A 144179-nucleotide genomic window follows, 5' to 3' on the forward strand; every position below is an offset into this window, starting at 1 on the left:
ATCATTACCTTTGTTCAATTAGTGTCACCTCTTTCTGAGTCGCCATAATCTTTCTTAGCATTCTGTCAGGCCAGCGGGGCTGATGCTTGGGATAATTGCAAGACATTGTGTGTTTTTTTCCCTTAACTTTGTTACGTACTGGAGTTTGAGCCTGATTTTTCTAAGAATTATATAAAATCAAAAGTTCAACGGATATATTACATCAATTTTGAATATGTTCTTTTCTTTTTTCCTTCCATTTCTTAGCATTAAGTTTAATCAACAAATTGGGGCATGTCCCGTACTCTAATTTTCTCACTAATAGATACTTCCAGGTCAAATCCACTGGAAAAAAGATTTATTAAGTGAAATTTTAATGAAATAGTAAGAAAAGAAGCAAAGTTCTAGAAGGTTGAAGAGTAAATAAGAGATAACAAAGTAGATACAAGAAACAAATACCAAAATTTCTGGGAGTTTGGCTGTAACCAAATAAGAGATTTGGTACTGTTACAAGAACTAGATTAAATGAATAAATAAATTTTAAGGCCAAATAAAAAAATTACAGATCTAATATTTTTGAAAATAATATCTCTTTTAAATGCCTAAGACCCTTTAAAAAAGTTTCAAAACACTAGTTTTGATATTTTATATAATTTGTGAACAAATGAGTTCTCAATAAACCTCAGTTCTGCTTGCACAACTATGTACGTCCTCCAATAACTTATGCATTCTGTATCTTCTCAGAGTATACTCCCTGTTATGTGTTCTATGTTGGCCTCACAGTGGGTACAATGTGCACGAATGTTATTCCATTAGAAAGCTATAGCTTACTGTGGATGAAGTGATAGTCCATTATACATGCAGAAGACAATGACTTACATATTCGTACAATATCTCCTTCTATGGAAGTATTTCTAGCTGATTTATTTACGATGTAGTAATAATAAAAACTTAAAACTTCTTATTCAAATTACCTAAGAATGTCTATCATACTGTCAGTGGCTATTGCTTTAAGAAATTTAGTAACAAGCAACAAAGAAAATGAATTAGGTAAATGAGAACCCTGAATACAGTAGACTTTTCTGCAGTATGAGTACTCTTGTTTTTTGAAAAGCAGGAAGCATCATTACAAAATTCAGCTTCTGATAAGTGAGCTGCCATTCGTATTCCTGTTGATGATTAAAAGAAAGTGTAAAAAAAAAAAAAAGCAATCTATGACTAACAGTGTAGTAGGAGCCCCTTAAAATATTTTTATTCTTCTAATACAAGTGGTTGACAATGTGGGGGAGGGGGGGTCTTAAAAACATGATTCAACAAATTCTTAGGCTTTCTATAAACATTTCTAAGAAAGTAAGCTTTCAATGATGTCCACCTTCAAATTAAAAGCAGAGTACACTAAGAACAAAGTCATGTTCAATAGGGATAAGTTTCCCTCGCTATGAATTCAGACATCAGAAAGATTAAAATTTGCTTCTTTCTTTCATTAACACAACTACTCTGCTTATTCTTGCTTAGTTTTTCTAGCACTTACAACAGTGTCCTAGTATATGCTGTGTGGGGGGAACAAATTTGGAACTCAGTAAATTGTTACATAAATGAATGAAAGAAAAACCTGTAAATTTTTAAGAAGAAAGGGAATAAGTCCACTTTTTTTTTTTCCTTCACATTGGGCTTGCTTCAGGGCAATAATTACATGGCCGAGGCTGTGGCTTTGACAATGCTTCATTTAGAAAGATAAAGATCTTAGCTGGTATATAGGCCTCATTTATACAATCCATTTACCTTCATCTCTAGGAGAACTTAAATGAACCTTACAATGTAAGACCTCAATTTATAATTGTTCTCAAAGTAACAATATTTTGAATAGAATGAAACTAAAAGAATATTTGATACATTACCTTTTGGAGATTATAAGGATAATGAGTGAGAATAACTCTTTGCCCCACTTTAGGCAATTCACAAGTTAGCAATTTATTTATTATCTTTCTTATGAATAAACTAATTAACTAACAAATATTCAGAGAGTATTCTGCATAATCAAGGCCTGAACCAGATACACCACGTTAGGAAAAATATAAAGATAAGATGTAGACATCTAAATTCTTGGGAGTGGTGATGTATCCAGCTTTAAAAAAAAAAAAAGATCTTTTTCCAGCTTTTATGGTAGATAGGGGTGGCAATGAGATATATGGATGGAACGTTCAGGAAAGCAACTTCATAAATGTTTCCAAGTGTGACATGGATATGATGGCTGCAACTGCAACAGTCATATTGAAGCCACGACAGGATCTTGAATATGGTGATGTGGTCGGATCTGTATCCTCAAGGGGGAAAAAAAACAAACCTCTTGAGATCATGTGGCTAAAAGATTACAATGAACAAGACCTTTGGGCTATGTGATTTTCTTTGTATATGAAAGGTGTGAATCCTGATAATAGAGTCATGTTATTGTTGTTGTTAGGTGCTATCGAGTCAGTTCTGACTCATAGCTACCCTATGTACAACAAAATGAAACACTGCCAGGTCCTGTGCCGTGCTCACAATTGTTGCTGTTTGAGAACCTTGTTGCAGCCACTATGTCAATCAATCTCATTGAGGATCTTCCTCTTTTTCGCTGATCCTCTACTTTACCAAGCATGATGTCTTTCTCCAGGACTGGCCCCTCCTGATGACATGACCAAAGTATTTGAGATGAAGTCTTACCATCCTCACTTCCAAGGAGCATTCTGGCTGTACTTCTTCTAAGACAGATTTGTTTGTTCTTCTGGAAATCCATGGTATAGACAATATTCTTCACCAACACCATAATTCAAATGCATCAATTCTTCTTCAGTCTTCCTTATTCATTGTCCAGCTTTCACATGCATATGAGGTGATTAAAAATACCATGGCTTGAGCTGGGCGCACACAGCAAAGTGACATCTTTGCTTTTTAATACTTGAAAGAGGTCTTTTGCAGCAGATTTGCCCAATACAATGAGTCTTTTGATTTCTTGACTGCTGCTTCCATGGCGGTTGATTGTGGATCCAAGTAAAATGAAATGCTTGGCAACTTCAGTATTTTCTCTGTTTATCAAGGTGTTGCTTATCGGTCCAGTTGTGAGGATTTTTGTTTTCTTTATGTTGAGGTGCAATCCATACTGAAGGTTGTGGTCTTTGATCTTCATCATTAAGTGCTTCAAATCCTCTTCACTTTCAGCAAGCAAGGTTGTATCATCTGCATAATGCGGGTTGTTAATGAGTCTTCCTCCAATCTTGATGCCCTGTTTTTCTTCATACAGTCCAGCTTCTCAGATTATTTGCTCAGCATAGAGATTGAATAAGTACGGTGAAGGGATACAACCCTGACACACACATTTCCTGATTTTAAAATACACAGTATCCCCTTGTTGTGCTTGAACAACTGCCTCCTGGTCTATATACAGATTCTTCACGAGCACAATTAAGTGTTCCGGAATTCTCATTCTTTGTAATGTTATCCATAATCTGTTATGATCTACACAGTTGAATGCCTTTGCATAGTCAGTAAAACACAGGTAAACATCTTTCTGGTATTCTCTGCTTTCAGCCAAGATCCACCTGACATCAGCAATGATATCCCTCATTCCACATCCTCTTCTGAATCCAGCTTGAATTTCTGGCAGTTCCCTGTTGACGTACTGCTGCAACCATTTTTGAATTATCTTCAGCAAAATTTTACTTGCGTGTGATATTAATGATATCGTTCAATAATTTCTGCATTCTTTTGGAACACCTTTGTTTGGAATGGGCACAAATATAGATGTTTTCCAGTTGGTTGGACAGGTAGCTGTCATCCAAATTTCTTGGCATAGACAAGTAAGCACTTCCAGCATTGCATCTGTTTCTCAAAACACCTTACTTGGTATCCTGTCAGTTTCTGGAGCCTTGTTTTTCATCGATGCCCTCACTGCAGCTTGGGCTTCTTCCTTCAGTACCATTGTTTCTTGGTCACACGCTACCTCCTAAAATGATTGAATGTTGACCCATTCTTTTCAGTATAATGACTCTATATTCTTTCCATCTTCTTTTGATGCTTCTTGCGTCATTCAGTCTTTTGCCAGTAGAATACTTCCATATTGTAACTTGAAGCTTGAACTTTTTCTTCAGTTCTTTCAGCCTGAGAAATGTGGAGTGTGTTCTTCCCTTTTAGTTTTCTAACTCCAGGTCTTTGCACATTTCATTATAATGCTTTACTTTGTCTTCTCCAGCTACCCTTTGAAATCTCCTGATCAGCTCTTTTACATGATCATTTCTTCTGTTGACTTTAGCTACTCTACGTTTAAAAGCAAATTTCAGGTATTTTTGTCTGAAATTCATTTTGGTCTTTTCTTTCTTTCCTGTCTTTTTAATGACATTTTGCTTTCTTCAAGTATGATATCCGTGATGTCATCCCACAACTTGTCTGGTCTTCGATCGCTGGTGTTCAGTGTATCTAATCTATGCTTGAGATGATCTCTAAATTCACATGGGATATACTCAAGGCCTTACTTGGGCTTTTGTGGGCTTGTTTTCATTTTCTTCAGCTTCACCTTGAACTTGGATATGAGCAACTGATGGTCTGTTCCACAGTCAGCCCCTGGCCTTGTTCTGACCGATGATTTGAGTTTTTCTATCATCTCTTTCCACAGATGTAGTTGATTTGATTCCTGTGTATTCTGTCTGGTGAGGTCCATGTGTACAGTTGCTGTTTATATTGTTGAAAAATGATTTTGCAAGGTCCATGTATATAGCTGCCATTTATATTGGTGAAAAAAGGTATTTGCAATGAAGTCATTGGTCTTGCAAAAGTCTATCATGCGATCTCTACCATCGTTTCTATCACCAAGGCTTATATTTTCCAAACACAGATGCTTCTTCTTAGTTTACAACTTTCGTATTCTAATCAACAGTAATTATCAGTGCATTTTGATTATATGTTTGATCAATTTCAGACTGCAGAAGTTGGTAAAAAATCTTCAATTTCTTCATTTTTGGCATTAGTGGTTGGGGCATAAATTTGAATAATCTTATTGTCTGGTCTTCCTCGTAGGTGCATGGATATGATCCTATCACTGACAGTGTTCTATTTCAGGATAGATCTTGAAATGTTCTTTTTGATGATGAGTGTGAGGCCATTCCTCTTCAATTTGTCATTCCTGGCATAGTAACCATATGATTGTTTGTTTCAAAATGGCCAATACCAGTCCATTTCAGCTCACTAATGCCTAGGCGCTACATTGATCAAGAGCTGGGCTGTCAACCAAAAGGCTGGCGGTTCAAATTCACTAGTCCCTGCTTGGAGCCCAATGGGGCAGTTGTACTTAGTTCTATAGGATCACTATGATTTGGAATAGACTCAACTGTAATAGGGTTTTTTTTGTTTTTTAATGCCTAGGATATTAATCTGTATTGGTTCCATTTGATTTTTGAAGGCTTCCAATTTTCCTAGATTCATACTTTGTACATTTCATGTTCCAATTATTAATGGACATTTGCAGCTCCTTCTTCCTATTTTGAGTTGTGCCATTCCAGCAGATGAAGGTTCCAAAATCTTAATTTCATCCGAGTCATTAAGGTCAACTCTGCTTTGTGGAGGCAGCTCTTCTTCCCCAGTTGTATTTTGAGTGCCTTCCAACACTGAGAGGCTCATTTTCTGGCACTATATCAGACAAATATTAAAGTTAGGAGAAATCCTATACAAGCTATGCAAGCCACCAACTTCTGTGAAACTAAGAGCACCAAGAAGCTTCCTCTGCTTTCACATATTTCCCCTACTTCCCCGCGAGGATCTCCCATATTGAGATTCTTTTCAATGAAGCTACGTCTTTCTTTCATTCCAGAATTAGAGATAAAATCTAAAGGCAATTGCATTGCCTCGGACAGAACTAACACATTAACGTAAAGTCATGCCAAGTTATAAAATGCAAGTATCAAACCAATGTCAGAGATCCAGCTTTGATGGGCACTGTGAGAGGAGGGCAAAAGGTTACTTAGTGCCTGCAGTAAGAAGTTATTACAAGGTGTATGGGATGCAGAAAAAAGACGTTAGGAACAATAAAAACAAGCTATTTCAACATTTTGTCTTTGGGGTGATTTTGGAAGAGGAAATGCAGTGAGGAAACACTTTGTTAATATTTACTAACATTTGTAAATCTACAAATCTACAACATGTATAACAAAGATAGTAAGTACTGAAGAGTAACAGAAAGCTAATCTCACAATAAATACAGAGGTAAGCTACTTTTTGAGTAACTATATTAATGGAGATAAGTGGAGTAGATAATGTAAAACAATAAAAAACACGTTTAAGGTTCTAAATGTCGTGCTGCACTTTCATTTATATGTTGTATATGAAACTTCCTGGGAATTTTTTATCTCATAAAAACAGACACACACCTATACAGGGTTATTTATTTACACACTTACTCTTCTACTTTCCCCCTTAGTTCCAACTTCATCCTGGTTTACATCTATGGCTAACATTACAGGGAACATCCATGCTAGGCAGATCTAAAAGATCTGGCCATCCACTAGGAATCTCTCCCACTGAACTTTCATAATACCTGAAAATTCCAGCAGGTATTTTATCTGGAATAAAATAACCACAAGTCATTAAAAAAAAAAAAAACCTGTTGCTGTACAGTCAACTCCAACTCATGACAACCCCATGTGTTTCAGAGTAGAACTTCCTTCCATAGAGTTTTCAATGGTTGTAATCTTAAGGAGGTAGATCGTCAGGACTTTTATCTGCAGAAGTTGCTGTGCAGATTCAAACTGCCAACCTACTGGTTACTTATTTAAGTCTGCTGATGAAATTAAGGAATATAATATAAAAAAATATATTAGATTTTTATATTATGTATTTGTCCACTTTTGCTTAAAGGAGTGTTGTTGTTAGGTGCCCTCTAGTCAGTTCCGACTCATAGTAACCCAGTGAACAACAGAATGAAACGCTGCCTGGTCCTGCATCATCCTCACAATCGTTGCTATGTTTGAGCCCGTTGTTGCAGCCACTATGTCGATCAATCATGTTGAGGGTCTTCTACTTTTTGGCTGACCCTCTACCAAGCATGATGTCCTTCTCCCGGGACTGGCACCTCCTGATAACTTGGCCAAAGAACATGAGATGAAGTCTCACCATCCTTGCTTCTAAGGAGCATTCTGGCTATACCTCTTCCAAGACAGATTTGTTGGTTCTTCCAGCAGTTCATGGCATATTCAATCTTCTGCACCAACACCATAATTCAAATGCATCAGTTCTCCTTTGGTCTTCCTTATTCATAGCCCAGATTTCGCATGCATACGAGGCAATTGAAAACACCATGGCTTGGGTCGGGGGCACCTTAGTCCTCAAAGTGACATCTTTACAGAGGTCTTTTGCAGCAGATTTGCCAAATGCAATGTGTTGTTTGGTTTCTTGACTGCTGCTTCCATGGGTGTTGATTGTGAATACAAGTAAAATGAAATCCTTGACAACTTCAGTCTTTTCTCCATTTGTTATGATTTTCCTTATCGGTCCAGTTGTGAGAATTTTTGTTTATGTTGAGGTGTAATCCATACTAAAGTCTCTGATGTTCTTTAGTAGGTGCTTCAAGTCCTTTTCACTTTCAGCAAGCAAGGTTGTATCATCTCCATATCACAGATTGTTAATGAGTCTTCCTCCAATCCTGATGCCATGTTCTTTCTCATATAGTCCAACTTCTCAGATTATTTACTCAGCATACAGATTAAATAAGTATGGTGGAATGATACAACCCTGACACACACCTTTTCTGAGTAGCTGCACTAAAATGTTAATTAGATTAAATGAAATGTAGCGGCCAGGACTGGATCCTGGAGCAGAAAAAGGTCATAGTTAAAAAACTAGTGAGATCCAAATAACGTCTGTTATTTAGTTTATTGTAATATACCAATGTTAATTTCTTAGTTTTGACAAATAGTTATTTAAGATGTTAATATCAGGGCAAGCTGGGTTGAGGGTTTACAGAATCTTTTTGATCTTTGTAGCTTTTTATTAAATCTAAAATTATTGCAAAATGAAATGTTTATTTTTAAGAAATGTTGATTAGAACAACTATAGTATGTATTGCAGAATTTTAAAAATCAAATTGTGCATTATGCCAATAGCTCATTTGGGATTATCATGCCTACTATGCAAGATTCTTGAGTATCACTGAATTCAGTGGTTTGTCCATAATGTAACCTTCTGGACAACCATAGGAGAGGCATCCTCTATTCTCAATAACAAGAGTAGTAACATTTTCTTTCAATAATGACTTTTACATTAGGCCCATATAATGCCCTGGATCATTTCACCCCTTCTTCATTTTAGCTGCACATTTTAAAGGGGACAATTTCCAGCTTCCTGATGTTTTGCTTACTATCTGGCAACCAGAGCTGTAATGAATGCCTCAGGCATACCCCAGGCCTCTGAACATGTTTTGTTCAAGGAAAATATGATGCTTTCTGCTTTGTTTATAGTACACAATGACCCTCAGCATTTTGAGATACTTTTATTTCAATTTCTCATTTATTTTTTATATTCTGTAATCATTTCCCAGGTATAAATTATGGGAAAGAAAACAATTTGGACTTGCGTCCACTAACAGGAAATAAGCAATAAAAATAGATTAAATAAACAGATTGGATGCAACACTATTCTGACATATGGGGAACACCTAGTAAAGACAGTAATCCAATGGTAATAAATGTCATCAAGACTAAACTAAAAACATCTGCACAGTGAAAGTCTAATGTCCTAATTAGGTTGGGTTTTTTTTTAGGTACATTGTTATCTCATGACACTTTGGCTAATAAGTTCAGAGATTGTTGTTGTGCTTCCACTCCACTAGCAAATTCGTCTGCTATTTGTCTCATAGTGATTTCTATTTTTTGACTTCTTAGAGTTCCCCCACAACAGACAGAACTTGTTTACAGTCCCTTTATGATTCAAGTCCACCCAATTTCTGACAACTATAGTAAGGCAGTAATTTTTCTCATTTTAGTTTGTCTTAAAATGGTCTCCACCTAGTTGGAAGGGGTCTTTCAAAAGCTTGCCTGAAGCTATATGACCTCAGAGGCTGGGGGCCAGGGAGGCCTGATTCTGTCCTGCCCTCCCTATTTTTGACTAATGGTAGAAGACAAGAGTTGGTCATTACAATTCATTTACATATGTTTAAATTGACCTAGGTATTTTGAAAGCAAAAGATAACTAATTTCTTTCCCTTTTACTATTCTCTTAGTAAGCAGTTTTGCTTTCTATCACAGCATTTTATCTACCCAGTAAATACCAAAGCTCTTGGCTAGCCCTTTTTTTTTTTTTGGCCTTTAGGCTTGTCCCATGCCTCCCCCTTCCTACTCTGCAACTGCTAGTTTTAAGACAAAATTATTCTTTTTCCTTAAATAAAACACTTTTCATGTAATATCTAGCTTAAGCTACTTAGAAAGATTTTCCTATTAGGATTGACTTAAACCTAAAAATCTTAGTGTACCTTTCAAATAGATCAATTTATATCGAAGTTTTTCCAAGTAGCTACTAGAAGTCTAAATCATAAGACAGACAAAGATACTGCTTTTCTTGGACAAGGAAAGAAGTGAGGTTCTAAGACAGCCTTAAAAAAACCAGCAACTGTCAGCCGTAGCCTCCAACCTGACACAAGACAGAAACTAAGACACAATGCTTTAGATCAGAAGCAAGATCTCAGGACAAAATGAGACAGAAAGACCACACAAACTCGCTGAACAATACCACACAAAACAAGGATATGGGGATCCTAGTTTCTTAAAGTGTATACAACAATTTTTGATAAGATTGACTCAATTCAATGGAAGGAAAAAAAAAAAAAAAAAACAGGTTCTAGATAAAACTTAACTTGCCAGAGCCTCAGATGGAGGACTGTTAGACCTTTTGACAAAATCTGAGCATCAAGCAAAAGTTTCCCCAAAAGGAAAAGATAACACAAATGAAAGCAAATTTTCCCAAAGTAGTCACTGAAATTCCAAATTACTTGTAGTATATTCAATTTACAGTGTTTTTTAAATATGAACCCCAAACCAGTGTCTCAGTAGTAGGGGGTAGAATCTAGGCTCATTTATCAAAGATGTTAAGTTCTAAGGTTCAGGTTTCTGGTTTTCCTCTTTCTGAACTTAATTCATTCTGCTGGCTAAAGACTTAGTGTCTTACTTTAGACCTTGGTTATACTAGTTTCTCCAATTGGGAAGTACTTTAAGGTAGGTACTGATGATTTTAATTTTAACACTGTGATTCTTTATTGAGAAATTATATCATAAAATGGGTACGGAGCTACACCTTTCCCTGAGAATTTCATAAAATAGGTCAGGAGCTACTATTACCCCCTGCAAACTTGGCAAAACAGGTTGGGAGCTGCCACCTCACCCTGAAAATTTAGCAAAACAGAGCACCATTTTCTAGATTTTTCTGAGTCACAGAAAGAACCCTAACAAGAAACACTGTGGGGTTTGGACAGTGTTTTTCTTGGACCAGTGTCTGAGAGTTTTCTTTCAGGTGGCACGCAGCCTAGTGCTCTAGCTTGTCTTGTGACCACCTTATCCTGTCAGGGGAGTCTTTAACGCTTGTGGTGAGTGCTGGCGACCACCCTGATGGCTTTTACTGGTCGACTCGTGCCTATATTTTTGGGGCTCCTAGCGACTTAGAGCTCTTTGAAAATAGGATTACCTCTTTAATGTTTCAAACTCCCGAATTCAGACTAGTTAAACTGCAGTTCCTGAAAGAGTTACTAGATATCACTCTTAACCAAACGATCAAGCAAAAATCTTAAGATTCTCCTTAATCAAACAACCAGTTTTCAAGCAAACATGCCAAGCAAAACTTAATATGAAAACAAGAACAAAAAGGAATAAGCAAAGGACCATTTTCAGAGAGCCCTTAACCCCGCCGGTGTCGAAGGGACATGGAATACTAATGTATGTTTCCAGAAAATATGACCTCTCTTTGCCGGCTTCTGCTGCTCAAGTTCAACTGGATTTATAGCTTCAGAAATCTTCATTGACTAAGACATGAACTGTTCTAGGGTCAAAACATCACAAAGTTTAGTAAAGTAAAAAGAAAGGTTTTATTCAGCGTATGTTCAAAGAGGCAAGGGTTGGAAATGGACAAGCATGCTGCCAGAGTCGTGTCTGCCCAAGTCCAAGGAATATTACAGAACAGACAAAAATGGGAAAACAGACAAGCATGCTGCTAGAGCCATGTCTGCTGGAGACTGAGGAAACGTTACAGGGTCATCGGTATATATTAGCATTACAAAGGGCAAAACCACGGAAAACTTCATCTTTTCACAGATTGGCTGAAAGCTGTTAAGTCACTGTGATTTTTCATTTTTACTTGTCTTTCTTAATGATCATTTGGTTCCCTCAGCAATGTACACAGTAAGAGAATGTGTCAGTATTTCAGGGTTCAACATTTTATCTGGAAAATGTGCCTTTTTTAAATCACAACAAAAACTAAAATATTGCTTTGTACTTGATGTGTTTTAAGAATTTACTTCCCCCATTTCTCACAGAGAGTAATACTCAGGAGTCATTGTCACAATAGAAAAGTTAGCAACCAGATTCATGTATGAACTAAATGGTCTGCATGACTTGCACAACTCTGTACTGCTCATATTACATCCATCCTCTCTGTAGTTTGGTAGGTAGTTTGTAAGGGGGTAAGCTAAACAATAATTTCTTACAATAACTGGGGAGAATTTTTCTTTGCAAATAACAATGGAATTGGCATAACTGGGACTAAAGATAAAGCTCAAAACCAAGATAGAAAAGATGCAGTGTATGTACAAGGGCTGTTAAAAATTTAAATCTTAGTTGTATTACTTGGGGAGGCTCAAACTTGTGAAGGTTAAATACCATAATTTTCCCATTTGTCTGCATTTTGATTTTGAAAAGAAAGCTGGCTTTGCCCATTTCTTAATAAAAAAAACTTGTGAAAAGCAGCAGCTACTGTCTGACAAAGAGTTTCCTTCCCTACTGCATACAGTGAGACTCTTTTTACAGTTCTCAGGTCCTAACATTTTCAATAATGCATTTGTGCCACAAGTTTTAATTCGTTGCCTTCTGGAAGCTTTTGGTGGCACCCACTCAGTTCATTAAAGAACTAGAAGCCTTTTCGGGCTGTTCTTTTCCAGATAAGTTTCTCTATGTTTCACGCGTTTGACTTTATTGTCTAAAGTGTTTTCACTTTCGCTTCACCAAGAGTAAAAACTCAGACATATTAAGGATTCCTCAGTTAGCATAAAAATTCCTCTAAAAGTATCTTGGTCTCTAGTCTCTACCGCTGTTCAATTCAAGGTCAACTCCTGACGCACACGCCTACGACCCATACTCTCTTGCGGCGCCGTCTTCCGGCCCTTCTTCAGTGCTACTTCCTCCTACGCGTGAGAGGTTACTCCCCGCCTCCGTCTGCCGTTAGCCATACAGCGCATGCGCCCATCCGTGGTGGCGCCTGCGGGGGTAGAACGAGTGGGCGGCTGGCTGTGACGTGCAAAAAGCGTCGCCGGTAGTCCGTTCCTGCCACTTCTGCAGGAGGGAATCGTGGCCCAGCGCTGCAATGGTGCGCTGCAGTTGCGTGTTGTTCCGAAAGGTCCGTGCCTGGTGTCCGTCGGCCTGTTGCCCTTTAACCCCACTTGAAGACTCAGGTTCAGCCTAATTTCTTCTCATTCTGGCCGTCTCTTTCCTGTTTGGTTCTACCGTGGCCGCCTTCTCCGCCCCTCTAGAAGTCGGGGTTTACTATAAGGGGCGGGAAACGTTCTTGGGCGCAGGATTTGAGTTCTTTGAGGGAATTGTGTGCAAGTGGGATGAAGACTTGGGGGTACCAGCTTGCCATTTAGACACGCATTGTGGTATGGAGTATAGGGTTGACTTCACCTTTTGGCCCAAATGGTGTAGTTCTTTTCTTGCCTCATTTTAGTAATACTATCCGCAGCTTGTTCTTATCATCCTGTATATTTTTTCCTCGCGTGCATTGTTTTTAAGGTTTTCCTAAAGACATTTCCACAGTAAATGAAAATGTGCAATTAACTTGCCTTTTTGCAGGAAATTTAGATCAGTTTTTGGGTAGTGTCCGTTTTAGAATCGTTTCTGTAAAGAAAAAAATATATATATACATAGCTGTTTCAGATTTTTAAAAAGCTTTCTAGAAGAGCCTTACTGGTAATGCTTTTTGGAAACCTGAAGGCTTTATATTTTGGACATTAGTGTTCAGAGCAACAGTGAGGTTTTCCTAAATCTGATGAGTCTAGAGCAGTAAAACACATTGAGATGAATTTTAAAAACAAGAGCTTTCTTATTATCGGAGAAAAAAGCATAATCAGTAGTCTCTCTGAGTGAAATTATATTTTGGACAACCCTTATGCTCCAGAAAATAGGTAGTCAAAAGAGACTTGTGAAAGGATGTACTTGGGCATATGAGGTAACTAATCCTTCAACTATCAAGGAAACTCTTGCCTTGTTTGTGGATGTATTATTATAGGCTACTCTTGTAGCCTTAACACCGTGAACAGTTACTTCCAATTAATGTTGTTTGCAAGGGGAGTCTATTCAGTTATTAATGGTGCATTTCTGATCTAGCCTCTCAGAATCAAATCACAAGTTCTTCACCCCCAGAGAAGAATAATAGGCTGTCTCTCAAGTCGTGACCTATATTTGAATGCTCAAATGAAGCCCTGCATTTTGCTACTCGCCTGTCCACTTCAGTCCCAGATCTAGAGTGCATCAGAAACATGAAGAGAAATTTTGCTACATATGCTTGCTTGACCTACCCTCATCCGGAGTATGTCAGAATGATCAGTTGGGTATATGTGTCATGGAAAAAAAAAAAAATTTACCAGATTTTTTGATGCTTAACTATCTTAAATGACTAAAGACGTGAAGATTATGAATTTAACAAATTACTCTTAAGGGACTCTGATAGCCTGAGAGATTAATACACAGGATCTTTACCTGCAAGAAGTTCTCAATGAACAACTAATTACAGAATAAGATGTAATAATAGTAATTTAATCAAATTGTGGGGAGATCCCTCCAAGTCAGTGGTAAATGTTTATTAGAGGAATTAAGGAAAACACAGAGAATATGATATTTGAGGTGGATTTATGATAGAAAAGAACAAAAGGTATTCTAGGCAGGGAAAAGCATGAGTAGAGTGGCATGGATGCATGGCAGTATATCAAGTAGCACAGAAAATAGAGACGAGGAGGAGTAGGAGGGAGTTGAATGAGTGAAAACTGGAAGAGTAGGTTAAGGACTTTGAATATATCACTAAGAATTTTAGACTATTTCATAAACTAAAAAAAACATGGACAGTTTTTGTGTAGGGGAGAAAAGAATAGAGATGAAGTCAGTTTTCAGGAAAATAGGCAGTAAGATGGAGGATGGATTCAGGAAGGAATGACTGGAGACTGAAAGCAGTTAAGAGCTGATGTGATGGTCAAGGTGTTAGGACGGTGGTACGGGAGAGACAGGAGTTAGCAGGACTTCGGAAAAGAAGCTGTATAGCCTGAAAGAGTCCCATTTGTACAGTCTCAATGAATGAATAAACTATGGTTCTGTTATTTGAGAGAACATTGGGGGAACAGATTTTGCCTGGAATAAACTTGGGTCTGTCATGTTAATATGTTGTATTTGAGGTATTTATCTTTTACAACTAATACCTATGAATAAGTTACATATTTGGGAGGGTTCAAATATAAGTTAAATATAGACTCTGTTCTCAGTTGCCACAGACTGTTGAAAAGCTTACATATGGGCAGAGATGTCCAACAGACTGAATATGACTATATCTCACATAGGTAATAGTTACAGCCATGGTACAGGATGAGATCAGCCAGGGGAGAAAGTCTAGTTTGAGAAAAGAGGACCAAGGTCAGAGGCTCTTAGGATAGATGGGACAGCTATTGATAACTGTAAAAAGAGAGGGGGCATTTAGAGATAAGTAAATGGAAAAGGGAAGTCAGATAGGTGAGTTGAGAAAATACTATATAGAAACTATTTTTTTTTTTTCCAAAGCATGTTTTTGTGGCAAAAAGAAGTTCAGAGGAGTTCTGAGTTGGTAAACAGAGTTGGCATTCAAACGTTCTCTCTCTTTTTTTAAGTATGGAAACTTCATTGATAACCTAAGAGTCTTCGTCAAAGGAGGAAGTGGTGGAATGGGTTATCCTCGATTAGGTGGAGAAGGTGGAAAAGGTGGTGATGTGTGGCTTGTAGCTGAAAAAAAGATGACTTTAAAACAACTTAAAGACAAATACCCTCAGAAACGATTTGTTGCTGGAGGAGGAGCAAACAGTCGGTAAGTACTTACTGAATGACTTAACTTGTATAAAATCAGCACTTCCTGGAAAACAAAACAAAAGTTGTGTTTGTAACTGAGCGAAAGTCTACAGTGTTTCTAATAAAGATAAAATGCCAATAGTAAGAAATATTTTGGAACTTTTAAGTTTTTTAACCTTCTCCCAGTATCTGTATTTTTTACTTCCTCTAAAGAAACAAAATAATCAGAATTCCCACGGCTTTGTTCTAAAATTGTCCTTGAAAGCCTTTAGGAAACCTTTCTCAAAGTTCAACTATAGTACTCTACCCCCTACCATCGGTAGTTCTGCCTGGAACTCTTAGGCATTGCTTAAAACTTAGAGCTTGTGTCCCTTTTATGTTTTCCTTTTGCTTGTGTTTTAGTCTTTTCTATGACAGTAAAGCTGTCCTTTTATTTATTTATTTATTTGGTTAATTATTTGTTGTTTTCCATAAAACATATTCTGTTGCCTCAAAATATGAGTTATCATTCTTTTGTTACAAACAAAATGAAAAAAAAAAAAAAACTTAAAAATTTCCTTCCAAGTGCAGGCTATTTTTCTTCAAGCCCTCATTCCACTGTTACTCCTTAGGAGCTGTTGCTATAAAGGTGAGACTTTATGACCTTATTACTGGTAAGTGGTTCAGTGGTCGAATTCTCGCCTTCCGTGTGGGAGACCTGGGTTTATTCCCAGCTAATACACCTCAAGTGCAGCCACCACCTGTCTTTCAGTGGAGGTGTGGGTGTTGGTGTGATGCTGAACAGGTGTCAGTGGAGTTTCTGGACTAACAGACTTTTGATCAACTAGTACAAGCCAGATACTGAAACTGTGTCAAAGATGAACTATATATTGGGGTATTGTATATCATTCTCTCATTTTAAGTTATTGCTTTGTAAATTTTAGTGCAAAAGATTTGTGAGTTAAAGTTTTAAATGATTGATTTGAGAATCGATGGGTATTTTAACTTTTTGAAATACGTCATGTACCTTATAACGTCCACTCAGGCAACGTCCAACTGCACATATGTCCATGGTTCCATAAGGTTATAATAGAGTTCAGAAATCCCGAACAGAGAACAGGACGTAGTGGAGGTAACCAGACTAGTGAATGCAATAATTTCCCACGTACATGTTTATCTCATGTCTCTTGTATACAAAGTGATTGCACTACCAGGCATATAATGGTACAGTACATGTATAATAAATAATAGATACGTCTTGACGGTCATAGTAAACACCTGTTACTAGCTTAGGTATGTACTGTTCTGTACTTTTATTGTTATTTTAATGTGAACTTTCCCTCCTTAACAAATGAAAAGTTTACCCTATTAACAGCGTGTGCTTGGACTTGGAGACAGCAGCACCCAACCTCCTGTATTGCGTGTCTCTTGAGTGTTGTACTGTTATCCCTCTGTTTGATTTTCTTTGAAAAATACTGCCGTGAGGTATATCATGGATCCCAAATGCAACAAAACTGGTGCTAGTGATAGCAGCAGCAAGAGGCAAAGAAGAAGTGTTGATTTGGAAATGAAACGAAAGGTTATTAAGCAACAGAAAGGTGGAAAATCAGTGAATGCTATTGCCTGATATTTAGGCATGTTCACACAAGGTCCAAATCATGTAACATTCTGCTTCCCAGAACATCTTATGAACATTAAGCAATGCATAACTGTCTAGTGACGGAGGTTAATATTTAATACCAGGCAGATTTTTATGTACAGGTGTCTACACTTGGCCTCATTTTTTGCCGCCCTCCTTCCGTTTTACCTCAGCAGACTCTCTGACCAGAGTCTGTGTCCTTACCCTATACGGCCAAGTTGAATCAGTATTTTTGTGCTAATCTCATATCACACCCCTTCCCCCACCTCACTTTTTGTCTTTCAAACAAAGCTCACTTAACTCCATCTGAAGAGATTTGTTCTCTATTGAATATGAATCCTTTTTGACTCCCTTTCCTTCCTCTCCCTCTTAAAAGATTTGGTCACGTTCTTTAATTTTTTAGAAGGAGATGAAGAAATTTATATCGGGATAAAGAACTCAACTATCAGACTTCTTTTTAAGTGCTCTAAGCCTGTTTTTTTGAAACTGTGTCTTTCAGTTCTTTAATGTGGTGCTTTCAAACCCTTTTTCACTGCAACTCATAGTAAGAAACATATTTTATTGTGACCCAACACTATGTGTTGTCTGTTTTCTACTCTGTTATGTGGTATATCGGATGTTTTAGATACTGGTATTACCCACAATTTAGAAAACATTGCATTAGGGTTGTGAAATGAGTTTAGTAGGATACAACTAGAATTTTTTGAAAATGAGACAAAATAGCATGGAAAATATTAGCACATATCACACACATAGTTAATGGTGTTCCATAAAACTTTCATTTATATACTGTATATAAATGAACATCCTGGGTCCTGAGGTATTACAGACAGTCCCTGACTTAGAACAGGTTCCATTCCTAGGACTCCATTGTAACTAGGTTCTGACATAAAATGAATACTGTTTTTTAAAATTTAGTTTTCATTATTATTGCCTTTTATTGTAAGTATCTTTATAAATCCCATCTTTGTCTTTGGGGGTTGGAAACATTACATATAAACTTACAGATATATTTTAATGTATACATACATATATGCCCACATCAAAAAATACACAAATCATAAAAAAAAAAAGACAGTTGTAAGTGTGGTTTGTTATAACTCGACTACATTGTAAACAGGGGGCTACCTGTATTTCTCACTGTGAGTTGCAATTGAAATTTGAAAGCTATTGTTTTGAAGAAACCCATGTCTTCAATGTGGGTTCAGGATCTGTGTGGAAGTCTGTTTCTTTAGCTGGAAAATAGGGATAATAATAGTATCTTTTTCACAGAATTGTCATGAGTCTTAAATAAGTTAATTTATGTAAAGCTTTTGATAGTGCCTGGTACATAGTATTAGGAGCCCTGGTGGCACAGTGGCTAAGGAACTCAGCTGCTAACCAAAAGGTCAGCAGTTCGAACCCACAGCCACTCTGCAGGAGAGATGTGGCAGTCAGCTTCTGTAAAGATTGTTATTCTTAGGTGCCACTGAGTCAGTTACTGTCAACACATAGTGATCCCATGTGACAGTAGAATTGCTCCATAGCATTTTCTAGGTTGTAATTTTAATCTCTATGGAAGCAGGTCTTTTCTCTCGAGCAATCACTGAGTGGGTTTGCATCACCAATCTTTTGGTTAGCAGCTGAGCCCTTAACCACTGCACCTTGGAAACCCTATGGGGCAGTTCTGCTGTGTCATGTAGGGTTGCCATGAGTTGGAATCAACTTGATGGCAGTGGGGTGGTACATAAACCAAAAAAACCAAACCTGTTGCCCACGAGTTGACACCAACTCATAGCCACCCTATAGAACAGAGTAGAACCACACCCTATAGGGTTTCCAAGGAGCAGCTGATGGATTCAAACTGCTGACCTTTTAGTTAGCAGCCTTAACTCCTAGCCACTGTGCCACTAGGGCTCTGTATGTGTGATATCTGGTTATATAATAGCTGTAGTAATAAGACTGTTGTCATCTAATTTTTTATTTTCTAATCTCTTTTTTTGAAAACCCTGGTGGCGTAGTGGTTAAGTGCTACAGCTGCTAACCAAAAGGTCAGCAGCTCAAGTCTACCAGGCACTCCTTGGAAACTCTATGGGGCAGTTCTACTCTGTCCTATAGGGTCACTATGAGTTGGAATTGACTTGATCGTAGTGGGTTTGGTTTTTGGTTTGGAATCTCTTTATTGTTTGTGTATTTTTTTTTTTTAATCTTTCTGAAGTATTTCAAGCTCATTGTAAAAATATCAGATAATATAGAAAGGTTAAAAAGGCAATCAACTATAGTTCTCCTACCCAGTGACAACAATTATTAATCTTTTCTTGAGTTTTCTTTTCTTTGTTAACGTAAGTGTGATTGTATATATGTGTATAAAATGTTGGGGTGCAAAATTGAGAGCACAATATTTCGCAACCTCCTTTTATCACTGACATTTTTCCCCATGTCAGACAAATATTTAGATTGACTACATAGTATTATAGTATGGGAAATAGCATTTATTTTATAATTCATTTACTTACGTTATTGTTGATTTTTCACTGTTAGAGCCACAGTGCAATGTACATCCTTGTATATATACTATTTTACATGATTGCCCAATGATTTTTTTTTTTTTTAGGATAAATTACCAGAAATAGAATTACTAAATTAAAGAATATGCTCATTTAAAAGAAACACTATTGGTATTGCCTCCCAGAAAATTTGTATCAATTTATTCTCTCATGAGTAGTTTAAAAGTAGCCACATGAGCCTTCTGTGATGAAGGTACTGTCATTAGAGGTCAGTTTTTTAAAAAAGTTTTGTTCAATGGATTTTCTATTTTTTCTAGCTTATTTGTATTGCAGTAGCAATGATCTTTTCATTTCAGGTGTACAATATTTTAGTTAATAGAGGTTAAAATGACTTTTAGTGGTTAACTTGGTAACTTAAATCATTACTTAATCTCATTTTTATGGGATACAGTAGTCTAAAATGCAAATAAATAGGGATATTTTCATTTTGCACTAATGTTTGGACATTTAATATCCTTCTAAAAATTCATGTCCTCCTAAAAATTAAAACCAAAAGATCTGATTGCTAGTCTTCTTTATAAGCCATTATGTTTGCTTGAAGCATGAACCATTTAATTTACTGGGATTTTCTTATTTTAATTTAGCTTTATTTTTTTTTGTAGGGTTAGTGCACTGAAGGGCTCCAAAGGAAAAGACTATGATATTCCTGTACCTGTGGGCATTTCAGTAATTGATGAAAATGGTAAAGTTATGGGTGAGTACTCTAGCTTTTGAGGTTGTGAAAAACATCTAAAGTTTTTGGGGGATGGTGAGGAATAGCTTCTCTCGAATTTCAAAAGTGTTTTTAACATTAACAGTTTCACCTGTTAATTTATAAAAGTTTTTCCTCAGTATTGAGTGCTAGATGTAAGATTATTTTAAAGATGTAAGAGCATTTACTTGGTTTTAAAATATATAACTAGTCTTTTCTCAGCCCTTTCCAGGACCAGACTTTTAAAAGACATTTAATCCTATTGGTTAACAGCCCTGTAAATTAATAAATTAGGATTTCCTGTCGTATGTTTCTGAAAGAAAAAAAAAATGGCATATTAGTAATAAGATCCATTTAATAATTGCGCTATAAGTATCCTTCTCTCTCTCTTTAAGGAGAACTCAATAAAGAGAAAGACAGAATTCTAGTAGCTGAAGGAGGTCTTGGTGGTACATTATTTACAAATTTCTTACCACTGAAAGGGCAGAAACGAGTAATTCACCTTGATCTAAAACTTATAGCTGATGTAGGCCTAGTGGGGTAAGTACCATTCATATTTTTATTATTATACTTTCAGAGAGACAGTTCATGAATAGGAAGTAAATGTAAAACAGTAATTTGGGGCCAGAAATATTTCTGGTTTATGGAATTTGTTCATCGCATGTGTACTTTTAGAATACACTGCTAAATACAGTCATCTTCCTAATGCCAACATAGAGTTCAATAGTTACTATTCATTTGAAAAAGAAAGTCATAGCAGTTGAGACTAGGTCAGTGGGAATGTTATTCAATGAATGAAGAATGAAAAATCAATCAAATGCAGTATTATAATGAAGTGTAAGAATGTTAACAGATATTAAGGAAAGAATTAGACATCCAAACAAACCACACTTTTAAAAGTGCGTAGAAAAAAATAAAAAGGTAAAAAAAATGGTTGAGGTATTTTTACAAGTCTTAATAGAGGTATTTAAGGATCAGATGATACCTTTGATCAGATGATTAAAGAGTGGTACAATCTCAGATTTAAACACCATTGAACACTAAGTTGAATCTTACTGGGACTTTTCCTAATCTCTCTAACCTCTGCTTAAACCTTTTGCTGTCAAGTCGATTCTGACTCATAGCAACCTGGTAGGACAGAGTAGAACTGTCTCATGGTTTCCAGGGATTCGAACTGTGGACCTTTTGGTTAGCAGCCATAGCTCTTAACTACTATGCCACAAGGGTTTCCCACCTCTGCTTAGGATCTATTTATTCTTAGTATTGCAAGGTTACAATGTTGTCGTTTTTTGGTAGCCTCAGTTCTTAAATCAAGCAATGCTGTTTAACTGTAGGGTTTGCAGTACTTGTACCAGACTAGAGGAGGATTGGTGTTATTGTTGCTAGGTGCCATCAGGTTGGCTCTGTCTGATAGTGACTCTGTGTACAACAGAACGAAATGCTGCCTGATCCTGTGCCATCCTCATAATCATTGTTATGCCTGAGACCATTGTGGGAGCCACTGGGTCAGCCATCTTGTTGAGAGTCTTCCTCTTTTTCACTGACCCTCTACTTTTTTTTTTTTTTTTTTTTCTCTACTTTACCAAGCATGATGTCCTTCTCCAAGGACTGGTCCCTCCTGATAACATGTCCAAAGTATGTAAGACAAAGTGTTGCCATCCTCACTTCTAAGGAGCGTTCTGGCTATACTTCTTCTAAGACACATTTGTTTGGTTCTTTTGGCAGTCCATGGTATATTCAATATTCTTCCCCAGCACCATGATTCAAAGGCATCAATTTTTCTTCAGTCTTCCTTATTCATTGTACAACTTTTGCATGCATATGAGGCAATTGAAAATACCATGGCTTGGATCAGGCGCACATTAGTCCTTAAAGGGACATCTTTGCTTTTTAACACTGTGCATATCTGCCCAGTACAAGGCGTCATTTGATTTCTTGGTAGAGAATAAGTAAAGGAAGGAAAAACTTCAATTTTGCATCTCTCGTCTACTCCTTTTCTCTCCCTAAAGCAAACAAAACAAAACCAAGCCTGTTGCCATCGAGTTGATTCTAATTCATGGTGAAAAACTACTCTATAGGGTTTTCTTAGCTCTTTTTTTTTTTTTTTTAATGTTTATAGAAGCAGTTTGCCAGGCCTTCTTCCGTGGTACTTCTAGGTGGGTATAACTGCCAACCTTTAGGTTAGTAGTCAAGCACAAGCCGTTTGTGCCACCCAGGGACCTTTCTCGCTAGCCTCACTTCAACATTATGCAGTGGTCAGAAGGCCTAAGAAAAAGATAGGGGAAACTGTCTTGTTGCTGCTGTATTCCAAATCCCCAGTTCCATTCCTTGCTTTCCAAAGCTTCATTCTAAGCACTTTTCATCTGCCTCTCCAGCCATCTGCTTGCTTCTTTACCAGAAAATCTTAGTTTGAATCCCATTCGTCTGCCTGTCCAGCCCCTGGGTCTTACCACCAGTGGCTTAGAATTCACATAGACCTCATTCTTGTTTGTAACAGGAAGGATGTGATCCTCACATCCCAACTGGCCATTCTAATTTAACTTTTTCAGTAAAACATAGTTATGATGGTTATGTAGAGGGTCAGCGAAAAAGAAGACCCTCAGTGAGATGGAATGACACAGTGGCTACAACAGTGGACTGAAGCATAACAACAATTGTGAGCATGGTGCAGGATTGGGCAGTGTTTTATTCTGTTGTACATAGGGTTGCTATGAGTTGGAACTGATTCGACGGCACTGAACAACAACAATGATGACATGATGGTATTGAGGCATACCCATCACCACTGAGTCAATTCTCATAGCAACCATGTAGGATAGAGTAGAACTGCCCCATAGGGTTTCTAAGGCTGTAAATCTTTACAGAAGCAGACTACCACATCTTTCTCCTATGGAGTGGCTGATAGATTCAAACCTCCAGCCTCCCAGTTAGCAACTTAACCACTTCGCCACCAAGCCTCCCTTATAAGGTGTAAGTTTTTTAATACTATATAGTATTCAGGAACATTATGAAGTTTTTTAGGGTTTTGTGGACGAAACTGGGAATCCAGCCATTTGCAGCCTCATTTTGGTAGAAAACTATGTCTTGAGTTCCAGAGACATACCTTTACAGCCTTTTTTTTTACACTCTAAGAAGAGCCTAGAAAAACTGAGTAGTAAAGGTTGAGGGGATATAGAAATTAGATTCTTTGGGTTGGAATCACAGATTCTTTAGGAGCTGGCTAGATGGCCTTGAGTAAGTTACGCAGCCATTCTAAGCCTTTGCTTTCTCCTCTTTAATAGGGGATGGGGATAGTTTTCACCTTAAAACGTTGGGCAGGTAAAATAATGCGTTTACAGCATATCACGTTTGGCATTTATGAATGCTCAATGAATAGTGGCTACTATTGTCATTTTTGTTTTGCCACCTTATTGGAGACTTCATGTAGTGAGTTCGTTTTGAGTCTTTTGGACCCAAACATACCACTGATCATGAAGATGGAGTAGGACTGGACAGCGTTTTGTTTTGTTAGACGTAAGGTTGCCATGAATTGGAGCTGACTTGCAACTAACAACAACAGCAACACATAGCAAAATATTAGACTTTCAGAAGTAGGTTTGAAATTAGAACTGGTAACTAAAGCATCAGAATTTTTAAGCAGAATGTCTGATATGTACTCTGGTGCTTTTAAGTTAGGCATCTATTCTTGAAAAGTTGCCACTGTGAATACTGGCATAAACAGATACTCTTTTGAGGAATGATCCAAACCTTAGAAGAACAGTGTTGTGTACTAACGTACTGCTGTTGTTGAATCTGATCTCTGAATTTGAATTTCAGCCTTTAAAATTTTCATTAGGTACATCTCAAGAAAAATCTCGAATGCCTCTTTTCCTATAAAGTAAACCACTAGTATCCTTTTTCTATTAGTACATTGATCTCTCTGGAAATAATACATGATTGCATTTATCTGCACTTAATCACTATTATGAAATTAAGAGACTAGTGATAGTTATGGACAAAAACGGTTACAGTTTGCTTTTCAAAGAGTTTCAAGAGCCTGATGTATAATTGGATCTGAGAAAATACTGTATTAAGAAATCTCATGTAATTTTATTCTAAATTCATTATAGAAAGTTGATTTTTTTTACTTAATTTGTTAAAAGAGCTCCACTGTGGAACTTATAAATTATTATAGAATTCCAGATGAATACGTGCAAATGATGACATCATTACACCAAATGAAAGTTTGGCAGAGATTTTGAAAGTGCTTTTTCAAATTTGAATGAAAACTCTGCAAAGACAGGGGTCATGTCCGTCTCATCAGGTGCTTTATTTCTGGTATCTAGTACATTGCCTGACATAAAGTTAATGCTCAGTAAATATTTGTTGGATAAATTTAATGAAAATACCTGAAATCATCTTTTAAGTGACCCCGTATCTAGTACTTTCATACATGGTAGGCCTTTCTTTAGGGAAATTTAACAATAAAATTAAAAGACTTTAAAGTGAGCATATGTTTTAGTTCGGTATTTCTTCACTTAGAAATTTTCCTAAGAAAGAAAATAAATATGTGCAAAGGTTCAAAGAATAGTCGTTACAGTTTTTTGAAAAAGCTAAACAAATGATAAAGACTCATTTGCAGAAAGAAAAACGTAGTTGTCTGTAATCCCGTCACTTAGAGGTGACTGTTGATGTATGTCTTTCTGGCTGTATACAGATTTTTTGCAATGTTATTTATAATAGTGAAAAATTGGAGATAACCTAAAAGTGTTAACAATGGGAAATTAGTTAAATAAATTATGGTTCACCCTTGAAAGATGTTCACCTTGTATTATTCAGTTTAAAATGAGCAACCAACTATGTAGTAGTCTTTAAAAAAAAACTCAAATTGAATCTGATCAAATCTTTATATCTAACCACCAATTTATAGAAAAATGCAGGGACAAGGGAGGATATTAAATGACACCATGGGAATGCCAAGTAGCAAAATCTAGACTGGGAAAGAAATTCTACAGGACAGGTGACCCAGTTTCTTTAATTAAAAAAAAAAAAAAAATTTTTTTTTTTTTTTGGAAGGGGGAAACAAGGGTGTAGGAGCCTATATTAAAAGAAATATAAGAGATACAGCAAACAATTATATGTGGATCTTACTTGGATTCCTATTCAGACAAGCAAATTAAAAAAAAAAGTATTGGGGGATGTATTAATAATTGTTGAAACTAGGAGATGGGTAAATGGAATTCATTTCTCTAGTGTATGTTTGAAAATGTCCATATATATTTTTTTAAAAAAAGGCAATCCCTTTTATATCATGAGATTGCAAGTACTTTTTTATTAGTTTGTTTTTCTGTGATTTCCAAGTTTGTTTTTTTGTTTTCTTTTCCCATAATTAGACTAACAGTTACTTTGTTGTTGCTGCCCAGTCAGCTCTGACTCACGGTGACCTTACGTATAACAGAACGAAATACCACCCAGTCCTGTGCCATTCTGAACAATCCTTGGTATATTTGAGCCCTGTTGGTATGTTGCAGCTATTGTGTCAATCCATCTTATGGAGGGTTTCCATGAAAAATTAATTTACTCCCTTGTTATCGAAACATACTGTTTCCAGCATGAATATGTCTTTATCTTTTTTGTAAGTACATTTTGTTCCTAAATTTTTCAAGATGATTTTTAATCTATATTAGACTTTTAATCCTAGAAATGTTTACGAGGTCTTCTCCTTGAATTAGAATTTCAGAGGTAAGCAAGTATTTTGATATTTGCTGTAATTTATAATTTCATTTTCTCATTTCAGATTCCCGAATGCTGGGAAATCCTCTTTGCTAAGTCAGGTTTCTCATGCAAAACCTGTGATTGCAGATTATGCATGTAAGTGTAATTTGATTGTGTATTTTAATGTATGGAGGTAAACTTTTAAAGACTAATATTTCTCTGAGCATGAATAAAATGACAACTCTAGAGGTAGTCTTAATTTGAAAACTCTTTGCAAATAGGATACAGTTCACTTCATGTTAATCTGTGAAACTTCTGTACCCTCAAAAAAGTTCCTTGCACCTGTTGGAGTTTGTGGCATTTAACTTATTTCTCTGCTTCATAACCATTTATTTGATTCAGTTATGATTTTATGAACACCTACCCTGTATCAGGAAGCCCTGGTGGTGTAGTGGTTAAGTGCTACAGCTGCTAACCAAAAGGTCAGCAGTTGGAATCTACCAGGTGCTCCTTGGAAACTCTGAGGGGCAGTTCTACTCTGTCCCATCGGGTCACTAGGAGTCAGAATTTACTCAACAGCAACAGGTTTACCCTGTATCAAGCACTGATAATACTAGGAATGTAGAGATGAAGTCTTATTCATTTCGCAAATATTTATTTCATCAACCATGTTATATTCCAGGGTTATAAAGACTGGTAAGCAAAAACAGAGAATGTCCTGGCTTTTGTTGAGCTTACAAACTAGTATGGGAATGCACATATATCACTAAAGAATATAAGAAGGTTCTGTGAAAGAGTAGGTAACTGCTTTAGACTTTTTTGAGGAAGTGTGATGCTTAGGCTGAGATATAAAAGAATGAACATGAGCTAATTAGTAAAAGGGAGTGGAGGTGAAGGGTCTTCCAGCCAGAATAAATATTATATACCCAAAGGCTCTATGCAGGGAGAAAGTAAACGTGTATTTAACACGGACTAAGCAAAAGCGAGTCAAGATGAGGGCTGAAAATGTAACTAAAGACCATGTCACAGAGGCCTTGTAGGCTATATTTGATCATTATATCCCAAGAGCAGTTAGAGGCCTTTTAAGCAAGGGATAAATAATTATATTTGGTTTTCTAAAAGATCTCTCTGCCTGTAATGTAGAAAATGGATTGAAATGGAACATAAGTGCATCTGGGAAGACCAGTTAGTAGGCTACTGCAGTAGCTAGATGAGATATAGTGGAAGCTTAGACTAAGAAACGTGAATGAATATGATAGAATCTCTACCAGAAATAAACAAAAAGACATAGAATGACATTAACGTGGAAAATAAAAACAAGCCATTCTAAAATTAAAGTCTGATGAAGTAGAGTTGATTTTGGATTTTTGTGATCAATATTTATTGTTACAGTACAGAGAACTCTTGAGAAGGAAAGAGGAGGAAAAACAAAAAGTCATTGAAAGTAGACTTGCAGGATTGGCAAGGTTTGAAGATGACTGAATGAGAAAGAACTAGAAAAATCCCACTCAGACAAAAATTTAAATTCTGGACCCCTGCCCCCTTTAGAATTTTTAAAAAACAGATTTCTGATTCATTGCTCCTAAAACACCCTTACCACGCTCCTTAAAGTGCAATAAAGGAATTTTGAGGCTCACCAGATTAGACCTATGCTTTGCAGATTAGTGTTAAAATCTCTGTTTACCCTTTTCCCAAGTACAATGTAGATAAAAAACCCAGTGCCTTGTAAATAGCAAGAATAATTGTACCTTCAACAAATTTATGGAATTCTAATGAAAATTGATAAATGTTAAACTAGTCCCTAAAATTCCTAATGTGAACATAGCCTGAATTAAACTCTTTGCACAAAAAATACTGTTTATTCTATGTATAATACTGATTTTCAGAGAACCAGCTTTAATTCTAGCCTTAATTTACTGTTGTTTTTGTTTTAGTTACAACATTAAAGCCTGAACTTGGAAAGATTATATACAATGATTTCAAACAGGTGGGTATTTTTAAAGTAAAGTATCTGGTTAGAAGTGAAAGTACTTGCTTTTGGTTGTTTTTGCTGTTAGTAGCCATCATGTCCATTCTGACTCACGACAGCCCCATGTGTGCAGAGTAGAACTACCCTGTAGAGTTTTCAAGGCTGTGGCCTTTCAGAAGCAGATCACTAGGCCTATTTTCTTAGGTACCTCTGGGTAGGTTTGAACCACCAGCCTTTTAGCTAGTAGTCGAGGACTTCACCACTTGTGCCACCCAGAGATTCCTTGCCTTTCGTTACTTGGACTTTATAAAATGTGCCTGTTTATGTGGTTTTGGTGGGAGAGAGGTAGCAATATTTTGCTTTACGATAAGTAATACCATAGATCGCTGAGAAAATATTCTAGTCCTATATAAGAATTTAACTTCTTGTGCTTCCAAAGATTAGGTCCAGTTTGTTGCTAAAATAGCATATCTCCTTTACGTCCTTAATCTGTTTCTTCCTATTGCAGGTCCATGTTTTATTGCCATATTTGATTATTGATTTCAAATTCTCTTGGAATCTAGGCTGGATGAACCCCCAAACTATTGCCCTGAGATAATCTTTAAACCTTAAACCAAAAATATCCCCTGAAGTCTTCTTAAAACTAAACAGTAGTTTAGCATAACTAGTAAAGAATGTCTACCTTGAGCACTGTGCCCTCTTAAGAGCTATTTCTGTGGGATCAGATTGACAACAGCAACTCAAAAGATTAGATAGGAAACTTAGCCGGCAGTGGTTTATATTAGTAGGGGAGGAACAACTCAGAAAAGGAGGGTGAGAATGCTTACATAAAAAAAAAATGCTTACATAACTCAAAGAATAAGCAGTGTTACTGAATTGTACATGTAAAAACGGTTGAATTGGTATATGATTTGCTGTGCATATTCTCAACAGCAGCAATAAAATAAAATTATTAAGAAAAAGGATAAACATAAACCGGTTCATCCAATAATAGGAATATAATGCTATGAAATAATTCATAAGAAGTAATAGGCTTGTATTCATTTATGATAATAATGTCACAGTTAAAATGGAAAAATCCTCAAATTATAGAATAATGCACAGTAAATAAATTTAATATAGGGTAGTATTAATATAGAGAACAATATTCAGAAGAAAAGAGGACACTGTTCATACCTAATTTTTAAGGAAATCAATAGAGGACCTTAAAAAAGTTTCAGGACGTGAGACCTCTGTGGAGCAGAATGCATTGTCTTACAGCTACAACTTCCTTTGAGACTCTGAATTCATTATCCACATGGAACAGTGAGTGTGGAGCAGGGATTCTCATCATTCTCATGCATCAGAATAGCCCGAGAACTTTCTAAGAGCCAGAACAATGGTAATTGAATAATCTGATGGAATAATTCAAAAGAAATACATTTATATCTATTTTTAAGTCATTTGGTAATAATACAACATTTAAACCGATTGCCATTGAGTTAATTCTGACTCGGTGATCCTGTAGGACAAAGCAGAACTGCCTCCCACAGGATTTCCAAGGCTGTAATCTCTATGGAAGCAGACTGCCACATCTTTTTTCTGCAGAGGAGCTGGTGGGTTCTAACAACTGACCTTTCAGTTAATGGCTGCTCGCTTTAACCACTGTGCCAACAGGGCCCCTCAATACAACTTTTTTTTTTTTAAATCTCAACAACTATAACATAAATAATAAATAATGCCTGGGCCCCAGTTGAAACCAAATTTCTTGGGCATAGGGCCTAGGCATCTGTAGTTTTTAAAAGTTTCCTAGCACTGCTGGTGGGAATGTAAAATGGTACAACCACTTTGGAAATCTATCTGGCGTTATCTTAAACAGTTAGAAATAGAACTACCATACAACCCAGAAATCCCACTCCTCGGAATATACAAGAGCCTTCACATGAACAGATATATGCACACCCATGTTTATTGCAGCTGTTTACAATAGCAAAAAGCTGGAAGCAACCAAGGTGTCCATCAACGGATGAATGGGTAAATAAATTGTGGTATATTCACACAATGGAATACTACGCATTGATAAAGAACAGTGACGAATCTGTGAAACATTTCATAACACGGAGGAACCTGGAAGGCATTACGCTGAGTGAAATTAGTCAGAGGCAAAAGGACAAATATCGTATAAGACCACTATTATAAGATCTTGAGAAATAGTAAAAACTGAGAAGAACACATACTTTTGTGGTTACGAAGAGGGGAGGGAGAGAGGGAGGGAGAGGGTTTTTTATTGATTAATCAGTAGATAAGAACTGCTTTGGGTGAAGGGAAAGACAACACTCAATACATGGAAGGTCAGCTCAATTGGACTGGACCAAAAGCAAAGAAGTTTCCGGGATAAAATGAATGCTTCAAAGGTCAGCGGAGCAGGGGCGGGGGCCTGGGGAAAATGGTTTGAGGGGACTTCTAAGTCAATTGGCAAAATAATTCTGATATGAAATCATTCTGCATCCCACTTTGAAATGTGGCGTCTGGGGTCTTAAATGCTAACAAGCGGCCATCTAAGATGCATCAATTGGTCTCAACCCACCTGGAGCAAAGGAAAATGAAGAACACCAAGGTCACACAACAACTAGGACTCCAAGACACAGAAAGGGCCACATGAACCAGAGACCTACATCATCCTGAGACCAGAAGAACTAGTTGGTGCCCGGCCACAATCGATGACTGCCCTGACAGGGAGCACAACAGAGAACTCCTGAGGGAACAGGAGATCAGTGGGATGCAGACCCCAAATTCTCATAAAAAGACCATACTTAATGGTCTGACTGAGACTAGAGGAATCCCGGCAGCCATGCTCCCCAGACCTTCTGTCGGCACAGGACAGGAACCATCCCCAAAGACAACTCATCAGACATGAAAGGGACTGGGCAGCAGGTGGGAGAGAGATGCTGATGAAGAGTGAGCTAATTATATCAGGTGGACACTTGAGAGTGTGTTGGTAGCTCTTGTCTGGAGGGGGATGGGAGGATAGAGAGAGAGGGAAGCTGGCAAAATTGTCACGAAAGGAGAGACTGAAAGGGCTGACTCAATAGGGGAAGAGCAGGTGGGAGTAAGGAGTAAGATGTATGTAAACTTACATGTGACAGACTGATTGGATTTGTAAACGTTCACTTGAAGCTTAATAAAAGTTAATTAAAAAAAAAAAGTTGCCTAGGTGATTGTGATGCACAGTGAGTTTTGAAAACCACCAGTGTGGAATGATGGGTAATAACTCATGTCAAAAAAGAATAGGATGGAAGAGCAGGTGGGAGTACGGAGTAAGATGTATGTAAACTTATATGTGACAGACTGATTGGATTTGTAAACGTTCACTTGAAGCTTAATAAAAGTTAAAAAAAAAAAAAAAAGAGTAGGACACTATGTTCTTTTAATGGTTAATAATCCTCCTGGTATAATATGAACAAGGAGAAGAACCACAAAAAAAAAAAAAAATAGAATTTAACTTACAACTACAGAGCTATACTTAGTAAATGCCTGTTCATTTGAAATCTTTGTACATTTTTAAGAATTTAGATTGTAAAAGTTGAAATCCTGTGAAAAGTTCATATTGAACAATATATGAAATTCTGATGACAATTATTTGCTTGTATTTGCTTGATAAATGTTAAACTAATCCCTAAAATCCCTAGATTGTTAGATTAGTAAGTAAAAATAGGACTGTAATTAACCGATAACAAAGAATTTTAGTTTTTAACACATCTTTGCCATAAATGAACCTTGGCTTTTCCAAAGATGAAATGGTAATCACAAATTAGGAGCTGTTTATATTTGAAATATCATGAAAAATTTTGGTTGTGATTGTACTTGTTTTTATATTTTGTCTTTTTCATCAAACCATTTAACTCTATTAGATATCAGTAGCTGATCTTCCAGGCTTAATAGAAGGAGCACATATGAACAAAGGAATGGGCCACAAATTCCTGAAGCATATAGAAAGAACTAAACAGCTACTTTTTGTTGTAAGTCATATGCATACCAATTTAATGTTCAAATGAATATGAAAATCAGTGAATTTAGTTTTCTTAGAAATTTTTTGTGATGACAAGATTTAAAGGTAATTAGTGGTAGCATATGTTACTCTGATAACTCGGTTCATATGGGGGTCACACAGTAAGTAATTTTTGTTTACACTGTGGAGATGACATGTCATTGTTGAAGTTACTGCATCAGATATAACTTGGACTGTACTTGTCAAGATTTAATCTGTTAAAATTTCCAATATACTGTATTGCATAGTATCCATGTCTTCATCGATGGTACTAAAGTTATATATGAGATTATATCAGTATAAATTGTTTTATCTTTACTAGCTTCTCATTTTATTAACGACTCATTTTACCAGAATAATTATAATTACCCTGACAACTCAATTTTTCTTATTTATTTTGAATTCCTGAAATTACCAGTATAGATTGAGGAAATATTTTTAGCTTGAGAGGCTAAAACATTTCAAACATGGAAGTGTATAGTTGTGGCTCTTACGTTAAAGGCTGTCTCTTTCTCTGTTTTTTTTTTTTAGGTTGATATTTCTGGATTTCAGCTTTCTTCCCAAACTCAATACAGAACTGCCTTTGAAACCATAATACTACTTACAAAAGTAGGTTTCCAGCTTTTCTATGTTTTGTATCTGGTCTAATACATAAGCATGTAGGGCTATATGAAATAACATATGATAGTTAGAATAATGACATATCCCACCTCTGCTTTTTAGATTTGATGGCAGTTAAAGAATTGGCCGTACTTGGTCTCTCCAGTTCCTCAGCATCTGCCTATTCCTCACATGATTGCAGTCTATAAAGCCCTCTTTGATTCTAAATCCTTGGTAGATATTTCCCAGATTTTTTCTTCCTTGAACTCTCAAACATTTGACACAATGACTGTCTCTCTCCTTGAAACATTCTCCTTTCTTGGCTTCATGAACCATGGTCTTCTAGCTTTATTCCTACTTCTTAGGCTGTTTTTCAGCTTACTTTTTAGGCTCTTATCTGTTCATCCTTAAAGCATCATTCTTCAGTGTTCTGTCCTAAACCTCTTGTGTAATTTTACCCACTTCTGTCTGTTCGGGGCAGTTCTACTCTGTCCTGTAGGGTTGCTGTGAGTCGGAATCGACTCTATGGCAGTGGGTTTGGTTTTTGGTGTTTTGGTTGTTTCTGTTAAGGACCCTTGGGGTACAGCAGTTACGTGCTCCGCAGCTAACCAAAAGGTTGGATATTCGAATCTACCTAGTTGCTCCACAGGAGAAAACACCTGGTGATCTGCTCCTGTAGAGGTTACAGCCCAGAAAACTCTATGGGGACAGTTCTACTCTGTCAGATTGGGTAGCTATGAGTTGAAATTTGACTCAGTAGCACCTAACAATAGCAGTTGCTTCTGTTATGTTAATATGCTGAAGGCTCTGAAATCTGTATCTGAAACCCAGATCCTTTGATTGAGCTTCAGACCTACTGGACATCTTTGATTGGGTGTCCTATGAAGACCTTAAACTTATATATAAGCTGAATTCATTTTTCATTCCTCCCCAGCCTCCTCCAGAACTTTACTGGGTGGTTGTCTTAATTCCATCTTCCTTACCACGTATATCTATATCCTAAATATTCCAGAACTCCATCTATTTGCCTTCATCCACACTTTTATATCATCATCCCCTTTCACTGGAATGTTAGAACTCCTTTCTGTCTGGTCTCTCTGCTTCTAGCCTCACTTCTCTCCACTCCGTTTTTTATGTGGCAGCCCGAGTGATCTTTGTGGAAGAACCAAGCTGATGTCTACTCCCTATTTCAAACACTTCAGTGGTCCTCCATTGCTTTTAGGTTAAAGTTTGAACTGAATATGGTTTATGAGCTTTGGCAGGGCCGAAGCCCTGTCTCTCTAGGTTCATCACTCACTACTTCGTGTTTCCCCGCTCTGTTACATTCTGTGTTCCAGCCGTATCAGCTTTGCTTTCTCTCCAATACACCATGATGCCTCTCACTCCAGGAATTTCCTATTTCCTTTGCCAGGGGGACTTTCTTCTTCCTAACTCTTACTTGCTGGCTAATTTATAATTCATTCTTCAAGTCTCATCTTAGATTTTGACCCCCTCAGGAATTCTGCCCTGCCTCTACTAATCTGAGTTAGGCTCCTTTTGTGCTACTACAGCACCCCACATATCCCTGGCATAGAACTCATCAAACTCAATTGTAAATGCCTAATTTATTGCTTATTTCGACGGCAGTGGGGGGATGAGGAGAGGAAAATATATCCTGTTCGATAAGTATTTTTAAACAATAATAATGGCTAACATTTACTGAGTGATTACTGTGTGCCAAGCCCTTTACATGAATTATCTCTTTTAATCTTCACAAAATTTGCTCAGGTAGGTAACTGCCCTCCTTGCCACTGCCCCTCCTCAACCCGTCCCTTCCCCCAGCATCATGCTTGCGAAATGTAATACTAATTGCCCAAATTCAGAAAGCTAAGTGATAGAGCCAATTCTTACTCTGGCAGTTTGATTATAGGGCTTATACTCTTGAGCACCACAAATCTCTTTGAGAGTATTGAGATCAGGAAATCAGCAGGTAATGGACCACAAGTACTGCAGCCTTCACCAGATTGAGTCCGGCACAACAAGATGGTACCCAGCTACCCCTACTGACTGCTCTGACAGGGATCACAATAGAGGGTCCTAAATAGGGCTGGAGAAAAATGTAGAACAAAATTCTAACTCACACAAAAAAAGACTAGACTTACTGGTCTGACAGAGACTGGAGAAATCCACAGTGTGGCCCCTGGACACACTTTAGCTTGGCAATGAAGTCACTCCTGAGGTTCACCCTTTAGCCAAAGATTTGAAAGAATTGGCCCATAAAACAAAACGAGAAACAGACACTCCAGCCCAGGGGCAAGGACGAGAAGTCAGGAGGGGACAGGAAAGCTGGTAGTGGGGAACCCAAGGTTGAGAAGGGGAGAGTGTTGATATGTTGTGGGGTTGGCAACCAATGTCACAAAACAATATGTGTATTATTTGTTAAATAAGAAGCTAGTTTGCTCTACAAACCTTCATCTAAAGTACAATAGAAAAAAATTAAAAAGAAATTATCAGATATATCAGAAGTATAAAAAAGTGAGCCATTTTCCATTAGAGAAGCTGTAGTGAATGTAATGAACTTTTAGAATCACATTGCATCCTATCGCAGCAATGTTTCTCAACCAGAGGCAATTTTGTTACCTCTCCCCCTTCCCCGAATGTCCCTATGATTTTATCTGTGTGCTTTATAGAAGTCCTGTTATCTGTAGTTGTAGGCACAAAATTTTCTCTAGGATGTCATGTGTCACACTCAAATGATCTAACCAGCAAGCATTTTCTGAATTTGTTAATCGGTTTTGTGATTGTTGGGAGTTAACTGCATTTCAGAGATGTGAATGGATTATAGATTACACAGGCTTCTAAAGAAAGACATTACTAAATAAGTAATTCATATTGATAACTTTATAAAATTATTTGCGTTTTCTTTTTTTTTTTGGTTTAAAGGAGTTGGAGTTGTACAAAGAGGAACTTCAAACAAAGCCTGCACTTCTGGCAGTTAATAAAATGGATTTGCCAGATGCCCCAAATAAATTCCAGGAACTGATGAACCAACTCCAGAATCCTAAAGGTAAACCCATTCATTCATTTTCTTCACATATAATGACTACTACATGCAGAGACTGCTGCTAAGTGCTACAGTGGGGAAAAAAAAGAAACTGACGGTTTCTATTCTTAAAAACTTGTGTTTGAAAAAAGAATGTATACCATATGAAACATTTAAATAACATTGTAACATAATTACTGTCAAGTTCCAGAATGTGTCATATGATAGTAAATTAGAGGAGACAAGATAAAAGAAAGATTAATATGAGCTAAAGAATGTAGGTTTCAAAAAGAAGTAAAGCTTAAATTGGGCTCTTAAAGAGTGAATAGGATTTGGATAACAAGAGGAAAAAGCATTTACCTGTGAGGTGTTTCAGTTTAATGAACATGTTTCACAAGTTGTAGAACTTTTGGTTCCCCTAACCCGTTTCCATTGAGTCGATTCTGACTCATAGTGACCCTATAGGACAGGGTAAAACTGACCCATAGAGTTGCCAAGGCTGTAATCTTCTACCAAAGCAGATTGCTACATCTTTCTCTTGTGGAGCGACTGGTGGGTTTGAACCGCCAACCTTTCGGTTAGCAGCTGAAGGGTTAACCGCTTTGCTACCAGGGCTCCTTCTGGTTCCCAAAGCCAAAAAAACTAAACCCACTGCTGTCAAGTTGATTCCAACTCATAATGACCCCATAAGGTTTCCAAGGCTGTAAATCTCTATGAAAGCAGACTGCCACATCTTTCTTCTTTGGAGCCACTGGTGGTTTCAAACTGCCGACCTTTGGATTAGCAGTTGATCATTTAACCACTGCACCACCAGGGCTCCTTATGGTCCCCCCATTTATAGTTTATACTTAAACTATGGTCCCCCTAGTACCTCATAATTTTAAAACAGCCAATAGTTCTAAAGAGGTGTGTTTCTTTGCAACCCCAACTAGTCTCTGGAGAGTATTAGGCTTCCAGTAAGAACTTGAGTACTCCTATGGATGTGTGACACAAAAAAATACATGCTGTCACTACAAAAGGATTTATTTGTTTGAAGTTTATTCCCAAATAGACCACTTTGTGTAAAGGAACTAAAAGCGACTCTGCACAATTTTGACTATTGACCTTTGTAGATTACCCTCAATCCTACAGTGATGATACTTTCATTTTTCTGAGTCTAGTACAGGACTGCTTGCAAAAATGCAGAAAAGTACGGTACATGATAAGTGAGCAACAGGTTGTTAAATAGTACTGATATCTGTATGTTTTTTTTCCTTGGGATAAAAATTAGGGGAAATAGGTTGTGGTGTGCTAGAACTAGGAGACAGCACCTGGAGGTCCTTCTTCCCTTCTCAAAAACGTCTCCCCTGCTTATTTTACTTTTTGGAGCTGCCCTTGAGTTAATAGGTTCCTTTTGGGGTATAAATACACCCTGAGATTGTTAAATGCCTAGGCTTCACATCTCAGTGTTGTTTGCTTTAATAAGGTTATTAGATCCATTTGCTAGTTGGTCTTGGAGAAAAAGGAATTTTCAGAGGAAGCACAAGGAGGGAGGATAACTCAAAAGTCTGTGACTGTTCTGCACCATCATAAAATGAAATGTGCCCCAGTGATGATTCCTGAATTGGGCTTTCTCAGCTTCCTTGAGGACCTACGAATCTTAGGAACCAGAATCCCTCTGGGCTTGTCCAGTCTCTTTCAGTCCAGCCTTTCCAGTTCATATCAGTGCTAACCCATCTAATTAGTATGCCTGCCCTTCCCTTGCCTTGGCTGCAGGAAAAAAGAAAAAGAATTTAACAGATGTCAGGCCCTGAGGGGCATGGATTCAACTCATCTGATATGCTCTCCCCTTGAATTCTCTCCACACCTTTTTCGTTTTATTACGGATCCTAGCATCAGTGATGATAAGCCTATTCTTTGGGAAAGTTAAAGGACTCCTGTGTACTGAGACAAGCCAGGCTGTCCTAAATTATAAGTAGTTTTATTTATTTTTTACACAAAGGTTCTTTTAAAGATTCTATGTTGCCTTATCACAGTGGTCCAAAAAAAGCAAAATCTTACCTGATTCATCTACTGTTTTTGTTCTTAATTTTGTTTGAAATAGAGTCATCCAACAATGGTTACTAAGCATCTATCATGTATCCCTGGGTGGTATAAATGGTTAATGCACTAGGGTGCTAACCAAAAGGTTGAAGGTTCAAGTTCCTCCAGAATCACCTCAGAATAAAGGACTGGTGATCTTCCAGAAAATCACCATTGAAAAGCCTATGAAGCGCAGTTCTACTCTGACACGCGTGGAGACACCATGCATCGTAATCGAGTTGACAACAACTGGTGATGGTGGTAGGTCGTGTGCCAGAAATCTTACCATTGTCACTAGTGAGTGAAAACCAAAAGTTCTAAGAGCTCATTAGAGAGAGAAGAGAAAAGGAAATCAAATGCTGTTTTATGCTGCCTGGTTCACAAACCAAACCTTTAACATAGCTTTGAGTTACTTTCAAAGACAATGAAAATTAGCTTAGCTTTGTGTCCTTTGTTTCAGATTTTCTGCACTTGCTTGCAAAAAACATGATTCCAGAGAGGACTATGGAGTTCCAACACATCATTCCAGTCTCTGCAATTACTGGAGAAGGAATTGAAGAGCTAAAGAACTGTATAAGAAAATCACTGGATGAACAAGCTAACCAGGAAAATGATGCATACCATAAGAAACAGTTGCTTAATTTAAGAATATCCGATATAGTATCGTATAGTGAGCCATCATCACATCATGCTAGTACTGGTTCCTGAGTGGATATAATTTAAATCTATTCAAAATGGTATGAATTTGTGTTAATTTAAAAGTTTTTCATAGACATGTATTTTTTGACCATTATTAGCAATCTTCTGATACATGCGCCATCATTTAAGAATGATACCTTTTTAAGCTGTTCTGTTATTTTTTAAGGAAGTCAACAATAAGAACATGACAGTTTATACATCCATGGTCAATCATTAACTACCTATAATAATATCATTGTCATCCCTTTATGTATGATACTTCTGTTGAGATCATTTCAAAGAATTATGTAAAAAGATTCCCTAGAATATTATTAGAATCAGCAATTAGTATTTTTATTTACTCTTTCATGTTACTCGTTGCTCTAATGTTATAATACTGTTTTTTAAAAAGTGCAAAACTCTGTCCTTGAACTTAAGTCCATAAATAACCAAGATCACTGATAAACAGAAACGAGCAGACAGATATTTGTGACTTGAACTTTTAGAAGAGTTTTCTTTCTCAAGCTTAATAGTTTTTTTTTCCCTTCCATCGAAAGAGATTGGTATATATGCTTGTTTTTTGGGTCCTAGTCTGCTTCATTATCCAACTTGATATTTTAGTAAAGAGAATAAATAGGAAGTACAGACATTAAACAGTATTACCAGTCATCAGTATATTCTCATTTTTTCCCCAGTTTTTTAATCTCGGCTTGATTGAGATGTAATTCAGCTACCATACAATTTAAAGTATATAATTCTGTGGTTTTTAGTATATTCACAGAGTTGTTCAATCATTTCCACTTTCTAATATTTTTATCACCCAAAAAGAAACCCTATACTCTTTTAACTGTTACCTTCCAAACCCCTATCCCACCACCCTAGCCAACCACTAATCAGCTTTGTGTCTTTACAGATTGTCTGTTCTGGACATTTCATATAGTCATATACTATGTGGTCTTTTGTGACTGGCATCTTTCACTTAGCATAGTGTTTTCGAGGTTCATTCGTGTAGCATGTATCAATGCTTCATTCTTCTCTATGACTGAATATTCCATTGTATAGATACACCACATTTTGTTTATCCATTCATCAATTGATGGATATTTGGGTTGTTGCCAGTTTTTGGCTATAATAAATAATGTTGCCATGGGCATTTGTGTACAGGTTTTTGTGTGATAATATTTTTTTTGTGGGGGGGAGGTGTATACATAAGATTGGATTTGCTGGCTCACACGGTAACTCAATATTTAACATTTTGAACACCTGTCAGACTGTTTTCCAAAGTGGCTGCACCATTTGTGTACCTACCAGCAGTATAAAAGGATTACAGTTACTTAGCGTCCTTGTCAACACTTGTTATTATCAGTCTATTTGAATATAGCCATTGAGTATTTAGGAGTTCCTGGGTGGTGCAAACAGTTAAGCACTTGGCTTCTAACCAAAAGATTGGTGGTTTGAACCTACCCAGAAGTGTGGCAGAAGAAAGTCCTGCCTGTCTACTTCCAAAAGATTTCAGCCACTGAAAACCCTATGAAGCACAGGTCTACTCTGAAACACATGGGGCTGCCTTGAGTTGAACTGACTCGACAGTTTTTTAATTGGGTGTTTAGTAGTTTCTCATTGTAGCCTTAACTTGCATTTCCCTGTTAACTAATGATGTTGAGCATCTTTTCATGAGCTTATTGGCCATTTGTGTATCTTCTTTGGAGAAATATCTATTCAGATCCTTTGCCTATTTTTTAATTATTTATCTTTATTATTGAGTTGTAATATTTCTTTGTAAATTCAGATAAATGCTTTATAGATGTTTTCATCCATTCTGTAGTTTGTCTTGTCATTATTTCAGTGTCCTGTGATGCACTATAGTGTTTTAGTTTTGATGCAGTCCCACTTATCTCTGTTTTCTTGTATGGCTTGTGTTTCTAGAGTCATATCTAAGAAATTATTGCCAAATTCAAGGTCACAAAGATTCTATCCCTACCTATAGTTTCTCTTATATAAGTTTTAACTGTTGTGTTTAGGTCTTTGACCTATTATGCGTTGATTTTTATGTATGGTGTAAGGGAGGGGTCTGACTTATTTTGCATGTGACCGTCCAGTTGTTCCAGTACCATTTGTTAGTGACCATGGGTATATGGGGTTTATTTCTACATTCTCAATTCTGTTCCTTTGGTCTCTTTGCCTGTCCTTATGCCAGTACCATACTGTCTTGATTACTGTTGCTTTGGAAATCAGGAAATGTGAATTTCTTAACTTTGTTCTTCCTTTTCAAGATTGGTTTGGTGATTCTGGGTTCCTTGCAATTCTGCAATTCCGTATAATTTTAGAATCAGCTTGCCAGTTTCTACAAAGAGGTTAGGTAGGATTCTGATAGGGATTGCATTGGACCTGTAGATCATTGAGGAATATTATCATCTTAACAGTATTACTTATCCTCATTCATGAACATGGGATATCTTTCCATTTGTTTAGATCTTTAATTTCCTTTAACAGCGTTTTGTAGTTTTCAGAGTATAAGTCCTAGACTTCTGTTAAATTATTCCTAAGTATTTAATTCTTTTTGATACTAATGTATATTGAATTGTTTCTTAACAATTTAATGAACAGTTGATCGTTGTGTTTAGAAATATAGTTGCTTTTTGTATATTGATCTTGTATTGTGTGATCTTGCTGAACTTCTTAGTTCTAATAGTTTTTAGTAGAGTACTTAGTATTTTCTGTATACAAGATCGTGTCATTTGCAAATAAAGATGGTTTTATTTCTTTCCAACCTGAATGCCTTAATTTCCTTTTCTTACCTAATTGCCTTGGATAGAAACTCCTGTGTAAGATTGAATGGAAGTGGTGAGAGTATCCATGTCTTATTCCTGATCTTAGGGGGATAGCATTCAGTCTTTCACCATGTGGTATGATAGTAGCTGTGGTTTTTATAGATGTTCTGTATCTCGTTGAGGAAGTTCTCTTCTATTTGTAGTTTGCTAAGTGTTTTTATGTTGAAAGGGTCTTGGATTTTGTCATATACTTTTTCTATGTCTTGAGATGATCATGTGGTTTTAGTTTTCATTCTTCTGATATAGTGTATTAAACATTAATTGATACGGCGGCTCAACATTTGATTGTCTGCTAACCAAAAGGTTGGCCATTTGAACCCATCCACTGGCAGCCTGCTTTCATAAAGATTACAACTGAGAAAACTGTATAACACAGTTCTGCTCTGTCACGTGGGGTCACTGTGAGTTGAAAATTGACAGCACACAACAGCAACAACAAACCAAATTTGCATTCCTGGGTTAAATCTCAATTGGTCATAGTATGTAATCCTTTTTGTATGTTGCTAGATTTGGTTTCTGGTATTCAGTTGAAGATGTTTGTTTCTGTATCATAAGGGGTATTGGTCTGTAGTTTCTTTTCTTGTGAGGTCTTTGACTTTGATATCAATAAAATACTGGCTTTACAGATTTGAGCAGTGTTCCCTCCTCTTCTATTATTTAGAAGAGTTTATGCTTCGTGAAAGAATGATCATATGTTCTGAATTTAAATTTCTTCTAATTTTATGAGTGACTTTTTAACAAGCGTTGTTGTTGTTAGGTGGTGTCGAGTCGGTCCTGGCTTATAGCGACCCTCTGTACAACAGAACAAAACACTGCCTGGTCCTGCGCCATCCTCACAATTGTTGTTATGCTTGAGCCCATTGTTGGAGTCACTGTGTCAGTTTACCTTGTCGCGGGTCTTCCTCTTTTTCACTTACCCTCTACTTTACCAAGCATGATGTCCTTCACCAGGGACTGATCCCTCTTAATAACATGTCCAAAGTATGTAAGATGCAGTCTCGCCATCCTTGCTTCCAAGGAGCATTCTGGTTGTACTTCTTCCAAGACAGATTTGTTCATTCTTTTGGCAGTCCATGGTATATTCACTATTCTTCTCCAACACCACAATTTCAAGGTGTCAATTCTTCAGTCTTCCTTATTCACCATCGAGTTTTCACATGCATATGAGGCGATTGAAAACACCATGGCTTGGGTCAGGCACGCCTTAGTCTTCAAGGGGACATCTTTGCTTTTCAACACTTTCAAGAGGTCTTTTGCGGGAGATTTGCCTAATGCAAGGCATCTTTTGATTTCTTGACAGCCGCTTTCATGGGTGTTGATTGTGAATCCAAGTAAAATGAAATCCTTGACAGCTTTAATCTTTCCTCCATGTATCATGATGTTGCTTATTGGTCCAGTTGTGAGGATTTGTGTTTTCTCTATGTTGAGATGTAATCCATACTGAAGGCTGTGGTCTTTATCTTCATCAGTAGGTACTTCAAGTCCGCTTCACTTTCAGCAAGCAAGGTTATGTCATCTGTGTATTGCAGGTTGTTAATGAGTCTTCCTCCAATCCAGATGTCGTGTTCTTCATATAGTCCAGCTCTTCAGATTATTTACTTGGCATACAGATTGAATTATTATTGTTATTTCACTTTATGTGTTATGTTTTCTATTCCCCATTCCCAACTCCCATCACAGTCCTCAGATCACTAGCTGTGCCTGCATTTCTTTTTTTCTTCATTGCACAGATATTTACTGAGTGTCTCCCATTTGCCAGGCACCATGCAGGGTGTTGTATGTACAGTGTTGAAGAGAACAGACAGGACCCGCTCCCCACAAAAATCTCACACCAAGTAGCAGAAACTGCAGGGGGATCCTATAGCTGGTTCCACTTTACAACAAAGGATAACAGCAGGGAAAAGGGATTGAGATTTGAACATCTCTGCTCATCGTGGTGACTGTGTTTCATATTCAATATGTTTTACACTTGTAACTTCCGGTTCCATTTCTTTTCTCTTTTTATGTCCTAAATATAAGAAAGTAACATTAGCAAAGTTTAATTAGGTGAATTTTAAAAAGTTCTGAAATCCGAATCTTATTTTATGTTGTGGTAAAGAATAGTAGATGTGCACATCATGTGTGTTGCGGATTAAAAGGAATGGTGCCTTATCTGCTTTCTCAGTAATGCTCCATGGCCAACTGAAGCGTTTTCTTAGGTGACTTACTAAAATCTTCCATTATTAGTATATTCTAGCTACTGATTGTGTACTCTGCGTACCTTTTTCAGACAGTTGATTTTTATTCTTAACAAAAGGAAGAACATGAATCTTTTATTTTATGAAAAATAATTTTTTTTAAGATTTATTTTGAAATATATTTTTTAGTGTCATTTCAGGTGCATTTTATTTTGTCCTAATGCAGGACTTCTTCATTTGTACCTTTCAGAATATGTTTTTTAAAATATACTTGTAACACTTGATTATTATGTTATTGGATAACCAGAGTATCAGTTTGTTATACGTTGTGAATTTTTACTGAATCCAGTAGCTCTTGCAGAGCTCCTGTTTCAGGTTTATTTACCATCAGAAATTACAAATTTGCACTACCAGACACTGTCAAGTATTAAGCCAATTGTACTGCAAACTCAGCCTGTGTTGTTCTTTTTGTGGTAGGTTGCTGTTGAGTAGATTCTGACTCATAGTGACCCTGTAGAACAGAGTAGAACTGGTCCGTAGGGTTTCTTCCAAGGAGCAGCTGGTGGATTCGAACTGCCAGCTGTTTGCTTAGCAGCCAAGTTCTCAGTCATTGCACCACCCGGGCTTCTTTTGTGGTGTATATCCATATTATTCTTATTTATCATATCAAGATGAACTTTAATTAAAGGTTTTGTTTTTTTATTCTTAACTATTTTTAAATGGTAAACATGTATTACCTATCTAATCACAGGGGAAAAAACTGCTTTCATAATGGAAAACATCGGGTTAAGGCTATTTTATTTCAGGTTATCCAGTTTTGTTATAAAGTTATGTGTCTTTTCATTTATCTCAGTATTTATTTGTTTTAGGAAGATGGAGGTTAGAGATTACTTTGAGAAAGTCAGTGAAAGCTATAGCTTTCTTCTCGCCAAAAATGGTCCTAAACACATTTGTGTTTCCTAAGCAGTTTCACAGGGTTTGCCAGGTTCAGATTAAAATCCAGTTAGCAAAGATAAGGTCTATCTAGAAATTTGTAATATCATTAAGGTACATGAAAAAAAAAATATTTCAAAGCAACAGTATAAATATGCTCACAAATCATAGCTAACAAGTGAAAATTAGCAATAGTATAAATTATAAACCTTACAAAAAGATAACCTTATTTCAAAAATACTCTTTGTTTAAAGACAAAGTCTTGAAATGTGTGTTTTTAAACCTTTAGGAGTATTTCAAATTTGACCTAAATCCATCCCTCTATATGGAAGAGATTAGTGAAACAAGCCCAGAAATTTTTTTTGAGTATGGTCTGTGCTGGTAATCAGAATAAGTAACATGGTAATATGCAGTATGCCGAGGGTTTCATATGTATCAACGCATTTAGGCACTACACTATGTAGATTCCTAGTGATTATTTCCTAAAGTAGTTCATGGGTACATGGGTGTTTATTTATTTTATCTTTTTGAATGTCTAAAATATTTTATAATTAAAAAACATATAGAAAAAAGGATAGTCTTTGCCCTATAAAAGTTTATAACTCAGGAATTAAACAAGCTAAACATAATTGATATAAAATGTTAGTTACATTATTTACTGCAAGAGTAAATAATAATGAAAAATAAACAGCTTTTTTAAATCAAGTAGATATTTGAGAAAGATAATTTTTTGTTTGCTTGTTTTCTAATTGGAGCTTGGGAAGTAGGGAGAAAATATCAGGACAATCTCTTTAGCTTTGAAGTGCATGTCACTAGCAAACTGAAAGAAGAAAAAGCAAACTCAAGCGGTAGAAATGAGAATGGAGAAAGGAAAGAAAAATACGTATGTTGAAAAGTGGTAGAATGTCCTTCTGGATAGCTCAGGACTAAGCACGTTGTGGGTTTACTACCTCACATTGGCTATCGTAAGGATAAAAAAAGCCAGAGGCAGTTTCAACTACTATTTATGGCCATAACCAACCACTAATTTTAGGCAATTCTAATTTGGTTTTTCTGTTTCTCATTATGACAGTGGCTTAATTAATAGTTGTTGGGTACTTGGAAGACTTCAGAGGAAGGAATCACTGTTGCATATATTATTAATGTGTTTATAATATAAATTAAATCCTTCGGGAGGCCCAGATACCAAGCTATGTGAAACGTAGCTATTATCTGAATCACGTCCTTTGAAATACTTGGAATTTGAAGAATAGGATGTGCAGTTGATAGTATAACGAATTTTGGAGCAATATATGACAAGGTAGTTTTTTCTGTTTATTTTGTAAGCCCTGAGTGCATTGATAGTGAAAGCAAAGGACAAAACCTTTCTTTGTTCATGGCATGTGTTTCAGTATATTTTTCTTGAAATTCCCAATGTCTCCTGACCAGTCCCTTCATTTTCTGTTCGTTATCAAACATTGGTATTTCTATAAAAGGCTTTAAGAAAACCATGGCGTAATTTTCTCATATTAAGAAAAAGGCATGATTATAAACCTAAAATGTAACTTCAGCCTTATTTTTATATGGTTTGCTACAAATTGAGGGAGATTTGAGAATGTTTGAAATCAAAGGCAAACATTGAGTAAAAGCTTATGGCTTTGGATGGATTTGAAACATAATTAAATGACAGTAAATAAAAGCCTCTGGTCAACCAAATCCTAATGAGGGGAAATAAGAGGACAGTATGATATTCAGCCTCACTTAAAAAACAAATCTTTCCATGCACTGGTACCACTTCTGAGTCTAGAGAAATTATAAGAATGATACAGTAAGCACACATGGCCTTTCCTATAAAAATGTGAACCAGAAAAACTGATCTGTCCCCAAAAATCATTGATATTATAATGCCAGATTTGTCACTCATCAAAAGTTTAACATACAGGTTTCTTTTTAAAAATAGTACTGGGGGGTGGCAGGCATGGTAAAAGACAAAGATTTAAAACACCTGAATACAATTACTGGGAAAAAAACCTAAAATTGTTCTACTGGTAGATTATTTTGTACAATCCCCTCCCTCCCTGTCTGCATTAGTAACCGTTGCCGTCGAGTCAATTCTGACTCATAGCGACCCTATAGGACAGAGTAGAACTGCCCCATCAGGTTTCCAAGGAATGCCTGGTGGATTCAAACTGCTCACCTTTTGGTTAGCAGCTGTAGCTGTTAATCACTACACCACCAGGGTTTCCAGCTACGTTAAAGATTAGAAACAAATGTGCTGTCATCCGACCTATTTTCTAATTGATTACCTCTCGAAGCCAGTGTTTGGAGGTCCTAAAGCACACTTTCCTAACAGTTGTAAAAGTGAAGGGTGTGTTTGATTTCCTCAAAACCTTCTTTCCTTCCTTCCTTCCTTTGCTATTCCCAAATCCATTTGTATATGGGGAGTTTTTTTTTTTTTTTCCATTGATCTATGTTTGTTGAACGTCAGTCATGGAATTGGACTGGTGAGATGCAGCTAACATAAAAAGGGAACAATTATGTAAGTTATTTATACTTTGAAGTTGATGAATTGTATAGTTTAGAACTGCCCTGGTTTTTTAGGCTTTAATCTTTGCAGGAACAGATCACCAAGTCTTTTCGAGCTGCTGGTGAGTTTAAACCGACAACTTCAGTTAGCAGCCTAGTGTTTAGGCATTGCACCACTAGGGCCCCTGGGATTAAATTAGATAAACCATAAAAAAGCCTAGTGCCTGGTATGTAATAAGTCTTCAGTGTTATATATTATTTTTTTATTTGGCATTAGTATATATGTAAGGAGATTGTTCACCTATGGTTTTGTGAAAAGATGAGGTTTGCACTAGGATTGCTACAGTTGTTCATAGTAGATAAAGAGCAAGTAGATATGTCAAAGGAAGATTTGGAAGAACTTAGTTCATGTTTTGGGTAAAAGGTATGAAGACAATATCAAAGAAAATCAAAACTACTAACAAAATAAGGAATAATGGGAGACTTTCGTTGTTGCATGGATTCTGACTCATAGTAACCCTATAGGACAGAGCCGAACTGCCCTATAGGGTTTCCCAGGCTGAAGTTTTTGTGGGAGCAGATTGTAAGGTCTTTTCTCCCATGGAACAGCCGGTGGGTTCGAACTGCCATGAAGCTGTTAGGGGATACAATAATTAATTTGTATTTGGAACATGCTGAAATCGAAGGAATAGCAGTCAACCACATAAGCTGGTAATTAGAAATACTGCTAAACTTGTGGAAAGTTTTGGCCAGAGTTGGGGATTTAGAGAGAGAGAAATCGGGTTGCCCTCTCAGGAAGTTTTTAGTGACAGTGTGAGGGGAGCCTAGAACCTTTACATTAATAATTAATTGGGAGTAAGAAGGAGGAAGTGAAAGCAACAGGTGGACAGGGAACTAAGCAGATAAACTAGAAAAGAAGTAGGAATATTGATGTCTCCAAAGAAAAAGAGCTTTAGGGGGAAGAAAAAAAAAAGTGGTTAGTCACGTACAGTGGGGACCTGAGGGGGCAGAAGAGAAAAGATGCCTTTGGATTTAGCCAGAAAGATGTTAGTGGTGACTCTGGTAGGCAGAATAATGTTTTCCCAAATATGTCCACATGCTAATCTCCAGAATCAGTAAATATGCTATGTTACCTAGTGCTGTTAAAACAGAAATACTACAAATGGATGGCTTTAACAAACTGTAATTTGTTCTCTCACAGTCCAGGAGGTTAGAAGGCCGAATTCAGAGCTCCAGCTGCAAGGGAAGGCTTTTTCTCTGTGTTGGCTTTGGAGGAAGGTCCTTGTCATCAGTCTTGCCATGAATCTAGGAGTTTCTCAGCACAGGGGCCATGGCTCCAAAGGATGTGCTCTTCTCCTGGCTCTTCTTTCTTGGTTGTACTTCGCTTATCCATGCCAAGAACATTTTTCCACCACCCAGTGTTATCTTTTCCATGTAATTACTGCCTTAGTTATCTAATGCTGCTATGACAGAAACATAAGTAGGTTGCTTTAACAGACAGAAATTTATTTTCTCACAGTTTAGAAGGCTAGAAGTTGGAATTTGGGGTTCTGGCTCTACGGGAAGTCTTTCTGTCTCTGACAGCTCTGGAGGAAGGTCCTTGTGTCCTCTGAACTTCTGCTCCTGGGAGATCTTCATGTGCCTTGGCATCTCCTTTTCCCCATCTCTGCTTGCTCCATTTATCTCTTGTATCTCAGGATATACCCTACACTAATCTTGCCTCGTTAACATAAAAAAGAACTTATTCCCAAATGGTATTATAATCACAGGCATAGAAGTAAGGATTTACAACACATATTATACACAATTCAATCCATAACAATTACATTTCATGATGGCTATTGCAATATTGAGGAGTCCTGGTGGTGCAATGCAGCCCTATAGCGCAGTGGTTAAGTGGCTGCTAACCAAAAGGTCAGCAGTTCAAATCCACCAGTTACTCCTTGGAAACCCTATGGGGCAATTCTCTGTCCTATAGGGTCACTATGAGTCAGAACCAACTCTGCAGCAACGGGTATGGTTTTTACTGGTTTGGTGGCGCAGTGGTTAGAGCAATCAACTGCTAACTAAAAGGTCGATGGTTCAAAACCACCAGCGGCTCCACAGGAGTAAGATGCGACAGTCTGCTTCTGTAGAGATTTACAGCCTTGGAAACCCTATTGGGTCGCTATGAGTTGGCATCCACTCGACAGCAGTGGGTTTGGTTTGGTTTGGGTTGCAATATTGAAGGATTCTGCGGGCAAACTATTGAATGACATGGGAGGCCTCAAAAGAAAATGGAAGGAAGTCACTGTACGAAAAAGAATTGGTCAGTGTTCAGACATTTCAGGAGGTATCATATGATTAAGAACAGATGGTATTAAAGGAAGAAGTCCCAGATGCACTGAAGGCACTGGCAAAAAACAAGCCTCCAGAAATTGACAGAATACCAATTGAGATGTTTGAACAAGCAGATGCAACACTGGAGGTGCTCACTCATGTATGCCAAGAAATTTGGAAGACACATACCTGGCCAACCAACTGAAAGAGATCCATATTTATGCCCATTCCAAAGAAAAGTGATCCAAGAGAAGGTGGAAATTACTGAACAATATTATTAATATAACACACAAGTAAAACTTTGCTGAAGATCATTAAAAAACAATTGCAGCAGTAGATAGACATTCAAGCCAGATTGAGAAGAGGATGTGAAACGAGAGATATCATTGCTGATTTCAGATGGATCTTGACTGAAAGCAGAGAATACCAGAAGGATGTTTATGTGTGTTTTATTGACCATGCAAAGACATTTCACTGTGTGGATCATAACAAGTTATGGATAACATTGCAAAGAATGGGGATTCTGGAACACTTAATTGTCCTTATGCAGAACCTGTACATAGCCCAAGAGACAGTCATTCCAACAGAACAAGGGGATACTGCATGGTTTAAAATCATGGAAGGTCTGTGTCAGGGTTGTATCCTTTCACCATACTTATTCAATCTGTATGCTGACATAATCCAAGAAGCTAGAATATGAGAAGAAGAGCACAATACCAGGATTGGTGGAAGACTTATCAACAACCTGTGGTATGCAGATGACACAACCTTGCTTGCTGAATGTGAAGAGGACTTGAAGCACTTATTGATGAAGATCAAAGACTATAGCCTTCAGTATGGATTACACCTGAACACAAAACAAAAATCCGCACAACTGGACCAATAAGCAACATTGTGATAAACGGAGAGAAAATTGAAGTTGTCAAGGATTTCATTTTACTTGAATCCACAGTCAACGCCCATGGAAACAGCAGCCAAGGAATCAAAGATGCATTTCATTGGCAAATCTGCTGCAAAAGACCTCTTTAAAGTGTTGAAAAGCAAAGATGTCACTTTGAGGACTACGGGGCACCTGGCCCAAGCCATGATATTTTCAATTGTCTCATATGAATGCCAAAAGTGGGCAATGAATAAGGAAGACCTAAGAATTGATGCCTTTGAATTGTGTTGTTGGTGAAGAATATTGAAGGTACCATGGATTGCCAGCAGAACCAACAAGTCTGTCTGGAAAGTAGTACAGTGGTTCTTGGAAGTGAGCATGGTGAGACTTCATCTCATGTAGTTTGAACACATTTTCGGGAGAGACCAGTCCCTGGAGGACATCGTGGTAAAGTAGAGGGTCATGGAAAATGAGGAAGACCCTCGATGAGATAGATTGACACAGTGGCTGCAACAATGGGCTTAAAGATAACAAAGATTGTGAGGATGGCGCAGGACCAGGCAGTGCTTTGTTCTGTAGTACATAGGTGGCTATGAGTCGGAATCAACCTGATGGCACCTAATGATGACAGCAATGGTGTAGGATTTTTTCTGGTCTTAGACAATCTTACCCAGCTTCTGATGCGGTATGGCAAATGAAAAGTGGTTTGCAGTGAACAGACTCTTTTTCCCCTTTTCCATTACTAACAAATAGTCCCATCATTACTGGAACAACGAAAAATGGAAAATAATATTAGCAACCACGTATAGTCCTTATTGAGTCCTGGTGGCATAGTCGTTAAGTGCTTGACTGCTAATGGAAAGGTCAGCGGTTCGAACCCACCAGGCATCCACAGGAGAAAGATGTGGCAGGCTATTTCTGTAAAGATTTAATCCATTGTCGCCGAGTCGATTCTGACTCTTAGCAATCCTATAGGACAGAGTAGAACTGCCACATAGGGTTTTCCGGGTAGACTCAAACTGCGTACCTTTTGGTATAGCAGCCAAGCTCTTAACCACTAAGCCACCAGGGCTCCCTCTGTAAAGATTACATCGTTGGAAACTTTGTGGGGCTGTTGTCGTCTGTCCTGTATGGTGGCTATGTGACAAAATAGACTCCAGACAGAGGTGGTTTTTGTTTGTTTTTATAGTCCTTATGAGTCAGAATTGACTCAACGCAACAGCAGTGGGTTTAGTCCTTATTGTGTGCCAGGCACTGTTGTAGACTTCTCTGTATATAAAAACCCATTGCAGTCAAGTCGATTCTGCCTCATGGCAACTTTATAGGACAGAGTAGAACTGCCCCATATGGTTTTCAAGGAGTGGCTGGAGGATTCCAACTCCTGACCTTTTGGTTAGCAGCCAAGCTCTTAACCACTTCACCACCAGGGCTCCTCTCTATGTATAGTAACTAATTTTAATTTTCACCATAATTTTCTGATGTAGATACCATGGACTGCCAAAGGAACAAACAAATCTGTCTTAGAAGAAGTACAACCAGAATGCTCCTTAGAAACAAGAATGGCAAGACTGCGTCTTAGATATTTTGGACATGTTGTCAGGACGCATCAGTCCCTGGAGAAGGACATCATGCTTGGCAGAGTACAGGGTCAGGGGAAAAGAGGAAGAGCCTCAATGAGGTGGATTGACCCAGTGGCTGCAACAATGAGCTCAAGCATAAGGATTGTAAGGATGGCTCAGGACCAGGCAGTGTTTCCTTCTGTTGTGCCTAGGGTCGCTATGAGTCGAAACCAACTTGCTGGCACCTAACAACAACAACAAATAATTTTTACAGATGAGACAGGCACAAAAAAAGGTTAACTTGCCCAAGGTCATAGCTGCCTAGTGGAAAACTGATACTGCTTCCCGATCCTTTTACTTTTAAAATGTTCAAAGCTCCAAAGAGCTTGAAGGAATAGTATAATGAACACCCACTCTTTTCTTAGATTCAGCAATTGTCAATATTTCCCACATTTACTTTAATTCCACTTGTGTGTGTAATCATGTAAAAGTAAGTTATAGTCATCATGACACTTAGGCATTTTTTTTTAATCAGCTACTCACCGACATAAGATTTTACAGTTGCGAGAAGCAAACAGGGTCAGAGTTAGTTGGAGTATGTGTCCCGCAGTTTATATTAAGTCACTTAATTCTCAAAACAACCCAATGATGTAGGTAATCTTATTATCTCCGTTTTACAAATAACGTCAGACACAGGCTAGCCAGGCAACTTGCTCAGGGTCAGCCAAATGTAGGTAACAGTACCCCATATAAACCTACGCGGTCTAGTTCTGGAAGTTTGGCCACTTACACACTTCCTGCTTCGGTAATGTTTTGTGGGAAAACAGTCTGGATTTAAGATTTTCTGCTAAGAAAGTTTCTTACGGACAAATCACAGTGAATAGAAAATATTTACTTGGGAACCCAATTCAAAGCTATTTTTAGTTTTGTTTCGTTTGGTCTTGTTGTAAACTGCTATCCCAGATCTACACGGAACGCAAAATTCAAAAGGGACGGGGGAACTATGGCTGCAAGTGGTAGGTGGTCGCAGGATGTTACCTGCGGCCCGCGGCCCAGTGGATTCTGGGAGCTGTAGTCTCCCAGCGCATTCCGGTTTAGTGCCACGGGAGAATCTGACTACGCTCCCAGAAGCCTCCGGTGCGGCTCAGTAAGAACACACTTCCTGGAACGGAAAGAGGGAGACGCTGTGAGAGGCTCCTCAGTGTGGGCGAGTAAAATGTGCTGCATGTGAGAAGCAGGTAGGTGTGGTCAAGGATGTTCTGATTTCTGGGTCTTTTGCATAAGTAGTTGAGGATTTTATGTAAAATAACTAAATGGAGGGGTTTCAGGGACGTGAAAAAATGCGAACCACAGTAGCGGAAGTGAGAATTAATTGAGTGAGGAGTTACTTGATTAAGCTTTTAAACATTATTTTTTTACACAGGAGTTTGGAAATTGTCGAGTTGTCTTACCGGAGCAGCCTAGGGCTGGGAACTTGGCTGGCGGGGGTTTACTGTGTGAAGCTGCAAGTTGCTATTTTTGAATAACCATCTGACGCTGGTTGTGTAATGATGACCTACTCCCGGTTCAAACCCACTCAGTGTTGCAGGGATGGGCTTGCTCAGAGAGCATTAAGTCGCTGTTGCGGTTTCTTTCCATTGGGTCTAATCAGGAGTGCTTTTTTTTTTTTCCTTTTTTGTCAGCTCTAGTGTTCCTAAGGACACAGCTCAAAGGAAGAGGAGGGGTGAGGAGGGGATATACCGGTTGCCTTGGAAGCTTGGTTTGGTTTTTTTCTTCTGAAGCTTAAAGCTCTGTTACAGGCCTTAAAGGAGCCGGTCAGGACGTTACAGAAAGGCCAGATTTGGTAACCCCACTTAAGATGATTGCCCAGGGATCCTATTGTGTGTTAGTAATTGTAAAACGATTTTCTCTGATTTTGGAGTGAGTAGTTTTGCTTGTTACCAGCTCAAGAAACGCATATTTGGAAAACAAAACTCAAAAAACTTAATTGAAATATCTTCTGTGCACTGTTTTGGGCAACACTGGTGTAATGACCATAATAAGACTAGTGCTAATTGCCTTAAACCAGGAAGCTTTCCAGCATTTACAAGTCTTATTCTCATTCCACCTGTTTGGAAGAGGAAGTGGCTTGTGCTTGAAAAAGATAAACGGAAACATTTTAAAATGGCAGGCTGAACCACTGGTGAAAATATTAACTCAGGAAAACATTCTAGTTCTAAATATCAGGATGCACAGCACAGATCAGTTTTGCCTGGTTTGTTGTCAGTATCCTTATTAAAAAGGAGCCCTGGTGGAGCAATGCTTAAGCGCTGGGCTGCTAACCAAAGGTTGCCAAAAAGGTTGGCAGTTTGAACCCATCTGGCCACTCTCCAGGAGAAAAGACCTGTTGATTTGCTCCCATAAAAATTACAGTCTAGGAAATCCTATAGGGCAGCTCTACTGTGTTACTTTGGGTTGCTATGAGTAGAAAATTGACTGTACAGCACCTAACAACAACAACATCCTTGTAAAAAGTAGAAAAGAAACATAATTTCTTGTGCTTCAAAGACAACTGCACAGTGTTTCCTGAGCCCTCCCTCTTCTTGCACTATAATTATGAAAAGGATCTAAAAAATTCATTAAATGTTGATAATTTATTTCCAAGACAGTAAAGTGATTTTTATCCTTATTTCTCCTATTTTCTCAAATCACAGTGAGAGTTAATCTTTTCTTCTGTATCTGACATATAAATAATGCATGAATTTAAGAATAAACTTCCTTTTTTAAGCTTATGACCTATATTTTTTGGCATAACATTTTATTGGTTTTGGATGATTGCTAATTTCTTTTAATTCCATGTGAATTCAAATTGAGTTTCTAGAGAAACTATATTAATTTTTCCTATTTCTTTAGACCCACAGAGTCTCTACTTTGCATTCAGATGTGCATATATTCCTTCTAAGTTGATTAAAGTTATTTAGATTATCATATATCTCAAAGGGTAAGTACATCTTTTGACTATATCTTATTTCCCTTCTTTCTGCCACCATATATCATCCAGTAATGACATGTTTTTCCTCTTGGCCAAAAAAGTAAAGGTATAGGACAGCTTTTCCTTGTGAGTACAATGATTGATGACTTAAAAACCCAAATTGTAGGTAGAGGAGACTTCTAGTGTTACCATCCAGAATTAACTTAGCTGCTATTAGACATGCATTCTCGTATAGCTGTTCCTCAGAATTGTCCTTGATGACATACCTAGCCATTCCTAAAGCTCTTAACCACTATTCCTGATCCACACTTATTTGAACTCTAATTCAAAACCACAGAAGCGATACCTTTTTGAAAATATTTTTATTTAAAATGATAACTCTCATAGCCTTTAATTGTGTACCAAATTTTATCCATCTGAAATTTTATTCTCTGAAAGTCACTGTGGAACAGATAGTGAAATGACAAATGTAAAGTGGTTGGTCATTCGATTTGGTCAGTAACTACTCCAAAGACAGTGTTCTGTCATTACTGTTATATGACTGTAATTATCTGTGGTTGTTTACTCACAGTCAAGAAGAAAAGCATGTTCCTAGCTAAAGGAAGTAAATAAGTCTACTTACTAACTTATTACAGAAGCTTATATTTCTGACCACATTCTGGTTTACAAAAGGCCTTATTATTCATGATCTTACAGATACCTCGTGGGTCATTTTACATATGAGAATTTTGAGGTTCAGAGGAGATAGGTGACTTGCTCAGTTTGTAATTGGTAGGTAATGACTGGCATTTGGGCCTTTGTCCTCCTGGGCCACAATACCAAGCTGTCTCCCAGATGAAAACAGCAAGCCTGCACATCTGTACATATGTTCCAGCTCTAAGCTGTCACCCAGGTAGTGTTTATGAGAGATCATCAGATTTGTTAAAATGTGTTCCATGATCCCTAATACAGGTTTTTCATAATGGCAAAAAAAAGTGTTATTTTTTCCCACTGATATTTAAAAATGAAAATGTAAATATGAATATAATGAACTGACTAACTTTGATAAATAAGGTTTAATTTGATATATTAAAAAAAAATATTAACCATTATTAATTAAAATTTTTTTTTTTTTTTTATTAATAAAGAGGAGTGTATCCAATATATAATGTTCCTATTAAATTGAAATCGATTGACTTCCTAACCAGCATTGAAGTTCAGCCAGGGTTGCCAAATGTAGATACGTATTTCTAGAAGCATAATCCGTGTGTAAGTGCCTGGGAATAGCCTCGTCTTCCCTAATTTGGTGTTTCTGTGGGAAGAAAATGAACTTTGTTTTAAAAAATGGGAGAGACATTTGGCCAACAAGGAGCAGAACACAGGGGTCTAGAAGAACACAGGATGGGATGAGTTGTCCTGAATAAACTGAATGCATCTGATACTGGAGCAATTTGTAACTTTCTATATCCTGACGAGACTCATATGGACCCTTCATTTGTTTCTTCATTCATTCATATAATTCATTCAGCAAGTAATTGGGTGCCTTCTGTGTGCCAATATTGAACACAGCAAACAAAACAGAACGATCTCTGTCCTTCAGGAATTCACAGTCTGGTGGAAAAGATAAATATTGCACAAGGGATTATAAGCAAGATCACTGTCACCAAAGGTAGCAGTGCAACTAACAAGTGTAAAGGTGCAACCAGAGCATAAAACCAGGGGCAGAGGAAGAGGTTTAGGGCTGGCCCCCTGGAAAGGATTGTTTAAGCTGAAATTAGATAGATGAGTAGGTACTAGCCAAGCAAAGAATGGGATGAGATTAAGAAAGCTCTTGAGTAGGTACTAGCCAAGCAAAGAATGGGATGAGATTAAGAAAGCTCTAAGTCAGAATCGACTCAGTGGCAGTGGGCGTGGTCGGATTTGGAAGAAGGAAGAAAATAGCATGAGGGAAAGCCCTTAATCAAATAAGAAAGTGGCGCATTTGGGGAGTTAAAAGCAAGATGGCTATGTAGACTAGATGGTGTAAGCTATGGGAAGGATTTCAGACTTTAGAGATAATTATAAGGGCAGTGGGAAGCCATTGATTGGGAAGAAGTGGAGTGACATGATTAAGTTTGCATTTGAAAAAATCATTCTGAACTCTCTTTTTACTCTCTCGGTATGAACAAATCCTAACCGGGAAGTCAACATTATCTCCCAGCTTTTAATCAATAAATATATTCCTCTCCTGCCTATTCCTATAAAAACTTATTTTATCCCTCCAGTGGGTTATACGGAAACCCCAGTGGTGTAGTGGCTACGTGCTATGGCTGCTAGCCAAAAGGTCGGCAGTTTGAATACACCAGGTGCTCCTTAGAAAACCCGGGGGGCATAGTCCTGTAGGGTCACTATGAGTTGGAATCAACTCGAAGGCAGTGGGTTTGGTTTTGGTTTTATGGTTATATGACTTAAAAAATCATAGGCATGTCGAATCAAGAGCAGGCCATAAGAAGTAAAGTAGCCAAAGGAAGTTACAAGGAGCTAGGACGTTAATTCCATCACCAATGTTGAATTTTAGTAAAAGATCAAGGTTAATAGTATTTTCCCTCTGAAAAAAATGCTGTAGTATCTTACTGATCCCATGTAGACAGGACTTCAGTCAGTCCCTGTATTTGACCCAAGAACGCTTCAGGAAAAGCAGATTCGGAGGCCGATGGAATACTTGTACTGATCTTGATGTGGGATAGATGTAAACACACTTAATACTCAAATAAATATTGGCCTATCTTTAATATTAATCAGTTCATTAATATTGTTTGATAGCCTGTAGGCTAAGTATTATAGGAATTTGTTAGTAATGAAGTTTTTCTTTCTAACCTGGTTTCTTGTACCTTTTGCATCATTGGAATCAGTGGCACAGGCATGCTTGATTGGAGAAATCTCAGTGAAGGTGGTACTCCAAGTATTTGTTCCCTCCCTCTGAAAGCACGGATTGTGATTGAGTTAGGACTCTTTGTGGGTTATCTGAAGGAGTTCTGAAGCTTTGAAAGAAACGGGGAGCCTTTTTCTCATGCCTTTACAACTTTGATCAAATCATCATTCTCCTTTGTTGCTCAGTCTCAACCTAACCCTGAACAATACATGTGTATGAACAGGTGCCTCATTGGTTCACTTAATACCTAACAATAATCATTTGATGTGTAGTAATCATACAACTGATGTACCACCATCATTTTTAGTTTGTATGAAACACTAATATGAGATTTCTAACATTATTTCCCTTAGTATGACTGTTAACAGATTGGGGAGCAGTATGTGTATCTTGGTGATCTCGCTGCCCCTCCAGGGTCTAACAGAAGGTCTCACATGTTTTATTACTTGAAGTAAACATCTCTTGAAATAATGGATGCTTTGTAATAACCACTTCCTTGTCTGTATGACCAGTGGCCCACCCTTGTGAGTTATTGTGGTCTTGGGACAGGGCCCAGTAGTCATTTATTCAATAGATGTTTCTAATGTCGGACACTATGCAAGTTGCTCACAGGTAGTGAGGTTGACACAGGTAGATGAGCAAAAACCAAGAAGGAGCTGAATTCTTGAGCTTGGCATTGTTAGTAGCCTTTCCCAGTGTAAACATCCTTGTACCTGTACCAGAGTTTCCATTGCTGGGCCAAAGTGTTTGGTTGCTAAATTAAGCAAGACTGTCTTTTCCTAAGTTGCAAGAAAAAAACTAGGATAGGACAATAATTTCTTTGTTTAAAGAGTTTTTCATCCATAAAATGTTTTTAAACCTTTTCTTCAACTATTGCTACTTCCGGTAATACCTATAGAAGATAATAGGATAAACAAGCAGTAAGCTAATACTATTGGAGAAACTTAGAACTAACCATGCTTAACTTAACTTTTTTTTAAGTGGTCACTTGTGCTTAAACTCTGATTTTTATATTGTACACTTAAAACAGAGCTGTATATTTTCTGCTAGTAAAATTATTCCTAGTGCTTATAGTTGGATTAAATATACCATGTAATATTGTTTTCTAAAGGACATCATGCCCTGCCCTCCAAATGCGTTAGAAAATCACATCCTGACACAGTCTCCTAGAGCCTTTTTGTCATGGTCTTTTTCTCTGACCCTTGAACTCCTGGGAGCGCTACTCTACCATCTGAATAGATAATATTTGACTCTGCAAAGGATGACAGATTCCCTAAACACCAATGTACTGTATCCAGAAATAAAAATATTCTCAACCTGACCCCTCTGTGCTCTGGGCAAAAAAAGTAAATGTACTACCTCATGTTCTTCTGCCTTGTAGGAGGCAGGATGGAAGACAGAAAAAAAGAGTGTTGTTTTGTGAGTGAATTTCCCTTGAAGAAATTAAAGCTGAGTAAGATATTGGTTTTTATAATTTTTCATATATAGAAAACACAACCATTTAATTTGGCATGAAAGACAAACCTAGGCACAGCTTTTTTTTCCTCCTCATAATACCGTTAGTAGAGATACCATCTTCACTTAAAAAATCTGTTCATTCATCTTATAAGCAGCAATAATACAATAACCAACAAGTGCTATAGATTTCCCTAAAATGTACTGAAGCAACCTTGAATCGGCCAGGAAGTAGCTGAGTAGAATAATTTCAGGAACCTTTGTTGTTCCCATCTTTTCACAGACTCATTGGAGATGAGCCCGTTTACGTTTTATAATTTTTCCAGCACACACAGTATTCTGGAATGAGATCAGTTTTGCTTTTTCTTACTTAACTATCATTCAACAGATGTTCATTGAAGTCCAGTGTGCCAAGCACTGGGCTGGTCACTGAATGCTAAGAAAGTAGTTAATCCTTGCATAGCACTTAGTATGTGCCAGAAGTATTTTGAATACTTTACATTAATTCATTGAATTCTTAGAACAACTCTGTGAGATAGGTGCTGTTATTTTCTTATCCTACAGGTGAGGAAAATCAGTCACAGAGAGTTTGCATAGCTGGCTGAGGGTCACTCAGCTAGTAAGTGAGAAAGTGAGGATTGGAACCCAAGCCATTTGGCTCAGTCTGCTGTCCTCTAGTGCTTCTTGCCCCCTACCTTTGTCTTTTATGAGCCATCTTCACTTGTGCGTGCTAGTCTCATTTTACATTTGCATGAGCGTTTGAATTTTTGTTGTTTGTGGCTAGCTGATGATTGATAAGTACTCTGACTCCTGCTATATATTTGAGTGCCTGATACATAGAAGAACTTATGTGTGTGTTGAGTGAATGATTATTGACAACCAAGAGAATTTTAGATGTCATGTTAAGAGAATTTGAACTTATTTTGATTATTCCTCCGATAAGATGTGCAGAATAAAAAGCTAAAGGCTTTGTTGCTACATGACCCAGTCAGTGATAGCACCGAGGCTCTGAGGTGACACTCACATGTATTTATGTACATTTATATTGGGCATCGAGAGGAAACAAGGGACACAATGCCCTCTTGGCATTGATATTACATCACGAGTTCTGTTAATAGGTAACATGCCTCCCTGCTGTGCTTTCCGGTTGTCCCCTCATGATTTGTCCTCTTGTGTGTTACCCCCAGTCTGACTGACCGTACTGCACACGCTTGCCGGCCATGGGCTGTCGGGATGTTCATGCAGCCACAGTCCTCTCCTTCCTGTGTGGAATCGCCTCTGTGGCAGGCCTCTTTGCGGGGACTCTGCTTCCCAACTGGAGAAAATTAAGACTGATCACGTTCAACAGAAATGAGAAGAACCTGACCGTTTACACAGGCCTGTGGGTGAAATGTGCCCGTTACGACGGGAGCAGTGACTGCCTGATGTACGACACTACTTGGTACTCATCTGTTGACCAGCTGGACCTGCGGGTCCTCCAGTTTGCCCTGCCACTCAGCATCCTGATCGCAATGGGTGCCCTGCTGCTCTGCCTGATTGGAATGTGTAACACAGCCTTCAGGTCCTCGGTGCCCAACATCAAACTGGCCAAGTGTCTAGTCAATAGTGCAGGCTGTCACCTGGTGTCTGGGCTGCTGTTTTTCCTGGCAGGTACTGTATGCCTCTCCCCATCCATTTGGGTTATCTTTTATAACACACATCTGAACAAAAAGTTCGAGCCAGTCTTTGCGTTTGACTATGCAGTGTATGTCACTATTGCTAGTGCCGGGGGCCTATTTATGACTGCCTTTCTACTGTTTATTTGGTACTGTGCATGCAAATCTTTGCCTTCTCCTTTCTGGCAACCACTGTATTCCCATCCTTCCAGTATGCATACTTACTCACAGCCCTATTCAGCACGCTCCCGCCTCTCAGCCATTGAAATTGACATTCCAGTAGTTTCACATACCACCTAATGGGAAAAGAGCTAATTGTTAAAGAAAACTCTTTTTGTAGCCTCACATGCCCCTTGTGTACCACCCACCGCAAGGAGCTTTTTTTGACCTATGTACATTTTCTTTTGTTCCTGACCAGTCAATGAAGCCAAATTTGTATGTCTTGATAGAATGAAGTGCTGCTAGTTTTTATGAAAAGAACATTATTGTAAGTGTGAATCATTCCTTTTCTCTTGCTTCTTACACTGGAAGGATTTTTAATCTCTGTATTGATATTTGATCAATTATTTAAGTGAAAAAGATCTGGGTTTCAATTGAGGTGATTTAGAATAACATGGTAAAGTAAAAATGGCCAGGAGAAACTATTGTATGCAATCCTTATGAACATTTCAGAGTATGTAGTGTTCTTTTTCTGTGCCTAAAACTGGGAGATGGGAGGGGGAAGCAATTTCAAATACAAGATACTTCTTTTAGGTAAGGGTTATATTTTAACAGTAGTCAGTCTGACAGTTTTTGTTTTACTGCTTTTGTGGGACTAATTACATTGAATAGGCTTAGGTATTTTGAATATTACTTTCTTTTGTGAGTTCCTTATCTTCTACCTCATGTCAGTGTTTAAAGTGCATTTGAAGTGCTATTAGAATGAGCCTAACATTTCCAATATCTATTGGTTATGGATAATATTTAACATAATTAAAAAATTGCTGATTCTATACATTTTTTTATTGGACTTAAAATGTGCCATGTGATGGGTTGGTGCCTCCTCTGAAGCAGAAAAAAACTTTCTTCCAGGTACAGTCCACAAAGTGGTATTCGTGTCCATATGTAATTTCTTAGTAGGTAAGACAAAGAAAGGGGCCCTCATGGTTTGTTCTCTTATAGACATAGTGGTAGGAAAGAACAGAGTCTGTTCTTCAGTGACGATGACATCAGAGATGCACACTGGTGACTGCTTCTTGAGTGATGGGTGAAGTAACCTATGACTGTACCATGACCACATTCACACTTGATTCAATTCCTGCCACTGCTACTGATTATTTCCTCAAGCATATATCTGTGCCCAGTACTTCTGTAGGTGTTATAGAGGATCCAAAGAGCCTAGTGGCACACTGGTTAAGCACTTCGCTGCTAACTGAAAGATCAGTGGTTTGAACCCACCAGCATCTACGTGGGAGAAAAGATCTGGTGATCTCCTGTAAAGATTACTGCCTAGGAAACCCTATGGGGCAGTTCTGCTCTGTCCTATATGGTTGCTATGAGTTGGAATTGATTTGATGGCACAGACCAGCAACATAGAGAATCCATGAAAACTGTGAGATCTGGTCCCATCCACTAAGAAACTTTAATATAGAAGATCAAACTGTTATCTGACAATTAGGAAACAGTCTGACTTCACCGGACAGCTAGCCTTAACTTCTCAATCCTCGATGCAGTAATACATTTCAACCAGAGACATGGCTTTCTGGCAGGCAGGTTTATCACGTACCACCAGCAACATCCTAGACCCTAGAAATTCAGTTTACTTCAATTCATTGAATCCTTAGAACACCTACCTTAGCCTAGATTCTGTAATAACACTATTAGATCCATAAGAATGGGCAAAAGTGAGAGAGAAATTCTATGGTTCCCTTATCCACCTCTGAAAATACGGTTTATTGAGGAGCGAGAAGTTTTTAAAATCTTCTAATGGGATAACAATAAGACGAAACCATGTTAACACTACAGTGAAAGTTTAGAAATTCAGGGATACTGGGTCTTTACCTTTATGAATTGGAGGTGTTTATTGGTGTGACTTACTACCTATTAGTGTTACGTTTCATAAGGATTTTGTTCTTTTAACCATTACAGATTTTACAAAAAGCTAGTTGCATGGTAAACAGATTATTATGCCTCTTTTGCACATCTGAGTATGACTCTAGTACTTGTGGATATATGTAGTGAGCTTTTTTTTTTAAACTCCAACTTTATGTACATAGCAAATAAGTCCAGTTGTATAATTTTTAAGTATCAAATTAGATACTAGTAGAAAGCATGCGAAGTTATATATTTTTTTTTTTTTTAGTTACAGCTTCTGATTCCTTCTAATTCTTCTCAGGTGTAGCTGAATCTTGATCATTCCGAAACAATGGCAGGTGGAATTTTGAGATGAATATTAATTTTCCCCCTTTGCTAATTTTCAGTCCTCTGTCTCTGAGCTTTTGTCCAGATGTGTCAGGAATTCCACCACCCCATTGTTAATTGTATAAACAAGCTAAAAATAGATCTAGCCATTAACTAGACAGTTTTTGTCCATGGGATTATAAATATAAACATTAAGTTTTTCCTACAAAAATCCTTTGGCTTCAGAATCTGTAGCCTCAAACTAGTATTTATTATGAATTCACTGGGCAAAGGAAACAGCTGTTTTCCTTTGTCTTTTTTAATATTTCAGAGTTGCTATCAATAGCTGTTCTTCACAGCCATCAAAGGAAAGCAAGTATTTGCAATTCTTTTTAGGCACTTTGGAGCACTCATCAGGGGGAACATCTTTGTCATTAAATGCCTGTTAACGTTAAAGGCCTTTTATAGAAGCCAGCTTGGAAAACAACCTTAAATGTGATACGATGCAGCAGATTTGGCTTATCCAGCCATGGGAGAAAAAAAAAAAAAAAAAAAAAACCCGATTTTACTTTGGTTTTAAATATACACTATAATGGATAGTATGTTTGCTGTAAACTGCAATGTAAAACCTTGATAAAACTGTACTGTACTTCTTGATGTTTATTAAAAGATGTATTTTTATAAGTTTCCGCTTCTATCATTTGTCTCAGAGCTTTAAGATGAAATTTTTGAGAAATACGTCTCAAATGTATGTAAATTGAGTCCCATTTAAAGCCCTATAGAATAACTGGATATCCATCGGAAAAAAAATGAAACAAGACCCATACCTCACTCCACACACAAAAACTAACTCAAAATGGATGAAAAACCTAAATGTAAAATCTAAAACGATAAAGATCATGGAAGAAAAACTAGGGACAAGGTTAGGAGCCCTAATACATGGCATAAACAGTGTACAAAACATTATTAAGAATGGAGAAGAAAAACTAGATAACTGGGAACTCCTAAAAATCAAACACCTATGCTCATCCAAAGACTTCACCAAAAGAGTAAAAAGGCTACCTACAGACTGGGAAAAAGTTTTTAGCTATGACATTTCTGATCAGCATCTGATCTCTAAAATCTACATGATACTGCAAAAAGACAAATAACCCAATTAAAAAATGAGCAAAAGATATGAATAAACACTTCACTAAAGAAGACATTCAGGTAGCTAACAGATATATGAGGAAATGTTCACGATCATTAGCCATTATAGAAATGCAGATCAAAACTACAGTGAGATTTCATCTCACTCCAGCAAGGCTGGCATTAATCCAAAAAACACAAAATAATAAATGTTGGAGAGACTGTGGAGAGATTGGAACACTTCTACACTGCTGGTGGGAATGTCAAATGGTACAACCACTTTGGAAATCGATTTGGCATTTCCTTAAAAAGCTGGAAATAGAACTACCATAGGATCTAGCAATCCCACTCCTTGGAATATATTCTAGAGAAATAAGAGCCTTTACACGAACAGATATAGGCACACCTATGTTTATTGCAGCACTGTTCACAATAGCAAAAAGATGGAAGCAACCAAGGTGCCCATCAATGGATGAATGGATAAATAAAGTATGGTGTATTCACACAATGGAATACTATGCATCAATAAAGAACAGTGAGGAATCTGTGAAACATTTCATCACATGGAGGAACCTGGAAGGCATTATGCTGAGTGAAATCAGCTGCAAAAGGACAAATATTGTGTAAGACCACTTATAAAAAAAAAATTGAGAAATAGTTTAAACTGAGAAGAAAACATTCTTTCATGGTTACAAGAGCGGGGAAGGAGGGCGGGTGGGAGGGGATATTCACTTAGTAGATAAGAACTACTTTAGGTGAAGGGAAAGACAGCACACAATACAGGGAAGGTCAGCACAATTGGACTAAACCAAAAGCAAAGCAGTTTCCTGAATAATCTGAATGCTTCGAAGGCCAGCGTAGCAGGGGCAGGGGTCTGGGGACCATGGTTTCAGGGGACATCTAAGTCAATTGGCATAATAAAATCTATTAACATTCTGCATCCCGCCTTAGAGAGAGGCATCTGGGGTCTTAAATGCTACCAAGCGGCCATCTAAGATGCATCAATTGGTCTCAACCCACCTGGATCAAAGGAGAATGAAGAACACCAAGGACAGACACAAGGCAATATGAGCCCAAGAGACAGAAAGGGCCACATGAGACCAGAAGAACTAGATGGTTCCCAGCTACAACCGATGACTGCCCTGACAGGGAACACAAGAGAGAACCCCTGAGGGAGCAGGAGAGCAGTGGGTTGCAGATCCCAAATTCTCATAAGACCAGACTTAATGGTCTGACTGAGACTAGAAGGACCCCGGTGGTCATGGCCCCCAGACCTTCTGTTGGCCCAGGACAGGAACCATTCCCGAAGCCAACTCTTCAGACATGGACTGGACAATGGGTTGGAGAGGGATCCTGGTAAGGAGTGAGCTTCTTGGATCAGGTGGACACTTGAGACTATGTTGGCATCTTCTCCCTGGAGGGTAGATCAGAGGGTGGAGGGGTTTAGAAGCTGGCGAAACGGACACGAAAAGAGAGAGTGGAGGGAGAAAGCGGGCTGTCTCATTAGGGGGCGAGCAATTGGGAGTGTGTAGCACGGTGTGTATGGGTTTTTGTGTGAGAGACTGACTTGATTTGTAAATTCAAAGCACAATAAAAATTATTAAAAAAAAAAAAAAAAGCCCTATAGAATAGGAATTGGAAAACATGGAATTCTAGAAGCAATAAGACTCTCCAACCATTCCTAAGAATGGTTCTAGGAGTTCACTGAACTGTTCTACCATTCTGTAAAGAAACACCAAATGAAGTCAGTGAAATAAGACTTGCCTCATCAATGGAGTTTTCCAGTGGTTTGTGATCTTGGAGATCGGGTGTTCTCAAATAGTTAAGTAGGGGGTGCTTCCTTAGTCTTCAAACTTTGAGATTACCAGAAGTTGCCCTCACAGGAATATCACTTCAAAGTCTGTGAAACTTGGAGTGAACTTTTATTTTTGGATTATAGTCACCTGGGGGTAGTTCTGACATTACACTGAAGCCCATGGATCTCTGATAGTGTGTTAGACAACAGCCATGTGTTGTACTGGAAGTCAGAGACTGCTTCGGGCTTGACATCTTGAGCTGATTACACAAAGCACCATGATCCAGATCTCTCAGTTCTGTTGTTTCACTGAGAGAGCCTAACTGCTAGAGAATCCCTTCATGCTAGCCAGTTGATGAGACTGATTTAACAACCAGAAATGAGGACTGCAGATTACTTGCAACCACTATCCAAGACCAGCATTTCAAAATATACTCTGCACGGAGCTTCTTAAAGAAAAAACTGATTTCGGAGATGGGGTAGAAAAAGTAAAGGATGAGCCCAGAACAACTTATTCTGCCAGAAAGTAAGGAAATGCTCAAAGAATGATGGGGACATGTCAAATGACATAGGAGCCAGCTTGAAGGGGCTCCCACCAGCCAAATATGGGACAATTTGAGTATCAAATAATAGTAGTGGATTATAGCCCATTGACTAAAGATCTATATATGCATACTGATATAAATAAATGGGGTGAGTGGGGGAAGAAAAGCTTTAGTGGCCCTAGTGACCCCTCTCTGGAGCAAGCAGGCCCCCAGGAAGGCCATCTTCACCTTCACCTGCTAACCTGCTTCTGCTTTAAAAGAGCTCAAAATAGCAGTGGATTGTTGGAGCCAGCTCTTATAGGTCTGCCAAGAGTTGATTGTGCACATCTCTTCCCAGCTTCCCATTCTGTGACATAATGTTGGTAATTTGAAATTGGCCGTGATGGGAGTATTTATGCCACAGAAATTGGCATATGCTACAAATTAGGGCCATTTATTTATTTCGAGTTGGTTGTTAAACATTTACCTGCACACCATTGGTCAGGAGTGATTGCTGAGCTTTAGGAGTCTCGGGAAGTGTTGAGAGCTGTAAAATTTTATCTGTGATTCAAACCTATTCAGAGACTATCTGAAATAGCCTCTTAACAGGTTTCCCTATCTCCAGTATTGCTCTATCTTCCTCCCTACTGCCAACTCAACCTGTACACAGACAACAGAATAATCCTAATAAAATGCCATTATGACCTTAATTAAAATTCTTCAGCAGCTAACCATCAGAACAGAATCTAAGCTCTTGCTTTAAGTCTGAATGAAAGGTTTTGCTCACTAGGACACTGGAGTATGTCCAAGAATGTAGATGGAGGAAAAGCAAATTTTGCCTAGCATATCACAGAGATAAAAGCTTTGTCTAGAAGATCTTTCTCATTGTGCTCAAAGCTGGTCAGACTTAATGATTATTAACGTCAACAATATCTCAATAGACTAATCTGTAAAGAAGTGTGCAAATTCAACAATAAGTAATGGAGAATATTCCCTTTCAGTGACTGATTGGTCACATTCCTTACTTAAGGAATTTCCATGTCCTGTATGATGAAAAAAGTGGCAGGATGAATGTGGTAACCAGCCTCTGAGTTGTCCCCTAGTGATCCTTGCCTCCTAGTACTCATACCCTGTATGGTCCCATCCAACATTGAACAAGGCTGACCTGTGTTACCCATAGGATTTTGTGGAAATGATGGTGTACAGCTTCTGAGATTGTAAGTCATAAAAGACATAGCAGCTTCTGCCTTCTCTTTCTTGAATCACTTCCTCTGGGAGAAGCCAGCTACTGTATTGTGATGACATGCAAGCGGATCTATGGCTAACATAGAAGGGACCTAGGCCTCTTGCCAACAGCCAGTACCAATTTGCCAGCCATATAAGAGTTATCTCGGAAGCAGATTTCTCCAACCCCAGTCAAGCTGTTCAGATGACTGCAGCCCTGGCCAACATCTTGTTTGCAACCTAATTAGGAGACCCTGAGCGAGAATCACCCAGCTAAGTCGCTGCCAACTTCGTGACCCACACAAACTTTTTGAGATAATGTTTATTGTTGTTTTAAGCTGCTAAATTTTGGAGTAATTTTTTATGCAGCCAAAGGTAACTAATACAAAAAGCATAGAGCAAATACCAGAGATCAGTCTTGAGGAATATTTGTTTCTATGCCATGACGCAGTACTGTTAGCTTTCTTGCTCCATATCAGAAAACATCTCTCGTGATCCCAGATTCTCTTGAAATCTAATCTGAAGAATGTATGTGTGCGGAAAGGGACGTGAGAAACTTAGGTTGGGAGCAGAGTTCTTTGTAATTTTAGTTAGATTATGAGTAGCTGCCCTTGTTACCAGAGCAATAAATTGAAAGCTGAGCATATGTGGAATTTGAAATAGAAGTTAAATAACTTTGCAGTCAAATTGACCTGATATACATAGTGGTTATATTGTCATATGGTTACCAGGAACAAAGGATAAAGCATTCTTACTAAAAAAACAAAACATCAAAATATCATTTGTTTTTATCAAACTAACAAACTATTTCTGGGGTCAGCCTCTTCAGGAAGAAAATAAAACTGATAGTTTCCTAGGCAGGAAAGGAAATAGCTGATTCCAAGACTCATTTACAGAATATTGTCCAGTATAGTGTTGGAAGGCAGTACAACAGCTTCAACAACAGACTGAAACATACCAACAGTCATGAAGATGGCACAGAACTGGGCAGTGTTTCATTCTGTTATGCTAAGGTTATCGTGAGTGAGAGCTGACTTTACAGCGACTGACAACAGCAGCAAGACTCAAGCAGTTGAATTGAGAAATATCGCCTTCCTATAATAAAATAAATAGCAAGATAAAAGCCTGCGGCAACAGTTCTGAGATAGGATTGGAAGAGGAAAGCTGAACTAGTGTAAGGAAGTAAATCAAACTTAAGATGCCCCCAAAAGAAAAATGGCAACAAATAAAAAGTCATCTTAACTCATATTTTACTTGAAAAACCCTGCCATTGTCAATGACATAGCTAGAGACTGGTAGCCTGTCTTTCTGTATTTTTATGTATTTGTTTTCATTTCCAGAGATGTCTCTGAATTCTTTGTCAGAAGCAAAGACACTCAGACTGCCAAGAGAAATTAGCAGTGCTTCCAGAAGTGAAGTAACAAAAACTAACCTTAAAAAGTTGACAAAGACATAAGTCATACCAAGGACAAATAAGTCATACCTGCTCCCCCCAACTCCTGCCAGACTTAGGCTTTTAGAAGGCAGTGTGACATGATGGCAGGGCTTTCTTTATGGGTGTGCTGTGTAGTCATGCAGGGCCCTGCACTCACAAGGGCCTTGAACTTGGTTTAATACTCTGTTGTTGCCATCTTGAAATTCTTAAGTTTTGAATAAGGGGCCCTGCATTTCTATTTTGTACTGGGCGCCACCAATTATGTAGCCAGTCCTGCCTGAGGACTTTGGGGAAGACATTACACTGGCTTTAGAGACAGGCAGACCTGGGATTCTTATCTAAACTGCCTTCTTGTCGCTATGTGGCAATAGGAAAATTACTTAACCTCTGAACTTCAGATTTTCAATTGCAACAAGAGCAATGCTATCTACCTTCTATGATTATTATTGTGAAGATTAGACCCAATAATCTTGTGAAGAAAATGCAGCTAAAGCACCTAGTTAAGTATGTTTTTTATATTATGTATATACTACAATTACTATTTATTTTATTATTATCTGATATCCAACCCAAATGATGTTAAAAAAAAAAATACCTGTTGCCGTTGAGTTGATTCTGACTCATGGAAACCCTATAGGACAGAGTAGAACTGCCCAGTAGAATTTCCAAGGAGCGCCTGGTGGATTTGAACTGCAGACATTTTGGTTCGCAGCTGTAGCACTTAACCACTATGCCACCAGGGTTTCCAGAGGATGTTAGTGCCGGTCATAAAAATAAGTATATAAAATCAGATCTCTATTTTTGCTTCACATTTTACAGGGGCTTATGGACTTTGGGTTTTTATGGACTTATACCACCACTACTATCATCTTTGCCATGATTCTTATGACTACTGCGATTGGAGCTGTAGTAGCGTTAAGAAAATTAATGATCCTGGTTTGATTTTTCTGTTTTAAGTATTAACTACTTCTTGTAGAATAGCTATGTTCTTCAAGATTCAGCTCCAGAAACAAGGAAGTCAGTTTTCCTATTTCTTCAAAGGGATGTGAAGATGACTACAATTAAAGAATGTTATGGTACGCTTTCTGATAGCCTTGTACAAAGGATTCTCCCACTGACCTCACTGTTCCTACTATCAAAGCAACAGGCCCTCATCTTTTAAACAGCCCCAGAATAGTTGCAGTCAGAGAAATATATGTCCTTTTTCATTACTTTGAAAGAAAGAGTGATATCAAAACACCAATTTACCAAACTGTAAAAACGTCTTGAGGTGGTGTCTGACCTCATGTAACTTCACAAGGAGTAAGGAAAACCAAGATCAATAGCTCAAGACTGACTCCTATGAGGCAGAGGCCAGAAAAGCTTCCTCTCTTTGCCATCTGTGTCAATTCTGACAACAACCGTCCCTCCCATAGCACTCTCTACCGGGTTTGATAATTCATTGCAATGGCCACACAGAACTCACCACTCACGATTATGGGGTTTAACAGTTCAGGCCCAAGAACACTCAAGAATACAGTTCTTCCATCAGGACAGCCTCTTCCCAGCCATGCTCTCAGGCATGCCTCTCCCTGGTCCTCAGTCTCTGCCCATAAGGTGCTCTCAGCTTCCTAGCTCTGTGGGCCAGGAAGCCCACTAAGCTGTCTGCTGCGGGTCTGTCCTGCGAGTCTTTCCTTCCTTGGTGGTAGTGGGCTCTTTCCTGCCCCTGGGGTGGCTCATTTCAAACCCAGCAGGATGGCAAAACTGACCAGTCCCTTTAGTGGGCCACAATTATCCTGTTACACAGTCCCACCCAACCACCTGGGTGGAAGTTACAAGCCCATGGCTAGAAAGGCCACGCAAAAAGCAAGCCATTACACCCCACAAACCCAAACCAAATGTTAAATACTTTCTTGATGGGCTCAAGTGGTTCCCACTGTGGAAAGAGGACAGAGAGCAAAATAGATCTTGACAGTTACACAGGTTGAGATGATGTACCTCAAATCAGCACATACAAGATTATGTATAAATATATGAATGTTAAGATTCCACTACCTAAATAGCTTTGAAGAGTAAACGAATCCAGTATATTGTTTGAGATGCCCATGGACTGTGTCTCTCATCAACTTGTCAAGTAGGATGCAGCAGAGAGCATGTTGGACATGGAATCAGGAGAACTGAGATCTTTTACTAGGTGGGGAACCTTGGATATGTGTCTGAAATGCCCTGTTCCTTTTTCTCATTTTCTACATCTTCGAGACCAGTAATACCTCTCTTCTTTCAAAGGGTTTTTGTGAATGTACAGTGTATTTTTTTTTTTAAGTATTGCTTTACTATTGCCTCATGTTTGCAATATTGAAAATTCTATGGCAAAATATTGAACGATGCAGGAAGAATAAAGAGATGGAATATACAGAGTCACTGTACCAAAAAGAATTGGTTGATGTTCAGCCATTTCAAGAAGCAGCATATGATCAAGAACAAATGGTACCGAAGGAAGAAGTTCAAGCTGCACTGAAGGCACTGGCGAAAAATAAGGCTCCAGGAATTTTACAGAATACCAATTGAGATGTTTCAAAAAATGGATGCAATGCTGGAAGTGCTCACTCATCTATGCCAATAAATTTGGAAGACAGCTGCCTGGCCAACTGATTGGAAGAGATCCATATTTGAGCCCATTCCAAAGAAAGGCAATCCAACAGAATGCAGAAATTATCGGACAATATCATTAATACCACATTCAAGTAAAATTTTGCTAAAGATAATTCAAAAACAATTGCAGTAATACATCTACAGGTAACTGCCAGAAATTCAAGTTGGATTCAGAATAGGATGTGAAATGAGGGATATGATTGCTGATGTCAGGTGGATCTTGGCTGAAGGCAGAGAATACCAGAAAAATGTTTACCTGTGTTTTATCGACTATGTAAAGGCATTTGTGTGGATCATAACAAATTATGGATAACATTCAAAGAATGAGAATTCCGAAACACTTAATTGTGCTCATCTAGAACCTGTACATAGATCAAGAGGAAGCCTTTCAAATAGAACAAGGGAATACTGTGTGGTTTAAAATCAGGAAGGGTGTGTATCCTTTCACCATACGTACTCAGTTTGTATGCTGAGCAAATAATCTGAGAAGCTGAATTATATAAAGAAGAACATGGCATCAGAATTGGAGGAAGACTCATTAACAACCTGTGGTATACAGATGACACAACCTTGCTTGCTGAAAGCGAAGAGAACTTGAAGAACTTACTGATGAAGATCAAAGACCACAGCCTTCAATATGGATTACACCTTAACACAAAACAAAAATTCTCACAACTGAACCAATAAGCAACATCATGATAAATGGAGAAAATACTGAAGTTGTCAAGGATTTTATTTTACTTGGATCCACAATCAACACCCATGGAAACAATGTAAGACTTTGTCTTACATACTTTGGACGTGTTATCAAGAGGGACCGGTCCCTGAAGAAGGACATCCTACGTGGTAAAGTAGAGGGTCAGCAAAAAAGTGGACATCCTCAATGAGATGGATTGACACAGTAGCTGCAACAACGGACTCAAACATGGCAACGATTGTAAAGATGGCACAGGACCAGGCAGTGTTAAGTTCTGTTGTACTTAGGGTTGCTGAGTCAGAATTGACTTTACGGCACCTAACAGCAGCAAGTTTCATATCGTGTATCAGAATTCTTCTCTGTAGATGTTTGATTTACCCATGGAAAACAGAGAAGCCAAGTCCATACCATTGTTTGGATTCAGATAGTGAGTATGGTGTCATCCAAAATATATTATGAATCCAAAAGAATACAGTATAAACCAGAACCATTTTCTGGTAAATTGCCCTTCATAAATAAAATGAATTTAGCAACTTCTAGTTTTGGGAGTAGGATTTTAAGGGAAATATGTGAATGAAAAATAACACTTCTGATGGAACAGCATTGGGGAGGGGTGCAATAAGAAGTTAGTTTTGCTCTAAAGGACATGAGTTGGGTTAGGTGGAGAAGACACAACCAAAGGACCCAGCCTGGAGCTACTACACTATGCTTCCATCATGTTAGGATAAAGACCCAGGCCTAGTCTTTGAATTCTAGGGCAGGAAATACAGGACCTGTGCAGATGAGCCGTGGTCCAGAGAAAGCCATTCATGTTTCATCAGTCGTAAGCCATGTTCATCCTAAGGAGTTGAGCGCCAGAGCTGTGAGGGCGTTCTAGGTCTAGGGATTGGAAGTGAGGGGTAGAGGACTGGGCAATTGATGCCATTATTATCTTTTTAAAGTTTGTCCACAAATTCAGTAATTAGACTACTTGCCTCTTTTTGAAGCGCTGAAGGTTAAAGAGTATTTAAGTGAACGTTATAGGCGGGCTAGAGAAAATTGATAATAGGCTGTTAGTATTTTTTTATATCAACCCCCAAAAAGTAATTCTTCAGGAAAAAAATCAAATAAAAGAATGTATGTAAACCTGCTTTGAAAATGATAGAATGCACCACAGGAAAATAATAATTGGAATTGATTGATATCGCTAGCTAAATATACCTAAAAATATCACTTTGTTACTATGTTTCCTTTCAAACTAAATCTGTTTAAAAAGCAGCTGCATTTTCAGATCTTGTATTCTGTGTTTTGTTTTCTCAAGGGGAGGTCTTTGTAGCCCTTTGCATTATTATAATTTTATTATACTTGATACAAAGCTAAATTAATGAGTGATTATTTCTAAAAGTTATTACCTGCATCTTCTACTTCTTCTTTGATGAAGAAATTCTTATTTTATGACCAAACGTTTATTTAGCCCTGTGTCCACATTGCAATTCTTATATTTGGAACTCCTTAATCAGAAACTAAATGTGGATTTGACTTAACAATTAGTTTATGAGTCTGGAAATGCACATGGGATGTCTCTTTCTTAATACAGTTTTCTTGCTTATTTTAGATCAGTCTAGAGTGTGCAGCTTGATAAAAGAACATTAGGAAATATCTGTGACAATATGAATTTTGATAAACTGTCATCTAGTGTCTTTGGTTTCTCAATGTATTTAAAATTCTCAGTGCTAATGTCACACTGAGTTGTGTCATACCTGGCTTAATGAGCAATAGAGTGGACATGGGGAGCCCAGGAAGACCACCTCCTCCTAGTGTGCTCTCACCCCACCCCATCCCTTTTCTTAGGCACCTGTCTTATGTCTCAGTCACAGTGGACCTTGTTCTTGTTCAAAACTCGATGAATCTTTAAAACTATTCAGTAACAGTGCTGAGGGGTCACTTTATCCAGAGGTATTTACAGTTTAGTACGCTACTCCTGAAGACTGGAAGGAGCCCGGTGCTGCAGTGGTTAAGAACTCGGCTGCTAATCAAAAGGTTGGCAATTTGAATCCAGCAGACGCTTCTTGGAAACACTATGGAGCAGTTCTGCTCTGTCCTATAGGGTTGCTATGAGTTGGAAATGACAATAACGGGTTTAAAGATTGGAAACTCTTAAGCTCCCCAAGATGAATCCTCAGTGGTGGCATTTCAGGTATTGCGCACGCTAAGGGTGAGATTCTTTGAAGCCTGAGTTCCTTCTGGAAGCCCCCAAATCACACAAATGAGCCTACCCAATTTTGGAGCCTTTTGGATTAAAATCACTTAAAAGTACATAAAAACTCGTTGAGACTTCTTCATGAGAAAAACATTTTTTAAAAGAAAATTTGAAGATCACTTTCTGGAATGTTCTGTTTTTTTTGTTTGTTTGTTTTTGTTAACTTTTATTAAGCTTCAAGTGAACGTTTACAAATCCAATCAGTCTGTCACATATAGGTTTACATACATCTTACTCCGTACTCCCACTTGCTCTTCCCCTATTGAGTCAGCCCTTTCAGTCTCTCCTTTCGTGACAATTTTGCCAGCTTCCCTCTCTCTCTATCCTCCCATCCCCCTCCAGACAAGAGTTGCCAACACACTCTCAAGTGTCCACCTGATATAATTAGCTCACTCTTCATCAGCATCTCTCTCCCACCCGCTGCCCAGTCCCTTTCATGTCTGATGAGTTGTCTTTGGGGATGGTTCCTGTCCTGTGCCAACAGAAGGTCTGGGGACCATGGCCGCCGGGATTCCTCTAGTCTCAGTCAGACCATTAAGTATGGTCTTTTTATGAGAATTTGGGGTCTGCATCCCACTGATCTCCTGTTCCCTCAGGAGTTCTCTGTTGTGCTCCCTGTCAGGGCAGTCATCGATTGTGGCCGGGCACCAACTAGTTCTTCTGGTCTCAGGATGATGTAGGTCTCTGGTTCATGTGGCCCTTTCTGTCTCTTGGGCTCTTAGTTGTCGTGTGACCTTGGTGTTCTTCATTTTCCTTTGCTCCAGGTGGGTTGAGACCAATTGATGCATCTTAGATGGCCGCTTGTTAGCATTTAAGACCCCAGACGCCACATTTCAAAGTGGGATGCAGAATGATTTCATAATAGAATTATTTTGCCAATTGACTTAGAAGTCCCCGCAAACCATGTTCCCCAGACCCCCGCCCTTGCTCCGCTGACCTTTGAAGCATTCATTTTATCCCGGAAACTTCTTTGCTTTTGGTCCAGTCCAATTGAGCTGACCTTCCATGTATTGAGTGTTGTCTTTCCCTTCACCTAAAGCAGTTCTTATCTACTGATTAATCAATAAAAAACCCTCTCCCTCCCTCCCTCCCTCCCCCCTTCGTAACCACAAAAGTATGTGTTCTTCTCAGTTTTTACTATTTCTCAAGATCTTATAATAGTGGTCTTATACAATATTTGTCCTTTTGCCTCTGACTAATTTCGCTCAGCGTAATGCCTTCCAGGTTCCTCCATGTTATGAAATGTTTCACAGATTCGTCACTGTTCTTTATCGATGCGTAGTATTCCATTGTGTGAATATACCACAATTTATTTACCCATTCATCCATTGATGGACACCTTGGTTGCTTCCAGCTTTTTGCTATTGTAAATAGAGCTGCAATAAACATGGGTGTGCATATATCTGTTTGTGTGAAGGCTCTTGTATCTCTAGGGTATATTCCGAGGAGTGGGATTTCTGGGTTGTATGGTAGTTCTATTTCTAACTGTTTAAGATAACGCCAGATAGATTTCCAAAGTGGTTGTACCATTTTACATTCCCACCAGCAGTGTATAAGAGTTCCAATCTCTCCGCAGCCTCTCCAACATTTATTATTTTGTGTTTTTTGGATTAATGCCAGCCTTGTTGGTGTGAGATGGAATCTCATTGTAGTTTTAATTTGCATTTCTCTAATGGCTAATGATAGAGAGCATTTTCTCATGTATCTGTTGGCTGCCTGAATATCTTCTTTAGTGAAATGTGTGTTCATATCCTTTGCCCACTTCTTGATTGGGTTGTTTGTCTTTTTGTGGTTGAGTTTTGACAGAATCATGTAGATTTTAGAGATCAGGCGCTGGTCTGAGATGTCATAGCTGAATATTCTTTCCCAGTCTGTAGGTGGTCTTTTTACTCTTTTGGTGAAGTCTTTAGATGAGCATAGGTGTTTGATTTTTAGGAGCTCCCAGTTATCGGGCTTCTCTTCATCACTTTTGGTAATGTTTTGTATTCTGTTTATGCCTTGTATTAGGGCTCCTAGGGTTGTCCCTATTTTTTCTTCCATGATCTTTATCGTTTTAGTCTTTATGTTTAGGTCTTTGATCCACTTGGAGTTAGTTTTTGGGCATGGTGTGAGGTATGGGTCCTGTTTCATTTTTTTGCAAATGGATATCCAGTTATGCCAGCACCATTTGTTAAAAAGACTATCTTTTCCCCAATTAACTGACACTGGGCCTTTGTCATTTTCTATGCTTTGAAATACCTTCAGTAGTAGTGGTGTTAACTCTTCTCTGAAAGTTTGGTAGAACTCTGCAGTGAAGCCGTCCGGGCCAGGGCTTTTTTTTGTTGGAAGTTTTTTGATTACCGTTTCAATCTCTTTTTTTGTTATGGGTCTATTTAGTTGTTCTACTTCTGAATGTGTTAGTTTAGGTAGGTGGTGTTTTTCCAAGAATTCATCCATTTCTTCTAGGTTTTCAAATTTGTTAGAGTACAATTTTTCGTAGTAATCTGAAATGATTCTTTTAATTTCATTTGGTTCTGTTGTGATGTGGTCCTTCTCATTTCTTATTTGGGTTATTTGTTTCCTTTCCTGTATTTCTTTAGTCAGTCTAGCCAATGGTTTATCAATTTTGTTAATTTTTTCAAAGAACCAGCTTTTGGCTTTGTTAATTCTTTCAATTGTTTTTCTGTTCTCTAATTCATTTAGTTCAGCTCTAATTTTTATTATTTGTTTTCTTCTGGTGCCTGATGGGTTCTTTTGTTGCTCACTTTCTATTTGTTCAAGTTGCCGGGACAGTTCTCTGCTTTTGGCTCTTCCTTCTTTTTGTATGTGTGCATTTATCGATTTAAATTGGCCTCTGAGCACTGCTTTTGCTGTGTCCCAGAGGTTTTGATAGGAAGTATTTTCATTCTCGTTGCATTCTATGAATTTCCTTATTCCCTCCTTGATGTCTTCTATAACCCAGTCTTTTTTCAGGAGGGTATTGTTCATTTTCCAAGTATTTGATTTCTTTTCCCTAGTTTTTCTGTTATTGATTTCTAGTTTTATCGCCTTGTGGTCTGAGAAGATGCTTTGTAATATTTCGATGTTTTGGACTCTGCAAAGGTTTGTTTTATGACCTAATATGTGGTCTATTCTAGAGAATGTTCCATGTGCGCTAGAAAAGAAAGTATACTTTGCAGCAGTTGGGTGGAGAGTTCTGTATAGGTCAATGAGGTCAAGTTGGTTGATTGTTGTAAGTAGGTCTTCCGTGTCTCTGTTGAGCTTCTTACTGGATGTCCTGTCCTTCTCCGAAAGTGGTGTGTTAAAGTCTCCTACTATAATTGTGGAGGTGTCTATCTCACTTTTCAATTCTGTTAAAATTTGATTTATGTATCTTGCAGCCCTGTCATTGGGTGCATAAATATTTAATATGGTTATGTCTTCCTGATCAATTGTCCCTTTTATCATTATATAGTGTCCTTCTTTATCCTTTGTGGTGGATTTAAGTCTAAAGTCTATTTTGTCAGAAATTAATATTGCTCCTCCTCTTCTTTTTTGCTTATTGTTTGCTTGATATATTTTTTTCCATCCTTTGAGTTTTAGTTTGTTTGTGTCTCTAAGTCTAAGGTGTGTCTCTTGTAGGCAGCATATAGATGGATCGTGTTTCTTTATCCAGTCCGTGACTCTGTGTCTCTTTATTGGTGCATTTAGTCCATTTACATTCAGCGTAATTATAGATAAATAAGTTTTTAGTGCTGTCATTTTGATGCCTTTTCATGTGTGTTGTTGGCAATTTCATTTTTCCACATACTTTTTTGTGCTGAGACTTTTTTTTAGTAAATTGTGAGATCCTCATTTTCATAGTGTTTGACTTTATGTTAGTTGAGTTGTTACGTTTTTCTTGGCTTTTATCTTGAGTTATGGAGTTGTTATACCTTTTTGTGGTTACCTTATTATTTACCCCTATTTGTCTAAGTAAAAACCTAACTTGTATCGTTCTATATCGCCTTGTATCACTCTCCATCTCGCAGTTCAATGCCTCCTGTATTTAGTCCCTCTTTTTGATTATTGTGATCTTTTACCTATTGACTTCCATGATTCCCTGTTATGTGTATTATTATTATTTTTTTTAAGTAATCTTAATTTTTTTGTTTTTGTGATTACCCTATTTGAGTTGGTATCAGGACGTTCTGTTTTGTGACCTTGTGTTGTGCTGGTATCTGATATTATTGGTTTTCTGACCAAACAATATCCTTTAGTATTTCTTGTAGCTTTGGTTTGGTTTTTGCAAATTCTCTAAACTTGTGTTTATCTGTAAATATCTTAATTTTGCCTTCATATTTCAGAGAGAGTTTTGCTGGATATATGATCCTTGGCTGGCAGTTTTTCTCCTTCAGTGCTCTGTATATGTCGTCCCATTCCCTTCTTGCCTGCATGGTTTCTGCTGAGTAGGCTGAACTTATTCTTATTGATTCTCCCTTGAAGGAAACCTTTCTTTTCTCCCTGGCTGCTTTTAAAATTTTCTGTTTATCTTTGGTTTTGGCGAGTTTGATGATAATATGTCTTGGTGTTTTTCTTTTTGGATCAATCTTATATGGGGTTCGATGAGCATCTTGGATAGATATCCTTTCGTCTTTCATGATGTCAGGGAAGTTTTGTGTCAGGAGTTCTTCAACTATTTTCTCTGTGTTTTCTGTCCCCCCTCCCTGTTCTGGGACTCCAATCACCTGCAAGTTATCCTTCTTGATAGAGTCCCACATGATTCTTAGGGTTTCTTCATTTTTTTAATTTTTTTATCTGATTTTTTTTCAGCTATGTTGGTGTTGATTCCCTGGTCCTGCAGATGTCCCAGTCTACATTCTAATTCCTCGAGTCTGCTCCTCTGACTTCCTATTGTGTTGTCTAATTCTGTAATTTTATTGTTAATCTTTTGGATTTCTACATGCTGTCTCTCTATGGATTCTTGCAACTTATTAATTTTTCCACTATGTTCTTGAATAATCTTTTTGAGTTCTTCAACAGTTTTATCGGTGTGTTCCTTGGCTTTTTCTGCAGTTTGCCTTATTTCGTTTGTGATGTCTTGAAGCATTCTGTAAATTAGTTTTTTATATTCTGTATCTGATAATTCCAGGATTGTATCTTCATTTGGGAAAGATTCTGATTCTTTTGTTTGGGGGGTTGGAGAAGCTGTCATGGTCTGCTTCTTTATGTGGTTTGATATGGACTGCTGTCTCCGAGCCATCACTGGGAAACTAGTTTTTCCAGAAAATCCGCTAAAAAAAAATGCAGTCAGATCCCTATCAGAGTTCTCCCTCTGGCTCAGGCTATTCGGATGTTAATGAAGCCGCCTGGGGAGGGTGGGGGAGGGATCAGAGAGATAGGAGAGTAGCACCTCAGAATATAGCCAGAGTTGCTTGTCTTGCTTGGAATGACTATTATATCTGAGATTTCTGCGGGGTGCCTCGCCTATGTGTGCTGGCTGTGTGGAGATTGCCCCTGGGGGGTCTGGCCCGCTGGAGTCACGGTCAGATCCTCTGCTGCCAGCCCCACGTCCAGTGTCAAGGTTCCCCTACTGGGACGGTGCACTCCCGACTCCAAAATCAGTCGCTACCTCCCGGGGACTCCCCGTCCCGCCAGCCGCGTCGCTGCGCCGCCTCCGAGAACCGGCTGGACTCCCCCCCGGGGTCAGCTCAGGCGAGCGGAGCAGCTCCCCGCGCCTGTGCCGTGACCGCACGTCCTGGCTGGGACGCCGCTCTCCCCGCTCCAAGAACAGTCGCTGCCCCCCGGGGACCTCCCCCACCGGCCGCGTCGCCACACCTCCTGTGCGAACCTGCTGGGCCCCCCCCCGGGGCTAGTTCAGGGGGATGGAGCAGCTCTCCACACCTATGCCGTGCCTGCTCCCAGTCAAAATTCCGGCGGGATGGTTCCCCAGCTGGGACGCCGCTCTCCCTGCTCCAAGACCAGTCGCTGCCTCCCGGGGACTTCTCCCACCGGCTGCGTCGCCACGCCGCCTTCGCGAACCGCCTGGGCCCCCTCCCGGAATGAGTTCGGGGGCCAGGGCTGGGCCCCTTGTTTGTGCCGTCTACCCCCCTGGGCTCTGCCCCAAATCGGGCACCGAAGGTCACCTGACTGGTACGCTGGCTCCAGGCTCTGAAAACAATCGCTGCCTCCCCGTATTTGTTCGTTTTCTGTCTCTAAATCTGTGTTTGTTGTTCAGGGTTCGTAGATTGTTATGTATGTGATCGATTCAATTGTTTTTCCGAGTCTTTGTTGCAAGAGGGATCCGCGGTAGAGTCCACCTAGTCCGCCATCTTGGCCCTGCCTCCAGAATGTTCTGTTTTGCAAAGTACTTTGTGATGTGGCAAATTGTTCTCGTTTTAGAGTTGCACTGGATGGCATGTGTAAACCCGTTGCCATCGAGTTGATTATGTGTAAACAAAGGGGCCAGATATCTGAAGTTCTTTCCAATCTCCAAATTCAACTGATACACTGGACGATAGGTTTAGTTTTTTGTGGAACAGTCCTGACATCTAGTGGTTAATCAAATTTATTCCAAGGAATAGTTTTCACATGCTATTTTCCTAAATTAAATTCATTGAAATTTGAGAACTAGCTATTCAAAAATACTGTAATAAATATTCTTGTACATGTATCTTTATATTTACTTAATTATTGCCAGAAGTGGAATTCCTGAGTGAGAGTTTATGTGTACTTAGAAGGTTAATATTCCCAATTTGCCCTCCAAGAAGATCACACCAATTTACACTTCCACCATGTAAAAGAATAACTCTTTATACCATCCCAACAATTAGTATTATCAAAGTTGTTAATTTTTGTTTTAAATTATATTTCTTTACGGGTGAGCTAGTTCGTCTTTTATGCTTTTTTTTTTTCTGCCTCTTCTCTCTCTCTTTCGTTTTTTATTTTGTTGGTTTTTTTGGCCACTTATATTTCTTTCTCAATGAAGTGTCAGCTCACATCTTTTTCTCATTTTTTTATTTAGTGGTTCATGAGTATTTTTTTTTTTTTTAATTTGTAAGAGGTTTTTTGCATTTTGAGGAAATGAGTCCTTTATCTGTCATTTACATTTAAAATATTTTTCCTAGATTGTGATTTATGGTTTATACTTAATATATATATATTTTTTTGCTCAGTGACGTTTTTAAATTTTTATGTAGTCAAGTATATCAGTGTTTTCCTTTGTAAGTTCAGTTTCATTCCATGTTTAAAATGACCATCTCCTCTCCCAGAGGATAAAAATTAAAAATCATGTGTGTTTCCTCTTAGTACACTTGTACTTTCATTTTTTGCATTGTAAGCCTTTAATCTATCTGATATTTTAGTAAAATAAGTAAGATAGGAATACATAACTTTGTTTTTCCCCTAACAATGTAAAAGTCCGTCTATAGGAGATGGATAAATCTAAGTGTAGCATTATAAAGATAGAAGTGGTGGTGTTGTTAATTGCCAGTGAGTTGGCTTTGAATCATGGGGACCTTATAACTGTATATACTGATGAGGAAAGATGTAAAAAATACACAATGAGTAGAACAGTGTTGATACTATGATTCCATTTATATAGAAAAATCATTTCCCTGCAAAGGCACAGAAAATATCTGAAAGGATACATGCATATGCTCCCATACACACACGTGGACATATACAACTATTAACATAGGGAGCAAATATGGAATACTGGTGAGATAACAGAATTTTACTTTTGTCTCTACATAATTCTCTACTATTTGAATACATTACCACAAATATGTATTACTTATGTGATAAAAATTTAAAAAGTAAAAACCTATTTATCAAAAAAGTCTCAGTATTCACAAAATCAATAACAACAAAAGAAATGAGAAGAACATCCACAAACAAAAAAAAAATCACCACCAAAAATTAAGTAGAATAAAGAAATCTTCAACACCATGCACACACACATGCAAATCACAACAAAATGACAGCAGTAAACACATAACCTATCAATAATCACACTGAATATAAATAGCTTAAATGCACCAGTAAAGAGAAAGAGAGTAGCAGAATGGATTAAAAAAACACAACCCATCAACATGCTGTCTACAAGAGGCATACCTTAGACATGAAGACTTTAATAAACTAAAACTCAAAGGATGGAAAAAAATCTACCAAGCAAACAATAACCAAAAAGACCAGGAGTGGCAATATTAATCTCTGATAAAATAGACTTTGAGGCAAAATCCACCATAAAAGATAAATAAAGATATTATATAATGATTAAAGAATCAATTCACCAAGAGTACATAATCATAATAAATATATATGCACCCAAAGAAAGGGTGTCAAAATACATAAACTCTAACAGCACTGAAAAGAGAAACAGACAGTTTCACAATAAAAGTAGGAGACTTCAACACAACACTTTAGGTGAAGGACAGAACAAATAGAAAGAAATTCAACAAAAATACAGAAGACCTAATTGCCACAGTCAACCAACTTGACCACATAAACATATATAGAACACTCCACCTAACAGCAGCAAAGCACACATTATTTTCCAGTGCACTTGAATCATTCTCCAGAGTAGGTCACATTTTAGGCCACAAAACAAGCTGTAATAGAATCTGAAACACTGAAATAACAAAAAATATTTTCTCTGATCACAATGCCATAAAAAATAGAAATCAATAACAGGAAAAGCAAGGAAAATAAATCAAATACATGGAAACTGAATAACACCTTACTTAAAAACCAGTGAGTAATAGAAGAAATTGAAGATGAAATTAAAAAAAAATTCCTAGAATCAAATGAGAATGAAAACATGTCTTAGAAAACCTTTGTGACACAGTAAAAGCAGTGCTCAGGGGACAATGTATAGCAATAAATGCACACATCAAAAAAGAAAAAAGGACTCAATCAACACATTAAGCCTACAACTCGAACAAATAGAAAGAGCAGCAAAAGAAGCCCACAGTCAGCAGAAGAAAGGAAATAATAAAGATTAGAGCAGATATAAATGAAACAGAGCAAAACAAATAAAAAAGAATTAACAAAACCAGAAGTTGTTTTTTTGAAGGGATCAACAAAATCAACGTACCATTGTCCAACTTGACAAAAGAAAACCAGGAGAGTAAGCAAATAAACTGAATAAGAAATGAAATGGGTGACATTACAGCAGAACCAACTGAAATAAAAAGTATCATAACAGAGTACTATGAAAAATTGTACTCCAACAAATTTGAAAACCTAGAGGAAATGGACAAATTTCTAGAAACACACTACCTAAACTAACACAAACTGAGAAAATCTGAACAGACCCATAACAAACGAACAGATTGAAGAGGTAATTTAAAAAAAACTCCCAACAAAAAAAATGCCCTGGCCTGAACAGCTTCACAGGAGAATTGTACCAAACGTTCAGAGAAGAGCTCACACCAATACTACTCAAACTATTTCAGAGCATAGAAAAGGAAGGAATACTCTTAAGTTCTTTCTATGAAGCCAATATAACCCTGATACCAAAACCAGGCAAAGACCCCACAAAAATAGAAAATTACAGACCAATATCCCTCAGGACTATAGATGCAAAAATTCTCAACAAAAACCTAGCCAATAGAATTCAACAGGAGATTAAAAATAAATACATAAATAAAACATCATGACAAATGGAATTCATACCAGGTATGCGAGGATGGCTCAGCATTAGAAAATCAATCAACATAATCCACCACACAAATAAAACAAAGGACCATGTGATCATCTCAATCAATGCAGAAAAGGCATTTGATAAAGCCCAACACCTGTTCCTGGTAAAAAAAAACTCTGAGCAAAATAGGAATAGAAAGGAAATTCCTCAAAATAATAAAGGACATTTATACAAAACCAACAGCCAACATTATTGTCAATGAAGAGAGACTGAAAGCATTCCCCTGAGAATGGGAATCAGACAAGGATATCTTTTATCATCACTGTTTTCCAACATTGTACTTGAAGTCTTAGCTACAGCAATAAAACAAGAAAAGGAAATAAAGGGCATACAAATTGGTAAGGAAGAAGTAAAACTATCCCTATTTGCAGACAATATGATCTTATACATAGAAAATTCCAAAGATTCCACAAGAAAGCTACTGGAACTAATAGAAGGATTCAGCAAAGTAGCACGATAGAAGATTAACATACAAAAATCAGTTGGATTACTATACACCAACAAGGAGAACTTCGAAAAGGAGATTGGAAAACAATACTATTTATAATAACACTCAAAAAGGTAAAATACTTAGGAATAAATCTAACCAGGGACATAAAAGACCTATTCAAAGAAAACTACAAAACACTACTGCGAGAAACCAAAAGACACCTAATTAAATGGAAAAACATGCCATGCTCTTAGATAGGAAGACTCAACATTGTGAAAATATCAGTACTACCCAAAGCGATCTACAGATGTGATCCAATCTGAATTCAAATTCCAGCAACGTTCTATTTCTGAGATGGACAAACTAATCACCATCTTTATATGGAAAAGGAAAGGGGCCCTGGATAAGTAAAGCAATATTGAAGAAAAACAATGTAGAAGGCCCCCCGGTAGGCAAAACAGCCTGGTACTGGTACGATGACAGACAACATAGACCAATGGCACAGAATTGAGAACCTAGATGTAAATCCTTCCATGTATGGTCAGCTGATCTTCAATAAGGGCTAAAGACCTTTAAATGGGGCAAGAGATAGACTCTTCAACAAATGGGGTGGGCAAAACTGGATGTCTACTTGTAAAAAAATGAAACAGGATCCATAACTCACGCTATACACAAAAACTTAACACAAAATGGATCAAAGACCTAAATATATAAAACTTAAAACTATAAAGACCATGGAGGAAAAAATAGGGACAACAATGAAAAAAAAAAACCAAAAAACAAATCTGTTGCCATCGAGTTGATTCCAACTCATAGCAACTCTATAGGACAGAGTAGAACTGCCCTATAGAGTTTCCAAGGAGCCCCTGGTGGATTTGAGCTGCCAACCTTTTGGTTGGCAGCTATAGCTCTTAACCACTACACCACCAGGGCTTCCTGGGACAACACTAGTGGCCCTAATATATGGCGTAACTAGAGTATCAAATATAACTACAATTGCACAGCACAAATGAACTAGATCAATGGGACCTCCAAAAATTAAACACTTACGCTCAATAAAAGACATCTCCAAAAGAGTCAAAAGAGAACCTACAGACTGGGAAAAAATTTTTGGCTATGACATATCTGACAAGGGACTAATCTCTAAAATTTACAGAAAGCTTCAACATCTCAACAATAAAAAAGACAAGCAGGTCAATTAAATGAGCAAAGGATATGAGCAGACACTTTACCAAAGAAGACATTCAGGCAGCTGACAAACATATGAAGAAATGCTTGTGATCATTAGCTATAGAGATGCAAGTCAGAACTACAGTGAGATAGCATCTCACCCAGATATTACTGGCACTAAGAAAAACAAAATAACAAATGTTGATGAGATTGTGGGGAAATTGGAACTCTTGTACACTGTTGATGGGAATGTAAAATAGTACAACCACTTTGGAAAATGGTATGGCACTTCCTCAAAAAGCTAGGCATAGAAATACCATATCATCCAGCAATCCCACTCCTAGATATATATACCCTGAAGAAGTAAGAGCCATCACTCGAATAGACATGTGCACACCCGTGTTCATTATTCACAATAGCAAAAAGATGGAAACAACCTGAGTGACCATTGACAGATGAATGGATTAACAAACTGGTACATACACACAATGGAGTACTACTCAATGATAAAGGATAATGACTAATCTGCGAGACATCTCACAATGTGGATAAACTTGGAGGACATTATGCTGAGTGAAATAATTTAATCACAAAAGGACAAATATTGTATGAGACCGCTATTATAAAGTAACAACAAAAAGTCTGCATACAGGAAAAAGGGAAAAAACAAGAAACATTCTTTGATGTTATCAGGGATAGGAGGGGCAGGGAAGGAAAATTACCAGTTAGATAGAAGACACGAGGTAATCCTGGTGAAGGGAAGGATAATACATAAGATGGGAGAAGTCAGCACAACATGACCAAGGCAAGAGAGGTCACTGAGAGGAACACAAGAATAAAGGGCAACTTTTTTTTTGTTTTATAACTTAGACAATCCTTCAGCAATAGTATTAACAAACAATAATTTAAGAATGGACAAATAAGTGTGGCAGGATGTGGCAGCACACCCACTGGCAGATATAGGTTTGGTCATGGATATTTCTGTATACATGATTGTAGATGTGGCTCATATAGAGTACAGAAGGGGCATAGTCAGGGAAACCTCTTAGACATAACCAAACACCTCATGGAATGAAGTTCCTAGAAGGCAAAGGACCATAGACTCAGGAGACTTATACCTCAATTGGGACAACATAGTACATAAAGACAATGTTCTGCCTTCTACTTTGTTTAGTAGTGTCTAGGGTCTTAAAAGCTTGCGAACAGCCATCTAAGATACAAGATTGGTCTCTACCCTTCTGGAGCAAAGGAGAGTGAAGAAAACCAAAGACTCAAGGGAACAATTATTCCAAAAGACCAATGGACCACATGAACCACAGCGTACCCAGCCCTGTGACCAGAAGTACTAGATGGTGCTCAGGTACCACTAGCAACTGCTCGGACTGGGATCACAACAGAGGGTCCTGGACAGAGTGGGAGAAAATTGTAGAACAAAAAATCAAATTCACAAAAAAGACCAGACCTACTGGTCTGACGGAGATTGGAGGAACTCCTAAGACTATGGCCCTAAGAGACCCTTCTGATGTGGAACTGAAGACATTCCCAGAGACCACCTCCCAGCCAAACAATAGACAAGAACATTAGATAAACGGTAACAACCAAGAGGAATGTACTCATTAGAACAATCAATTATAAGAGGTCAAGAGGGCATTATCTGTCCAAAAGCAAAGATGAGAAGGCAGGAAGGGGTAGAAAATCAGGACAAAAGAAAATGGGAACACAGGGTGGAAATGGGGAGAGTGGTGACACATTGTGGAGAGTGAAACCAAGGATATGAAACACTTTATGTACAAATTATCAAACGGGAAACTAATTTGCTCTGTGAACTTTCACCTAATGCACAATTAAAAAAAAAAGAAAAGAAGAATATGCAAAGTGCGTCAAGGTTGTATTCTTTCACCATATCTATTCAATCTGTATGCTGAGCAAATAATCCGAGAAGCTGACCTATGTGAAGAAAAATGGGGCATCAAGATCAGAGGAAGACTCATTAACAACCTGTGTTAACGCAGATGACACAACCTTGCTTGCTGAAAGTGAAGAGGACTTGAAGCACTTACTGATGAAGATCAAAGACCACCACCTTCAGTGTGGATTACACCTCAACATAAAGAAAACAAAAATCCTCATAACTGGACCAATAAGCAACATCATGATAAATGAAGAAAAAATTGAAGCTGTCAAGGACTTCGTTTTACTTGGATCCACAATCAACACCCACGGAAGCAGCAGTCAAGAAATCAAAAGACACATTGCGCTGAGCAAATCTGTTGCAAAAGACTTCTTTAAAGTGTCGAAAAGCAAAGATATCACCTTGAGGGCTAAGGTGCGCCTGACCAAAGTCATGGTGTTTTTAATTGCCTCATATGCATTGAAATTGTCAAGGATTTCATTTTACTTGGATCCACAATCAACAGCCATGGAAGCAGCACTCAAGAAATCAAAAGACGCATTGCATTGGGCAAATCTGCTGCAAAGGACCTCTTCAAAGTGTTGAAGAGCAAAGATGTCACCCTCAAGACTAAGGTGCTCCTGACCCAAGCCGTGGTATTTTTCAATCACATCATATGCATGTGAAAGCTGGACAATGAATAAGGATGACTGAAGAAGAGTTGACGCCTTTGAATTGTGGTGTTGGCAAAGGATATTGAATATACCATGGACTACCAAAAGAAAGAACAAATCTGTCTTAGAACAAGTGCAACCAGAATGCTCCTTAGAGGCAAGGATGGTGAGACTGCATCTTACATACTTTGGACATGTTGTCAGGAGGGATCAGTCCCTGGAGAAGGACATCATGCTTGGCAGAGTACAAGGTCAGCGGAAAAGAGGAAGACCCTCGACGAAGTGGATTGACACAGTGGCTGCAACAATGAACTCAAGCATAACAATGATTGCGAGGATGGCGCAGGATCGGGCAGTGTTTCGTTCTGTTGTGCATAGGGTCACTATGAGCCGGAACCGACTCAACGGCACCTAACAACAGCAACATATGCATGCAAAAGTTGGACAGTGAATAAGGAAGATCGAAGAGGAATTGATACCTTTGAATTGTGGTGTTGGCGAAGAATATTGAATATATCATGGACTGCCAAAAGAATGAAAAAATCTGTCTTGGAAGAAGTACAACCAGAATGCTCCTTAGAAGCAAGAAAGGCGAGACTGTGTCTCCCATACTTTGGACATGTTATCAGGAGGGATCAGTCTCTGGAGAAAGACAATATGCTTGGTAAAGAATAGGGTCATTGAAAAAGAGGAAGACCCTCAACGAGATGGATTCACACAGTGGTTGCAACAATGGGCTCAAGCATAGCAACAATTCTGAGGATGGTGCAGGACTGGGCAGTCTTTTGTTCTGTTGTGCACAGGGTCGCTATGAGTCAGAACTGACTCGACAGCACCTAACAACAAAACATGCAAAGAATAAAGACTGGGTAGATATATACCAAATGTTATAACAATCTTAGAATGGAGGGATTTTCTAAACATTCTACAATGAACAAGTATTACTTTTATGATCAGAAAAAGTTAAAAAAAATTATATCAGAACTGATTAATTGCTGTGTATAGATCTCAGATATTTTAACTGTAATTTCGTGTAGCTTATTTTATTACTTACTCAAAGGCCTAATATTGTCCTTCCTTCTCTTGCCCACTGCAATGACTTATTTCATCCTTTAAAGTTTAATTCATTGGGCATATCTTAAAAAATAAGATTATGTACTTCATTAGTACCTTTAAAAAGGAGAAATTTCTGGTTTGTGGATCCAGAAGATAATCGGATACAAAAGTACCTGACATGTAAGGTTATTTCTTCCACCAAATTTCATTCATGACTGATTTCATCTATTTTTTAATGTGGAATAAGTAGTAAATACTTGAGAGGCTCTTTGAATTCTTGTAAAATTATTTATGTAATTATACTCAGCCTGATCCCAGAAAGAATTTAAGGCAACTAGTAAAAATATATAAAGTTTAAAAATAAATAAAATGTAATCAGGTGAAGGAAAATGTAAAATTAATGGCTGAAGAAATCAGGACAAAGAAAATGAGAGAAGAGAAGATAAAATCACAAGACGAGAGCCAGCACTCTTCTTGAGTGTGACACTAATTCATCCAAGCAGCTTCCTTGCCCCTGCCTAGAGATATCAGAGTTTAGAAGGGGCAAACTGGCTTGGAACTGAGGCCAGAGAGAGTTACTCCAGTGTATGACAGTAATAGCAGCAGCATCTATTGAGGCTTACTATGGACCAAGAAGTCATGATTTTATTTAATCTTCCCAATAACCCCATTGTTAGTGGGAAACAATTTACCGCTAATTTCCATATTTCCACAGAGGCGGGGGAGAATTTCCATTTGACTCCCTAGGAAGTAAACATCTGGGAGGCACAATTTGGGCCTCTCAATTCTACCCCCTTATTTACCTCTTCCTTCTCAGGGTGAGTTTCAGAAAGTTGACAATTTTGGGAGAAGGAACCCAGCAACCACAACTCCCTCCTCTGGGGAGGTGTATGCACTAGCCCAGGGTGTTCACTCTTCCTGCCCCTGCACTTCTGGGTGGTTCTGATGTGTTCCTCCATTCAACTTTATCAATATTAAACCTAGCACCATCTATAATTCCTTATCTGAAACTCCTGAGACCAAGTAGGCTTTAGAGTTCAGGAATTTTTAGATTTTAGAAATGTCATATACAGGTTGTAGGACAAAACCCCATCATCAAACATTTCTGTATTAAAATTTTTCTGCAATAAAAGGTATGAATATTCACACTAAGTATAAGAAATGAAGACCGTAAATAGTACCAATTTGGATCAGGTTTTACTGTCAAATGAGTTCAGATTGTGTCAGGTTTTGCTGCCAAGTGAGTGACAAAAACACTTCTGGATTTTAGAGCTTTTTGGATTTTGGAATTGTAGATAAGAGATTGTTAGGCTGTTTATTGCTCTCCAACTGTCTGCCTCCTGTATTAACTTTCTCAGGTGGGTCCTGGCTTGGAGAGTGGAGTAAGGCAGAGTTGGATATACCACGAAGGTAATGAAGTTTAAGCTTTCAGGGCCCTTCAGTTACACAGGCCCCATCTAAGGCCCTATATTTTGTATTTATGAGTGTACATTCTTTTTCTTAAAGATAACCCCAAAATTATAAGCTTCAGGCCCCAAAAAACTTGGATCCCTGGCTCGAGGTATGAATGAATGCCTTTCCTCAACAGTAGGTACCATTATTCCCACTTTAGTTATAAGGAGCCTGATGCCAAGAGAGCATAAGTAACTTGGCCAAGGGCTCCATTCAGTTATATCAGCCAAGTCTAGATTCAAACTCAGGCAGCTTAACTCCTGAGTTTGTGCTTTTAACTGCTGCCCTTCTATATCTATGGACACAAATAAGAAAATAGTTTAAACTATCCAGTTAAAATAAATCCCAAAGGATATCCCTTATCCCAACAAAAATAATACAAGAAATATTAATTTTTGCCAAACATCCCAGTCTAATAGGAAAATAATGAAATTCTTTAAATAAAGTCCTCTAGTAACTTAGGAGAAAACACTACAATAAGATATCTCTACACTTTCTTTTATAGAGAATCCTCTGGATTAAATAGTGTTTCCGCATTAGCATTCTCCTGATATTGAGCCTTCAGAATTATGTGGTGCCGACTCCATTATCCCCAAAAGACTGATTGTATTTGCACTTCTCCCTCATTTTTATGTTTGACTTTTTATGAAATTGAGTCTGGAAAACAATGAAAACTGTGTACACATAATCCTCTGACATTGGTATAATGCTTCACGGTAAACATTCTCACACATTATTACTTCATTTACCCCTCCCAACAACCGGTGAGAAACAGAAAACAGTATACACCCATATTTAGAAAAAAGAAGCAGAGGGTAAGAGAAACTAATTTCTCTAGGGTCACAAATAGTGGCAAAATTGGTCCCAGGACCCACGATATTCCCCCCTCTCCACCTCCGCCCCAGTCTAGAGTCGTTTCCACTATAACGATCTCTGTGGTATAAAAGCTGGAGGGATAAAGTGCTGAAGAGAGAAGTTTCTCCACAAGGGGACATGCAGAAGTTTGTTTATCTAACGAGCACAAACCCTGGTCATGCAGGTTCCAACGTGGTTCGTGCATAACCATGTGCTGGCTAAATTGCTGGTGAAGTCTCCCAAGAACAACACTGCAAAACCATTTACACATTCAGACTGATTTTTATTTCATTCTCAGATTCTCAACTCGGGATAGAAAACAATAAGTAATTTTTTTTGGTCTTTTCCTCATAATTACAATAGCTTTTTTAACACATTTTATTATGAAACATAAACATGAAGTTATAGAGAATAACGATGATGCCCTGTAAAGCATAATAATGCTGTCTACCACTCACCTACAAAACACCTTAACATTTTGCCATATATTTGCTTCATATTTTTTCTTTAGTAAAGTCTCCATGAATAATATTTCCTCAGTCCCATTCTTTTGTTGCACTATTCAGAGGTAACCAGCAACCTGAATTTTGTATATTAATCATAATACATAGTACTCTTGTATTTTAAAAACCATATATAAATGGTATCATTTATATAAATCATCTTGTATCTATCATTTCGCTATTTGTTTTTTTACATTTAACATTGTTTTGAGATTTATGTTGATATTTATAGCTAATAGATTCATACCTTTAGCTTTGATGGTATTGTAAATGGGATCTTTGTTTCCCACAACTTTTTCTATTTGATATGATTCTGATTTGTTATGGATGGGGACACGATTGGCTTTTATGTGTTAATTTGATATCAAGAAAATTTGCCAAACTGCCTTACTAGTTCTGACAGTTCTTAATTATTAATTTCATAATGAATTCAGTTTCATGGATGCTGATAGAAGACAAGAGGCTCCTGGGTCAATGACAAAAGACTTTCTTACTCAATTTACTCACAGCAAAAGCAGTAGCTAGAGTATCAGCATGAATATGATAGATCCCTAGTCCCAATTCTTATAGGGTGAAGCAAGTGGGCCTAGGTGGATGTTTGCACATGCTGTGGGTTGTGTTACAGAAAAGGAACACTGAACCTGGGGAACCTGCTACTTTCTAGGACCTATGAGCATGCCTGCTGTTTGGGGAGGGATGTTACCTCATCCGTCAAAGTTGCTGGCTGCAAACATAACCTTGAGAAATGGTCTAAGGTAAATAGCAGCCAGGGTCTTGCATTTTTGGCATACCCTACAAGATCTGTAGGAGTGGAAGAGACCTATCTATGAAGAAGGATGTTTATGATATGACCATACCACTCTTGATCCAGTCTCTTATTGATGGAAATTTAAGTAGTTTCAAATTTGTCATTATTACAAACAATGCTAAAAGGAGCATTCTGGCATCTGTCTCCTTGGGAATACATCCAAGAATTTCTCTGGTGTGTATACCCAGAAGTGAAAAATGCCAAATTCCTTTTTGTTTACATTCCTCCAGCAGTATATGAGAGTTCCCATTTCTCCTTCCTTATCAACACTTGGTATTGTGCTTTTTCATTTTTGACAATCCATTAAGTGATTTTAATTTGTATTTTCTTATTGTGGGTGAGGTTGAGCACTTCTTGTGTTTATTGGTCATTTAAGTTTCTGTGACTTGTTTATTCATATACTTTGTCCAATTTTCTATTGGGTTGTTTGTCTTTTACTTATTGGTAAACATTCTACATATTCTGGACTGTAATACTCATATGGTTATATGTGATGAAAATATCTTCTGTCTGTGGTATGCATTTTATTCCTAATAATAGTCCTTTTTATTGAACCTAAGGTTTCCTTTTTAATGTAGTCAAATTTCTAACTTTTTTCTTTACAATATGTGCTCTCTGTATTATGTTTAAAAAATTTGTATCAACCCTAAAGTCAAAGATATTTTCCTATATTTTATACTTTTAAAAATGTTTTTGTTTTTACTTTTAATATTTAGGATTTCAACCTAGTCTATAAAGTATATTTTGGTGTATGGTGTGAAGAAGGGATCTAATTTTATTCATTTTTCCATAAGAATAATCAGCTATCCCAGGACTACTTATTGGAAAGTCTGTTCTTCACTGATTTATATGCCACCTCAGTCGTTAATCAAGTTTCCATACATGTGTGGGTCTGTTCTTGGCTTTTTAATTTTGTTTCCTTGGCTTATTTACCTTTCCCAGCACTAATAAAGGAAGACTTCCCAACATACCATTTTTATCATCTGACTATATGACCACCTCATTTTAGTTATAGCTTTATTATATGTTTTATAATTTACTCTTATTCTTTATACTATTTTATTTCTCAAAATTTAGCCATTATTCAGCATTTGCACCTCAATATTTTTTTTAATGTATATTAGACTCGGTTCTTTAGAGAAGCAAAACCAGTAAAGTGTATAAATATATATATAGAGAGAGAGATTTATACCAAGGAAATGGCTCATGTGGTTGTAGAGGCTGGAAAGTCCCAGATCCGTGGGTCAGGCTGGAGGCTTTTCTTGACTCATGTAGCTGCAGGGGCTGGTGAACCCAAGACTGGCAGATCAGACAGCAGGCCTCTAGCTCACAGGCTGCAGGGACCAGTGAATCCCAAGAATGACAAGCAAGACTGCAGGTAAGCTGCTAGCTCAAGTCCCAAGAACTGGAGGCCAGATGGACAGGAGCCAGCTGCAGGATCCAGAGTGAGCAAAAGCCCCCGAACCTTGCCAGAAAGTCCACTTACGTTGGATGCAGGCCATACCCCCCAAGGAAACTCCCTTTCACCTGCCTGGCTACTCATAGCAGATTCCATCATGGAAGTGATCATATTATATCAGATCTCAGCGTGGAGGTGATTACATCATTATACAACTGCCAAAATACATCATAACTGCCAAACCACTGAGATGGCCCAACCAAGTTAACACACAACCTTAATGGTAACAGTATGCATTTTAAGGAAAATTTATTCACTTCCATGAAAAATCTTGTTGGAGTTTTGATTAGAAGTTGAAATTTCGTTGAATGTATAGTGTGGGAGTTTTTACATCTTTTGTAATAGTAAGTCTTTGTCTCCATGAGTGTAGCCCATCTTTCTAATTTTCTACGGTCTTGTTTTTATATTCTGATAGAATATTTTATAATTTTCTCTTTTAAGATCTTACATATCTTTTATTAAACTTATTACTATTATTTTTATTCCTTTTATGAATGGGATCTTTGTTTCAATTACATTTTCTGAGTGTGACTGGTATATAAGAACCCAGGATATCTAATTTCTAAAATGAAATTACTCTCCAGTGTCTACAAGCATATATTCCAATGCAGATATTCAGGAAGTGCCTCATATTCCCCATCCTGAATGTTTTTCAAAAGATATAGCTATAACCATGTTCTTTCGCTGTGTCATCCAAAGACTTTATTCCCCTGAGAATTGCTTGAAGTGACTTCAAATGGAGCAACGTAAGTCAAAGAGCTGGAAGCAAATGGGTGATTTTTATTTCCAGAAGAGCATATTATCCCACTTAAGAATACCTGGGATTTCATAGAACAGTGAAATTTTTGGAGAGGTGATTTTTGGATTTAGGAAGCATCTAATCAGATTTCTTTGTGAAGGAATTGAAACAAACCTGTTCTCTTTTTGTTTGTTCAATAAAACAAGTTGGGGAAGCTGTGAGTTCAACACCATCTGTTCTTAAAACAAAACCCACTGCCATCAACTGACAAGGAAAATAAAGAGTAACATAATAAAAATCAAAGGCAAAAACCCATTTTGTGGCCATTTATTCTGACCTATCAGTGCTAGAGGAGAAGACTAGTTGTCTTAATAAAGCAAGAGTCTTCTGGGAGAGCAGTATGGTTTCCATGTGAACTGGGAGCCAGAGCTTTAATTATATGTCCTTTCTCATTATTTTGAACTGACATTGTTAAAGGATGTTTTCCTCGAAACTCCACTCAATAGAAGATTTTTTCAAGTAAACTCTGTGTGTCAATTACAGTTCTTTGGATATAAGCAATAGATACTAATTTAAGAAAAAAAGTTTTTGAAAATATTCTATGTAGCTCAGGGAGTCAAAGGAGATATTGAACAATTAGGTCCCAGGAAGGAAAGAGATGAGGACAGCTCTGGGAATCTGAGTAACGGGAACGAATAGTCTCTTCGGAGAACTGCCACATGCCAGCTTATACATATTCCTGTCTTTGTTACTCCACTCAAAATTCAAACTCCTGAAAAAGAGAGACTGATTTACCCAACACGTTCCATGTGCCCTGTCCTTAATATGTATGTTGGTGGGCTGAGGGAGGGAGGCTGGGAGAGTACCTGAATTCTCATGTCCCACCAGGACCATATGTAATTGTGAAGGGGAAGTTCGCAAGGGAAAGGAGGATTTTCATACCCAAGAAAGGGGGGGGGGGGGATTACTGTACCTGAAGACACAACAGATATCCATCTGTTCTTCCTTTCTTAACAAGACTTAAAACAGAAGTCATCTGGCAAAACCTCTGTAATGCCAAAGACCGCAAAGACTACAAGAGATGACTCCAGTGAAGGTGGGCCAGAGAATGCTGGGAGGGGAGCTTTCATCAAGTCCGCTGAGCTGTTAGGATGGACCTGTGTCTGCTCTGAGAAAGCAGCTTTACCCACACACATGGATAACGGAAATGAGCCTTTTAAAACTGAGAAGAGTCTGTTTGATGGCACTATTGGTAGGCTGACCAGGAAAGCAAAAATGTCCCCTACAGGGACACTTTTTTTTTTTTTAAGTTCAGACAGTTGTTAGAGCACTTAGCTCCCCAAGGAGGTGGTGTGGTGCCTGCCTCACACTGTGACTCCTTAGCTTGACTACATGGCCAAGGTTTTTTCCTCAATCATCTCTCCCATCATACTTGTTTTGCTTTTCAAGCTGCCTTTGCCTGTAGAGAAGGTAAACAATCAGGCCTCCTAGGTTCAAATCCTGGCTTGTTATTACGTAGGTGATCCTATATCCTCTTAAAAACAAAAACAAAACAAAATCTGTTTCTGTTGAGTTGATTTTGACTCATAGTGACCCCATAGGACAGAGTAGAACTGCCCCATAGGATTTCCAAGGAGCAGCTGGTGGATTTGAACCTCTGACCTTTTGGTTAGCAGCCTATCATTTAATTATTATGCCACCAGGACTCCTATAGCTCCTTATGCTAGCTAATATGAGTGACTGTTTTTTCTTTTCTATTTACAGCTTTAGACTCTCTCTAATCTTCTCTTTTTCTAAATAAGATTTATTAAGATACCCAATCATAGAATTACTCCCACTTTCTGATAGCATCCAATTCAGAAAAAAAGTCCTTCTTCCTTAAGCCCTCCTCGAAATCACCTAAAACAAGATCAAATCTACTAAGTGCTTTCAAAAACCTTCTTACTGAGACATCCCACGTTTTCCCATGGCATGCATTCTTTCTTGCTGCAACGAGTAATCAACTCAACTTCTTCAACTACAGGTGTGTTTCTGATTTAGCTAGAGGAATTGACAGGACCATGGGCTTTGAAATTTTAGTGACCTGATTTGGTAGCCTCGCTCCACCACTTGGCAGCTATAAAACCTTAGTCACATGTCTTAACCACTCTGTTCTTCAGTTTCCTCTTTTGTAAAATGTAATTACAGTACTTAACCTCATTGAACTGTTGTGAGTATTAACTGAAATAATACATGTAAAGAACTTAGCACAGTGCCTGACACATAGTAAGTTATCAGTAAATACTGGCTTTTATTATTGGTGGAGCCCTGGTGGCGCAGTGGTTAAGAGCTCAGCTGTAACTAAAAGGTCGGCAGTTTGAATCCACCAGCTGCTCCTTGGAAAGAAACTCTATGGGGCAGTTCTACTCTGTCCTATAGAGGTGCTGTGAGTCGGAATCAACTCAACGGCAACAGATTTGTTTGTTTGTTTTTAGTAGTATTGGTTCAGTTACAGTATTGTTTTCTTCATTTAAAGAACGTACCCACCTAAGATTTTCATTTAATTTTACTTTTAAAGATTAGTGGAATTATTCTTGATTTGATTCCACTGGTTCTTGCCAAATTACACAAATGTGAATTCCGACATATGCCTGTGAATGCGTGCATGCATGCAGTTGCTGAGAGGAGTCCCGAAAAATTGCACACTTATTATATACCAGACACTTTGCTGGGGCTGTTTATTTTTTGCAATGAATAAAAACTAAGCAGACTATTTCTAAAAAAAAAAAAAAATTGAGGTTAGATGTCAAATTTTCCAGAACTGCAAACAATTCTGCTAAAGAAGGGGCCATTTGGCTGCCCTCCTGAGGAATTTGAGTCTGAGTTAAGTCTGAAGCAAGGATTTAGATTTAATTTTCCTGCTAGGGGTAAGGAAAGTCTCTGGCAAAGACATGACCTTCAAATTTTTTCCCCAAGAAATGTCTCTTAAAGCCGCAAAAACAATTTCAGCTCATATGGGAATGTAAATCAAGTTAGGATACGAAATAGCATATGCTACTTACTGGGTCCTTAGAAGTCTGACAGTAGAGTTTAGGTTGCAACAAGCTTTGAGATACCCGAGAAGACCTTTCATTTCAGGTTCTGACATAAAATTGCTCTTTAATAATTAAGTGTGCCATCTGTATAAGACAGAGTGTGACCTTTCACCTGGGGTCTCTCAGGCTGTTCTAGAATTTCTGCAGTTGGCCCATATGGTATCAGAAATCCATTGCTAGTCTTCCTTTGAAATATTAGAGGAGCACACTTAGAGCAGCTGTTTTTGTGCTGTCAGATTTTATTGAAATGTGAGTTTTAAAAGCCCTTGGCTTGTCATTTTGTGTTAGCTTACTTTAGTCACAAATCTTACCATAATATAATTCAACTGATATCTGAAACTCAATATAGTGGGACACTTGCTGAACAATGCACTTAACAATAACCAGCCAAAATGTATATTTTCCATTGAAATATCCTTTTCATGTAATATGCCCCCTCAGAAATGTCTGCTAGATTATAAACATTCCTTTTTCTATAGCAGCAGGGTACCAAGAAAACAATCTTTATCATGCTTTCTTTTCTCAGGTTGGGCATGTGCAAGGGAGGAAGACATTTTAGAAACTCTCTGCTCTAGGATTTTCAGATTGATAGTACTACTAAAATATTGATAAACCCTATCATTAAACCAGCTGTAGTAATTAGACAGCAAGTGATGAATATACTTGCATGTTTGTCTTAAATGTCATATCAGACAACTCCTTCCACAGCTTAGTGATTGACAGTTACAATAGTTAGAACAAAGGAGTATTAGTCACCATAAGCATAATTTCTCCATGTATTTGAGGAAAGGGGACATAGACCCTGGCTGTAACGATGCTCACTAATTAATCTGTAGTGTGCTGGAGACATTATATCTGCTTGTCTTTGACAGGCTGTTCCATTACTAAAGTTCAGCGGCTAGACAACATTCAAAGGCATCAAATATTGTGTCTTTAGTTCTTTAGAAGATAAACTCAATTCTTCACTTCCACTTAAAGCCTTTGCATGGACTTTTAAAGCTAGAAGCAAGGATAAGTGAGCTACTATTATTTTAAAATATGCTGCAAATTTCATTTTTCAAAGGCAAATTGTAGGGATGGGATAAGGCAGGGAATTCTCTTAGAATCCTGAATTGGAATTTGTTTCTCACATAAACTTATGACCTGGAATCATAAAAAATTGTCCTGTTTGATTTATCGATGTATTTTATTGTATTCAGAAACCAGATGGAATTCACTGGGTATTAATACATAACATAAAAAAGGGCCCATTTGTCCTTTTTTTACCCAGAAAAGCTTTAATTCATGGGGGTAGAAAATGTGTATTCACTCATTTATTTATTAAAAAAAATATTTATTTAAAAGTTCCTCCTATAATGGATACTGGACTACTACTGAAATGAGCGAAACATTTAAGAACTCAATTTTGGGTTAATTTATGAGGAGCTAAGTGCATAAAATAAATATCCCTAATACAAGGTAAACGTGTAAATTTGTAAAGCAGGAAAGAGCAATTCATTTTGTGAAGGGAAGGTGGTTATGTTGGCTATTCACCAGTTGACCTTCCAAATCTATTCTCCACCCTTCTCTGCTCTGCCCAGACCTCTACAGATTGCATTGCCTAAGTTTCTTTTCCCCTCTGTCTTTGGGAGGAAAGATAGTAGGAGCTGATAGAAGTCAGGGTATTTATTTCTCCTACTCCCTCAACCAATGTTTCCTCTATCTATGACTACAGATCCTATTTGATAGCCCTTCTTCTAATGCTACGGCTCTGTCTGAATTCTGGCCTCTCCACTCCTCAGTTTGCCTCTTCGTTTCCAAGGTTGGTAAGAGCTTCCCTTTTTTATTAGTCCAGGGGTGCTTCATCACCCCTTCTTTGTTCTCATTACTCGTGACCACACTTCTGTATTTACTCCCTTCGTTGAATTCACTTGATTTAACCTTTCTCCTGGGCTCTTGACTGATAAAGAGAGGAATGCAGAAGATCAAGGAAAATAATACAGAGGTTCCTTGGCCTTCGAGTTTTTAACATGTAAACGTGGATGAGATATAAACAAAGCTACTATCCAGAATGAAAACATGCCATTTCTATTGCAACCAACAGATGGCATTAGCAGTCACGCTCAGTTATTTAGGGCCATGAATAGTTCTTGAGTCTTGGATGTTTTTATCCATTTTTCAAATGTTTTACAAACATTCACCCTATTCATGCCTGATAAGTGCAACTATAGTGCAAGCACTGGAAAAACTGTTTTAAAAGATACACATTTGCTTATGATAAAGGCAATAGTAGAGATGATTTGAAAGAAAAGAACAAAGTTTGCACATGCATAAATGATTTTTTTTTTTTTTTGATAGGAATATTTCTGGAGGACGAAGAGTGAAGATGATGAGAGGGAAGTGCTGTGCCTATCCAATTGGCAGTAATCTACAAGAGACTAGAACAAGTAACCAAGGGGTTGGGCGGGGGGTAGACGGGTGGGGGGATGTTTGCCTGTCTGACTAAAAGGTCAGCATCAGTATGAAATGGCTTTTAATTAATATTAGGGGAGGGCTAGAAGTTTGTTTCAAAACTTAAAATAAGGAATGACTCTGAGGCTTCTTTCTTAGGTGACTAAATGTGTATTGATGCCACAAATCAAGTTGGGAAACAAAAGAAAGGACAAATTCAATGGGGAAGATAAGTCTGGCTTTGAGCAAACTGAGTTTGAGGTATCTGAAGAACATTCAGGCAGCTATTTCTAGAAAGAATTTGGGATATAGGACCAGGACTAAGGTAATAAATGATTTGGGGTAGAGGGTCAATTAAAAATATTTATTGAACACTTACTATGTACTAGTCACTGTTCTAGTGCTTGGGTTGCATCAGTGAACAAAAGAGACAAAAATCCCTACCCTCTAGAGCTTATCTTCTAATGGGAAGAGAAAGAAAAAACCGATAACATAACAAACACGAGCAGTATAGAATATTTTTGAAGGTAATAAAATGGCAGCCAGTCTTTCTTAGTGTTTTAAGGTCTTAGTTAATAAATTGCCTAATTTAGGCTTTTTCTTAAGAAATAAATAGTTTGGTTTGGAGGCTTTGTTTCGTTTATCTGCCCCCACTGAAGACATTTTGAGATTTTAAAAGTCATGCTGAGTTGCATTTATAAAACTAGAAATAAAGATTTTAGTCTCCTAAATTGAAATTGTATGGATAGAATAAGGGACAGGATTTGAAGTACTTGGAATATGCTATGTAAAGCTAAGACTGCAGTTTTTACAAAGACTATAAGACAGAATAATTGCTGCTGTCTTGGTTCTGGAGTATAAAAGAATGTTTGTATCATAAGCAAATCAGTCTTCCTTACTAAAACCAAATACAGAACTCTCAGCTTCACACTGAAAGGAGAATCTCCACTGTGAAGTGGAAGGGAGGGAGGCTGAATCAAAAGGCCTAGCTTGTTTACTTTCATTTCATCTTTCCTTTATATTTCTCTTTTTAAGTCTCTTCTGTCACCTTCTTGCATACTCCAAGGGGAGCAATATTCCAGTGCCAAACTTTCCTCTCTCTCTGCAAAAAATGCCTGAAGACACAGGCCCAAGCATACAAACAAATCCTCTCCTTCATTCACCTATTAAATTGGAGTCAGGCTGGAATTTTTCAAAAGACTTTATTAAAATTATGAGGAAAAACAAAGGGGAAGTAAACACAAGCATATAGATAATATAGCCTGACCTCTAAAAATGGATGTTTCTGATTCTACTAGCTTGGTTCTAGGCTGACTACCCTGGTCCGTTCTACAGATTTCAGAAGAAACAGCTTCACTTTGGTGAAGAAACCTTGGTTATGGGTTATGGACCTCCCCTGAGTGTTTGCTTCCTAGCCTGGGACAGGCCCCCCTGCCCTGTGCTTGCATCCAAACTTCCCATCCAACAAGGATATGGCTTCACAGCATGATGACACTTTCATTACAAAATGGAGAAAAGGATTGTAACACCTTACCAAGACCGCCACGTGCATCCTTGCTTGTACTGAGTGATAGCTTTTTGCACAGGCAACTGACAAGACTTTGTGAATGATCTCACATCAGGTGAGACCTCCCACTAAGCAGGTTGCTTTGATTCCCAGGAGTTTTAACCCTAATGTTCATTCACATTTAAGAACTTAGTTCCTAAAGAACTAAGAAACTATAGTTTACACTTGATGGAACTTTGCATTAAGAATCTTCTTTCCTAATATCTAATGAATGAATAAAATTTACTAAAAAGCAGAGAAAATTTTTTTTCACCAGGAGTAACCAAACAACTAAGGGGTATAATCCAAAAAGTGGCAATCAGGAAAAAATGGAAGATTCTGGATCAGAACAGAACAGCACGGCAAGGCTCCAAATGCCACCACCACCCTTTAGAAGTAACTTCCCTTTAGAAGTAACTAGTGAGCCACTAAACCCCAAGAATTTGCATTAATACTCCTGGAGGGGGAGAGGAACAAATTGAGTGGGTATCCTATTCTTCACCTTGTTCCAAAGATGAGTAGTGGAAATGGATAAAGAGGAGCTCTGATGTAAAATTGAATTCTGATGTTGAGAGACCTAGACTGCCCAGTAGGGTTTCCAAGGAGTGGCTGGTGGATTTGAACAGACGACCTTTTGGTTAGCAGGCATAGCTCTTAACCACTGGGCTAAGGCTCCACATCAAATTCCAAATTTCCTGATAACTTCTTTGATCCACCCAATCAGAATGTATCATTCATTCTATACTTAGCTGTACCTCCATGACAGTACCTATTTCATTCTGACAGGTGGAAGAGCGCAGAGGTCAGGAGCAGTGGCTCAGACTGCCTGGGTTAACCTCCCAGCTCTGGCACTTACTAGGCTCATACTCACTGTGCCTCAGTTTCCTGATCAGTAAGATGAGAACAAAACAGTAAGTTCCTCAAATGATTATTGTAAGGATTAAACGAGTTAAAATATATTAAGTACGCAGAACTCCTGCTGGCCTGTGGTAAGTATTCAGTAAACGTTTATATATATATTAAAACCATTTGGACTCATTTTACATGCCTGTATCAGAAATCAACAGATCGGTATAGATAATTTTAACATGTAAAATGTCATTCCCCTCATTCTTTTTTTTTTTTTCCTCTTAGATATTCTTGAAATTTTTCCCTTCGGTTGTTCTATTTTTTAAAAAATCAATTTATTAATTCACTGCAATCCCTCTTCCCCCCCCCAATTTTTTTGATATCTGGGGTAATATATTTTGATATCTGGCATCTCTGGGCATTTGAAATTGTGATCCTTCATGGGAGAAGAGATGAGGACGAAGGATGGAATTTTATTGAATAACAACACTTTAGATATCGGTATATCACCCACAGAAGCAGCAGTCAAGAAATCAAACGACGTATTTCATTAGACAAATCTGATGCAAAAGACCTCTTTAAAGTGTTAAAAAGCAAAGATTTCACTTTGAGATTAAGGTGCATCTGAGCCAAGCATGGTGTTTTCAGTTGCCTCATATGCATATGAAAGTCAGAAAATGAATAAGGATGATCAAGGAGGAATTGATGCCTTTGAGTTGTGGTATTGGCAAAGAACATTGAATATACCATGGATAGCCAGAAGAATGAACAAATCTGTTTTGGAAGAAGTACAGCCAGAATGCCCCTTAGAAGCGAGGATGGCAAGACTTTGTCTCACGTACTTTGGACATGTTATTAGGAGGAACAATTCCCTGGAGAAAGATATCATGCTTGGTAAAGTAGAGGGTCGGCGAAAAAGAGGAAGACCCTCAACGAGATGGATTGACACATTAGCTGCAACAATGGGCTCAAACATAGCAACCGTTGTGAAGAAGGCACAGGACCAGGCATATTTTATGTGTTGTACACAGGGTCGCTATGAGTCAGAACTGACTCGATAGCACCTAACAACAACAGACGTCGGTACAAGAAATGAATCCAGTCAAGGAAACACAAAAAGAATGGCCAGAGATGTTCCAAGAGAACTCAGAATGATGCTGCAGACATCATGAAAAATGTAATCAAGAGGAAAGAAATGACTAGAGAGAAAACAAATATACAAAAATCAGGTCTTTAGGGTAAGGAAGAATCTGATACCTGATATTCTTTGAGAATAGAGCAAAACCAAGGACCTACTGGTTGATGTAGCATATAGGTCAGCTGGTCCTTCATTGATTCTCCAGTAGGGACAACGAAGACTGTAAGAAAGATTGCTGGTTAGTTATATCAATGCTAAATCTAAATGAACATTAAATTAAATTTAAACCTCTGGGATGAAACTGGGTCAGGCCAGTCACTGACTCACATAGTCCAGACTGTTAAGGGAAAGAAATGAGGCCATGAGGGACAGATAGACTTGGAAAACAATGGAGTGGTCAAGGAAAGTAAAAGTTTGAATGATGTCAAAATGCAAGTGAGAAAAGACACGAAAAGAAGATTCTAGGTAGTGAATAGATTATTGTAGTTTAAGATTTCATGAGTAGAATGATCTAGAATGATGGTCAAACCCAAGTTCAGATCATTGAAATAGTTTGTCTAAAGTAAGATGAAAAATCAGTTTCTCTGGTAGATGTTTTAATGTATACTTTTTTTTTAATTGAACATTGTATAACTTTTATAACTACATAAAGGCAATAATACTGTTTTGATTTTTAAAAAATTAGCAGGAATGATGGAATCACAGGAACAAAAAAAAAAAGGAAAAGTCTCAGAATTTAGTGGAAAGAAACAAAGCTGTGAATTTTATATTAGCCAGAATATTTTTGAACGCAGTGTCAGAAACTAAGTTTAAGCATATGAGAGGAATGTAGTTTTGTCACAGTTGACTGAAATAAGAGAAGGGTAGAAATATAATGGACCTCAGAAATAAGTGAATTTTATTTGCTCCCTGATTTCTCCTTTTATCTTCTCTGTTTTTCTCTGCCTGTCAACTTTATTCTCTCCTACAGAGGACTGGCTTCTTCCTCTGGGCTGGGGCTATGGCCATGGGCTGCTCCTCACCACCCCTTAATCACTGAGTCCCAATTTGCAAATCATAGGGGAGGATTCTGATTGGTCTGACTTGGTCATATTCACTCTAGCTGGACCAATGAGTGGGATATGGGATTAAACCAGTTTGATTCAGGTGCACAGCTTAGATGACTGATTGGGGCCAGGAAGCTTATGTAAAAAGAGGGCAGCTCAAGTCATACCATATGTCTAGAGCAGAGGATGGAGTAGTTCTGCAAAGGAAGAGTGGATTGTATTTCTGAGGAGAAGGGAGAGGTACTGGGTGGTCAAAACAGTAAACTTCTTGGGCTCAAATCCATATGATCACTATTAGCAAGTAAACTTGAACATGTGAGGTGAATTTTCTGAACTCTGTTTCTTCATCTAATTGTTTACAAATAAACATTTATGTGTAAATTTCTTAATAAGCGTTCCATATATGAGGGCTGAAACTCAACTTGTATTCTACATCAGATGGGGTTTCCTAGCTGTGGCTGACTAGACAGGGTGTCTTTCTCTAGTTCATACAAAGGTGTCCTGTAGGCTAGCAGCAGCCCTTTGCTGTCAACTTTCTTTTTCTGGTGTATGCACCACCCAAGGACTCCAAAATATATAAAAATTAAATCAAAATCATTTTGATATAATCTACTGTCTAATCACCAGAGAAACATCAGACTGAGAACACCCTAAAATTTAAATCTCTGGGGCACTTGACTAAAGGATGGCTGCCTCTGGGTATGAACTGAAAACTCTTTAAGAAGTTAAACTTTAGACAGACTTAATCTCATATCTAAGAAAATGTTTTCTTTGTAACCGAGCCATTTTTGGGAACCACAATATACAAGAAAGCTATATTAGCAGAAAAACAATGTCCTGTGATTGTTTTGTGCCCAGTCTGTGAACCCCCTATGGCAAGTGGTAACTAATCAACAAAGCCCATGGATCACCAAGCAGTAACTAATCAACAAAGCACACATATCACTAAGTAGTAACTAATGAACAAAGCTTCTTTAAACCAATCAAGTAAACCCGCATATGTTGTGTTCACCATTCACTGTAAAACCCCCACTTTTGCTAACCCCACCTTTGATTTTTACAAATCATTAGTAAGCCAATCAGAATATTATGTTGTTAGTTTCTGGTTTAACGATGTAAATATTGGCTGGATGCCTATTACTCCTTGGAGCGTATAGTGCATTTTGTAGACTCTACATGTCCCCAGTTTAAACTGAATCTTGCTCTCAATATAACTCTTTGCTTCTGCTTTAACAGAGTATGAGTTTTTTATCTTTGACGTTTCTTGGTGTCAAAAGTGGGATATGGAAGACCCACTGCCTTCCACAACCCTGGGACAATTGAGAACATGAGCCTGGCTGGCAGAGCCTTTGGCTCACTTCCTCCTCAGACTCTTGGAGGTCGTGTCTCTAAATCTGCACTCCATTCTCTTTACATTGAGTTCCTTGAGATTTTATTGTTGATTTCATTTCTTTTTTTTTCTGTTTATCTCTTCAAATCTTTTCTGTGTGTATTCACAGCCATCTACTGGTCAGTGAAAAAACCACTCTCAATTTCTCCCTTTTGCTTGCCTTTCCTTAAAGAGTGACTCAAAGTAGTCTTGCTTGGGATTCACTGCTCATTTTGCCCTCTTGTGTACATATTAAGGTTTTGGGCACATCAAGGTTTTAGTGTACATTCAGGTTCAGTGCACATAAGGATTCCATCTGTTGATATAGTACAGCTCCCAGTTTTCTGTATGTATAGGTTACTTAGTAAAATGGGGAGTGCCAATTGACTGCTGGCATGTACTTACTAAGGGGAATTTAGCATTTGACTTAAACATACTGAGTTCTCTACACAGTGAATCAGAATCTAAGGGCTTCTGAATTATATCACCTCAGTTAGATCCTATTTTTGATTGTTCATATTTGGATTTTTGTTTAAACTCACAACACTTTGTTAAATCAGTAGCTACATGTTATAGATTGAATTGTGTCTCCTCAAAATGTGTATCAACTTGGCTAGGCCATGATTCCCAGTATTGTATGGTTGTCCACCATTTTGTGATCTGATGTGATTATCTTATGTGTCGTAAATCCTAATCTCTATGATATTAGTGAGGCAGAATTAGAGGTAGTTATATTAATGAGGCAGGACTTAATCTACAGGATTAGGCTGTACCTTAAGTCAGTCTCTTTTGAGATATAAAATAGAGAGTTGATCAGAAAGGAGAGGGACCTCCTACCACCAAGAATGAAGAACCAGGAGGAGAGTGTGTCCTTTGGACTTGTAGTCCCTGTGCTGAGAAGGTCCTAGACCAGAAGAAGATTAATCACAAGGACCTTCGGCCAGAGCCGACAGAGAAGGAAAACTTTCCCTGTAGTTGGCATCCTGAATTTGGACTTCTAGCCTCCTAGACTGTAAGAGAATAAATTTCTCTTTGTTAAAGCCATCCATTTGTGATATTTCTTTTATAGCAGCAGTACATAATTAACATACCACTTTTAAGTACTTTTCAGTTAGAAAGACTAGGTTTCTAGGCAGCAAAATTAATTAGGTTCAGAAAGAATGAAACCAGATTTTGTATGGTTGTTACAAAGGAATCCCAGAATCCTTAAAGGTGCCTCGTGAAGCAAAATACTAACCAAACCCCATGGCAGACTCTCTGCCAGGGATCTTATTTGACTCCTGAAGACCAGAGTTTCAACCTATTCTTGACATCCTTGATAGATGAGCCTGGATTTTCCCCCTACTAAGACACTGGTTTGGGGCTTTTGTCCAAAAAAAAAAAGCAAAAAAACACTATAAGCTAAGTATACTAGAAGTAATTTAGAATTGCAGTGATAACTTTAGAAATACTGAGTTTCTATCTACTTGTTTTTCTTCCATTCTGCATTGTCTTCTCTTCCTCTGAGGAATTTTTATTTGATGCTAAGAAACTAAGTTGCTTATGTTGTATGGTCTTGTATAAGCCTGGTTTTTCAGCTGGCCTCATAGACTGGTGCTCTGTTTTGTTCTGAGATCTTGCCTCTAGTCTAGAATATTATGTCTGAGTCTTGTATCAAATTGAAGACCATGGCTGATGTTTTTCATTGGGCTGCTTAAATTCTTGGCTCTTTTCTCTTCCAAGGAAAAGTGCTTTTTGCACCTGGGTACTTTGAGAAAATTTGATAAAAATTGGTAAACTTAAGAAAAAAAAAAGCACTAAACATAATAGATCATTTATTTTAATTGGTTGTTGTTGTTAGGTGCCATTAAGTTGGTTCTGACTCATAGGGACCCTATGTACCACAGAACAAAACATTGCCCAGTCCTGTGCAACGCTCATAATCATTGTTATGCTCCAGCCCATTGTTGCAGCCACTGTGTCAATCCATCTCATTGAGGGTCTTCCTCTTTTCCACTGACTCTGTGCTTTACCAGGGATGCTTTCCTTTGCCAGGGACTGATCCTTCCTGATGACATGTCCAAAGTATGTAAGACATAGTCTTGCCATCCTTGCTTCTAAGGAGCATTCTGATTGTACTTCTTCTGAGATAGATTTGTTTGTTCTCCTGGCAGTCCATGGTATATATACAGTATTCTTCATGAACACCATAATTCAAAGGCATCTATTCTTTTTCGGTCTTCCTTATTCATTGTCCAGCTTTCACATTCATGTGAGGCAATTGAAAACACCGTAGCTTGGGTCAGATGCACCCTAGTCCTCAAAGTGACATCTTTGCTTTTGAACACTTTAAAGAGTTCTTTTGCAGCAGCTTTGCCCAATGCAATGCGTCTTTTGATTTCTTGACTGCTACTTTCATGGGTGTTGATTGTGAATCCAAGTAAAATGAAATCCTTGACAACTTCAATCTTTTCTCTGTTTATCATGGTGTTGCTTATTGGTCCAGTTATTGGCGAAAGGATACAACCCTGACACATATCTTTCCTGACTTTAAACCACACAGTATTCCTTTGTTCTGTTCGAACAACTGCCTCTTGATCCGTGTACAGGTTCCTCATGAGCACAGTTAGGAGTTCTGAAATTTCCATTCTTCACAGTGTTATCCATAATTTGTTATGATCCACACAGTTGAATGCCTTTGCATAGTCAATAAAACACAGGTAATCATGGTTCTGGTTGTCTCTGCTTTCAGCCAGGATCCATCTGACATCAGCAATGATATCCCTGGTTCCATGTCCTCTTCTGAATTTGGCTTGAATTTCTGGCAGTTCTCTGTCGATGTACTGCTGCAGCCGTTTTTGAATGATCTTCAGCAAAATTTTACTTGCATGTGTTATTAACGATATTGTTTGATAATTTCCACATTCGGTTGGATCACCTATCATGGGAATAGGCATAAACATGGATCTCTTCCAGTAGGTTGGCCAGGTAGCTGTCTTCCAAATTGCTTGGCACAGACAAGTGAGCCCTTCCAGTGCTGCATCCTATTCTGTAGAAGATAGGGTTATAAAAATATAATAATTTCCTACCTCTGGGTGGTATTAAATTAGATTATAATATTTCTTTAAAGAACTTACTCTGATTGGTTTAATGATAAATAAGCATTTATTAAATTAGTTTTAATATTCCCAGGATTTGATGAAAATAAATTTGTTTTGACAGTAGTTTTTATGTTTATGTCAAACTTGAAAGCAAATCTTAAAAGCAAACCTGTTTGAATTACTTACTGATATCAAATTGAGCTAATACATATTTGTTATAATTGAAGTTTATAGGCTCTTGCTTTTTATGCCACAGGAAAAAAAGGATATCCTGATATTTAGGTTTAATAATAAGTGTGCTCATTTTTGCCACTTAAAGGTTGTACCATAAGGGATATGTAACAAAGACAAGAAATTAAAAAGGCTTATTAAAAGAGAATTTATTTGGTATAGTCAAAATTCTTACTTGCAGCAACATAAAAGTTTAATGGGTTAATTTATGAGAATTTTTAAGAGCTTCAATGTTAACTAACATAGGGTCACTATGATTGGAATCAGCTTGGCAGTAGCTAATAAGAACAACAGCAAGGCTATAAGATTGGCTACCACTATGCCCTGAAGATGAGACCCTAAGTTAATGCAAGGTGAAGAGGATACATAATTTTCAAGAGCAATCAAAGAATTTTCATAAAATTTCTTGATCAAAAGGGGAGAATGAGATAGAGGATCCTAAAATTTAAATTTCTGGGGTGCTTGATTTAACTAAAGAATAGCTGCCTCTGAGTCTGAAATTAAGCCTCATTTTGAAAAAGCTTGCTGTTCTCTAAGTTAAACGTTAAGCAGACTTAATCGAGTATCTAAGAAAATCTTTTCTTTGTAACCAAGCCATTCCCAGGAACCACAGTGTACAAGAAAGCTATACTAGCGAAAAGAATGTCCTGTGATTGCTTTGTGACCTCTCTGTGAACTCCCTATGGCCACCAGGTGGTAACTGATTAACAAAGCCCACATATCACCAAGCAGTAACTAATCAACAAAGCACACATATCACTAAGTAGTAACTAATCCACAAAGCCTCTTTAAACCAATCATGTAAACCCACATATGCTGTATTCACCATTCATTGTAAAGCCTCCACATTTGTTAATGCACGTTTGACTTTTACAAATCACTAATAAGCCAATCAGAATATTTTGTTGTTAGTTCCTGGTTTAATAATATAAATATTGGCTGGATGCCTATAACTTCTTGGAGTGCATAGCTTACTTTGTGAACTCTGCATGTACCCAATTTAAACTGAATCTTGCTCTCAATAAAATCCTTTGCTTTTGTTTTAACAGAGTATGAGTTTTTTACGCTTTGCAGGACAAACCTCAACTGAGGGACATCTACAAAATATCTGACCAATACCCCTCAAAACTTCCAAGGTCATGAAAAACAAGGAAAAACTGAGCAACTGGCACAGACCAGAGGACATTAAGGAGACATGACAAATAAATATAATGTGGTATCCTGAATGTGAGCCTGGAATAGAAAAAAAGACATTAATATAAAAACTGGTAAAATCTGGAGCTCAGTTAAAAGTAGTGTGCCAATATTCATTTCTTCGTTTCAATAAATGTACCTGGTAATGTAAGATTTAGCAATGGGGAAACTGGATGAGGGATTGCAAGGATAGTTAAATCCCACTTCTTTGACACCAAATGTGACAAGATCAATTCAATTCAGTTCAATATTAATTCTATTTCCTTCTGTTCCGAGACCAGCTGCACATGCAGCAGTTCTTCTTCTGATCCTAACCACCTAGGGCTAGGTCAAACCTCACAAGTTTTAGGACATAGCCCTTTAGACTGCCAAGTCTCCCCAGGAGTTCAGATGCCAGCCGTAATCTTGGGATTCCCCACGATACTCTCACTTCTGACCTGCTGGCTACAAATTTGTTTTTTTTTTTTTCACTACTACCTCAGGATGTTAGTCATAAGCTTGGAGTCCCTAGGTCTCCCCCTCATTCCTGACCTGCTGGCTTCTTCTACTCCCTCAGGATTGATAATTCCCTAGAATGACTCATAGAACTTAGGAAAGTGCTATACTTATGATTATAGCTTTATTATAGCAAAAAAGGATACAAATGAAGAGATCCATAGGTCAAGGGCTGGAAGGGTTCTGAACACAGAGTTTCTGTGTCTCAAAGTTTATCACTGACCAGGAAGCTCATGGAGCTTGAATCATTCTCCTTTCCCCCTGAGGTCGGCTGTTACCACTTGTTGGTGTTTCAGCATTGACAGCCCCCACCCAAGAGACACCATGTTAGCATACACCCTCAGGTGTGGTCTAGAGGCCTCATCAAATAAGTCAATCACTGGGGAAATTCCAAGATTTTAGAGGTAGTCTCTCAGAAACGAAGGACAAAGACCAAATTCTCTGGGTAATATTTAAACTCTTTACCCCACAGGGGTGTACCAGAACTCTCTGTATAATATTTGAAACTTTTCTATAAATCTAAGGTTATTCCAGAATAAAAACTTTATTTAAAGAAGGGGGAAGGCAAGTAGATCTTGGAAAGTAGTGGCCAAATCACGTGCCTTTTGTTTCCCTGCTCCTGCCACCAGAGGCGACCAAGCCATCGCAAGCCTGAGGCCAATTGTCCTGGACATAACTGAAACAGTAGACTCTTTCCTATTTACCTTGCCTTTTCTTCCACTTAACTTTCCCTTGGATGCTTCAAGGATACTTTTTGAGTAAAAGGAAATAATATTCAATAGGACTTAATTTGAAAAACCAGGTTATGAATTTTTTTCCGAGCCAAGTCAGATCTACATCCAATCCATGTGGGATTAAGTAGAAAGGCCTAACCTTTCCCACAGAGCCTGTGGACTCTGTCCCCATGATAAATAATAGAGTGACTTTATTTTTTAAATCCAAAACCAAACCCACTGCCACTGAGTTGATTCTGACTCATAGTGACCCTATAGGACAGAGTAGAGCTGTCCTGTAGTGTTTCCAAAGCTGTAATCTTTACAGAAGCAGACTGCCACATCTTTCTCCTGCACAGCGGCTGGTGGGTCCAAACCACTGACCTTTCAGTTAGCAGCCGAGCACTTTAAACACTGTGCCACCAGGGCTCCTTAGTATTAATTCCAGGCCCTATTTACTTTGTGGAGATGTTGGAGTAACAAAACGAGTCATCAAGATGCTTTTTTCCAAACTCATATTTTTCACTGTAGAACTTTCAAATAATAATAATCATACTGTTTATTTTTTCATAAAGCAAGAAGACTGAAAACCCTGTCTTGGGAAAAGTTTTTAAAGTTTTGTAGCAAAACAGAATTGGGGAGGGTTTTTGAAAAATAATGATTTTTAAAATACGTATTTTTTATATCCTGGTTAATTATTTAACTAGAAATATATTGGCAAAACTATGCTGAATAGCAAAAAAAGTTATTAAAGGAGTATTTTAAAGGATGATGTTTTAAATATTCAGTGATGTTGCCAGTTTGTTTTTCCTTATTGTTTTTTGTCAGTTGTTTTTGGACATTATTTGGCTAATCAAAGTTGGATGATGCTGTTGTAACTGAACGAGTGTTCTTGTTCTGTCCCATTAGCTGATCGAAATAAGATGGAGGCCATACCACCAGTTACAAGGCAAACAGAAAGTGGAAATTTATTGTCTGTGCAGACAAGGAGCAACACGGGGTCTAGCGACCATAAGGCCACAGGCTCCCTGTCTGAGGGGGTTGGGGAGCTTTTTATTTCCAGTGGCATCTGAGGGTTGCGTTTAGTGCCTGGGATTCTCTGCCCCTAGCCCTCCCATGTCCACATTTGGGTATTGGCATGTTGAACCGTGTTGGTGATGTTCAGGTCCAAGGGCAGGTTGAGGACACAGCTCTTCAGGTCCTGTGTATGTACCAAAATCTTGGCTCCCTCATGCACAGGACTCTGGCACCAAATTCAAACTGTGGTTAGGGCCACAGCATGGTTGGGCCAAACCCGAGTTAGAAGCTGTGGTTTGGTGGGCTGCGAGGGGAGCGGGGAACAGCAGCGAGCCGGGGCGGGGGCCGGGGGGGGGGTCTTGGCGGAGGCTTCACTGTCTTAGTTATCCAGTGCTGTTATAACAGAAATACCACAAGTGGATGGCTTCAACAAACAGAAGTTTATTTTCTCACAGTCTAGTAGGCTAGAAGTTCAAATTCAGGGTGTCAGCTCCAGGGGAAGGCTTTCTCTCTGCTGGCTTTGGAGGAAGGTCCTTGTCATCCATTTCCCCTGGTCTAGGAACTTTTCAGGCACAGGGATCCTGGTTCCGAAGGACCTCTGCTCCCAGTGCTGCTTTCTTGCTGGTATGAGGTCCCCCGTCTCTCTGCTTGTTTCTCTCTTTTATATCTCAAAAGAGATTGACTTAAGACAAAATCTAATCTTGCAGATCTCATCAACAAAACTGCTGCTAATTCATCTCATTAACATCATAGTGACAGGATTTACAACACGTAGGAAAACCACATCAGATGACAAAATGGTGGACAGTCACACAATACTGGGAATCATGGCCTAGCCAAATTGATACACAGATTTTTGGGGGACACAATTCAATCCATGACAGATGCCATTTCACATTTTCCAGGTAACAGGAAGAGATAAAGACAGAATTAGGACTTAAATAGTACCGATGAAAAAAGTGTCTATATATATGAGCATAAGTAAAATGCTGCGGCATGGATGAGTAAGGCTTGAAACAGGAATGACTAAATGAAATGGAGTTTTATATAAAATTGAGCAATAAATTGGCTTTGGATTTACACTTTTTTACATAATTTTTTTTTTTCTTGTAGCATGTGCTACTCCTCCATAGAAGATAATGAAGTATGAGGAAATCGTATGGGGAATGTTATAAAGTCATACAATTTCCTGTTGCAGTCTAAAAGATACACTAAACTTTGTTTTACACAATTTTTTAACAACAACAATGACTAATAACAGTTATTAAAATGTATTTCTGTATTCCAAACCATTGTTTGAGGATATAGAAATAAACAAGGGAAACGATTTAGTATAAATGGGCACTTCCTCCTGGAAAATTGTACTTCAAAAAGAAAACAATTCTTTGCTTAAAAAAAAAATTATACTGAAGTTTTTTTTTATAAATAAAGGAAAAGACAAGCCTTTTTGAGAGGCAGTGAAAATTTCCTTACCACTTCTAATCCCTAAAGCTTAGAAAGGATGACACAGCATTCCTTAACCACAATGCAACTCAGGTTTCCTTCTTTGATGATTAGAAGTTTGACATCATTATTCATTTCAGATTTGAAAGAAAGCAGAAATCCTGTAAATAATGAGGGAAATGGTGTTACTTTGTGCCACAGAGAGCTTTGTAACAACCCTTACAAAATCATTCTATTATAACCAGTATTGACTGGAGAACTGACAATACCAAAGGCATAGACACAGAAATCACTATTAAGAAAGGACACACTCTAGTAATTGATACTTGTCATAGTGACCCAGACTTACTACTTTCTGCCCCTTTTTTTTTTATCTTCCTTCACTTCACTCCTCTGCTTTATTGAGGACCTGAGCTCCTGCCTCACGGACTTCTCCATCCAACTCCTGCCATTGCCTGAAGTGCTTTCCACAGCTGCAGTGACGACCCGGACATACTTTGTATCAAAGTGTCCTGACTTCCTCAACCCTTTATGTTAAGAAATTATTTCTACCCTGCGCCCTATCACAGTGTACAATGGCTGTTAAAGTCTAATTCCTTTACTCACACCGTACCTACTCTTTGGCCTCGATAAGACTATCCTCCAGTTCTTTAACCCCATCATTTTTCATTCAGATTATCGTTCCTCTCCTATGGACTCATTTCCTTCTTGTGAACTCTCGTGGCTGTTCACTTGAGCAGAATATTCTTCCATGTCTTTTTGAATGTTCTACAGTGGATATTTTCAAACACATGAAATTAGATAAGACAGTATAATGAAACTTTATACTCCCCAAGATTCATCTTGGGCAACTTCATTTTTTATATGCCCCAAAGTGGATTATTTTGGACCAAAATAATGATATAGGTACCATATCATTTTATCTGTGTTTCAGTATATACCTCTAAAAGTTAATGACTTTAAAATATTACAATACCATTATCTTCCTAAAAATGAACAATATCTTCTTAATATCATCAAGCATTCAGAGAGTAATCACATTTATCTTATTTCATAATTTTTTTTAAGTTTATTTTAATTGGAGCCCTAATAAGGTCCATACATTGCAATTGGCTGATATATTCAAGTCTCTTTTAATCTATATGGTCCTTCTCCTCTTTTTCTTTCTTCATCACAACTTATTTGTTGCAGAAATCACAACTGGATATTTGTCTTGTTGGATTTCACACATTTTGGATTTTACTGGTCATCCCCATGATGTGCTTTATCATGGTTCTCTGTTCATTCTTTCCCCTTCTGTTCCTGTAAACTAGTACTTAGATATGGAAGCTTGATCAGATTCAGATTTAATTTTTTGGCAGGAATACTTCATGCTGAATTGTCCATTAAGAGGCAAATAAGGTCTGTCTTCAACCATTTTGGGCCCCAAAATTATTCATTGTGTGCCTTTAGTTAGCAATATTTCCTAAAAATTTCCACAGCAGCAATTCCAAAACTTTACCATTCTTAAATTCTAATATTTTCTCATAACCCCTCAACCTCAACAAATGACTTTGTCTCTTATTTTATAGATAAAAATAGAGGCTCTAGGTATAGCCTTCACATCCTCAAGCTGATGAAGTTATTGGCATTCCTACCCAACCTTACCTACTACCCTTCCCTCTTAGAGGAAGAAGAATATACCTATATTTCTGTTTTGGATCTTGAATGTGTACATTTTTAAATAGTAACTTGTATTATACACACTGTTTACAAGTTCAACTCTCCTCCCTTCTCTGTTCCCTGAGGTCAGGGTCTGTGTTTAATGCACTTTTGCATCCCTAACACCTCACACATTTCCCAGAATGCGACAAGCACTCAATAACTAATGAATTAACTCCATTTATTAGAAGAAGATTAAATTGTATTTGATATACTCTATAATATAATAAGGTAGAGAATTGTATCTTACAAAATTTCCAAACACAGACATTATGGGAATTCTGGGGACATGTGTGTCTTAGTAACTTAGTGCTGCCATAACAAAAAATAGCACAAGTGGGTGACTTTAAAGAACAGAAATTTCTTCTCTCACAGTTCAGAAGGCTAGAAGTCTGAATTCAGGGCATGGTTGTAGGGGGAGGAGGTCCTTGTTTACCTATTTCACCTTTTAGTAGCTGCAAGCAATCCTTGGCATTCCTGGGCTTATAGAAGCATCTGTCTCCACCATCTGTCTTCCTCTATATGTGTTTCTGTGTGTTTTCTGCTCTTTTTATAACTCAGAATTGATTAGATCCAGGACCTACCCTACATTGGTATGAGCTCATTAACACAGTGAAAGAAAAACGCTATTTCCTAACAGGATCACATCCACAGGGGCCAGGCTTCAATACATATTTTTGGGAGAAACAATTCCATAACACCAAGCATTTGAGTATAATTTAATAAATGTTCCCAGAACTAAGAGATAATTCCACATGACCAACATAGACCTAGGGTGTCATCCTTTGGAAAAAAAAATCCCCTACCCTCCACGTATCTCAGTTTATGCGCATTGACCTGGTAAAATTATTTATACCACTCCTTTTCATTCTCAGAAATATTCCAGTTTGAATGAAAAATTATATGGTTATCCTTAACTGTAAGAAACCTTCCTCAGATTCTACTGGGAACATTTCCTTGTGATTCAGTAGTATAGGATTTGCCTTCCGAGAGTTAGAAAATATTTTCACCGAACAAGGGGATCAATAAAAAGCAACCCATTTACAAAACTACCCCCTGCACTACGCTAAAATCACCATGAAGTTAGAGTAAAGCAAAAAGAAAGATTTTATTTGGCATATGTTCCAAAAGGGAAAAATGGGAAATGGACAAGCATGCTACCAGAGCCTTGTCTGTCTGAGTCCAAGGAGTATTACAGAATAGGCAAAAGTGGGAAAGCGGATAAGCATGCTGCCAGAGCCAAGTCTGTCTGAGTCTGAGGAACGTTACAGAAGTATCAATATATACTAACATTACCCAGTAACCCCATAAATGGGTAAAATCATTGAGAGCTTCACCATTTCACAGATTGGCTAAAAACTGCCAAATCACCATGATTCTACATCTTGAATTGTTTTTGTTAATAATCATTGGTACAGGTTTCAGTAAAGTCAGTCAGGAGGGTCTTTACTGGTCTAACAAATCTTACTTTTTACTAAATGCTAATAGAAAAGGATAAGAGTGGAAAGTATGCAGGTCTTTTGTGCTCTGTTTGGTTAGTTTATGTGAAAGCTTCCCTAAAAGATGTTTTCCAAGATTGTCCTAGGTATTGTCTTTATACCTCAGGGCCCAGCTGATGTGTCCTTGATGGCAATGGTTTTTTGTTTTTTGTGGGTCCTGTGAGTCCTTGTGAGTTCAGCTCCAGCTGGGTCACATGGAAGGACAGGGAATAGTGGCTCCAATGTTATCCTCCTAAATTATCCCCCAACACACATACATACAACTCATAAATGTAGTATATTAAAAAACATACTTTTGTTGTCATCTTTTCTTCCATTAAAAATAAAATTTAAAAAACAATGCCAACTAAGAAAGGTTAAAGATTCTTCACCTGAGCTTTCATTGCTGTTCAAAAGTCATATTATGCATCACTGTTTAATCCCAGGGACAATAGTTTTCCATCATGGTGTCACAATGGTGAGATTTCTCATAAGTAATTTTATTTGCTGATAAGAGTTACAAGACTGAACTTCGAAGCTGACTTAAAAAAAAAAAAAGAGTAGATTTTAGATTTTCCCCATAATCACATCTTTCTAACTTATTGAATCCTGATATGGATTATTGGTTGAGAGAGGAAGAAATGAAGTTACAGCAAGCCCACTGGGATTTTTGTATCTCCCACAGCATAGTTTTATCTATTGCACACTTCATAGGGAATGCCCATTACTCATATGTTTGTTAAGTGTGTTGACAAATGCCACACCTCACATCCCACAAAGATGCCTGCTTAGATACTGTCTTAGTTTCTTAGGGCTGCAATAACAAAATATCAAAAAGTAGGTGGCTTCAAAGAACAGAAATTTATTGTCTCACAGTTCTGGAGCCTAAAAGTCCAAATCAAGGTATCGGCTATGTCGATTCCTTCTCAGAGTTCTGAGAGAGGAACTGTTCCATGTGTCTCTCCTAGCTTCTAGTGGCTGCTGGCAATTCTTGGCTTTCTTTTGCTGCTTGTGAATTTATCTTCACATGACACCTTCCCCTGTGTGATTCTGTCTCTGTGACCTTTCTTATATAAGACATCACTCAGAAAGGATTAGGACTCACCCTACTATGGTACAACCTTGTTAATTTACAGTGATAATATTTTCTGAGACAGACTTTATTTCCAAACAAGGTCATGTTCACAAGTACAGAGGTTAGGACTTCAACATATCTTTTGAGGGGACACAATTCAATCCATAACAGATATTTACTTTATCTGAGAAAGTATGAAAGTGTGCGTGTGTGTGTGTGTGTGTGTGTGTGTTAGGGCACTAGAAGGGGGCAGGGTGGGCACGGCCATGGGTTTGAATCTGAATGTGCCAGTGACCATGTGATTATCATCTGTCCAAGAGTCTCTCTGTCGAAAAAAAAGTGGGAGAACCAGTGCCATGGATTATTCTTCATGGCAACTATTTCCAACATTTTACCTGCTGTTGGCATGATCTTTCTGGAGTTTGATTTTCTTTGTGATACTTAGGGTTATCTGTCTGGTTCAAATTCCCTCCTTTTTCTTCTTAACCAATTCAGTGTCTTTTCTACTCTCTTTCTCACCAAGAAGCCTCTTCTCATTTCCAAGGCTAATAATCTCTTAATCTATACCTCAATGCATGTATTACACTAAAAAATATATGCGCAGTCACAAACTCAGAATCTTTCTCATTTCTTTATTCTCTCAATGATAAATTCAGTCTACTGCATTGGCTTTTTCCTTTCTTAGTTCAGACAAAATTGAAAAAATTAAAACTTCTTCATGTTTCTCTCGAGTAGATAAAATAGTTAAGGTAGTAAAGAACTAAAGTACATAAGATACTAAAGCACTAAGTAAAATGCTAAGTAAAGTAAGTACTAAGTACTTAAAATTGAAGTATTTAAGGTACTAAAGTACTGAAAATTAAAACAAAAACCCATTGCCCTTGAGTGGATTTTGACTCATAGGACAGAGTAGAACTGCCCCACAGGGTTTCCAAGGAGTGGCTGGTGGATTCGAACTGCCAATCTTTTGGTTAGCAGCTGAGGGCTCTGGTAAAAAACTAAAGGTAGTAAAATTCTACCTCTGCTTTCTTATCACACATTCTGACTTAATTCTTAGTGAACTGATTTAGAGGTTACAAAAGACTATAACCGAACACAATAGCCTTTTCAAGTCAGTTACTCAGTCCTGGGAACTTCCTCCTTCCCTGGTGATCCGCTTGATGTTACTTCTCCCCTCACCAGTCTGTCTCCTTCACCAACTTCTCTTTCTCTTACACCCTAAATAAGGGCATTTCTTAATAATGAACTTTCACCTCTGTGGTATCTCAGCCACCAACATTACCTCCACAATTACCTGCGCATAAAAACCAAAAGCCAGACTCACTGCCATCAAGTCGATCCTGACTCATAGTGACCCAATAGGGTTTCCAAGGTTGTAAATCTCTGTGGAAGCAGACTACCATATCTTTGTCCCACAGAGCCACTGGTGGTCCAAATTGCCAACCTTTCGGTTAGCAGTCAATCACTTTAAGCTGCACATAAAGGAAACCCAAATTCACATCCTTAGACCTAACAGTCCCCTGGGTCTGATGGTCACATCCACAATTGATTGATTGACATTTCTACCTGGATAGTTTTCCATTACCTCAAGCTAAAAATTTCTGTATCTAAATTTATCATTTTACTTTCCCCTGTGAAGCTAATTTTCTTGACTTCTTTATTTCTGGTAATATTTTTCCAAATTCATAATTTTAAAAATCTTTGTCTCCTTTGTCTTCCTTTTTCCATATGTGTTTCACCAAGTCCTATCAATCCTTCCATTCTTTTCTTCTGACCGTAGCAGTCATAGACTTCCTACCCCCAATCCCTCCTCTCCCTCCTGATGCCTTATTCATTGTCTTAAAATGGCACTTTCACCGTGTTACCTTTTTACTCAAAATAATTTAGTAGGAATTCCTATTGTTAAAATAAAATACAGATTCTTTAGTTTGACATTCAAAACCCATCGCAGTCAGAGAAATTTACCTTTACAAATTAATTCACAAAACTCCACCACATGAGATTTTCACTCCTCCCACAACAGATGGAATTCTGCCATAGCTTCCGTATCTAAGGCCCTCCTCTTTTTTACCTATTCTTCCAGGCCCAGGCCAAATTCTGCCTATTCGTTGAAAGAAATCTTATATTGTTATTCCAAGTAGAAGTGAGTACTTTATCTTCTGAACTCCTATTACACTTGGTACCTGTTCCACTCTTTTTGAAATTATAATATTCTTCCTTTTACAGATTTACTTTTTTTGAAAATGCACACGTTTTACTTGCCAATTAAGTTCTAACCCTTTAGAAAGTAAAAACAGTGCTTTATACATCTGTGTAACCTCCGCAGTATCTTATGTGCTTTTGCGCAAAAATACCTAGTGAATTTTCTTTTTATCGTCTCAACACCCATTACATTATAATCCACCTGTGTATAATGACACTCCTTATCTACTTCTCTGCCAGTATTACATTAATCCATTTGTTTTATACAATGTTAACTGTCATGGATTGAATTGTGTCCCCCCAAATATGTCTCAACTTGGTTAGGTCGTGGTTCCCAGTATTGCTTGGTTGTCCTCCATTTTGTGATTGTGCTTTTATTTTAAAGAGGATTAGGATGGAATTCTAACACCCTTACCCAGGTCTCATCCCTGATCCAATGTGAAGGGAGTTTCCCTGGGGTGTGGCCTGCACCAACTTTTATCTCTCAAGAGATAAAAAGGGAAGGGAAGTAAGCAGAGAGTGGAGAACTTCATACCACCAAGAAAGCAGTGCCGGGAGAAGAGCATGTCCTTTGGACCCAAGGTTCCTGTGTGGAGAAGCTCCTAGTCTAGGGGAAGATTGATGACAAGGACCTTCCTCTAGAGCCAGCAGAGAGAGAAAGCCTTCCCCTGGAAGTGATGTCCTGAATTTAGACTTGTAGCCTAGTAGACTGTGAGAGGATAAATTTCTCTTTGTTGAAGCCATCCACTTATGGTACTTCTGTTATAGCAGCACTGGAAGACTAAGACATTAATAAACCACTAAACATTATTATGTACCTACCTCCTTCCTGAATATTTTCATTTCAATGGAATTTGCTTATTAAAATAGCCACTTTTTTTTTTTATCCATATAAGCTTATTAAAATAGAGTTCTACCCTAAAATGAGTACTCTAATTTTCCCATGGAGCAATACTATCACCCCAAAGTCTTTTAGTTGGTTTCTCAGTTGTCACACTCTTAAAAGTCTGAAGTTGGCATGGCTTTGTATTTATATGGGTCATATTCCTTAGCTACAAGAAAAAATCCATGTAATTTTCCTTAAATTATGCATTACCAATTTAGGGATGCTGTTCCCCTGGGCAATGATAAGAGCTGCTCTTTGAAGACTTTTTAGACTTAGACAAGTATTAGTCAAATCTTTTTGTGGCAAATGACAGATATACAACTAAAACTAGTTTAATGAAAGGGGGAATTTATTGGATCATGATTTTCTGAGTGTCTGCTCTTCAGGAAAATCTTGCGAAGGAGTGAGGGACTCAGGGTAGGTAAGGGGCAAGAGCCAAGCAAGGATGTGGTGATGTGGTCTTAGCTAAAGCCTATACTTGACCCAAACCATGGGCATCCCTGGGCAAAAAAATAAAATACTACATCCCTGACTTGAGGCAAAGGTGCCCACTGTTTGAAAACTCATGTCAGTCAGTCATTGGCAGAGTGAAAATAACCTCATGGGCAAGGTGGTCTCCATCCACTCAAGGGCAATTGTCCAAGAAGAGAGGTATCTGTAAGCCGTTAGTAGACAATACTCATTGTATATAGGGTTTGGGAGCATGAGTGTGGTAAAGGGGATTTAGGCAGGCCACCAATGATGTCTACTACAAATAATAATAAAATAATAATGATGATGGTGATAGCTACTAGTGCTTTGACTGTATTAACAACAAATCTACAAAGAACTCTATGAATGATATTATTGCTAAAATTTTCAGAAAAGTTTAAGTAACTTGTTCCAATCATATACGCATTAGAAGGTAGAGACAGAATTTAAACCTAGGCACTCCGGTTTCAAAGTCTGGAGCTTGCCTTTCCCAATGTACCATTCTGCTTCTTGTCAATGAAAGCCAAAAAACCCCATTGCTGTTGAGTTGATTCTGACTCATAGCAACCCTATAGGACAGAGTGGAACAGCATAATCCTCCTCACCCCTTTAACAGTTTCTTTAGAGCCTAAGTAACTAAATTTTTTTCAGTTATATCTTTTCATTGTTATTGAATTGATCTTTCTTTGGATTAACCCAATGCAGATACAGGGCCACACGTGACCACTCTTATATTCAGATTAAATAAATTTTGTAATGGAATTGACTGAGGTGGTAACTGAGAAAAGAAAAATATGTACACAGAAGATAGTGGATTTACTAGAAAAAGAAGGTGATTAAAAAACAGATATCTTGGTAAAATAGAAAAAAGCAGATCTAATGGGACAAAGATAGAAGAAGTAGAAGGTTGTGACCAGAGAGTATAATTTCCACCTAGAACAATAAGAGATGAAATAGTTTGATCAGGGATTGGCAAACTTTTTCTCTCAAGGGTCAGATAGTAAATATCTTAGGGTTTGGGTGCCATAGGGTCTTTGCTGTTGTAGTGTGAAAGCAGTGATAGACAATATATAAGTGAATGTTCATGAGTGTGTTTCAATAACACTTTATTTACAAAAACATACAGGGGACCAGATTTGGTTGCATACTATAGTTTGTGGACCCTTGGTTTAGAAAAAGACTATGGAATGGCTAGCCAGTGATTGCCTAGCTTGAATAGACTTATAACAATTAAAATAAATAAATAAAATAAAATAGCCAAAAGAAGATACAAATGGAAAGCAAGGATAAAGTAGATAATATGTAATCGTTAATACCATCACTTTTGTCACCAGGTTGATTATGTACATGTAGCCTTTCTTTTCATGATTTACTATTTTTTTCATGCTTTACATTTATGTTCTTACATCAGAAGTACTCAGTTTTTTGAGATAGAAGCAGCTATTAATCCAGCCAACATATGTCACCCTGATAAATCCAAATGGTTTTGCTGAAAACATCATAAGGAGCTAATCTCATGATAAGAAGTGTAGCAGTAACCCAAAAAGACTTCTGGGAGACACATGGAACAGGCACAGGGGTATTTTCACTTAGTTTGTGTGCTGCTTAATAAATAATATACCCTCTATGTTTTATTATGCAGTTATCCAGTAAGAATAAATTTAATACATCTCCAGAGTTTTGAAATCTTCCATGATAAATTTTAAGCTCATTTGAAGAGATCGTTAAATGCTTTTTTGAAATGAAGCAATATTCTCTGCATCCAAGCTGCCCTGCTAAATCCAGAAACAGGGACATTATTGGACTATAGGTGAGTTGCCAACAATAGAAATTTACTCCGAATTTTTAATTTTATAATTCGGGTGCCCAAATAATTGAGAAAATAAGAATTAAGAGAAAGTATGCCTCTTGGCTGTCTTTTGGTAAACATGTGCTGTTAAATTATATATTAAGCATGCTAGAGCAAATTGTGACTGAAAATTATGGAGAACGACTTAACCTGCAGTTTCTTTCTGGTAGAGGAGAGCGCCACTTAAAAGGGTGAAGGTGAGTGGCAGAATGACAATAGCTTTGTTAACCTGACTTGCAGATTAGATGATCATTGCCTGAAATGCCCGCTTCTGGTTGGCAGTATGAAAATGCCTTTTTCTCATTTCACTCACTAGCTTTTCTCCCTCCATTTAAATGGTAATTACACATTTATAATGCATTGCAAGTGTCTCTAACTCTACTTAGAACCCTCTGGGAGCCCTAGAAACTAGTGCTTTCATAACGAAGGCTACTCTTTCGGAGTTATTTCTTTGCTTTTAAAGATTTTATTTTCATTAATTTTTTTTTCTATTTTTACTTGTACATTTTTAACTCTCAAAACCAATAGGGTTTTTTTTTTCCAATCAAATAGTGGGCACTGGCAAATTCGAATAATGATGTCATGTAAGTTTAAATAATATTTATGCTTTAAGAATCTTTTAATTATCTTAGCAGTTGCTGCATACATGTCAGTGTGGTATTAAGTCCTGTTTTCTTATAAGTCAGACTAATTTCCAGTAAAATAATTCTGAAAATTTCACCTTTTCAAAATTATATTCTTTCAAAATCTAATGGTTAATTCTGATCCTGCATTTTCCTTTTTTTTTTTTTTGTTTTTCCTCTACTCTTTGTGCATGGCATTTAGTTCACGTTTCATTTTGATATTCATATCAGCACCCACTTATTTCTTCAGGTATAGTATTTTCTCTTAACCTCTGCATAATTTGAGTACAATAGAAGTACCAGGTGAAGCTTAATAATCTGGCAAAATTAGTAATGATAAGTAATAAATATGGATCCCTCAATATATTCCTAACCTAGTGTTTATATAAGCAATTGTTTATATCAGCTATTTTTATCTTTTTAATATTAAGATTATTTTTATGTAAAAATTACTCAAGTTCTTGGGAAAACCAGCATTTTTTCCCAAGTTAGTTGTAATAGTTAAGATTAAATACTCAATATATGAAGACAAAAGTTGACCAAAATATAATGTAGGAATAACATTTCTTCTGTAAGTGTACCTAGTGATGATTTCTGTCAAAAGAGTATCTAAATGAAACAGAACCACATAAACAATGCCCTATGAGTAATAATAATAGTGGTGAAGACAATAACTGTTTTCCCTTAACGGACTTTTCCTAAAATGTGAAAGGAGCTTTGTTTGTGTGGGTTTTGGAGTTGGACTTAAAAGTTACCTCAGAATTTACTAGTTACAAGATCTTAACCTCTCTGAGCCTTGATTTTCTCATCTGTACAATGGGGATAATAATAATCACTTTGCAGGGAAGCTTAGAAATAACATAGGAAAAGCTCCTGAAACATAATATGTAATCAATAAACGGTAGCTCTCAAGTAGGGCAAGTTGCCAGGCAAGATACCGTCATGAATTAGAAAGAGCTCCATCTCTGAGCCAGCAAGGTCTGGGTTCTAACCTCTGCCCCACCACTTCTTAGCTGTTTCACACTAAGCAAGTTAGTTATACTACTTAACTCTCCCTATCTAAAAAGGAACTAATACTACAAAAGTTGTGTGAGAAGTAGCTCAAATGCTGTATGGAAAGCATTTGCACGGCACCCAGCACATAGTAATAATAATAATAATAAATGATTCTGTTATTACCTGTTACAAACCTGTTATGTCATTGTAGTTCTGCAGGTACTGTGGAAACATAGAGAGGAAACTTACAGGGTGCCTACCCTTAAGAAACTTAAAAATTTATAGGAAGATAAGACCTTGAGATAAGAATAGGTATGGATAGTACAAAATATGCTATGGTAAGTTTCACAGTAGAGGTTGGTAAGTGCCCCAGAGTTAAGTTAAAAAAAAAAATTTCTTTTTTTTTTTTAAGTTTCACAGTAGAGGTTGGTAAGTGCCCCAGAGTTAAGTTCAAGTATACAGAACTCATATATGTAGGGAACAAAAAAAAAGTAAGGCTTAAATGACGTAAACTGAGCTTGAAGAACAAACAGGTCATCAACAGACCCAGACTGGAGCTGCTAGGAGGAGAGGGAACTTTCAAGAAAGGAAGCATAATAAGAAATAAAAGGCCCGAAGGTAAAAAAAAGCACAGATTCTACAGGAATAATAGTAAATAAATGCTATTTATTTAAAGTATAAGGAACAGGAAGAGTAAAAGTGAGGAATTAGCAGCTAATACTTATTGAGTACTTATCATGTGCCTCAAATTGTTCTGAGGGTTTTTTACAGGTTTCATTGAATCCTCACAACAAACCAATGCAGTAAGTCTTAGTATTACCCCCACTTTACAGACAAGAAAATAGCACCCTCTTATTGCCTTTATGTGAAACAGAAAATGGCACCCCTTTCTTTGAGCCTGTAGCAGCTCTGTGCTAGAGCACACAGCTTGATAGCCAAGCAGATCGTGGGATACGCTTCCATTCCTGCTTACCCCTCAGTCAGATGCATGATGTGTGTGTTTTGGGGGATGAGGAGTTCAGCTTACACTAACCTGTGTAGTGGCCTTGCTCAATGTCACAAAGCTTGGCAGTCTGACTCCAGAGTCTGAATTTTAAATCACGATGCTATGTGAAGAAAGAACACCTAGCCCTTATTTGTGGAGAGCCTTGAAATCCACACTTAGAAATTTGGAGTTTATTTTAAAGGTAATGTGGTGGGAGACATTGGCTTTATTTTGAAGAAATATGGAGGTTTTTTTTTTTTTTTTTTTTTTTTAGGGAGGGTGGGAGATAACAAATCACATCTGTGAGGAAATATATCTTGTTGGCATTATTGAGGAGGACAGGAAGGTGGGATGAGTGGAAGGTTTAGTGAGGGGAGTTTCAGGCAGGAAGATAGGAAATTGCCAAGCATTAAAGTGAGCACTGATGAAAGCCCAAACTGGGGTGTGGCACTGGGAATTGAGAGGAAGAGACAGACTTGAATGGCATTTAAGAGTTAGAATTGGGAATCCCTGGTGAGCATTTAGAAGTAGGGAATGAAAAGGAGGAGCTGAAGGTGACTACAAGGTTTCCAGCTTGAGTGATTGGATATAGTGATGCTGTTAATATAAAGAAGGAACACTGGAGGAAGGGCAAGGAAGTTTTAGTGTGGAGAGTGATGGTTTCAATTCTGGATGTGTTGAATTGGTGGTGATAGCAAGACATGCATATAGAAAGTCCGAGCAGGAGGTGGGGTTGTGGGTCTGGAACTGAGGAAGTTTGGGCTGGAGACCTAATGAGGAAACAGTCAACATGAAGCCATGGGTGTGGGTGAGTGTCAGTGTGGAGAGTGTAGTGGGAACAATAGAAGGCTGAAAAGGATCTTTCAGGATAGCCTTAATCTAGAGTGTGGGAGGAGGTTATGGTGTCTCTTAAGAAGCTGGAGGAGCAATTCACAGGGTAAGTGAGCCAGGACACGTAGTGCTGTCAGGGGAGAGGTATAGGACTGGGGGTCAGGAGGACTCAGGCGAAACTTGTTCATGCACGTAGTACTTTTTGTAAACTGCAGTACTGCTTTTAAACTGTTAGGATATGTTTCAAGGTACCAAAAAGCACTTTGCTAAATAGTGGGTACTTCGGTAGTTAAAAATAGATTATAGCTTTCCAAAGAGCCTTGCATTGCAGTATACATTTTATATAGTAGGAGAAGAGTCATACACAGTAAATATTTTATCTTATAAAGTAGTGGCTTCCTGGAGCATCCTGTGGAGAAGGAATCTGAGCAATGCCCAGGCTCCATGGGAACGAGCACTATGATCTGTTAGCAATATCTACCCTGGGCGGAGGGAGTGGAGAATACTGTGATTAAGTTGGCCTCTGCGCTTAGATACTTCTTTTTTTTGCATTTATTTATTTATTATTGTGCTTTAGGTGAAAGTTTACAGTGCAAATTAGTTTCTCATTCAGAAATTTATATATGAATTGTTTTGTGATGTTATTGGCAATCCCCACAAAGTGTCAGCAGTCTCCCCCTTTTCCTTTACACCACAGGTTCCGTGTATCTATTCGTCCACTTTTCCTGTCCCTTCCTGCCTTCTCGACTTTCTTTTGGGCAGGTGTTGCCCATTTGGTCTTCTATACTTGATTGAACTAAGAAGCACTTTCCTTACTTTGTTATTGTTTCTTTTATAGGCCTGTCTAATCTTTGGCTGTAAGGTGGACTTTGGGTGTGACTTCATGTCTTAGGCTGGGTTTTCTAGAGAAGCAAAACCAGTAAAGTGTATAAATATAGAGAGAGAGATTTATGTCAAGGAAATGGCTCACAGAGTTGTAGAGGCTGGAACATCCCAAGTCTGTGGGTCAGGATAGAAGCTGTTCCTGGTTCACATAGTCACAGGGGCTGGTGAACCCAAGATTGACAAATCAGAAAGCAGCAGTCTAGCTCATAGGCTATGAAGACTGATGAATCCCAAGATCAGCAGACAAGACTGCGGGTAAGCTGCTAGCTCAAGTCACAAGAAACAGAGATCAGAGGAACAGGAGCCAGCTGCAGGATCTAGCATGAGCAAAAAGCCTCTGAGCCTTGCCAGACTGCTCACTTATATTCAGTGTAGGCCACATGCCCAAGAAAACTTCCTTTCAAATGATTGGCTACTCACAGCAAATCCCATCATGGGGGTAATCACATATCAGATCTCAACAGGGAAGTGATCAAACATTATACGACTGCCAGAACACTGAGAGTCATTACCCAGCCGAGTTGACACACAATCTTAACCATCACACTTCAGTTCTGAGTGTGTTTGGGGCCATTTTCTCAGGGGCTCCTCCAGTCTCCATCAGACCAGCAAGTCTGATAGTTTGTTGTGAATTTGAATTTTGTTCTACATTTTTCTCCCACTCTGTTTGAGACCCTTTATTGTTATCCAAGTCAGAGTGGTCGGTGGTAGAAACTGGACACCATCTAATTCTTCTGGGATCAGGCTGGTGGAGGCTGTGGTTCATTAGTTCTTTGGACTAGTATTTTCCTTGTATCTTGGTTTTCTTCATTTTCCTTTGCTCTGGAAGGGATGGGCCCAATAGATGTGTCTTAGATGGCCACTCACAAGCTTTTAAGACCTCAGATGCTTCTCATGAAAGTAGGATGTAGAACATTTTCTTTATGAACTATGTTATGCCAGTTGACCTAAATGTCCCCCAAGACCGTGGACCCCAGCCCTCAGCCCCAGTAACTCCTTCCCTCAAGGTATATGGATGTGTCTAGAAAGCATCTATGACTTTGCCTTGGTCAAGTTGTGCTGACATACCCTATATTGTCCATTGTATTTGCCTTCACCAAAGTCAACTTGTCTACTATCGAGTTAGTGATTTCCCCTCCCACCCCTGCCCTCCCTTGTTACCATCAAAGTTTATTTTTATGTGTGTATAAACCTTACCTGTATAATAGTGGTTTCCTACAATATCTGTCTCTTTGTGATTGATTTATTTCATTCAGCATAACACTCTCCAGATTTATCCATGTTGGGAGATGTTTCGAAGATTCATCATTTTTCTTTATTGTTGCATAGTATTCCATTGTGTGTATGTACCATAATTTGTTTATCCAGTCATTGGTTCATGAACACTTAGGTTATTTATACCTTTTTGCTATTATGAATAATGCTTCAATGAACATGGGTATGTAGATGCTTTTTAAGGTACTCTTAAAATTCTAAATTCTGTATTTCTTGATACCTAGTTATCAAACACAATCAAGTAAAAAAGAAAACGTGAGGCAAATGATTCCTCATTATTCTGTTGCAAAACAGTTTTCCCTGTGGGGACAGTTTTACTCTGTCCTATAGGATTACTATGAGTCGGAACCAACTCAAAGGCACACAACAACAGATTAGTAAAGAAAATGAATGCTAGGCTCTTAAGAGTCAATTAATGAAAAAAAAAAGTGCATTCAATAGGGTAAATAAGGGAAAATCATACGCACACCTTTAATAGCCATTTCCAAATATAAGTTTTAGTAGTGTGTGTTTTTAGTTATTTGGAAATTTAGATAAATTTTCTAATGGGAATAGTGGAATGTGTGAAGACAATTGAAAGTTATGAGGAAAGCACAGGACTGGGCAGTGTTTTGTTCTGTTGTACAAATCATCTCTATGAGTCGGACTCATCGGCACCTAACAACAAGAGCAACATACTACATTAATATAGAACAGTGGAGACTACATCTAAAATTTTGTTAATGTGGTTACCATGAATTCTCCTCAGTGAATAATCCAACTCAGCATTTACTTTTTATGTCCCTTACCTGTGGCCTTCTAAAATCAAAGTTCTTGACTGGAGAAACTTAAGTAGCTTTTTTTTTTTTTTTCTCTCGATAAGGAGCAATTACTTCAACTCAAATATTGTATGAGACCACTATTATAAGAACTCAAAAAAAGCTTCAACCACAGAACAAAGTATTCTTTGATGGTTATGAGGGTGGGGAGGGAGAGATAGGGGAAATCACCAATTAGATAGTAGTCAAGGGTCAACTTTGGTGAAGGGAAGGACAAAACACAATACAATTCTCTTTAGTTTGTCATTCCCAGAATAGTAGAACATATGATTGTTCAATTCAAAATGGCCAATACCAGTTCATTTCAGCTCACTAATGCATAGGATATTGATCTTTATGTGGCCCATTTCATTTTGGCGACTTTCAATTTCCCTATATTTATATTTCATACATTCCATGTTCCAATTATTAATGAATGCTTGCAGCTGTTTCTTCTCATTTTGAGTCATACCACCTCACCAAATGAAGGTCCTGAAAGCTTGACTCCATCCACATCATTAAAGTCAACTCTACTTCAAGGAGGCAGCTATTCCTCAGTCGTATTTTGAGTGACTTCCAACCTGGGGGGTCATCTTCTGGCACTATATCAGACAATGTTCTGCTGCTATTCATGAGGTTTTTGCTGGACAATTTTTTCAGAAGTAGGCCTTCAGGTCCTTCTTCCTAGTCTGTCTTAATTTGAAATCTCCACTGAAAGCTGTCCTCCATGGGTGAGGGTGACGTTGCTGGTATATGTAATAGTGGTGGCATAGCTTCCAGCATCACAGCAACACACAAGACACCACACTGTCTTAGTCATCTAGTGCTGCTGTAACAGAAATACCACAAGTGAATGGCTTTAATAAAGAGAAATTTATTTTCTCACAGCCTAGTAGGCTAGAAGGGTGTCAGCTCCAGAGGAAGGCTTTCTCTCTCTCTCGCTGGCTCTGGAGGAAGGTCTTTGTCATTAATCTTCCCTCAGACTAAGAGCTTCTCCATGCAGGAGCCCTGGATCCAAAGGACATACTCTGCTCCTGGCACTGCTTTCTTGGTGGTATGAGGGCCCCAACTCTCTGCTTGCTTCTGTTTCCTTTTATCTCTTCTAAGATAAAAGGCGATGTAGACCAGACCCCAGGGAAACTCCCTTTACATTGGATCAGGGATGTGACTTGAGCAAGGGTGTTACCTCCCACACTAACCTTTATCCACAGTCAGAGATTATGATTTATAACACATAGAAAAATCACAAAATGGAGGACAACCACACAATACTGGGAATCATGGCCTAACCAAGTTGACACATATTTTTGGGGAATGCAATTCAATTCGTGACACTGACAGACATTTGTGTGCTAGAGGGTGAGAAATTAATCTGACAAAAATTCAGACGCCTGGAAACCCTGGTGGTGTAATGGTAAAGAGCTACAGCTGCTAACCAAAAGGTCAGCAGTTCAAATCCACCAAGAACTCCTAGGAGACTCTATAGGTCAGTTCTACTCTATCTTGTAGGGTCGCTATGAGTTAGAATTGACTCGATGGCAACATATTTTTTTTTTTCCCACGTTAGTGAAATTTCTAGGGGTTCAGTGGTGTGGTGCATATTGAGATATTCCTTCAAAGTGAATTAAAAGTTATTGCATCTGGCCACTTACAGAACTAAAAAGCAGACACAGTGCCTAGTGGGCCTCTTTTGATTTAGGAGGTTTTGTATCCCTCATTTGGGTGTCCTATTCCAGCCTATTTATCAAGTGACTTGAAAAGCTATTAGTTTTGAGTGGGACCTAGATCAAGAGAAGGCTCTGTAACAGGTTCAGGTGCCTTCAAGTGCTCTGCCACTTGCGCCATATGATGTGGCTGATCCAATGGTACTTGTAATGTCAGTGACAAATAGAAATGTTGTTTGGAGTCTTTGGCAGGCCCCTACTGGTGAATCACAGTGCAGACTTTGGAGCAAAGCCCTGCTATCCTCTGCAGATAACTACTTTCCTTTTGAGAAACAGCTTTTGGCTTGTTACTGGGCTTTAGTAGATGCTGAACACGTAACCATGGACCACCAACTCACCATGCAGCCTGGGCTGCCTGTCATGAAATCGGTGTTTTCTGATTCATAGAGCTATAGAGTTGGACGTGCGCAGCAGCACTCCATCATTAAATGGAAGTGGTATATATGAGATTGGGCCCAAGCAGGGCTCGAAGGCACAAGTAAGTTGCTTGAAGAAGTGGTCCAAATGCCCACGGTCTCCACTTCAGCCACATTACCTTCCACATCCCAGTTTGCACCTATGGCCTCATAGGGAGTTCCTCGTGATCAGTTGACTAAGGAAAAGAAAACTCATGCTGGTTTACAGATGATTCTGCACAATATTCAGGCACCAGTCAAAAGTGGACAGCAGCAGCACTTTATAGCCCTTTTCTGGGACCTTCTTGAAGGACAGTGGTGAAGGAAAATCCTCCCAATGAGCAGAACTTTGAGCAGTGCACCTGGTTGTTCACTTTGCTTGGAAGCAGAAATGGCGAGATGTGTGATTGTATACTGATTCATGGGCTGTGGCCAATGGTTTGGGTGGATGGTCAGGGACTTAGGAGGAACATGACTGGACAACTGGAGACAAGGAAGTGTGGGAAGGAGGTATGTAGATAGACCACTCTGAATGGACCAAAGAAGTGAAGGTATTTGTGTCTCATGTGAATGCTCATCAAAGCATGACCTCAGTAGAGGAAGATTTTAACAATCAAGTGGGTAGGATTACATGTTCTATGGAAACTAGTCATCCTCTTTCCCCAGCCACTCCTCTCGTTGCCCAATGGGCTCATGAGCAAGGTGGCCATAGTAGTAGGGATGGATGTTATGCATGGGCTCAGCAACATGTATTTCCACTCACCAAGGCCGACTTGGCTGCAGCCACTGCTGAGTGCCCAGTCTGCCAGCAGCAGAGACCAATACTGAGTCCCTGATATAGCACCATCGCTCGAGGTGATCAGCCAGCAACCTGGTGGCAGGTAGACTAAATAGGACTGCTTCCATCATGGAAAGGGCAACATTTTGTTCGTACTGGAATAGACATTTACTCTGGATATGGATTTGCCCTCCCTGCATGCAATGCTTTTGCTAAAACTACCATCTGTGGGCTTACAGAATGCCTTATCCACCATCATGATATCCCACACAGCATTGCTTCGGATCAGTGGACTTACTTCACAGCAAATGAAGTGTGGCAATGAACCCATTCTCATGGAATTCACTGGTCTTACCATGTTTCCCATCATCCTGAAGCAGCTGGCTTGATAGAACAATGGAATGGCTTTCTAAAGACACAACACCAACTAGGTGGCAATACCTTGCAGGACTGGGGCAATGTTCTCGAGGAGGCTGTATATGCTCTAAACCAGTGTCCAATATGTGGTGTTCTTTCTCCCATAGCCAGGATTCATGGGTCCAGGAATCAAGAGGTGGAAATAGGAGTGGCGCCACTCACTGTTACCCCTAGTGGCCCACTTGCAAGATTTTTGCCTTCTGTCCCCACACCTTATGTTCTGCAGGTCTAGAGGTCTTAGTTCCAAAAGCAGGAATACTCCCATCTGGAGACACATCACTGATTCTATTGAACTGGAAGTTAAGAATGCCACCTGGCCACTTTGAGCTCCTTATGCCTTTGTATCAACAGGCAAAGAAGGGAGTTACCATATTGTCTGGTGTGATTGACCCTGATTGCCAAGAAGAAATCGGACTGATATTACATAATGGAGTTAAAGAAGAGTATGTCTGGAATGCAGGAGATTCCTTAGGGTGTCTCTTAGTACTACCATGTTCTGTGATTAAAGTCAACGGAGAACTACAGCAACCCAATTCTGACATGACTACTAATGGCCCAGACCCTTCAGGAATGAAAGTTTGGGCCACCCCACCAGGCAAAGGACCACAACCAGCTGAGGTGCTTGCTGAGGTCAAAGGGAATACAGAATGGGTGGTGGAAAAAGGTAGTTCTAAATACCAGTTACAAACACATGATCAGTTGCAGAAACAAGGACTGTAACAGTTATGAGTATTTTTCCTTGTATGTGTGCATCAAATATTTTTGTTTTATAAGATGCAATCAGGGCTAGTGCATTTTTGGTTGTCTGCGTGTTATATCATGTTAAGCATAGGTACGACTTTATAACTGTCTTTATTCAGAGATTATGTATCGTTTAAGGAGATGTGTAGAGGTGCCAAGTTGAGAAGGGGTGGACTATGATCATTAAGGTTGTGTGTCAACTTGGCTCAGCCATGATTCTCAGTGGTTTGGCAGTTATGATGTATTTTGGCAATTGTATAACATAATCACCTCTATGATGAGATCTGATATAATGTGATCACCTCCATGATGGAATCTGCTATGAGTAACCAATCAATTGAAAAGGAGCTTCCTTGAGGGTGTGGTCTGAATTCAATATAGGTGGGCTTTCTGGTAAAACTTGCTGTCTTTTGCTCACTCTGGATCCTGCTGCTGGCTCTTGTTATCTGACCTCTGGTTCTTTGGGCTTGAGCTAGCAGCTTGCCTGATAATCTTGGGATTTGCCAGCCTCCAAGGTTTGAATCTTGGGTTTGCCAGCCCCTGCAGTCATGTGAGTCAGGAGAGGCCTCCAGCCTGACCAATGGATTTTGGACTTCCCAGCCTCTTCAACCGTGTGAGCCATTTCTTTGATATCTCTCTTTTTCTATAGGTACTTCATGCTTCTCTAGAGAACTCAGCCTAAGACACTTGTCAAAACCCTAACCTCATTTTAAATTCCACTTACAAACAAATGTTCTTGCTTTCCTTAAAGCAGATACCATCTCTTTCCTCTTGAATTTCCTGTGCAATTTATTTCCGCTTCTTTCCTAGTTCTTACCTTAAGGTAGAAATTTTGTTTAATTCACTAGTACGCAGAATCCCAGCTCTACCAGTTATTGTTTCTGAGAGCTCAGACATATTATTATCCTCCCTATGTCTCAGTTTCCTCATCTGAAAAATGGGGATAAAAATAGTAACTTGTTCACACGCTTGTGGTGGTGATGCAATGAAATAACATATGTAAAGCACTTAGAACAGTGCCTAGCTCATAATAAACACTCAATAAATAATTGCTGCTATTTCAGCACTTCACAGTTCCTAGCATATAGTAGGTATACATGCTGACTTGAATAATAATCACAAAATTGAAGAAATGATGAGTTCATTTTGCTCTGGATCCTATATTAACCAAGGAGGTTAGAAAATGATAGATCAGGATTGAAAGGGGTTGATTCATTTACTGAGTTTTTATTTTGTGCCAGGCATTGGGGATACAACACCAACAAAACAGATGGTGATTCTTGCCCTCAGGGAGCTTGTATTCTAGTAGAGCCTCAATAAAAATGAGGAGGCAGGAAAATAATTAAAAATTGAATTGTGACACTACTGGGAAAAAAAAGAAGGGAACAGAAATTGGGAAAAATAGGCATGGGGAACCTACTTGAGATATGTAGGGAAAGCCTCATAGAGAGTAGAATTTAAGCTAAAACCTGAAATATGATAAAAAGTTGGCCAGAAGAAGAGTAGGGGAAGGAATGTACCAGGAGGAGGCTCTGAGGCAAAACAAAGCTTGATGTGTTGGAGAAACTGGAAGAAGTTCACTGTGGCTGGGGTGAGTTCGGGGTGGAATTGAAACCGTACAAAGGGATCAGATTATACAGGGATTTATAGGCTGTTATAAAGAGTTTGGATTGCTAAAAAACTTGACTAAGAGGGTGTGATTTCAGCTGGGCTTAAGTCTATGTGAAATGTAGAGAAGAAATTGGAGTTAGACATATATGACAAAAGAGCAAGGATATGGGGTTGTGACTAAGAACCGTATCGGGGAGACAAGAAAGAGACAGTCTGATGAAGAGGAGGATTTGCATTGGAGAACACCAGAAATTATTCTACTTTGGGGGGTATCATTCTACAGAACAGCTGCTGCTTTACAGTGATAGAAATTGACAGAATTTTTCTCATAGCAGATAAAAAGTTAAGCTGACGTGGTGACCTTTGGAATAGGTGGTTTCTTTACTGCCAAATTGAGCCCTTTCTGGGAATATTTGTGCTGGGTGATCTTTCTGACCTTAGTGCAGGGTGGGTAAATGCTATCCTCCGCGAACATTTAACTCATTCCCTTTCATGTCTGCAGAAGGAGATATATCATTTATGCTAGGTTAGGTAATTGAGAGGCTTTTTATTTCCAGTTTACCTCAGTGTGTGTGTGACTAATTTGAGTTGATAATCATTATTACTCATATACAGCTTTTCAAGGGATGGGCTGAGTTGGTAAAAATTTATGTAATGGACCTTAAACTTCAGCTTTCTAGTCTGAACATGATGCCTTGTGTTACATCTCTAATAATGACTGTGTCCTTTTTCTTCCTGGCTTCTTTCAGGAGTTTAATCATCCTTACAGCCTCTTTGAGAATGAATGAACTTCCAAATTCCCTGAAGTTAAAATGTTAAGTTCTATTGAACATTTCTGTGTAGTATTTCATTACTTTTACATTATGACTTGTGCAGTACTTTGAGATCATAAGAGTTGAAAAAACTCTTTAAATAAAATTTTATGGTTAGTTAAAAAAGTAATTGAAAAATATCCTTCCTAGCTAGTCCCATAATTTTAGTATTCTTCCCTTTGAACATAAATTAAAGTGTATAAATATAAAATGTTCAAGTACTTGAAGTGCAAGTTTATATATGAAATAAGGATCAGAGCCTTTACCCTATAACTGTGTCAGACATTGCTATTTTGTCTTCAGTGTTATCAGACAATAGATAAATAGTCTAATTCTAATTTTGCTTACATTTCTTATTTTAAAAAAAGGTCCACTATTCAGAATGTTCCCTAAAATGGTAAATTTGAGGTAATAGTTGGAATTATTAGAATGTGTGTTGACGTTTTGAATGAACTGATGATAATATATTTTTATATATGTGGATATTTTTATTTCCCAAATAAAAGAGGTAAAGACTTTTTACACATTTCAGAAAAACATTGGAGAATTTTTTTTTCAATAGAATAAAACTGTGCTATACTTTTTTTTTTTTATATACTTGTTTCAAAATGAAAGAGTTTCTTCATTAAAATTCAGTAATGTTATGGTATATTCAATAATAAGTGTGTTTCACCAATTTTCTTAAACTTGCACATATTAGACAAAATTTTGGAAAAGAAGATATAACCATATATTTGATATTGTTCCTACTTGAAACATTTTGATATAAAACTAATGTGGCTTCAATTGAACTGAGAAGGTAAGTGATATTAAAAATTGTGAAGAATATGATCTACCATCATAATGGGGGTAAATGAAGCTTGATTCCGAATATATCAGAAATTTTCCCCCAAAGTATCGAGGTTGGAAATACCAGAGCTAGAATGCAGGATAGCACACCGGTTATTATGGATTGAATTGTACCCCCCCCAAAAAATTTATGTTGACATCCTAACCTTTAGTATGTGTGAATGTGACCTTGTTTGGAAATAGGGCCTTTGAAGATGTTATCAATTAACAAGAGGTCATAGTAGAGCAAGATGGGTCCCAATCCAATATGAGTGGTGTCCTATAAAAGAAAGGAAATAACACACTTCTGGATTACATATGGGGTCAATAAAAAATCATGATGGGAAATTTAAGAATACTTAGAGCAAATGGTAATAAAAATGTTTTATTGGGAGGCAGGGCCAAGATGGCAGAGTAGTCAGATTCTTCCTGTGGTCCCTCTTACAACAAAGACCTGAAAAAATAAGTGAATTGATTACATATGACAATTCTAGGAGCCCTGAACATCAAAGACAAAGTTGAGGAGTCGGACTGAGCACCATGGGGAGAGAGAGACACATTTCAGAAGCAGCAAAGATTTGCCAGACCTGACCTGGCCGGCACCCTGAAGCCTGGTTTGGCCAGTGCGTGCAGGCTGAGGCAAACAGTAGCACTCAGGACACATCTTTCACACCCGGAGAAACCAAGCAGCGGAGAGTCTGTGCAAGCCTGTAGAACCAGGGGAAAATGATGCTAGATCTGCGAAAGTTAAGTACAAGCATCTAACCTACCACACGGGATCAAAAAAAGCCCTTCCTCCTCTGGGAAGTACCTCTCTCTCATTTATCCAGTTCCTCCCCACTGTGCTCTGTTCTCCATCTGGCTTCAGTGACTGTGCCCCTTGGGCCAGAAGTGGGACTCATCGCATATCCCGAGCCATTCTCCCAGCATTAGAGAGGGAACAAATTAGCAAAAAGGAAAAGATAATCTGCCAGCTCCTCTAAGCAGGGACCTCAGGGCAGGCACAGCCCCTTTGCCTAGGCACAGGGATAAAGGGTCTGCCGGCTTTGAATGCCTTTTACCCCTGCCTAGACCTGCATGGGCCCATTTCAACAGCATAGTCCCTCTTTAGCAAAGTACAACAGGGTATATATCTGAAGCCTATTTTCAACTGCAATGGCTAAGGGGGAGTGGTAGTTTCATGACATTTGACACTGTCCTACCCATTAGGCAGGGTCCTCACCTACCCATATGAGGGGCCTAGTCCACCTAGCCACCCAACAGAGGGGTCTGAGAATAAGTGGTGCCTCCCAGTCCTTACAGCCAACAGCATTGGGTGCCCAAAGTTTGGCTGCAAAACCCACCCACCTACACATTCTAGGGCATATACCTTCCACCCAGACAATCAGGGGCAGCCGTCAGCCCCCTGCATTGCTCAGCACATAAATTCCTATTGCAGCCAGATACCTGTGCCTTCTCCAATCACCCCTACATAGCCCTGCCCATCTAGGTCTGTAGGTGAGAGCCTGCACCACACACTCAGTAACCAATGACCTGGACACCTGAGCTGAATACACATAAGAAAAGTAAACAGACTCCTGGGCCTACATACCTAGTAGCAGCTCTAACCACCTGGTGACAGGACGTGAAGGAAGCAACATTGAGAAAATGTTAATTCTACCCAAAGCTATCTACAAATACAATGCAATCTTGATCCAAATTCCAACGACATTTTTTAATGAGATGGAGAAGCAAATCACCAACTTCATATGGAAAGGGAAGAGGTCCGGAATAAGTAAAGCATTACTGAAGAAGAAGAACAAAGTGAGAGGCCTCACACTACCTGATTTTAGAACCTATTATACCGCCATAGTAGTCAAAACAGCCTGGTACTGGTACAACAACAGATACATAGACCAGTGCAACTGAATTGAGAATCTGGACGTAAATTCATCCACCTATGAACAGCTGGTATTTGACAAAGGCCCAAAGTCCGTTAAATGGGGAAAAGACAGTCTCTTTAACAAATGGCACTGGCATAACTGGTTATCCACCTGCAAAAAAATGAAACAAGACCCATACCTCACACCGTGTACAAAAACTAACTTAAAATGGATCAAAGACCTAAATATAAAATCTAAAATGATAAAGATCATGGAAGAAAAATTAGAGACAATGCTAGGAGCCCTAATACATGGTATAAACAGAATACAAAACATAACTAACAATACACAAATGCCAGAAGAGAAACTAGATAACTGGGAGCTCTTAAAAATAAAACACTTATGCTCATCCAAAGACTTCACCAAAAGAGTAAAAAGATTACCTACAGACTGGGAAAAAGTTTTTCGCTATGACATATCTGATCAGGGTCTAATGTTTAAAATCTACAAGACACTGCAAAACCTCAACAACGAAAAGACAAACAACCCAATTAAAAAATGGGCAAATGATATGAACAGGCACTTAACCAAAGAAGACATTTAGGAAGCTAACAGATACATGAGGATGTGCTCACGATCATTAGCCATTACCAAACAAAAAACCAAACCCATTGCCATCGAATCAGTTCTGACTTATAGTGACCCTATAGGACAGAGTAGAACTGCCCACATAGGGTTTTCAAGGAGTGCCTGGTGGATTTGAACTGCTGACCTTCTGGTTAGCAGCTGTAGTTCTTAACCACTACACCGCCAGGGTTTCCATTAGAGAAATGCAAATCAAAACTACAATGAGATACCATCTCACCCAAACAAGGCTAGCATTAATCCAAAAAACACAAAATAATAAATGTTGGAGAGGTTGTGGAGAGACTGGAACACTTATACACTGCTGGTCAGAATGTAAAATGGTACAACCACTGTGGAATCGATTTGGCACTTCCTTAAAAAGCTAGAAATAGAAGTACCATACGATCCAGCAATCCCACTCCTTGGACTATACCCTAGAGAAATAAGAACTGTCACATGAATAGATATATGCATACCTATATTCATTGCTGCACTGTTCACAATAGCAAAAAGATGAAAACAACCTAGGTGCCCATCTGTCAGAGCAAGAGAAAAGTGTGGTGCAGAACTCAAATTCACGTAAAAAGACCAGACTTAATGGTCTGACTGAGACTACAGGAACGCCAGAAGACATGGCCCCCGGACTCTCTGTTAACCCAGAACTAAAAGCATTCCCAAAGCCAACTCTTCAGAGTAAGATTAGACTAGACTATAAAACATAAAATAATACTTAATGAAGAGTGTGCTTCTTAGTTCAAGTAGATATATGAGACTAAATGGGCAGCTTCTGTTTGGAGGCAGGATGAGAGGGCAGAAAGTGACAGGAGCTGGTTAAATAGATACAGAAAACCCAGGGTGAAGTGAGTGAGTGTGCTGTCACATTATAGGGATTGCAACTAGGGTCACATAACAATATATGTACAAAGAGTATGAGGAATCAACTTGAGCTGTAAACTTTCACATAAAGCACATTAAAAAAAAAGTTATATTGTATACATAAAAACTTTGTGGAATGCAGAAAAAGCAGTACTTGAGAGAAATTAATAGCCTCAAGAGACACCCTGGTGGTATAGTCGTTAAGAGCTATGGCTGCTAACCAAAGGGTCGGTAGTTCGAATCCACCAAGCGCTCCTTGGAAACTCTATAGGGCAGTTCTACTCTGTCCTGTAGGGTTGCTGTGAGTCGGAATTGACTCGACGGCAACGGGTTTGGTTTTCTGGTATGGAATAGCCTCAAATGTTTATATTTGAAAAGAAAAAAGCTGGAAATCATGAAGCTTGGCATGCAGCTTAGGAAGATAGTAAAAGAATAACAGTATAATTCTTCCAAAATAGCAGGAAGTATATAATGAAGTTAAGAATAGAAATGAATGAATTTGATAGTAGAGATTCAGTAGAGAGGAACAACAAAGCTAAAAGTTTGATCTTTGAACAGATTGGTAAAACCAGCAAATGCTGGCAAGTAAAAGAGAGAAAAAGCCCAAATGAATAATACTAGAAATGAAAAGGGAGCTAAAACAAAAAATACAGCAGACATTTATCAGATAAGAAGAAAATTCTATAAATAATTTTCAACCAATAAATTTGAAAACAGACCAAATAAAAAATTTCTAGGAAAATATAGCCTACTAAAATTAATTCAAGAAAAAATAGAAAGCCTGAGTAGTCCTATAATCATCAAATAAATTATATTCTTAGCTTAAACCTTCCAACAAAGAATGGAGAAACACATTATAGTATATCTATACAATGAAATTTACCTCAGGGGAAAAAATAACACTACTGAATAAGTGCAACATCCTGGAGAATCTCTCAAATACATCATGCTGAGGAAGGAAGCCAAGCTCCAAAAAGTACACACTTTATGATTCCATTTATGTGGTATTTTAGACCAAAGGAAAGTAATCTATAATTACAGAAAGCAAGTTGCCTGATGCTGGGGATAGGGGGAGGAGTTGACTTTAAAAGGTCTGAGGAAACTTTTTGGGGTGATGAAAATGTTCTGTCTTGATTGTGATGGTGGTTACACTGGGGTATCATTTGTCAAAATTCAGTGAACTGTAAACTTAAAGTGGGTGCATTAATTGTATGAAAATACTTTATTTAAGAAAAAAAGAAAAGTCTTCCCACAATGTAAGCATCAGCATAAATCGTTTTACTGGTAGGTGTTATCAGACTTTCATGGCACAGATATAACACTCTCCAATTCATTATATGACTCTTAAGTAAAATCGATAAAAGAAAAACAAAATTTATCTAAGTTGAGGTTGCTGTAACTTCAGCAAGATAGATCTTGCATTGCATCAAAAATTGATTTCTAACTTAGGCAGAAAATTTGACTTTGGTTAAAGAACTGAAACAGCAATGCAGAAATAAGTAACCTCTTTGTTCCACCTGAATCCAAGAACTTCCTGGCTTCTCCCCATGAAGTAATAGGCCATCTAGTTAACTGAGGCTCTCATCTCTCTGTCTCAAGTTGTTTCTTTCCAACTTAGCTCGTATCCTGGAGTTTGCCATCACTAAGAGTGGATGCTGATCTTCGCTGTCAAAGGAATATGTCTTACAGAACTCTCGGTTTGTCTTTATTTTATTATTGTTGTGTGCGTGATAGTTTATTTCCTTTCTTGGTGCTTATATACGCCATGTGAATCCAATCAGCCTCATTCTTTAGTTGGAAAGATAATGGGCTGGCTCTAAGAGAAAGTGAACAGTTAGATGGGACCCAGGGTATTCAAGCTTTGTTAAACTTGTCTCATAATTCTAGAGAGAGGTGGGGTGTTTATATGTAGAAAAATTAGGAAGAATAACCAGAGGGAGTATTTGATTGACTATAAATAAGTTTACCATTGCCAGACTTAAATATCATACATCTTATTTTTTATTAAAGGGATTCGCATCTCAAAAACATGCTAACTTTTAGAATGCTAAGACTGTATCCATTTTGTTAATTCTCTACACACAGCCATTTTCTCATACCTTTCAAAATCTCATTAATTGATGCATTTGGGGGAGTTTCATTTTTTTCTCTTTCCACCATAACAAATTCCAATTTAGCTTCTTAGTTCAAAACAATTCAGTATATAGTCTGTGTTATTTTCCATAGAATGTCATGTCACCTTCAATAAATTGTGAAAAATCATCCTTTAATTACTACACAACTTGAGTATGGCTCTTGATTTATAATCATCTGAAAAAATCATCTGAAAAAGGGCTTCTATAAATAAATGCCAAGGGAAATAATAAAATAAACCTTAGTAAGAATTTTTATTATAATTAAAACAGAATTCTTTCTGTTAATTTCTTCATAACTGGCCTTAATTCATTTTAGAATCTATGATAATTCTTTATTTACAAAAATCATTCACTGGCTGGATTTTTTTTTCTCAATCAGATAATATTTTATATAGCCAGATTTACCAATTAAATTGTTATATCATAATTCCAAAATGCACACTAATTAGTGATTTTGCAGTCATTTTATGCTAAATGATATTAATAACCTTGTTCTCTATGCCCTATTTTACTTTTTTTTCCTTCATCACCTATTAGTAACTCTAAAAAAAGTAAAGTGCAACTCAGCTGGCTGCCTTTGAAGAATAATGATTTGAGATGAGA

At 38.1% G+C, this 144179-nt stretch overlaps 2 protein-coding genes across 13 annotated transcripts; both read left to right on the plus strand.

The window, feature by feature from the left end:
• The first annotated feature begins 12463 nt into the window (after positions 1 to 12463).
• On the plus strand, positions 12464 to 43516 carry GTPBP10 (GTP binding protein 10). Of its 7 annotated transcripts, none has more exons than XM_010587284.3 (11): positions 12464 to 12594; positions 13581 to 13782; positions 15104 to 15297; positions 20045 to 20136; positions 20529 to 20673; positions 25910 to 25983; positions 27762 to 27814; positions 31687 to 31794; positions 32355 to 32432; positions 35346 to 35469; positions 37967 to 43516. In XM_010587284.3, exons 3-11 carry the CDS (start codon positions 15158 to 15160, stop codon positions 38212 to 38214), a joined length of 1062 nt encoding a protein of 353 aa, XP_010585586.1. In that variant the 5' UTR covers positions 12464 to 12594; positions 13581 to 13782; positions 15104 to 15157; the 3' UTR covers positions 38215 to 43516. The 7 variants fall into 7 exon arrangements, with proteins under 7 accessions (XP_010585586.1, XP_023400217.1, XP_003407204.2 ...); XM_023544448.2 differs by having other exon boundaries at positions 12512 to 12649; XM_003407156.4 differs by lacking the exon at positions 13581 to 13782 and having other exon boundaries at positions 12476 to 12594.
• Positions 43517 to 52499: 8983 nt separating this feature from the next.
• CLDN12 (claudin 12) lies at positions 52500 to 63319 on the plus strand. 6 transcript variants are annotated; one of them, XM_023544444.2, is made up of 4 exons: positions 52500 to 52626; positions 54281 to 54368; positions 58631 to 58702; positions 59892 to 63319. In XM_023544444.2, exon 4 carries the CDS (start codon positions 59925 to 59927, stop codon positions 60657 to 60659), a length of 735 nt encoding a protein of 244 aa, XP_023400212.1. In that variant the 5' UTR covers positions 52500 to 52626; positions 54281 to 54368; positions 58631 to 58702; positions 59892 to 59924; the 3' UTR covers positions 60660 to 63319. The 6 variants fall into 6 exon arrangements, with proteins under 6 accessions (XP_023400212.1, XP_023400211.1, XP_010585585.1 ...); XM_023544443.2 differs by having other exon boundaries at positions 58631 to 63319; XM_010587283.3 differs by lacking the exon at positions 58631 to 58702.
• Positions 63320 to 144179: the final 80860 nt, after the last annotated feature.

This window comes from Loxodonta africana, chromosome 8 (genome assembly GCF_030014295.1).
Source record: "Loxodonta africana isolate mLoxAfr1 chromosome 8, mLoxAfr1.hap2, whole genome shotgun sequence".
Classification (NCBI taxonomy): domain Eukaryota; kingdom Metazoa; phylum Chordata; class Mammalia; order Proboscidea; family Elephantidae; genus Loxodonta; species Loxodonta africana.

Excerpts from the sequence above, each read along its gene's own strand:
- GTPBP10 (XM_003407156.4), top strand. The coding sequence starts at position 12,562 with ATGGTGCGCTGCAGTTGCGTGTTGTTCCGAAAG. Across the intron at positions 20,674-25,909 it reads GCTGATGTAGGCCTAGTGGG|ATTCCCGAATGCTGGGAAAT; the intron begins GTAAGTACCATT and ends TTCTCATTTCAG. Across the intron at positions 32,433-35,345 it reads CCATAATACTACTTACAAAA|GAGTTGGAGTTGTACAAAGA; the intron begins GTAGGTTTCCAG and ends TTTGGTTTAAAG.
- CLDN12 (XM_064289964.1), top strand. The coding sequence starts at position 59,925 with ATGGGCTGTCGGGATGTTCATGCAGCCACAGTCCTCTCCTTCCTGTGT.